Here is a 144,179-nt window from a genome sequence, read left to right as displayed (position 1 = left end):
AGGGAGAAAATATGATCTGAGTTTTTCAACATACCCTAACTGTCTTGAACAGTTATACACAGACAATACACAGAGTTCAGGGAGAGAAAGGCCAGACGTGCGTTTGAGATGAAAAAGTATTTAAATTGTATTTTTTTAATGAAAATAACCGATCGTTTCACTAGATAAAACCCTTCTTCCTTGGCTGGGATCGTTTGAAGCCGCATTTAAACTGCATTTTGGAAGTTCAAAATCGGGGCACCATATCAGTCTATTATATGAAGAAAAATGCAGAAATGTTTTCCTCAAAAAATACAATTTCTTTACGACTGAAGAAACTATTGCTGACTTCTCCTTTAACAGGATTTAAAAATACCGTACTGAAAATGTCCAGTTCTGAATGCAGTGAATTTGGCATGTAAATGAAATACATGTGCATGTAAATTAAAATATAAACCAGGTGGCGGAATTTTGGGGTTATGTAAACAGAACTTTCAGAATCTGAAATTGTTTTTGATTCATTGCATGTAAACACCTGTTGTATAAATCAATACTGTACAGACTGGGTGCATTGGAACGTATAGGTTCATTCAGGTGAGCTTCTGCCCTGCTTAAGTAACTAGTGTTGTTTTGTATGTGGAGTTAACCATGAGTAAGGGGTGGGGACGTCGAGCCCCCCGGTTTCATTGCAGACGGCACATTCCAGTCTCAGCTTTGATAAGACACAGGGCAGTAGAAGACAAGGAGTCAGTCAGCGGTGGGGTCCACAGCAGGCCAATGATTAATCCAGCCCCAATCATTAGCGGACTCCAAACTCTCACAGACGCAGAGGAGAGACGAGGACCAGCCCCAACTCACAGACACATGCGTTACAGAATCTAGGCGAATGTGAGAAAACGTTTTCACATGGTAAAAGCACCAAAATCATCATGCAAACACATGCAAATCTTCAGAACTGCCAGTCTGATGATACAAGTGGTTTTGGCCATATAAACTCAAGCCATCAGCAACTCAACTGAATTATGTATTTTTGCTCAGTGTGTGCCTCTGAATAAAACTGAGATTGAATATGAGCTCCATATTCTCCTATATCATACTATATGAGCCTGATGAATTAAATGTAATACTCAACACATGCAAAAACTTTTATTATTATTATTATTTTGTTAAAAAAAATTATTTAAAAAAAGCAAAACTCTTCCATTTCACAAAATTATATATTTTTTTGACTATTATTTCATATGTCAGGCTTTACAAAGTTAAATTGAACACTTTTGAACACTGAATTGACCGTTTTGTCAAGATAATGCATCTTACTGTCCTCGATTTGGACCCGTCTTAGCAATGGGCCTCTGGGTTTGGAGATAGAAGGCAGCTGCAAGATCACAATACGTCTCAAGCTGTGTTTCTCCAGTCCCTTTGGTCCCCTTGATCCTGCCGGCTCCCGCCTGCTCTGGTTCCTCCACCGCTGAGTTTTGATTAGTTGTTCATCAGTTTCATTAAAAGGAAACCTAACCTGCGCACTCGTTCTTACAGTGATGGATTCCCTAAAGCAAGTCTGTGAGACTCCACATGAGTTCCTGGTACCATTTAGCATTAGCAAACACAGGAAGGAGTGTTGCAGGGGTCACTGTGTGTGTGTTATTTTGTATGAACCTGCACTACAATCTGTTTTTATACATCTTTCTGTTTTTTTCCTTTGAGGTAGAGTTGTTTAGGGTCACTGGTTGGTTTGAACTTCTGAGGGGTTTTTATTTGGTTTGGGCTCTTTCTCACCTTGACCTCTTCACCCTGTTCAAACACTCTCGACCGCCAACACAACACCATCCAAGCCGTCAAGTGTTGAAAGAAAGGCAAGCAAGCGAGTAGGCAATCAAAGTCCAGTAGTCTGCTGTCTATGACCAGCCCAAAGCTTCCCAGCATGCTTGACTGTGTCAACACATTAGTAATGCACACGCTAACCCAAGCTTTGTGATGTTCCGGTTGTTGAAGCATTCCTATGGAAAGAAAAGTCTTGCAATTCAATCAAGTCTTGGCTTCTGCTATGGAGATTTGAGAATATTTAACTTGTTTAGTTGAAAGAACAACATTAATGGGCGTTTGGAGTTTTATTGGTGTGGTTGTACTAGAATATTAATCAATGTAGTTGTTTCAGGCAATGCAGATGTTGTGATACAATGATCAACATGACTTCATTAACACAGCAATCAGGGCTTGAACTGATCTGTAAGCACTTATGTAATGGCAATATGGTTATTGTAGAGAAACAACACCCAAAAATATTATTTGTTCTAATAATGTAATTAAATTGGAAAACCCTTGGGTAAAGTGTCAGCTACAGAAAGGACAGTTTTATTTTATTATTGTTTTATAGTATTTTTAGTATTTTTAATGAGTGTATTTTTCTTCTGTTTTTGTTTTACTTTTAGTCATTATGTAATGTGCTTTTGTCAGTTTTATTGTATTTGCTTTTTTAAAAAATATATTTTTAATATCTTTCATTTATTTTTTTTATTTATTTTTATTTCAGCTTTAGTTTTAATAATTTAAGTATTTAAACTAATGTCATTCTATTTTTTTTGAGGTTAAATATTTTTAAATGAATGTTTATAATTTATTTGAGCCTTTTTTCAACTGATGAAATCTTGTAATTTTTTTATATAATTTTAATTTTACTTAATAATAAAATCAGTGTTAATGCAATTTTCTGCTCATTGTTAAACGAATAACAAACTATATATATATATGGCTGTACAACACAAAAACAGCATTGATCAAAACCAGTGAAGTTGTTTTGTTCAATGTTCCCTTTAATGTTGATTTTATGACAAATCTAATACAATTTCTCTTTTTAACAATATGCTGAAATGTACATTGTACATTTAAAATGTAAGAATGTACATTGAAATGAAATGAAATTGCTAGTAAATTTCACAAATAATTACATTACAAAGAAACGGCAAGTAACACATTGAATTACATATGAAATTTTGAAGTAGAAAGACTGAAATAGCATTTTAAAAAGCATTCCAGTAATTAAAAATTAAATTAAATTATTACATTAAAAACATTTTATAGTGTATAAAGTTTTTGAACAGTAAGATTTTTAATGTCTCTTTTGCTCACCAAGCCTGCATTTATTTGATCCGAAGTACAGCAAAAACAGTAAAACTGTGAAATATTTTTACTATTTAAAATAACTGTTCTCTATTTGAATATATTTTAAAATGTAATTTATTCCTGTGATCAAAGATGAATTTTCAGCATCATTACTCCAGTCTTCAGTGGCACACGATCCTTCAGAAATAATTCAGTATTCATTATCAATATTTAAAACAGTTGAGTACATTTTTTTCAGGATTCTTTGATGAATAGAAAGATCCAAAGATGAACATTTATCTGAAATAAAAAGTTTTTGTAACATTACACACTACACTATACCATTCAAAAGCTTTGAGTCAGTCTACTTTTTTGGGAGGGGGAAAGAAATTATTAACACTTTTATTTAGAAAGGATGCTTTAAATTGATCAAAAGTGATGATAAAGACATTTATAATGTTACAAAAGGTTTCTATTTTAGATGAATGCTGTTCTTCTGAGCTTTCTATTCATTAAAGAAAGCTAAAAAAATCTACTCAGCTGTTTACAACATAATAATAAATGTTTTAAGCAGCAAAACAGCACATTAGAATGATTTCTGAAGGATCATGTGACAGGAGTAATGTTGCTAAAAATTCAGCTTTGATATCACAGGAATAAATTACATTTTAAAATATATTCAAATAGAAAACAGTTTGGATCAAATAAATGCAGGCTTGGTAAGCAGAAGAGACTTAAATATTAAAAAATCTGACTGGTAATGCATGTTAAGAGATTTAGTGGGACATGGAAATGTGCTGATTAGTAAATTACACAAACAGTTTAAAAGAAACTGCAAGTAACTTTGAATTAATGTGAAGTAGAAAAGTAGGAAAACTGAAAAATATAGTGTTTTGTTGTAAAACATACTCCAATAATCTTTATTTACAACTTTAAAAATATTTTTTACAGTGTAGTAGGAATGAGCTATTAGTAAAAAGATCTTGATGGTTGTATTAGTCAAGCACTGCACTGTTTACGTGCATTTTAAACATTTGTTTTTAGTCAGACTCAATAATGTGATTGTAGCTTGGCTTCTTCTAAAATTGACGGATGCACGACATATATTTGAACCTTCAAATAATCAATTTTGCAGCGTGTCATACTCAGACAGACAGCTGAAGAGCGTAGCCGCATTCTGGCTGTGTTCGGTGTGACGAGGGCCGTGTCACTGTGGGCCGCGGTGGGACTCCCTGCTGTTGGGTGCAGCATGTAGAACAGTGGGGGGCTGTGCTGTGTTTGTTTAAAACTCACAGGAGCCCCATTAAGCCCTGATTCCACTCATTTAGGGCTTCCACAGGAACAGGGAGCCGAGCCCCTGGGAAGCGGCACGTTGCAAGGGACACCAATTATGCGGCGGAGGACACAGGCCAGCCTGTTCCTGCTCAGGCCAGCTGTCACGTCGCAGGATGACCCTCTCTGTCAAACCCATTCAGCGAAGCGCATGGAAAGCCAGCCTAATTGGTGTTGGGCAAACAGATTTTGTCACAAAGTTGCAAAGGAAGCTAAGTAGCTGAACGTTCACATTGTCCAACCCCTGACCTGCAGATCGGGGCCGTTCCTTTATGTTCCTTTCCGTTGATTAATCATCTATGACCCCTGACTCGTCCTTGCAAGCTCGAGAAATCCAGGGCAGCAATTAAAATCAATATTCTAGCAATAAGCGGCGGCGTAAATAAGAAGTGAGCTCTTTTCTCCCTGTGGAGTGATATGATATGTACAGAGAGCCGGTAGAGGTCTTTGGGGGCTCGTTCGATTTGTCTCCTGGTTTGTTTGCCTTTTTCTCAGCTTGTACTTGCGCTTTCAGGGGGGTCTGTCATCCTCCATGTTAAAAAGAGGATTTTGGGAGAGATTCACTTGACATCATTAGCTCTGGAGAAGAGCCATAATTGCTGATTGCTTGTCTTGGCTTATGAAAACACATGTTGGATCAGCACTCAGGTGAAAAGTCCGGCTGGTTTTGCGCTTGTTAAACTTTAGGTTAGTTTAACTCCCTATTTCTCCCTTCGGGCTCTCTTCTTTACCATCTAATCATCCCAAACAATCCTTAATCATCATTCTACTATATTACTGTGCAGTACTGTACTGTAAAATTTGTAGACAATATTTTATTTTTATTTATAAATGAGCTGTACAAAAATTTCCACCAAATCAGGCCATCCACACAGGTTTGACTTCAACAAAAGGGCATTTTAATAGTTTAATAAAACAAACAACACACAAAAGCAGGATTAGGATGATGAATGACGAAAGAGTGCAGTGACTGGGAACCCTGTAATAAAAGCTCATTGTGAAAAGTGAAAAACCTCATGTTGAGGTGGTTTTGTCATTCAAGATGATATTGTTACCTGATACGAGCAGCTCGTTTTTCTGATTAATTACACGTTAGGCTGGAGGTGACGTCGATAATTCGCAGTGGGGTAGAATAATCTGGGCCCGGCCACCCGCAGAACTGAAGCAGAAATAACACCGGCTGCAAATGTGTAAATATCTGCTTTGTTTTACTCTTTTTTTACGTCATTGATTACAGATGAACACACTCAGTGTTAATTAAGTCTTAAAGAAAGAACAAGAGAAAGAGAGAAAGTGATAGAGAAATTCCTTTGGATAGACGTAAATGTTCTTTCTAGTCCTTTAAACTGATTGGCTGAGAGGTGTGTGATATTTCTAGTAATATCGAAATTCCACTGTTTCACTGTTTGTATCACTCCACTTGTGGTATTTCTCTCAGCGATTTTTATGGCCAAATCCTCTATAATTTTATAAATAATACTGTTTTTGTGTCAGGTAATGTAGTTTTAAGAGTTTTTAGGTGAGAATATACTTGTTTAGTCTCCAAATATGCAGTTTATTAACTAAGATAACATCTATTTGAAAATTTGTGGCAATGTTTTCAGAGATATGAGCTCCAGAGCATCAGCGGCTGTTCAGTGCTCATGAACCTGCCAAGAGCAGCCTTACCTCGGTCAGATCTTCTGGAATTTAGTTTTGGGTAAATCTAACGGGCAGTCTTTGGTCTCATTAATGGAGAAGTCCACTTCCAGAACAACAATTTACAGATAATGTACTCACCCCCTTGTCATCCAAGATGTTCGTGTCTTTCTTTCTTCAATCGTAAAGAAATTGTGTTTTTTGAGGAAAACATTTCAGGATTTTTTTCCATATAATGGACTGCTATGGTGCCCCAATTTTGAACTTCCAAAATGCAGTTTAAATGTGGCTTCAAATGATCCCAAATGCGGTTGTAAATGATCCCAGCCGAGGAAGAAGGGTCTTATCTAGCGAAACGATCGGTTATTTTCATTAAAAAAATACAATTTAAATACTTTTTAATCTCAAACGCTTGTCTTGTCCCGCTTTCCATGAACTCTGTGTATTCTGGTTCAAGACAGTTAGGGTATGTTGAAAAACTCTGATCGCATTTTCTTCTTCAACTTCAAAAATCATTTCAAAATCATCCTGCATCGCTGCAGAAGTTCCGACCCAGTCTTTGCAAAGTGAACATGCAAAAAAGACCCTTAACAAGAAAGGTAAAACAGCGATATAGGACGATTTTGAAGTTAAGGGAGAAAATACTATTTGAGTTTTTCGACATACCCTAACTGTCTTGAGCCAGAGTCTACAACCGCATTTGGGATCGTCTGAAGCCGCATTTAAACTGCATTTTGGAAGTTTAAACTCGGGGCACCATATCAGTCCATTATATGGAGAAAAATCCTGAAATGTTTTCCTCAAAAAACATAACGACTAAAGAAAGAAAGACAGACATGAACATCTTGGATGACAAGGGGCTGAGTACATTATTTGTAAATTTTTGTTCTGGAAGTTGACTTCTCCTTTAATCTGTTGTTTGTTCCAGAGCAAATAGTTTTGGCTGAGGGCAGAACCTCATCACGTTATAAATTATGTAAATGTAATGCTGTACATCACTTAACTGCCTTTGTACTTTTGACTGAATTGCCAATAGCGACTTTTATGATGGCTGTTGTTTATTAAATATTATTCAATAAATAATATTTCATATAAATAGTAGTATTGAATAATAGTATTTAGTATTGAGAAACAGTGTGTGTGTTCATGATGGTGATTTTAGTTACATTGTGCTGCCATTAGATTTTTAATGAGTGAGTCAGCAGTAAAGAGTTTTATATTGAAAGAGACTGAAGCACTTTTGTAAACAAGGAAGTTATTTTTACTTTCAGAAACACATTGTAAGACGCAGCCAACAAATGTGCTGAGCAGCGCTGTCATCGGAAATCACCCAGATAACAGATGAAAGGATAGTACGACAAAGATATCGCTTTCCTCAGCGGACATTCAAACTAATGTTTTATTGTGAATATGAGATTGAGCTGAAGAATGAATGCTGTATCAGATACAGGTAAAATCCATCTCTCTCTCATAAAACTCGAATACAGTGAGATTTTAATACATTAATATAATAAGTTTTCAATAAACCAACTCAATGTTCCTTCGTTAATAGTTCTAAAGTGACATTTTCGAATTAGTAACGGAGGCCTGGGCTCAGCTGTTAAACTGTAAAACTGAGATTTGAATTCATAGCGAAATAAAGTATTTAACTCAAAAGAGGGTTTTTAAAGACACTCCATTGTTGTTTCTTAAGTATTAACACACTTCTGCCATAGAACTGTTGTATAAACTCAAAGGGCGCAATACTTTGACAAACTAAAGTTAATAGGTGGTAAAAATACGTACAAGCAATATTATTTAAGACATTAGCCTAATATTTCACCTGCCTGACCGGAAATGATAAGAACAAACTCAAATGTTGTCAAGATTCTTGCCCAGGAAATCCTGGTTCAGTTTGGCCAACTACAAACACCTTTTGTTTTTCAGACAGTTTTTTGCACTCTTCTCCTTGATTTGTTAGAACTTTTGGCAGTCTATAGTACTCAATATATTTTTCCCAGTCCGACTGATTTGTACAGACCAAAACATGACAACTGATCATTTTCAGCAGCAATAATCTGCTAAATATGCAGGTTTTGTTCGGTTCGGTGGCATTGTTTACATTGTGCCGCCAATATGACTGATGGATGATGTGTTGTGAAAACACTCTATAGATAGATTGGATTTTTACATTATTACTAATAATAACTTAAAGACAAATAATATTTACATATACTAAAATATACGTAATAAAAATACCTAAGCAAAAATGATCTATTGTTTATTATTACCTATATTTAAAAAAAAAAAAAATCCAAGCATTAATGTATTTCAAGCAATGCACATGTAAATAGATAAATGTGTGAAATGTGATATCATATACCACGGTCCTCCACAATCAACCTGCAGGGTCCAGACTCGAGTTCTGCGATGACCCAGAGTATGTTTTTGACAAAACAAACAAAGGAATTCTCCCCCAAAGCATCTCTGCACTGGAGAGAGGGGCTGTTTGGAGGGGCGGCGGGGTGGAGGGGGGTCAAGAGGCTTTTGCCATCAGTGGGAAAGTACTGATTAATTTTGAAGAATTTCTGTGAGAAAAAACGCCCCGCGCACAGTTCACTAATTACAGCCCTGCACAACGCGCAACAAAGAGCCATCTCATATCGCAAGACAATGAGGAGCCCCGAGAGAGCGAGGGAGAGTGAGAAAGAGAGAAACTAATGAGATGAATCACCTGTCAGTAGAAGAGGATTTGGGCCCCTGGTGGCCCCCGGGAGGAAGGACATGCATGAGGGCCCAAACGCTGCTCCTCACCAGACGATCTCCATCCCCCTCTCATGACAGACAGAAAAAAAAGCCTGGCTCTGTCATGTTGTGGTCAAAAGATCCCGCTGACAACAGCCTCACTGGGATTTATTTCATGTGCTCATTGAGTACACAAGGTCAGCGAGTAGTTTGACTTGTCTGTGTTTGTGGAGAGAAACAAACTGTGTGAACACTGCAAGAAAAATACATCCACCGTTTTCTTTGATTGCGTGAGACATCAGATTCAATAGCCGCTAAGAAGTGCAGAAAAACTGTTTGTGGAACAGACCAGTGTGTTTATGACTGTGAAGTTTGTAATATCAAGTAGCATAAGCAACTGTTTTTCAGATAAAATAACTGGCAGGGAATGACAGCAAAAGACACAAATTGCTGCAATACCTTTATATTACAAATAAGGTGTATAACGTCAATATGACATCAAAACTGACCTTGTTTACTTTCATATTACATGTTCCTAGTCTTCTCAAAGACTTTAGATATACAAAGGCGGTGCACTCACATTGTTTATGAATTGGAGAAAGTGCAATGTGCAATATAGAAGAATAATCCCGCCTTTTGAATAAAAGAGCCAATCACAAATTGGTAAAAGTATCGCATCACTGCAACTGCCATTAGAAGTTCTGGATGATATAAAAACACTCAGTGACGTGAATTGGCTGGTTTAGGCTAAAAAATAAGCTTTTTAACACTATTTGAGCATAAGAAACAACATTTATGAGACAGTTATTGTCAGAAATGTGAAATTTAATCGTAAGCTTGGTAAACAGCTTTGGAGAATTTTATGCTTCCTCGTTCAAAGAGACAGGAGCTGTACTTGCATGGCTGAAATATCTGCCCAAGAGGAGTTTCAAAGATGGCCACCGAGTGCCCTTAAAAGACTTTGATCTTATTTTGCACAATCCATATACTCTAAAAAATGCTGGGTTACATACCAATCGCTGGGTTTGTCCATATTTTTGAACCAGCAGTTGGGTTCAATGATAACCTGGGTGGTTTTATTTAACTCAACTATTGTTTAAAAATGACTAAGCCTTCATTATCTTTTAAAATGTAGTGTTTTTTAGGCTGATGCCACCTATTAGGGTTGGTAAGATTCACCGTTTTGCATCAGTGACATAAAAGTTAATGATTTCAAAAGTATGCATCGGATACAAGTTGGCGTTTGTATTGCAATTCTAACATTTGCATCAGTAAAAATGTATTTATTTATTTATATATAATTGTTAGTAAATGGGCTAGACTTTTATTGTTTAGAAAGTGACCAATAATTGCATCTACCACCACATAATTACAATGAACCATCATATTGCATTGCATCGTTAGCTGCTTCATACAGTTGAGGTCAAAAGTTTACATACATCTTGCAGAATCTATCTACCAAAATAAGAGAGATCATACAAAATGCATGTTATTTTTTATGTAGTACTGACCTGGCTAAGATATTTCAGATAAAAGACATTTACATATAGTCCACAAGAGAAAATAATAGTTGTATTTATAAAAATGACTCCTTTTTAGTTTAAAAGTAAAAGTACGCTTAATACTGTTGTTACCTGAATAATCCACAGTTTTTTTTTTTTTTGTTTTTTTTGGTTTAGTGAACAACTCACAAATGAGTTGTTTGTGAGTCCCTTGTTTGTCCTGAACAGTTAAACTGTCTGCTGTTCTTCCGAAAAATCTTTCAGGTCCCACAAATTCTTTGGTTTTTCAGCATTTTTGTGTATTTGAATCCTTTCTGACAATGACTGTATGACGTTGAGATCCATCTTTTCACACTGGGAACAACTGAGGGACTCAACTATTACAGACGGTTAAAGGGTGTTTCAGAAGGAGCTGAATTTAAAGATAAGGGTAAATTTAACTGATTTTTGTCTTCTGGTAAACATGTAAGTATCTTCTGTCGCTTCTGAAGTGCAATACTAAATGAAGAAACATATTATATTTAGACAAAATAAGAAAAATGTACACATCTTCATTCTGTTCAAAAGTTTTCACCCCCCGGCTCTTAATGCATCGTGTTTCCTTCTGAAGCATCAGTGAGCATTTGAACCTTCTGTAATAGTTCCATATGAGTCCCTCAGTTGTCCTCAGTGTGAAAAGATGGATCGCAACATCATACAGTCATTGTTGGAAAGGGTTCAAATACCCAAAAATGCTGAAAAAACAAAAAATCTGTGGGACCTGAAAGATTTTTCTGAAGAACAGCAGCCAGTGTAATGGTTCAGGACAAACAAGGGACTAATGAGCAACTATCACTAATCAAAAAAAAAAAAAAATAATAAAAATAAAAATTCAGGTAACAATGTAGTATCAAGAATCAAGTGTATGTAAACTTAGTATGTAATAGTAAGTAAACTTAGTATGTATGTAAACTTAGAGTAATGATGCTGTGAATTCAGCTTTGACTCGCATTTATCAAATAAATGCAGCCTTGGTGGACAAGAGACACTTTCCGACCCCAAACTTTTGAATAGTAATTTCTATATGTAATTCTGGTCCTCTTTCTAGCTGTTTCTTTTTCCATTAATGGTTCTCCACAGATCTTGTATACTTAACTTACATAAAGCACATCTCAGATGTTTCTCAGAATAGTTGTCTACGTATGTAATCCTATAAAAACAGTTCTCCATTATGCATATGCGAAAGATCGTAAAGACAGTGAGGGAATCACAAAACACTCTCTGTGTGTTTGACAGTTTGAGCAGGGAGGCCAATTGTGGTCAGATTCACTGAGAAGGGAGACGAAAGTTTGCGCTGTCTGCGCGGTTTTGCGAAAAAAGTAAAATGACAGTCAAAGAGCTGTGACAGTTAGGATTATATTAGAGGTCAACCTTTATTTTGGTTTCGCGTGTTTGTTCCCCCGCAAAACCCTGAGGCGAAGTGAAATAATATTTAAGGAGACAAAGGTTGTTCTGTGTCGAGAATAGAGGGCCACCAAATTTCTGTTGACATGGCCCTTTATTAAGTGTGTGGTTGCTGAGGAGAGCAATCCGAGGAGCGTTTGGCCTCTCGCAAAATCGAGAACCGTTCTGCGCAACAGTGACCGCCGTGCTGTGGCACGCACCTTATTTTCTGCTTGTCACTCGTGAAAGAAAACAAGTGCTGACTGGCAGCCGCCAGGCGTGGAAAACATGACCCTTAGTTATGGCTCTTACCCAAGAGTGCAATATTTTTAAAAGGCAAGAGACTGGTCAACTTAAAGAGGGAAGAAGTGGTGTCCTAGACAGTCATGCACTGCTGGAGTGATGGAGTCAGCGTTTCTTTTGCCTAAGAATAGATGTCGGCCACTGCGGTGAGTTGAAAGAAGCGGCTACAGAGAGATTGTATGAGTCATTTCAACATGTTGGGTCAATTCCAGGGTCATCCTACACTGATCAAAGGTTACGGCAAAGGAGGAAAGCAGAGAGGAGTCTGGAGATAAACGCTTGTTGATCTTTAATGTTTAAATGTCAGATTATTATTTTTTTTTTTAAGTTTAAAAAATAAAAAAGATTTTATGCTCACCCAGGCTGCATTTATTTGACCAAAAGTACAGTAAAAACAGTAATATTATGGAATATCATTGCTATTTAAAATAGCTGTTTTCTCTTTAAATATATTTTAACATGTAATTTATTGCTGTGATGCAAAGTTGAATTTTCAGCATCATTACTCCAGTCTTCAGTGTCACATGATCCTTCAGAAATCATTATAATATTCTGATATGCTGCTCAAGAAACATTTCTGAGTAAAAATCAATAAAAATGATGATGGTTATTATTATTATTAATAATAATAATTATTATTATTATTGAATCCTCACAAATAGTACATTTTGAATAATAATAAAAAAATATTGTTATTAATAATTCCCTAAAAAGAATAACAAATTCTGAATCATAAAAAATTATGATGAGGATTATGATTATTATTATTATTAGTAGTAGTAGTAGTAGTAGTATGACTTCCTAAAATAATAATAAAAAAACTGAATAATCAGAAAAATGATCATGGTTGTTATTATTATTATTATTATTATTATTATTATTATTATTATTTCCTTAAAAATAATACCAAATTTTAAATAATAATAATAATAATAATAATGATGATGATGATGATGATGATTATTATTATTATTATTATTATTATTATTACTAAATCCTCAAAAATACCAAATTTTGAAAAATAATAAAAATGATGATGATGATAATAATATCCCCCAAAATATAACAAAATGTGAATAATAATAATAATTTATTATTATTATTATTATTGAATCTTCAAAAAGAACAAATTTTAAATAATAATAAAATGATGGTGATGATGATGATTTATTATTATTATTATTCATAAAAATTCTCTAAAAATAATAATTTTTTTTGAATAATAATAAAATTGATGATGACGATTATTATCATTAGGCCTATTATTATTATTATTATTATTATTATTATTATTATTATTAATATATAAATTTATGATGATGATGTTGATGATTACTATTATTATTATTAAATTCTCATAAATAACAAATTTTGAATACTAATAAAAATGAAATGATGATGATGATGATTAATTCCCTTAAAATAATAAGTAATAATAGAAATGATGATGATGAATAATAATTATATATATATATATATATATATATACAATTAAAAATGTATTAAATCTACAAATTCATAAATATATATCCTACTTTTTCCTGGGATTATTATTAGTAAGTAATTTCCAGAGCTGTTTTTTTTTTTTCATTTAGAAAGTGAGGAATAGAAAAACACATCGATTTATCTGACATCCAGAGCGTGTGGTGCCTTGAGGTCATTTGAATGTGTACATATTTTTCAGCAACTTTAAAACATTTTTAAGCCTTATCACCTCTTGCATCAGCCCTCCTTCTCACCCCCTCACCAAAAATGTGTGCAGGAAAAAAAAAAACGTGTTTTGAGTAAAACAGCAGCGCTGCGTTGAACAACGTCAGACTCGGACAGGCTCGTATGTGTGAACGCTCGAAGATCGCCTCAGATCTGTCTGGCCCGAGAAAATTCAAGCTTGGTGGGGACACCCATCTAAAAAAAAAAACGGCCCGCTATTATTCAGCCTAAAGGAAGAAATAATAAAAAGGGGAAAAGAAAGCCAATAAGTCAGCCATCTAAATCAGCTGACATCCCCAGATCTCCAGCGCTGTAGGTGGCTGCGCTGCAGCGCGGCGTCTGATAACATCAGTGAGAAGTTAAACAAAAGGCATTTTTCCCTCAAACCGACCATCTTTCAGCTTGACTACTGCTGTAAACATCATTCCAGAACACAACATTATGAGACATCTTACCCTACATTCCTGATCCTCCTTTTTAAAGGGAGAGCGAAGTCTCCGAGCTTTGCCAAAAAGAAGACTCCTAAGAGCTTCGAGACACACGGAGGGGGAGAGAGAGTTACAGCGTTTAAAAAAAAATCTACCACCATCCCGACGGCGAGTTTTGCCTCGAGAGCTCTCGGTTTCACCTTCGAGCCTGTTATTGACACATCGAGAAGGAGAATAAATTCTCTCTAGTGGCTCATGCAGACTGTCTAATGAGCTCGCTGTCATCCGCAGAAGTAATTTCTCCCAGAACAAGGTTTCATACCAGAAGTTTTGGAAATCCATTTGGAAAAGGAATAGTTCCATTGACCTTAATACCTTTCCGAACATTCTCTTTGAGCATTCCTTCACTCCCTTCGGTTCTAATTGATTTCATAAAAGCGGTAATATGTAAAAGCGAGGAGGGGCTCTGTTGATATAACCTTGAATCTAAATGATCCTTGAATCCCCATGTTGTCTGAGAAACTCTTCACTGTCTTTAAACGCCTCATAACTTCCCCATGACACATTTTCTGGACCGTGTCTTCAACTTCCACAGTGCAGTTCGCCTCTTTGTCTCGTGTCCTATGGCAAATTATCTCCCGTAACCTCTGCGTCAAAAGCCAACTCCCTCGCGATGCGTTCAGCGTGCTTCGGACGCCTAGTAGTTGAGGCCGTATAAGAACATATTCACACATGCGTGGGCCTGCTTAATGTGTTTCACGACCCATCTTCTTCTCTAAAAGCTCTTTTCTTTGCAAAGCAGTCAGTCAGTTCCTAAGCCTCGATTTTCATCAAGTGTAGATTGACTTGTGTGAATAAGGCTCCAAATTTGGGCCCTCAAATTTTAAACTATACACAAGTCTGGGTTTGCATTGTCAGAACTTAAGCCCAATACAATCTTTCACTTAAAGGGATAGTTCACCCAAAAATGAAAATTCTGTCATTAATTACTCACCCTCATGTCGTTCCAAACCCGTAAGACCTTCATTCGTCTTCAGAACACAAATGAAGATATTTTTGATGAAATCCAAGAGCTTTCTGACCCTGCATAAACAGCAACACAACTGACACGTTCAAGGTCCAGAATATAGTAAGAACATCGACAAAATAGTTCATGTGACATCAATGGTTCAACCGTAATTTTATAATGCTACAAGACTACTTTTTGTGCACAAAAAAATAAAATAACAACTTTATTCAACAATTCTTTTCCGACACGTCAGTCAGAGTACCGTGACGCCACGAAAGACGAACGCAGATTTTGGAACGACATGAGGGTGAATAATTAATGACAGAATTTTCATTTTTGGGTGAACTATCCCTTGAAGTCTTGTGTCTGCTTGGGATGCAAAAATGATTCATTTTATTGCATTGTCCTGCTGATTAATTGAGTCGTCTGGATAAGAAATGAAACAAAAGATTTAATATTATAAATGTTTTCTTGACAAAAATGACAACAGTTCTTAAATATTTGTAACAATATTTATCTGACATTTTCTTGGGAAAAATATGGGAATAAATCACGACTGCGAACGCTGTTTATCATGGCACTGAATGTGAGTGTTTAGCAGTTGCTACATTCTCTTTCTTTCTCTATCGCTGTCTGTCACAGTGTCTATAGATTTCAGAGTTACGTATCTGGAAATTACGCTACCGAAGAGTTTGTGCTTGTAAAAATGAAGAATATGCAAGAGTTATCTAGAAATATAAAAGAGCAAAGATCACAACAAGCAAAGTCCCACAATTTTTGTAATATTATTTAAAGTTCTATGGATTTATAGGATCATCAAAACTAAATTTTTAAATGTGAAAACAAATTAAATGTTTAAATTGCAGTGTTGTTTTTGAAGTATCTGTGAATTTGCTTCATAGTTTTCCATTGCTTTCAATACAAACCAAATGCAATAAATAAATCATTCTCCAACTCAGTGTTTTCTAGTACAAATATCTAAACATTCTTAAATCAGTATATATTTACTAATGAAGCACAATGACTCAAAGGATTAGTTCACCTCCAGAATAAAAAATTCCTGATAAGTCATCCAAGATGCTTATGTCTTTTTTTCTCCAGTCAGAAAGAAATTGAAGTTTTTGAGAAAGACATTTCAGGATTTTTCTCCGTAGTTTTCAGTTCAATTCAAATTTATTTGTATAGCACTCTTCACAATACATATCGTTGCAAAGCAGCTTTACACCGAATTAACGTTTTTACAATATATGTAGTAGTAGCTTAATAGTGGTGACTATGTCAAGTTGATGTACATATGGCAGAGATGTGTGGTAAAGATCAACTAATGACGTAATCAAACAGAACATAGTGCACTTCAGTGGTTTAAAAGTCCAAACTGCAGTTTCAGTGCAGCTTCAAAGGGCTCTACACAATCCCAGCCAAGGAATAAGGGTCTTATCTAGCAAAACGATCTGTCATTTTCTAAAAAAAATTCAAATTTACATACTTTTTAACCACAAACACTCATCTTGCACTAGCTTGACTTCAAGCATTACATAATCCCGTTGGAAAGGTCATGCACTGTTAGTTCTTTGTCTGTGTACTTCGGTTCAAAAAGGTAGGGTAGGGTGTAAAACTCCATCTCAACTTCAAAATCGTCTGACATCGTTGTTTTATCTTTTTTTGGAAAGGGCATTTGACTTTCTTTGCACGTTCACTTTGTAAACACTAGGGCGGTACTTCCGGCTTTCGTCATACGTGACGAGCTAGTGCAAGATGAGCATTTGTGGTTTAAAATTACATAAATTTTACATTTTCTTAGAAAATGACTTATCGTTTAACTAGATAAGACCCTTATGCCCTGGCTGGGATTGTGTAGAGTCCCGCGAAGCTGCATTGAAACTACAATTTGGACCTTCAACCCACTGATCCCCATTGAAGTCCACTATATGTAGAAAAATCCTGGAATGTTTTCCTCAAAAAACGTAATTTATTTTCAACTGAAGAAAGACATGAACATCTTGGATGACATGGTCACGCATCGTTAGATCTTCGTCTGTATACTTCAGTTCAAAAAGGTAGGGAAGGGTGTAAAACTCCATCTCATTTTCTCCTCCAACTTCAAAATCGTCAGACATCGTTGTTTTATCTTTTTTTGAAAAGGGCGTTTGACTTTCTTTGCACGTTCGCTTCGTATATGTATAAATGACTTATCGTTTAACTAAATAAGACCCTTATGCCCTGGCTGGGATTGTGTAGCGTCCTTAAAATCTGCATTGAAACTTCAACCCATTGATCCTCATTAAAGTCCACTATATGGAGAAAAACCCTGGAATGTTTTCCTCAAAAAGCTTCATTTCTTTTCAACTGAAGAAAGACATGAACATCTTGGATGACATGGAGGTGACTAAATGATCAGGAAATTTTAATTCTGGACGTAAACTAATCCTTTAAGACATCAAGTCCTGTTTTCTAAAAAAAAGCATCAAAATAAAGTGAGCAAAGTCATTTTTTGCAGCTTGACAGTTGCTTGTAGACTGTAAACACCTCAAAACCACAAAAACAGTCATAGCATATATTCATTTTCCATATATAGTCCTCTTTTTTATTATTATTAACAGAGGTCAAATAAATTCATCAGGTCATATTTACAGAGAAAGGCAATAAATATTTTATAATAGTAATAAAATTATTATTTTTTGCATACATTTATTTAATCGTACGAGTGGCATGATTGTTAGTAACGTCTGACAGACGATGAGTATATAGACGAGTGTATACTACAGCTATACCCATATGGAGAGTCGACCTCACCAACAGTGGCTGGAGTCCAGCGTCTGCAGAAGGGATTTCCTCTGTCTCCAGCCTTCTAGAACTGAGACAAAGCGTTCTAGAACACAAAGGACATGGCTGATTGTCAGGCGGACCCATTTCATTGGCTGAACAACCTGGAAGTAGTCAAAATCCGACGCTTGTCGAGTGTCCGGGACGTTAAGAGCGCTGCATCGTACCTGGTTTTGGTAGCTAACATTTAGGGCGACACGTACGCATGATCCAAACCTCATTCCAGTCCCTTCATATCCAGGTTTGCGTCTGTTGGTTCTCACACACACACACACACTATCACCACAGCTAATGCTGATATCTGGCTAGTCAAAGCATGTCGATCTAAGCTGAATCACAGAATACACAAAGAATATCGAAGCGTTCTGCGCATTCGGGCCCGAGTGGAGGCCTGGCGTCCGTTCAGACGAGAAAGGCATCCGACAGAGAGGCTCTTCAAAATATTGCACTCAAAGCTTCACGTTTACCTATGGAGGCCTGCAAAGGTCACATGGCTGTGTTATCGCTCTCTCGTTGCGTCTCCATGACAGCCCGTTCCAGTGGAAAATATTGGATCCTTGTTGTTGAGGGCAACACAAATACAAAATAAAAGGTTTCCCAGGTGGTGCGGTTTGCTCTCGTCGCTATTCCAGAGTTTTGAACGTGTCAAAGCAGGAGACGCTAGTTCCTTATAGGTCATCCTTAGTTAATCCAGTATAAATAAAATAACAGACACCAATATTACATTTAAAAAAAGACCCACATTCAACAGTTGGGAGAAACTTGACGCTTCTGAAATATAAAAATAAAACATCTTTGAACTTTTTTTTGCAAGTTTCTTGTCTCTTTTCTGTCACCATTGTTTATTTGTGTCCTCTTCCTTCTCCTGTTTCGGATTAGAGTAAGGTGTTTGTATGGAGAGAAGCACGAGTCTCAGTTCGTTTTGGGGTTGGGTTTTAAACGCCGCGCCCTTCGTGTCCGTTTCGTTACCGTTGTGAAACGGAACTCCTCCAGAGGGTCCACTTTGCCTTTGGGGTGGCGCTTCATGAAATGCACTTCCTGTTGCGTTTGCGTGGTCTTGGAGCCTTTTTTGGGTCGACCCTTTCGGTTGAAACCCAAATACCAGCCTTTGTACTTGGCTGACACCAGCGCTGTGTAGTTGTTCTCCAAATATTCCTCCACGAAGACGCACTCTTGGTTATCCCCATTGGGCTGAGGAGAAAAGACAAGATGAAATGTTAAAAAAACAGTCCACTTGTTCAATAATCCCTCAGCTGATGGTCTGATTGGTCATTAGAACTTTATGTACAAACTGTTGGTCAATATTGCAAAATATAAACTCTAACATAAAAAACGGTTTTCTCAAAGCTCATGACAGTATATTATATCGAATATATTGGTGAATCTGTTAACAACACAGCCAAGTCGTACTTCCCACAAAATAAAATAAAATAAAATAAAATAAAATAAAAATAGTGCTTTATGATCCTGTTGTGGTTTACCCAGCTACTCACAAAATAAAATAAAATAAAATAAAATAAAATAAAATAAAATAAAATAAAATAAAATAAAATAAAATAAAATAAAATAAAATGTTGTAAATAAAATAAAATCAAAAAGTAATAAAATAAAATAAAATAAAATAAAATAAAATAAAATAAAATAAAATAAAATAAAATAAATGAAAAAAAAAAAACAGTGCTTTATGATCATGTTGTAGTTTAGCCAGCTACTCAAAATAAAATAAAATAAAATAAAATAAAATAAAATAAAATAAAATAAAATAAAATAAAATAAAATAAAAAATAAAATAAAAACAGTGCTTTACGATCATGTTGTAGTTTAGCCAGCTACTCAAAATAAAATAAAATAAAATAAAATAAAATAAAATAAAATAAAATAAAATAAAATAAAATAAAATAAAATAAAATAAAATAAAAAATAGTATTTTATGATCCTGTTGTAGTTTAGCCAGCTAGTCACAAAATAAAATGAAATAATAAATAATAAGTAATATTAAATAAAAAACACCAACAGCATAGTGTTTTATGACCCTGTGTTTATTTTACAATAATGACAGGTTTCCATATTATTCCATTTATCCCACTTATTATCCAGCTACTCACAAAATAAATTGAAAATAAAATAAAAAATTTAATTAATTTAAACACTAACAGCATAGTGTTTTATGACCCTGCTGTGGTTTATTTTACAATAATGACAGGTTTCCACATATTATCCCCATTAGCCAGCTTCTCACGCAAAAATAAAATAAAATAAAATAAAATAAAATAAAATAAAATAAAATAAAATAAAATAAAATAAAATAAAATAAAATAAAATAAAATAAAATAAAATAAAAATTTAATATTTGACTGCAGAATGACTGACCAATCAGAATCAACTATTTTAGAGAGCAATTAATAACCATAAATAACTATGTCTCGATAATCCATTGGGTGAAGAAAATTATTATGATTTCACAATATGCATCTCAATTTTTTTTAAAGTTTGATTAAAAACTGATCTGCAGTTCACATATCTACTATACAACTATTGTATGACAGGACGCCTACTCGTCTTACAAAGCACAATGTTTGTAAAAGAATGACCGGCTTCTGCCAACAAGACACAATAATTGTGCCCTTCAACTTAGGGTCAGTTCAAAACAAGCCAGTGAAGCACGTAATATCCTATTCATGGCAAATGTAGGGGGGTGTTGGTCTTTCCACTTAGATTTGTTTGTGGTATGGCATTTACAAGGACTTGGAAAAAAGGACAATTTTAACTTCAAACAACTAGCCACAATAGTTCATTTTTGTTTGAATAGATGGTATGAAAATATGTGTTGACTGGCTCCATTATGTAACCATCATGAGCTGGTTACGGTAGCGGCGGTTTTGGTCCCAACTACAAACTCATACATCAAGCTGCCATACGCTGAACATGCAATACATGATTAATGATATTCATTCAACTGCAATTATACATCAGCTGTTAACATTCATATCACTGTTTAAAGTTAAAACTGTCTGCAAGAACAGCAAATCACATTGAATCTGATGTGTGATAATAAACATACCTTTCCAATAATTTTCCCATTCTTGTTCATGCAGATGTAGTATCCACTCTCTTTGCCTTTTATTCGAATGTGACTCCCGAATGTCTCCGTCTCCACAACAAGTAGAGCTGCAGGTAAAAATAAAACAGTTCACTTAGAGTTCACGAAGACAATATAATGCTGACAGAATTAAATACATTTTGTTAGAAATAAACTCCAGAAAATACTATATCTGTGTGAATTTGTTAAGAGCACACCTGGGTCATAGTTAAAATAAAATAAAATAAAATAAAATAAAATAAAATAAAATAATTAAAGCACAGATGTCAACCAGACACACTGACCTTCAGTAATGTGAAAAAAAAAACAGGACCCATTGTCTTATGCAAAATATATTTTTTATTTAATTTAATTTTAAGACCTTTTTTATTTTATTTTATTCAACATTATTTCAGGCAATTTCTCACAAATTCTCTTTTTAAAGCCACAAATATATTTAAAAAACATATATTATTATATTATTCATATTTATACATTGTTGTCATATAAAAAAATATTATAAAACATTATTGAGCAAACTTTATTTATTTATTCATTTATTTATTTACATGTAAATATTAATCACTTTAAAGACCATTTTTATTTTATTTTATTTGACATTATTTCAGACAATTTCTCACAATTTCTCTTAACTGTTTAATGCCAAAAATGTATAAAAAAAATATATATATATATATATATATATTATTTATTCATATTTATACACTTGTCATATAAAAAATATTTTTATTTATTTTATTTATTTACATGTAAATTTTAATCATTTTTAAAGACCATTTTTATTTTATTTTATTTTACATTATTTCTGACAAATTCCCACAAATTGTCTTTTCTTTTTTTTTTTTTTTTTAAAAAAAAAAACATCATTAAATTATTCATATTTATACACTGTTGTCATATAAAAAAATCTATTTTTAAAACATTATTTAAAAAAAAAAAACTTTATTTATTTCCATGTTAAAACTTTAATGTATACTTTTTTATTAATGTGTACTTTTTTAAGTTCATTTAGCATATGAGCTATTAAACTATTATGGGCTATTATGAACTATTAAAAAAAAAAAGCTGTGAGACACACAGTGATTCATCATACACTACAGCCCCCCACAACCCCTAAAAAAACACCCAGCTCTCTCTCTCTCTCTTTCTCTCTGTAACCACCTCTTTGTTAAGGGTCCCTCTCTTGGGGGGAAGCAATCTGCCAAACTCCTTGGAGCAGTTCAGATCCCCAGGGATTGGGTTTCCACTTGCCTTTAGTTCGTGCTCACTCAATCAAAAAGTTAGGATGATCCATTTGTTTAACACACTGGGGTATTCAAAGGTGCTCAAAGCAGAGAGGCTTAGAGAGCAACACCAAAACTGTCCCCTTCCAAAACAGCCCGGGGCAACATGAGAGGAACGACTAATCCAGGCAGGGCACTTAAGATCAAATGAGGGTGGGAAAGATCCCGCTCCTCAGCGCCACAGACCGCTTTAACAAGAGCGTGACGCTTGCTTGAAAAATACAGCAAATATTCCTGTATTTAAATCAACTCCGTACCAAAAACCCAACGCTTTAGCAGTCAGCCCACCATCTGTGCATCACCAGCTGATTTCTTACTGGTACAGCTTATTAATATTAAAGCACAGATGTCAACCGGACACACTGACCTTCAGTTAACGTGAATGTTTTATTATCCCAAACGGGTGAAACTGAAGACATTTTTGAGATGTTTCTGGGAAGGCGAGTGTTTGCTGATAAATGAGCCATACAAACGCAAGTTCTGATCCAGCAATGTGTTCAAATATAAGACACACGGTTGTTTTCATGTTGCTTTTGCCTTATTTAAGGAAACTAGCTCTCTTAAAGTCAATGTGAACGACTGCTCGCCACCCATTTTACTTATGTAACATGACATATTACCAAGTGAAAGATCAGATCATCAGTCATCAAAGCTCTGTAAATATTGCTCACAGACACTGAGATTTACTTTAAATTTGACCAAGCTGATTACTACAAAGGTTCCAAAAGGCTGTTTTTGGTTCTGCGAAGAACCTATCAATGAACAGTTCCTAAAAAAAACATTTTGAAGAACATTTTAAAAGTCTAAAGAACCTTCTCTGCATTTGAAAGGTTCCACAGATGTTCAAGGTTCTTCACAGAACCATTGATGCCAATAAAGAACCTTTATTTTTGAGTGTACTCACTAAAAACTCCCACAGATCATGTTTTCATACCATTTTAAGTCTTATTTTGACATAACAAAGTGGTTATATCTAAGTGTGTGGGTTGTTTACTTACTTTTCTAATTTAGCCTTCTCATTAACACCATTATATTGGTCATTCAGACTGATTCGCGAATGCGGGACGCGCACAAACGCAAGAGGCAGGATTTATCGTTATCGTAACCAATCACAGCCGATCATAGCCAGTCATATCCAATCATATCGCAATGGAGGCATTGCCTCCTCTCATGTGACCTAATGTGTTTTTGCTGAATTAAACTACACTGTAAAAAACAATTTGTTGAGTCAACTTAAAATAATTTGTAACCTGGCTGCCTTAAAATTTTAAGTTCAGTCAACTCAAAAAAAGTTTATTCAACTTGTTAAATTATACGTATATCGTATAAGTGACAACTTAGATATTTGAGTTGAAGCAACTTAAAATTTTAAGGCAGCTGGGTTACCCATCTGTTAAGTTTAGCAGACACAAATATCTAAGTTGTTACTTAGTACAACTTAACATTTCAAGTTGACTAAATTTATTTTAGTTGACTGAACTTAAAATTTCAAGGCAGCAGGGTGACAAATTATTTTAAGCTGACTCAACAAATCGTGTTTTTTATTTTTTACAGTGTACCTGATCTCATGATGAAAATGTACCTGTGGGAACTTTTTCGCAAGATGCGAAATATACGTACCAATAAGTATACATTACTGCAGTTTCCAACAGAAATAAACAGGTGGTAAAACAGTGAGCACTTATAATCGTTTTCATAAACATGATTACAGCTCCGTATGTTTCGCTTTCCAGATGTAACAAGCTTGCTAGGTAGCTCAGCCTGCACGGAACTGAACTTAGGATGCAGAATCCTTGGGTACGAATCCCTTTAAAAAATCATGACTCATGATGAAAGAGCTGAAAGATGAGAGATCGAAAATCAAGCTAAAGTGGCATGCTTGCGATTGCATTTTTACGTCACATTCGCTTTTGTTCATACTACCGGGTATGTTTGGGTGAAGTGCAAAGTACGTTATTTTAAAACATTAGAGAGCATTAGAGTTAAAGCGCCACTTAATGGACATTTCAAGTCAGAACTGCCTTGACACGTACAAAACCAATGCCACATAAAACGTACCATATGTACGAACACTTTTAGCGCCACCCAGTGGACTTTTCACATCAAATATGTCATAAAACATACAAGGTGGTACGTATTTCAAGTCTTGTGAAAAAATTCCCACAGGTACGTTTTCGTCATGAGATCAGGTTGGAACAAAAGTATTCATTTCTAAACAGAGGTGACCTCAAACTTTTTCAGTGGTAATGTAAATGTGCATAAGACATTTCAGACATTTGGGGCCTTAATGTACAAGACTGTTCCAGAACAGTACAACACAAATATTTGAGTGTGTGCAGCACATTTTACGGAGGATTGTTTCCTGAACCTGGGAGAGTAGCCTACAATGCTGGCTGTGGGGCAATCCCAACATTGCAATGACAGTCTGGTGCTTCTGACTCACAGCCTGTAAGTACATTTTCATATTTAAAGAATCTGCTACTGGCTGTTCAAACAGGAGTTTTGAGCAGTGTAGAGTAGTGCTGCTTGTTTGTCGTTTCTACGCTATGTTTATGTGACGCAAAGCAACACATAAAAAGACAGTATGAGTCATTATAATCAGTAATTATGTCCTCACGGGATGCAACAAATGCTTTATTTATAATGGGTTTTATTGTTTTTGTTCCGTCGCTCTGGGACACGGCATCACAACTAGGCAAGGGGCGTAACATTTCCGTCACACGCTTGAGGTATTTGGCCAATCACAACACTGAATAGCTGTGCTTTTCAGACCGATGAGCTTTGTAAAAAATAGATGGGTTTCATAAAGTCGGGGCAGAGAGGAGCAACAATAATGTACAGTATGTGGCAATTAAAGTGTTTTTTGAACCTCAATCTGTAAACACATTGCATTACACCAAATACACAAAATAATGTTCTTTTTAGCAATATCATATGACCTCTTTAAAAACGGAGAATTGAGTCATGATTAAAACATGCTCTGCTCTGCTCTCCTTTTGTTTTTTTGAATGCTCAAACTTATTAATGTTGACAGGACCGCTGAAACACAAGGGCAAAGCTGAGACAGAGGAGCACAGTGTGTGTGTGTGTGTGTGTGTGTGTGTGTGTGTGTGTGTGCGTGTCATGGAGTTCACAGGTGCCAGGTGTGGGGGTTTACCTGGATCTGCCTCCTCTCATGCTAACACAGGTACAGACCCAACGCTGCACTGCTTAACCAGACACTAACATATTCAAGCAGTAAACAGCAACAACACTGCTGTAAACACTTGCTGAATAATAACTAAAAGCTCACACTGCTATAAATGTCAACTGGATAAAGAACATTACCAGCTTTGCCAAAAAAACAAGATCCTATAATAACATCATAAAATAACACACTTTAACTAATCCTGATAAATAATTACCAGCATTAATATAAACAAATACTGCACAAGAATGCAGACAAGCAAGCTTGATTCCACAAGCTGTCATGTTTTATGTTCAAATGCAATTATTCACAGTGCAACAAAGGGATTCCCAAACTTTTTGTCAGCCGTAACACTTTGATCTAAAATATTTACCTGAAGTACCACAGCAATAGCAAATAGCAAACACAGCCATAAAATGTCTGCTGTTATGTTAATGATTCTCATTTAGGTCAGCTACTGACTTCATGCAGTTGAATGCCATAGAAATTACATAGATTGTAAGATGTATGATAATTCTGAATACAACCCTGACCATCAAAACACCATCTAACATACACAAAACATGAACAGAAGCACAAACTAGTGATCAGTAATAGTGAATAAAAGTGATAGTTCACCAAAAATGTATGATTCATTCACAAATCAGGCACAAATAATTTCCCATGAACTCTCATGAATGTTTAAGGTTAATATCAAGATTTTCACTGGATAATTGTGTTAAATAAAGTAAGTCATATAAATTGGGCCTACATGTAAGTTAGTAAATAATGACAGAATTAACATTTTTTGGTGAGCTATGCCTTTAAAATGTAATATTCTTAATCCTGCTTCCCAGTGACAAAAAATCATTTCTTCTCACTCGCATTACAGTTAAGCACAGACATAAGAATAAAACTCCATACAAGACGAAACAAACAGAAACGGCGCACTAGAAATCCCAAGGATTATACGACTATAAGAAACAGGATTATGCAGGTATAGGAATCCAGGACTAAAGGTTGTGTCTGTTGTGGAATCTTTATGCTGAGCAGCTCTGACTGACACAAACGAGCACAAGACTGAAATATAAACATGCTTGTATCAGTCTGCTAAGTTAAGTGCAGCATTCAGTGTGTTTATCTTCACTCCGAGTCTCTGTTCTCACACTCGTACCGCTGAGGCACGCTGCCCATCAGTTTTGTGGTTTTTGTTTTGTTTATACTTTGATATATTTGATTAATAACAGCTCAAGCTGGATGTTAAAGAGAAGAAGTTCATCTTAGATATGATATTAGCAGGCCTAGATGAAATTCTCTGCCCTGATCTGGGGAAATATGGCATTAAAACATGGTGTAATAAGTTAAATGGTGCTAATGGAGAGTGCTAAACACATAATATATATATATATATATATATATATATATATATATATATATATATATATTAGTGGAATGCATTATCTAAATAAGCCTAAGTATTAAGTAAATTAAAACGCAAGTGGCAGCTTTAATGATTCTAAATAAGCATAATTATCAGAAAACTGATTGAAGTACACTCACAGCCAGCGATCGCAAACAAATAAAGCCATCAAGGAAGACTTGAAAAGTTAAAAGGATAGTTAATCCAAAAATTACCACATTTTCATCATTTAAACACCCTCATGTCATTCAAAACTTGATAATGAAAGTGAATGAGTGCTGTCTGCTGTCTGAAAAAAGAACGATAAAATTATTAGAAATGTATTATAAAAGTGGTCCAGTTTACTTGACAGTGTTTTTATGTTTTTTACTGAAGATTTGTGTTCTTGAGCAGTGTCTGAATTCATTTTTTTTAATGATTTGATTCAGTTTAATAATATTCAGATTCCTCAGATTTGGATTCCCACTCATGTATATCGCATGTAAACGTAATAAACATAAACATTGTTCTCAAATTCAACTGTGTCTACTCTTACATGCACATATATTCTAATGTGAATCATGCAAAATTCTGATTATAATTGATTCAGCTGGATTGTCTGATTCAGTTTAATAATATTCTGATTCCTCAAATTCTGATTCCCACCCATATATATTGCATGTAAACGTAATAAACATAAATATTCTTCTTAAATTCAACTCACTGTCTACACTTCCATGCACATCCATATTCCGATATGAATCATGCAATATTCTGATTACAACTGAGTCATTCGGATTGCCCGATTCAGTTTAATAATATTCGGATTCCTCAAATTCCGATTCCCACCTATGCATATTGCATGTAAATGTAATAAACATAAATATTGTTTTCAAATTCAACTCACTGTCTACACTTACATCCACATATATTCTGACATGATTCATGCTATATTCTGATTATAATTGAGATGATCTGATTGCTGATTCTGTTTAATAATATTCTGATTCCTCATATTCTGGTTCCCACCCATGTACATTGGATGTAAACTTAAACATAATACTGTTCTCAAGTTCAATTCTTTGTCTACACGTACATGCACATATATTCCGATATGAGTCATGCAATATTCTGATTAGAACTGAGTCAATCGGATTGCCCGATTCAGTTTAGTAATATTTGGATTCCTCATATTCCGATTCCCACCCATGTATAATGCATGTAAATGTAATAAACATAAATATTGTTCTCAAATTCAACTCACTGTCTACACTTACATGCACATATATTCCTATATGAATCATGCAATATTCTGATTATATCCCGATTCAGTTTAATAATATTCTGATTCCCACCCATATTGCATGTAAACATCGTAAACAAATATTGTAAACATATGTATGCATATAAAAATTGCATTCAGAATATGGCTGTAACCTAAATATAAACAGAATTTGAAATGCATGAAAATAGTTAATGTTGCTTGTCACAGCGGTTAACTTTATTGTCAGTGACTAATGTCTTATTGTGCTTAGTTGGATACCCTACTATAAAAATACCACATTTATTAAACAAATGTGGTTTTCTGTGTCTTTTTTAAAAGCCTCGGTCACTGAAAGTACATGGTAAAAAAAATTAACCAGTGCAGTCCTCATAACTCCCCCGTTTGTGTTTAACAAAAGAACAAAACCATACAGGTTTGGAACGACATGAGGGTGAGTAAATAATAACAGAAATTCATTTTTGGTTAAACTATCCCTTTAAAGCACTCTGTCTTATGTGTTCAACAGCGGACTATAAACTGGGTCAAATGTTACAGGTTCTTCTTGGTGGTTTATTCAGAGCACAGGAACACTCCCGTACCGTACTTGCCCCCATCGTCTCCATTGGCGTTGATCTTCTTGCCCAGGATCTGCACGTGTTTCCCAGTGGTTCGGCTGTAGAGCTGATATATCCGCACCTGTTTCCGACTCACGTCGTCTCTGGTGTGGTTCTCGATGTAGAACCGGAAGTCGGCGGAACTCTGGTGAGATTCCTAGAAACAGCAAGAACAAAAAGTGTCTTGGTCTATTTCCTGATTCAGTTTAACAATGCATATTAAACACTGGTTGTAAATCTCTTATTATGCTATATTATCACCAAATATTGGATTAAATCTTTTTGTTAACTTGTATTCTTTCAGTTAGCACAGGTTTATTTTTCCACTACTGATTGACTTCATTGATCTGATCTTATGCGCCTTAGTTTTTTAATTTAAAGAAATACAAAACCTGTGTTTGAAACAAAAACAGGCTAATGAAAAGTTTAAATCCAATGGTATAATGATAAATTAATAATCAATTTTTTGTAGACCGCCTGTTACCAAATGTAACAAGTTTGGAAAAAAATACCCCAGAATACAAAAATTATCCATTTTTTTTATTAAGTTGTGAGCAAAGTCAGTAAGTTTTAGTCCAATGCAACAACATTAACCAGCATTTTCAAGGAAAAGAAAAACCTCTGTGCATCAACTGGCATTAAAAACCTATTTTACTTTCATCATTTGAAACAAGAGGATGGGATTTCATAAATTGGGAAATGACTGGAAAGTGGCCATTACATGCCAGAACAGCGGTAGTCGTTTTAGAGGAAAGGCAATTTTTCATTTTGATGAGAGATTATGATAACACTTTTTTTTTAGGAAAAAATATTCTGTGGTGAAACATTCACAGTAAGACCAGAAATGTGTAAAAAATACAAAGTAAATAGGTTCAAATTTTGATATCATGTTGAATAAACACTAAACTGACTTTACAGCAGGAATTGAATTTGTTTCATAATTTGAAAAGGTTTGCATACTTAATTCTGTTAGCTACAAAACAAACTGTATTGTACAAAGCCCTATATAAATGAAGTTGACTTGACTTCGTTTCAAACAATAAAAAAAAAAATCAATGAAAGTTAAGATCACTGTGATTCCTGTATGTTTTGATGCCTGTCTCTCTCTCTTTCTTTTACAAAATAAAACATCTGAATACGCTGAGCCTGGAGCTACACCGAGAAGTGAAGTTTTCAATTTCCACTAGCAAGTCTCCAGCAATTATCCACCTGAAAGATCCAACTCTGTCATCAAACAAATATCTGCCTAGGGTAAGAATCACACTCATAAATCACACATACACACCTGTAAGTATGGGAAGTACATGTACACAACTGAAGACTGCTGCACTGGTACACACACACACAGAAACACACAAAGCACTAAAAACATAATAAAATACAATACAGCTTGCCACGGCATCTCCTGTCGCTCACATTCGCACTCACCCGAGGCTTTATATGAAAATCACCAATCCGCTTCTCATCCAATATCCTCCTATCTTTCCTCCTCCTCCTCCTCTTCTGTCATCCTTCCATATGTGAGGAAAACATATACTTCTAAAAAAGCCTGGAATCTCCGTCCCAGCCAAGACTACTCTCACGGGCTGAAACGAGGGGTAATTATCCTGTAATGAGCTTTTATGTGGCTTCTCTCAGGTGGTTAATTACGCTCACATTACATGCTTCCACTCCATGTTATTTTAACCTCGGCTAATTAATGACATTTAGGGAGCATGAGGGGAAAAGCGCAGCTCACGGTACCAAAAAAAAAAATCTTTTCAACAGAGCTGAGAAAGAAACTTCCATAGAGATTAATGCTGAATGCAAGACTGCTAAGAAATACATCAACATGACACAACTGGCTAAATTAACTTATTAATCCAGGAACTATTAAATCACAAATGAAAATCACTTCAAAACAATGTAATTATTCCTATTTTTTCCTCAAGATAATGCTAAATAAAAGACATCCTTGAAAAATAAAAGGTGTCCTTCTTACAGAGTAATTATACAAGTATGTACTGAGTAATATTAACTAACTACATGTACTTACTATATGGTTAGGGTAAGGATTAGGGTTTGGCTTAGGGTTACTTGCATGTAATTATGCATAATTTATTGTTATTATAATAGTAAGATGTTTTTAAAGTTTTTAAAATAAGTTTCTTATGCTCACCAAGGCTGCATTTATTTGATTAAAAATACAGTAAAAACAGGAATATTGTGAAAAAATATTATAATTTAAAATAACTGTTTTCTAGTTTGATATATTTTAAAATGTAATTTACTCCTGTGATGCAAAGCCGATTTTCCAGGATCATTACGCCAGTCTTCAGTGTCACATGATTCTTATTGTTATCAATGTTGAAAACAGTTGTGCAGCTTATTTTATTTTATTTTTGGTGGAAAACATGATCATTTTTTCAGAATTTTTGATGAACAGAAAGTTCAAAAGAACAGAATTTATTTGAAATGCAAATATTTATAACATTATAAATGTCTTACTGCTACTTTTTATCAACTTAATGCATACTTGCTGAATAAACGTATTCATTTCTTTTAAATACATAAATAAACTTGCATGTAATTATGCATAATTTATTGTTATTATAATAGTAAGTGCATTGAGTCAGTAAGACTTTTTTATGGTTTTAAAAGAAGTTTCTTATGCTCTCCAAGGTTGCATTTATTTGATGAAAAAATACAGTAAAAACGGGAATATTGTGAAAAAATAATATAATTTAAAATAACTGTTTTCTATTTTAATATATTCTAAAATGTCATTTATTCCTGAGATGCAAAGCTGTTTTTTAGCATAATTAAGCCAGTCTTTAGTGTCACATGATTCTTATTGTTATCAGTGTTGAAAACAGTTGTGCAGCTTATTTATTTTATTTTATTATTTTATTTTATTTTATTTTTGTGGAAAACCTTAATATATATGTATATATATATATATATATATATATATATATATATATATTGATGAATAGAAAGTTTGAAAGAACAGAATTTATTTGAAATGCTTATAATATTTTATAAATAATGTTATAAATGTCTTTACTGCTACTTTTGATTAACTTAAAAGTATTGATTTCTTTTAAATACATAAATAAATCAAATTAAAAATTCTACTGACTCCAAACTTTAGATTGGTAGCGTATATTTATTGATAAATACACCGTAGAACTTTTGAATATGCTATAATAACAAAAAAAACAAAACAAAAAAAACACAATGACATATAAATAATTATGCGAAAAGGTCAAAGGACTGCAGTGGACATATTAAATTTATACACAATTATACACATGCCAGTTCAAGTTAGCCACCCTAACATTGTCTCAAATTCTTCTAGAAAACAAAATTGCATTAATTTTATTCACTGTTATACATCTTATTTTTCTGGACGAATACATGGATTACATTCAAACAGGAGTCATCATACGTCGGTCGGTCTCTCTTACGTCAAAAATAACTGTTCTGTGTTTAACACAGAACCAAGGTTCATTCTAAGCTCTTGGCCAATTTCAGCTCACAATATGCCCACACATACACAACTCCCGCGCACACACGGCCTCTCCTCGGAAGGATTTAGTCTGAAATCTGGCCATCTAGTCAGACGCAGAGGTGTGTTTTGTAGACAGTTGCGTACGGACGGGAGCGGGAAGGCAGAGGGCATGCCTATGCAGGGAGCAAGCCACGGCCAAACATTTTTATCACGCCGCCCGACTCCCTTCAAAGCCAACCTAGGCAAACGAATCTCACGGCGACTTCAAAAGCCCGGCCCCGTCCCGAGCACTCTTGCATGTCAGATAGGCCCTATCTGCAGACACCACTCTCTGCGCAGGATGCATCTCAGGAAACAACGCTTCAGTGCACCGCCACTTAAACTGTGCTTATCGCGCCGTCTTTCACTGCATCTCCTTAATAACAACTTTGTTTGTTTTCTCAAGGAGAACCTACAACAACAGCGAAGGCCACGGTTAGCAGGAGAAGCAGGTGATACGTACACTCTGACCTAAAGAAGTACTACTGTCATCGCTGCCCCACTGAAGCCTTGTTTGTGCCAACTGCTTTGGAACGAAACCGAACGCACAGAATTATATAACCAACGCGGGTCTCGTTTTCTTCAAAGCCGCGGCTTTTGTTTCTGGTTTGAGCGGTGATCCCCCCTTCTATTACAACATTCTGATGCAAGTTTTATAATCACAATGCCTTGACCCATTTGCCAGGAGAAAAAAGGCTCTCATTAAGCCGTTCCCGCCTTGTGAGGAATGTACATCTGTCAGTAAAGACGGATTTAAGGAACTGCAGATATCTAATTACTTATGTGTTAGGTATATTTTGTCGGTTGAATTCAAAGGATTAGTCACCTTCCTCAAAGTCTTGGGAGAGTCTGAGATTGCAGCTAGTCTTACCTTAATAGCTTTTAAAAGGGGGGGAAACATTTTTGCCTATGTACACTACTTGTGTCTATATACTTTTAAAATATTATTTAATTTAATCATATGTGTGTGTCTTAAGTAGCATTGGAATATTTGTAGCAATAGCCAAAAATACATTGCATGGTTCAAAATGATCGATTTTTCTTTTATGCCAAAAATCATTAGGATATTAAAGATCATGTTTCATGGAGATATTTTGTAAATTTCCTACCGCATATTAATTTTTGATAACATGCATTGCTAAAAACTTCATTTGGACAACTTAAAAGGTGATTTTATCTGTATTTTGATTTTTTTACACCCTCAGATTCCAGATTTTCAAATAGTTGTATCTCGGCCAAATGTTGTCCTAACAAACCATACATCAATGGAAAGCTTATTTATTCAGCTTTCAGATGATGTATAAATCTCAATTTCGAAAAATTGACCCTTATGACTGGTGTTGTGGTCCAGGGTATATGTATGTGTTCATATATATATAAAGACTGGGATGTAGAAAATATTATATATTATTAAACGTAATATATTATATGTATAATTACATTAATTATAACATATTGTTTAACATATATAACATATGTGCTGTTTTTTTTGTGAGTTTTTAGTCAGTCTAATCCTAATTTAATATGGAATCAATTTATTTTCAATTTGAACTTAATGGTCAATCCGACATGCTCATCCTTCTAGAAATAAATATTACACACGCACAAAAAAAATAACTATTTCATCTCCACTAAAAGGTCACTGAGTTCATAGAATTTAAATGCGCAAATTGCTTGTTTTAGTATTTAGCGTTAAACCAGTCCAAACATGAGTTTACTAACTATTCTGAACGTGAATAATTAAGACTCGTTAAGAACTACTAGATTCGTGGTCAAACGCAAAAAGGTACAAAAGGAAGCACCGGACTTTTAGAGAAAAAGAAATCCAATTCCTCTGGCAAGACCACCAACAAATCCAAAGACTCTTTTTTTTTTTTTTTTAGTTTTACAGCCTCTGGGGTGTAGATTTCCCATGCCTCTGTTTTCAAAAACCTTAAGACAACAAATTAAACAAGCTTTGTGTTTGCGCACCGGCGGCACATCCTTATAATCCCTGCCTTAATCCAGATTCATGACGACAGTGAAACAGCCAGACTTACCTGCAACTGGAAGTAGAGGACCAGAAAATGTAAACACCTGGAAAGAGAAGGAGAGAGAGAGAGAGGGAGAGAGAATGAGAGGGAGAGACAGAAGGGAAGTAAGGAGGGGTGAATCACAAGCAATTACACCAGATAAAAATGTAGCAGTTCATCTTAAACCTGGCTTTGAGCGACTTCTATTGGCAAGAATGTACGAACTCAACGTGAATCAAATAGATTATTAAGAATATTCCTTACACGTAGATGAACCTTGACGGCAGAACAGACATCTTGGTCAAATACACCTGTTTCCAGCGTTTGCCGCTCCAGTAAGTGCCGCGCGGAGCCCCGCCACTGTCTCAAACACAAAATCCCGGAGGAGAGGTGCAATCCCACGGAAAAGAGAGATGAAGGAAGTGTAAATGTGCCGCTGGAAGCAGCATGAGGCTGTTTCTAGTATGAAAAAGAGCTGAACAAACGCAAATCAGTGTCTTCCCCGTGGTGTCCCCGCTTCTACGCGGTCCGGACGCGCCGCGCTCTCTCTCGCCAAAGCGCGCAAAGATTGAATTGGTAAGAAAGGCTGAAGCGGGGTGTCTCCTCCTCGGTGAACAATCCGCGATCTTCAGTGCTTACTCTTCATCCAGTATGCGAGACCAAAAAAGATAAATCCCGTTCGTACCTGCCGAAGCCACCTGAAAGCGCACACCTTACGCGGATCATTCCAAGCTTCCCGTGTCCATTGTTTGGAGAGGGAAAACTTTCCCAACAAGTCCGAGCTGTCAGGATAAATGAGTTACGGTTACAAGTCTCTTCCTTAGTTGTTGCTTCACTGTTATCCAAGACGCTTGTACATAAAAGGCGCACAGACCCGCTGCAAATCCTGGAAGAGCGCTGGGTGATGGTACGGGACTGTCTGTATGTGTGCCGAGGAGGGCTGGAGCGCACTGAGGGGTTTTGGGTTGGTGGTGGGTGGAAACCTGTCAGTGGTTTTGCACCTGATAGGGTGATCTGAGAGAGTCCATCGGTGCGCGGAATGCGCCTTTCCTCTGTCTGAGCAGTTTCCTTTGCACTTCTCGTAGCTTCTTAAACTCTTTCGTCGATTCGATGTGAATCCGGGAGAATTCCTTGCGGATTTCACATACGAACTCGTAAACAGGTGCATTTCAGTTGAGCAAAACCAGACACGCGGTGTTGAGATAACCAAATTCTCATCTGATGGGGTAAAGAGAAAGAGGCGTTACGCTCACTTTAAAAAAAAATAAAAAAACGTTACTAATATAGGCCTAATACGAGCCAAGGTTAAGTTTTAATAAAGCATTAAATAAATAATAGTTTTATAATCACTTTTATCGTGTGGATTAAAATCATTAAAATCGTTATAGTATTTAATAATAAATTAACACTTGGATCAAACACAAATAAAGATGTCAGAGATGATAAAAATGTAGAAATGTTTCAAAAATCAGGTAATATGATGGTTTCAATCTACAATTATGTTAATGTAGTGAATCTAAATGATATATTTTAAATGATATATTTTAAATAATATAATAAAATAAAATATTTTTTACATACGTATAATTTATGCATTTTTAATATATAAAAATATATTATAATAAAATATGTAATATTAATCCTATGTATTTATTATAATGAATAATAAGGAACATCTATACATTTTTCTGAACAAAACATTCCAAATAAGTCAAAATGTGTGAAATGCCCTTCACTCACTGTCTTTGATTAATGATTTTCATATCACATGACAACCAAATGTGACCCTGGACCATAAAAGGGGTCAATTTTTTGAAATTGAGATTTATACATCATCTGAAAGCTTTCCATTGATGTATGGTTTGTTAGAATAGGACAACACTTGTTCAAGATTTGGTTGAAAATTTGGAATCTGAGTGTTGAAAAAAATATATATATATTGAGAAAATAAGCTTTAAAGCTAATGGAGTTCTTAGGAATGCATATTACTAATCACAAAATTAAGTATTGATATATTTGCGATAGAAAATTTACAAAATATCTTCATAGAACATGATCTTTACTTAATATCCTAATGATTTTTGGCATAAAAGAAAAATCGATAATTTCGACCCATACAGTGTATTTTTGGCTATTGCTACAAATATACCCGTGCTACTTAAGCCTGGTTTTGTGGTCCACAAATGGCTTTCTCATTCAAAAAAAAGTAATAAATAACTATGCATTTATTTGTTTGAGGTGGAGGTGTAAATGAAATCCCTAAGATGTAGTAGCTAATGACGCAACCAGATTTAAGTATTTAAAAAAAAAAAGTCCATCCACTGATTACCGTCATTTTAACTCGTTTGTCAACTTCCCAAAGCTGAAAGCGTTTTATTGGTGGAGTTTGTTGATTCCTCTCAGACAGTATTGAAATGCAAGTGCTTGTCGAACTCGAATTTTCAATATTGTGCTATAAGTCATCAGGCATTGAAATGCATCAGAGGTGTGAATGTGTTTACAAGGTCTTCTGAACATGCCCCCTGCCAGCTGCAGGTTTATTCCCTCAACAGCCCTTTTCTCAGCTGTGATCAGAGAAAAGAGAAACATTTACTCATTTACATTACCGCTTGTACCAGCGTAGTCTATCATTTGCAAAGAATGAACTTAAAAAGCACAGCTCAGGTTTATTTTAAAGTTTAAAAACAAAGCACGTTAAGCAGGTTGACATTTTTGCTTGTTCTTAGTATTACAAACAACCTCAGAATGAGTGAATTACTTAAAGTCAAACCTAGAACAGGTATAGTTGAAAAAATAACACTTCATTAAGACCAAATATTAAATCCTAGTGGCATTATTGTTCTTTTTAATTCCGTTGCACTCTTTTTGTGTTTGCATGCATTTTTTATTTTTGCATGCAAGCTCGTTCTATATACAAATAGAAAATGATAAAATAATAACACTAGGGAGGTTGATGTCGAGTGAAGTGAATTTCCTTTGAAGTGGATCACCTGGACCATGCAGTAAGCTCACAATTATCCATTTGGGAACAACCAAAACAAAAGCGGTTTCAATGAAGAAGCGAACACAAAGATTAGTCCGTCATCATCCAAAAAAGATCAAGGGAGGCTTTGGCAATATGACAACCTACAGAACATTTCCTGCAACAAGGCCGAGATTGGGACGCGCAGATCTAACGAGTAGGAAGTTACACTCTGGCGTTCTCCTGAATTCGGAAGTGGCTGGATCTTTCTGAATATTCGAAGCTTTGCATAGCCCATCTGTCTTGCAGGGTATTAATTATTCACGTGGCGGATTCCAAGTGCAACTTATGCTGCGGCGAGGGCCAAATTCATTTGTCTGGTGTGAAGCATAGACACAGTTGTGTTTAAATTGTCTTTGTTATTTATTAGAATTGCACTGCTTGGAAGAATCAAGACAAAACGAATGAGCGATAGATTCCAGCGGTTATTCCTGGGAGAGCTGGAGAGGGTCTACATCACACTTGACTTGTGAAAAACTGCTAAACCTTAAAGTGGGTCACACTTTGTGTGTGTAGCGGTTAAGTGGACTGAGGAGTGATTTAACTAAACAACAAAGGATCATTAGTCAAAGCGGCTTAATGACAGGATAGAATGCATTAAAAAAAGATAAATATGTCAGATCAAGGCATTCTGTGCAAAACCGAGGCCTAAAAAAATAATAAAAACAGTGTGTCCTCTGTGCATCGGCATAATGAAAGTTAGCAACACTGTGCAACTTCTGCGTCCCTGAAGCTTAATAAAGCAGGCAAAAAAGGTCACGCACAGTTGTTCAAAGGCTTTACAAGGCCTTTTAAAGCTTGACAGAGTAACTTCACAGTTCTGGAAGTAAAGCCCAGTGTACCACATTAGTGTCAGAACACCTCCGACACACCCAGCTTCCTCCCTGCTTCCGCTTTCATCTCTGACACAAACGTATAGATGGAGGGAGTCACAGCATCTGTGTCCTATTGAATTTGAAGGTGATGGAGAGACCTAATTGGCTGATTGATATCTGATGGGCTTTTTGAGTCCAGTGTGTGAAGAGAAAGAACTCTATCAGTGTCTCTCTCAGTCGATTAAAAGGTTTATCTGTCACCAATTTTGCAAAAATTTTTTCTTCCTTACTCCATTCAAATAATCATTTTCAGTGTAAACCATTTTTGAAACACTTTTATTTGATATTTGAAAAATATTTGTAATACAACTTTGTATGTTTTTGATAAAAATGTAACAACGTAAGCTTTTAATTCAGAGTTTTTAAAATGTATCTTTAATACTTTAATCACATATTAAATCTGATAATATCAGAATATAAAGTAATATTCACCACATTCATTTTCACATCTACAGCTGCAGTTTATTGTTTCTTGTATAGTCTCTCTATTTCTATTGTTCTGTCTGTTTTTTTTTTTTTGTATAGAATTCTTTCTATTTTTATCTTTTACTGTTTTTTCAGCAATTTGTATTTATCGTAAATTTGTCTGTTTGTACATTCTAGTTTATACCTTTCTTCAAAGTGGTTGTTTAAAAGAATTAAATAAACAACTAACTAAAAAAATAAAAAGCATTTCACTTTATGTCATAATTTGTATTGTTATGTATGGGACAAATAAAATCTGAATTTGAGTTATAGGATTTTTCGTAGTACAGCTATGTCATAATTATTCAATCCCTATTCAACATTGCTGTTTTAAATTTTTAATTTGAAAAAAAAAAAAGGTGAATAAAATTTGAATTTAATTTTGAGTTATAGGATTTTTCATAAAAGAGCTATGCCATAATTATTCAATCCTTATTTAACATAATTGTTTTAAAATTAGAATTTGAAAATTTGAAAGAAAGTGAATAAAATTTGAATTTGATTTTGAGTTATAGGATTTTTCATAGTACAGCGATGTCATAATTATTCAATCCCTATTCAACACCGCTGTTTTAAATTTTTAATTTGAAAATTTGAAAAAAAAAGAATAAAATTTGATTTTGAGTTATAGGATTTTCCATAGTAGAGCTATGTCATAACTATTCAATCCCTATTCAACATCGTTTTAAAATTTGAATTCAATTTTTTAAAAAAAAGTAAATAAAATTTTAATTTGATTTTGAGTTATAGGATTTTTTTATAGTACAGTTATGTCATAATTATTCAATGTCTATTCAACATCACTGTTCTAGAATTTGAAAAAAAAAAAAAGTAAATAAAAAATTTAAATTGATTTTGAGTTATAGGATTTTTCATAGTACATCTATGTCATAATTATTCAATCCATATTCAACATCGCTGTTTTTAAATCACTTATTAGTAAGGTAGAATACAAAATTGTGTTAAAACACAATTAATCGTTACAAATACATAAAATTACCCACTTTTTTCAATACAGTAGAAGAAACAAATTGGGCTTCAGTGAAACATTTTTTGCTTAGTGCGATGAATGTTTTAATAATGTAAAGAACTTTTTTCCACTGTATAGAACCTTTTGTGCAATGGAAAGATCCCATGGGTGTTAAAGGTTCTGCATTAAACCATTGATTGATGCTAATAGTGAATCTTTATTTTTAAGAGTGTTCATTAGAAAGTCTATGGCAACAAGAACATTTCCAAAATACAAAAAGTTACTAGAGACTCAGCTGGCATCATCACTCATGAGTTTAAAATGTATTTTACCACAGAAAGCCGAGTCCGACTGTGCACCAAAAGCATAATTTCATCAAGGTCAATAAGACGTTTGATCAGCTGAGAAGAATTGAATTGAGTTGCCAGAGACCATAAGAACACTAAACAAGTATGGCCTTCATGCCTGAACAGCACTCTTGACCAAAAACATCAAAAAGGCCAACCTAAATAAGCTAAAATGAATTTGGATATACCTGTGGAGCTTATGAAGTATGTTTTAATAAGCAGTGAGACCAAACAGAAACTCAAGAAAAAAAAAAAGAGCAAGGTTTATGACCAGAACCACATAGATGTGGGCCATGCAGTCTTGTTATAGGATGCTTTGCTTTTAGGTGAAAATCTTGACTGTTTGAATTCTTTAAAGTATCAGGCCATTTTGGAAAAGAATGTGATGTTTTCAGTGCACAGACTGAAGACTCTTACAGCAGGTCAATGATCCCAAGTATGCATCCCAATCTACCAAAACCTAGTTTAAGGATTGGTCCTTGAATGATCTCAAGTGGCCTGCACAGTGTCCAGATTTAAATCTCATTGAAAATCTTGGAAACCAAAGATTATCAGCGATCTAGAAGCTTTTGCATGTGAGGAAAGCGCTCAGATTCCGGTAAAGAAGTAACAGAGACGTCCAAGAACTTAAAGGCAAGTTTGGAGGTCATAAAAAGTAAATGATTCTCAACAAACAAGACTTTTGGGGGTTAAATAATTGTGTACACTCTCAGAAAATAAAAAAGGTTTTCAAAAGGTACTAATATGAACCATTTAGGTACTTTTAAGGTACTAAAATGCACCCTATACAGGTAAATAAGGTGCAACGGTGTACTAAGGTGTCTATCTATCTATCTATCTGGTCAATCCCACATTTCGAATCCGTGGTAGGTCGCTGTAGGGTCATGTCGTGTCGGACTCTGAAGGTGACAGAGAGGGTGTGTGGGGGAATCAAAGCCTTGATGTTGCTTTGAGGGTGTGCACGCATTCCTAATTTGTCCCCCGTCACACGTCGACTGCATGGAACCGTTTAGAAGCCCACTGAAGTGCAGGACGCGGCGTGTGTGATGTTGGATAGGTGTGTGGGTGGGAATGGGAGTGTGTGTGGGGGGGTGAGGAGCGTTTGAAGGTCGGGGGGGGGGTGCACGCCGTGGTCGGTGGGTCTGAGAAGGTGACGCTGCCTTGGCAACCGAATTTGATAATTGCTCTGTCAGTGCGGTGCAAATCCTGGCCCGCGCGTAGAAGGCATTAGCGCGGCCCGCGACCAGGCTGCGCAGCGTGGCGCTAATGATGATATTTCCCCTCTTGCTCTACGTTCCCCGTCCAACGTCATAAACACTCGGTACGGCTCCCTTGCCACTAGCTGCTAACATATGTTTTTATTTTCATGACTGCATCAATTTCCATGGCTCGGTGAACTCGGCGCTCCTTAATTATTCCACAGTCGTTTTTGCGAAGTGGAGTTTAATAGATTTTAAAAAGCCGAGCTGTCAGAGCTTGTCACAATAGAGTAGATGTTTCAAACCGGAGAGAGTAATTGGTTTGGGAACAGCAGGCTTCTTTGGCACTTCGGTCGGAGGCCGGACGGTGGTGGCGAATCACATCCTTAAACAAGGTGGGTTAAATGCGAAATGTACCAAATTGGACGCTGGAAGTGATTTGATTGCTGTAATTACACCATGACGCCTTCAATCTTCACAATGAGGCAATAAAGAGTCGAAACGTCTGAAGTGTTGACGGACAAAATTTGCGATGTCAGTCAGAGAATTGCTCAGCTCTGGATGCGAGCCAGATAACCTTGTTTACATCATCTATTTAATAAAACACAATGAAGTAGTGTCACCCACCGGTCCCGAACAGAAGCCTTGTCCTCACAATGCTCAATTATATAAAAACAGTATCTCCGATTACAGTAAACACTACCTTTGCTTCCAGCTTGGGTCATCTAAGGGCACTTTACTGTTTTAAAACAGAGAAGCTTTGTTCGGGAAAGCAGACAACACTGGAACGAGCCATATTCAAGTTTGAATTGACGCAGTCTCAGGTGTATTCTCTTACACCATCTCACCCCTGTGTATAAACACATACACACACACACACACACACACACACACACACACACACACATATACACACTCAGATTAGCAGAGTTTTCTGAGAAGTGTGCTGGAGGTGTACTGTGTGTGTCCTTCCAAGCTAGCTGAAACCAGCTTGAACTCAATGGACTAGTCTAGTCCCCCCTCCCGGGCACTTTATGGGCTGGTCTGATCCATTCCCCTGTCTAACACCTCCTTAGAGCCTGCGTTTCCTTTGTTCTGTCAATACACAAACAACCATTCACATATGGCCACTCTGTAATCAGTGAAATACTAGCCTCTGGGCTTTCAGCAACACAGAGAGAGAGAGAGAGAGAGAGAGAGAGAGAGTTGGAAAGAGAGAGAAAACCATCCATGACCAATCAACTCTTAAAATACCTGTCTGGCTTTCGGTTGCAGATGTTTTTTGAGGAGGACACAGATGAAACGATCACTTTTTCGAGAGATTCACATTTTAAGGGAATAGTTCATGTTGTCATTTACTCGATCAAATGCTGCATGACCTTCTCTCATGTGTGAAACAGAAAAGGAGCATAAGTAGTCCATATAAATAATGTTTCAGTTATAATTTCTGTACACTGTACAATTTATTGTAATTTTAATGGTAAAAAAACTGTATAAAATCCAATGGTAAAAAAACTGTTAATTGGTTAATGGTAAGATCTAACAGAACATTTCACACAGTACAAAACCTAATGGTACATTTCATTTTACAGTAAAGTACTGCTGAATTTACAGTTTTTAGAAGTGAAAAACAACAAATCATCTTAAAGTATATGATGAAAAACCATAAATTGACATTCCCACAATTCTCTGTATGACACTTCATCTTGCTGCTGTACTTTTTATGGCAAAGTTCTTACAACCACGGGGGTTTTTATTCCCGGTATATTTCACTGATTATTTTTTTTAGAATTTATATATTCACAAAATGGTATGTAAATCCAAAACCAGTCGTTGGTTGCATTTCATTTCTAAGTGGGCAGTTTTTGACCAGAATAGAGTGCATTTTGCCCAGTTTTTAAGTGACTTTGGTTATGGAAGTATTTATCCCTTTATTTATTTATTTATTTATTTATAGGAATTTTTAAAGATATTTATAAAAGTGAATATCCAGCACTCTCTCCACCCTCAATACCACGACTAAGGTGAGACCCTTGAGCAAGGCACCGAACCCCCCAACTGCTCCCTTGATGCCGCAGCATTGGCTGCACACTGCTCTGGGTGTACATTCATGGTGTCTGTGTGTGTGCGTACTTGTTCGTGCTACATGTCCCCACTAGGATAGTAAAACCTGAAATTTACCGGCCTGCGGTCCCCACAATGTAAAAAAAAAAATTAAAAATAGTAAATGATGTTTATCTGAAAGTGTAACGATGCAAACATGTTTTCTGTAAGGGCTAGGTTTAGGGTTAGGGTTGAGTTAGGGGATAGACAATATCGTTTTGTCAGTATAAAAACTATAGAAGTCTATGGAAAGTCCCCACAATTCACAAAAACAAACATGTGTGTGTGTGTGCGTGATTTGTGCACTTGGATGGGTTAAATGCAGAGCACAAATTCCGAGTATGGGTCACCATACTTGGCCACATGTCACATCCTTTCCCTTTTAATTCCTAAAGGAACTGGAGCTATAAAAGTTTATATTTCACAATTCTCACTTAATAACTCAAAATTGTGTTATAAAGTCAGAATTGCGTGTTTATGTATTGCAATTCTGTGTTTATTTCTCAGGAATGATTTTATTTCTGAGATTGAGTTTTTTCTCACAATTCTGACTTAATTCAAAATTTTGTGTTATAAAGTCAGAATTGTGCATTTATATCTTGCAATTCTCTGTTTATTTCTCAGAATTGTGACTTTATTTCTATGAGTTTTTGAGTTTTTTCTCACAACCTTGACAACCTTTCTCACAACCCTCAAAATTTTGTGTTATTAAGTCAAAATTGTAAGTTTGCATATTGCAGGTCTGTTTATTTCTCAGAATTGTGACTATTTCTGTGGGGGTTTTTTTCCTCACAATTTTGAGTTTATATCTTAAAATTTTGACTTAACTCAAAAAATGGTGCCATAAAGTCAGAACTGCATGTTTATATATTGCAATTCTGTGTTTAACGCTCAGCATTGTGACTATTTCTGAGGGTTTTTTTTTAGTTTTTGAGTTTTTTCTCACAATTTCAAGTTTATATCTCACAATTCTGTGAATTGTGACTTTATTTCTGAGTTTTTTTGTTTTTCTCACAATTTGGACTTAATAACTTGAATTTTTGCGCTATAAAGTCAAACTTGCAAGTTTATATATTGCAGTTCTGTGTTTATTTCTCAGAATTATGACTCTGTTTCTGAGTTTTTTTTCCTCACAATTTATAAAGTCAGAATTGTGCGTTTATACATTGCAATTCTGTTTATTTCTCAGAATTGTGACTTTATTTCTGTGAGTTTTTTTTTTTCACAATTTCAAGTTTATATCTTACAATTCTGACTTAATAACTCGAATTTTGTTATAAAGGCAGAATTGCAAGTTCATATATTGCAATTCTGTTTATTTCTCAGAATTGTTACTTTATTTCAGTGAGGGTTTTTTTTTTCTTTTTTTTTCACAATTTTGAGTTAATATTTCACAATTCTGACTTCACCCAGAACTGCGAGTTTATATCTTTAAATTCTGAGAGAAAAAGTCTTGAGAATTGTGAGAGGAAGAAGTCGCAATTACCTTTTTACATTTTTTATTTAGTGGTGGAAACAGGCTTCGAAATATTTGTATTTATTTAGAAGTTATATGCCATAAAAATCAGACAAAAAGACAAAGATGCAAGATTGTGTGCTTGTTTGCTTGTCACAAGTCACATTTCTTTGACTGGTGGATATTTCTTTGCAGAATCAGGGGTAAAGATGCGGTCACAATAGCGAAATTTCAGTGAAATATTGCCCAATGGTCCATTATCTACTGGCAGTAACATAGAGATGCATGAAGTCACTTTCAAACCAAGCAGCTTTGTGTTGGTCAGCGTGGTGAATTTGCATGAGCAACTCGAACATGAAGGGAATCTGGGTGGGGAACTTTTTCGCGTTCACGCCAAACTCCCAATTGCACAAATTTGTACTGAAATGATGGATTTTGTGTGCAAAATTTCACAGACCAAAGGTAAACATTACAAAACTTCAATGTAGTTTTTTCCACCAGAAATTATGCTGTTAAACAATTACTTAAAAATATGTTTAAATAATGTGGGCTGATGGCAATAGCTCAGAGTAGGTCTGTTTACAATAGATTCCCCTATGGAGAAAATTCTGGAACCCGAATGTTTGGGCTCTATAACCTGTGAACTGGACCAGACTTTATGCTGAGCTAAAAGTCAGGCTGCGTGAGACTAGATGAAGACTGAAGATGAAGCTTCTACTTCAACTGAAGTTAATTTTACAGTCTATATAATGGTTTATCGGTTGAAATGTGTGCCTTGACGGAAGGGGGAGGCCTTGACGGTAAGTACACTATTACACCACCCTTCTTTCTCCACAGCAGTGAGGCCAATTAGGGATCACAGTCTGCCTCCTTTGGATTCATTTCACAGCAACATTTTTTCAGTAATACATTCACAGATTTGACTTTACCACACACTTTGCTTTCTAGAGTACTGCATCTGTTTATTAGCTTTTTTTATTAAAAGGTACCGTGGAAATTCAATAAAGAAAACAGGGTTGAACGGGGTCGTGAAATGACATGTCAGAACGTGTGCTAATCGCTAAGCTCCTACAAGAGTTTTGCATTTAGTAAATACTGTAGTAAATTAAGCTCAAATTCTCTTCCTCAACAAAAGGTGATCCTTACCAGGTGTTTATATATGACCTCATTCCGCTTCGAGCCTACAATGATTATTTTGTCTGATTCGTATTTCTGAGCTCTTCGCATTTCACTGCTCGTATGGTAAGTCTCAGGTTGTCGGGATCAACATGGCCAAGTCGTAACGATAGATAGAGGCCGTCGCATCGTAACAAAAAGCCTGCAAATCACACGGCCTGTCACGCACCATTTAGCAGCAAATGGGTTCAATTCATCTCGATAAGAGTCTCCAGAACTCAGTCAAGAAGGAAAACCCCAAACCATGATGATCATCCCATCATTCTCAGAGCGCTACAGGTGCCCCATACGACCCGGGGCTAAGCGCGTTTGAAGTGCAGAACCGCAAAAACCACTGGGACCGCAATCTGCACAAATATCGCTCACTTTACTTCACTCAGGAGATGCTTAGGAGTGACAAATGGCCCTTTTTAGCTTCACCATTTCAAAAGCTGGCTAATGTATCTGGAAAATGCTAAAACAAAATTGTTCGTAGTAATGCAGGGTGAATTTCAAAAGCTAAAGAGGTCTTTGTAGATAAATATATGGCTTTTTTATCCCGCTCATTTCAGAAGTGAATGAATCAAGCTAACTTACTAAAACACAGATAGGCAATTAGCATAACAATATTTTAGTACACTCTAAAAATGCTGGGTTAAAAACAAACCAGCGCTGGGTGAAATATGGACAAACCCAGTGATTGGGTTGTTTTGATCCAGCGGTTGGGTTACATGTTTAACCCAGCTTTCTGTGTAGTTTTATTTAACTTAACCATTGTTTAAAAAATAACTATATGGCTGACTTAAAATGAACCCAAAATAGGTTGTATCACATAATTACTAGAGGCATCAGCAATAATCAAAAAAGGTCCATATTTTTTCCAGCGTTGAGTTAACTTTCTTTCTGTTTTTTTTCCCCCAATTGGGCCAGTTCTGCCAAAATTGGAAGGTTTACTTTAACTATATCTTTTGTGTGTCAGAAAAAAAATAAATAAATGAAAATAAAAATAAATAAATAAACTGAAATCTTTTTATGCATATATATATATATATATATATATATATTATAAATACTAAGCAAACAAATATATAGATACATCTATGTTTCCAATAATAGTCAATAGCTAATTTTTAATTAGAACTGTAACATCCTATATTGTAACTTATGAATCTATAATTTTTTTTCTGGAAAATAAATAAATAAATAAATAAAAAAATAAACTGCAAAACATTAGTGATTTGTTTGATGCTTCCACACTGAAAAAATGCAGGATTTACAACAGCAAAACTTTGAATTAAGCATGAAATCTTTAAGTGAAAAGACTGATACAGTACTTTCTTAAAAACTTCTCAAATAATCCTAACCTTAAAAACGAATCAAATAATAGTTTTTTTACAACTCAAAGCATAAAAAGGAAACTTAAGATGTAGTTTAGAATCGGTACAGACAGTGTTGCCAGATCTGAGGTTTTTCTGCGGAATTGGGCTACTTTCATACTGTTGCCGCGGGTTGTTTTTTACATTCACGGGTTGAAGCAACCCCAATAATGTAATTTAGCCACTGGAATGCTAATTTTACCAGAGGAACCCCACCACAAAACCTATATTTTATCCCCTTTTATCCCCCTTTTACCGGGGGACCCCCCTCGAAACGCGATTGGACTACTTTTGGGCTAGTTTTGAGTAGCAATTGAGTGGGTTTTGTTGTCAAAACCTGGCAACTCTGAGTACAGAACAAATGTTCTTTTTGGTTCCATAAAACCAGGGAATCTTTTCATTCAACAAATGAAAAGGGAAAAGGGTTCTTCAGATCATTTAAATGTTTTTAACACTAGGAAAAATTGTTCTTTTAAGGACTATTCACTGAAAGCTTCTTTAGGGAACCTAACATGTTTTTTTTTTTGTGGCATCACTGCAAAAACCCCTTTGTTATTAAGAGTGTAGGGTGATGCTGTTCCTGTCAAAAAGGTCTGAAACAATTTCACACCCACCCTGGGCCATGTAGCCACCATTATTGTTGAGCCCTGCACTTGGATTGGCTGTTAGTAGATCGAGATTGAGGAACAGTCCTTTGGCTGTTAACAAAAACTCATGATTCATAAAGTTTTACAGGAGTAACCACCGAGAAACCACAAACTAACCACACAGCAGCTTCTAAGAAACCACTGACACGCTATTAAAACCCGAAATGAAATCCCTTCCAAACTGGCCCTCGTCTCTAATGCCTCTCAGTGCTCAGAGCCGAGGGTTTTTGTGGGTAGAGGAATGCAATTCACATCTCTGCCATAGCCAGCCGAGAAGGTAATGCACTCACATGTTGGCACATGTTAAGGGAAGCGCACCTTGTCTCTTATTAATAAAGCTTGGCCTCCTCTCTGAAAACTGGCAGCTCAGTCTTTACCACTCCATGAATCATGCGGCGCACATCGCAACCGTCCTATGCACACCCTTAAGACGTGATGATGTAAAAGAGGAGCTTTAAAAAAACACCTAAAAAAGCAAGTTGATATTACGCAAATGTTCAAAATGATCACACCATCGAGTGAATGCATTGCTGAGACAGAGAGAAGCAACGGTTTAGATGTCATTCTAACAGATTAGAACAAGATAGAATGTCAAAGCTCAGCACAGTATAAAAACCAGAAATCTGACAATGACAATGATGGCTTCCTCTCTGTCTAATCTAAACATACCAGCATGATCACTTATTTTCCCCTCGGGCTATCGTATTGTTCCACTTCCATTCTGAAAGCTCTCCACAAATAGTTGAAATGCTTCTTTGCTTTTTTTGGGCTGCATCTAGACAGTGTGTTAACATGTCGTTTTTGATGTACCTGACCTCTTACAGCATGCACACAGAGCAGATCTGAAAGAGAAGAGAAACAACATGTAAATGAATGCTTAGACATGTTAGCAATGATATTCACACAAATAAACATGCAAATACACTCAAATGAGAGAAAACATAATGTTTCTTCTTTCAGAAACATTAAAAAAAAAAACTAATTAAAGAGCAGGTCATATGGGTTTTTAAAAAATGCAAAAGTTGTTAATCAAAAAAGTGCATGATAAATAAAGATATTGTCTCTCAAAAGAAAGAGTTGACTCTAATCTTCTAGTCTTCTTTACTTGGACTAACAAGGATCTCCAAACCACAACTTGTAAGTACAAATGATACGTTTGTGTAATTTTTGTGCTCAAAATAGCAAGTTGTTTGTGCTAATATGTGATGTATACCTAGTGCAGCTTTATGTTTACGGGTAAACCACAATATTACTGTTTTACTAAAATACCTCTGATAATTTCCTAAGAACATGTCGATTAATGTAGACTGTCATTGTTCTAACTACTTCGTGTAATAATAACGAATGTAGACATATTGTGGTTTAACAACTGTGTTGTTTTATCAGTTAACGTTAGACACGTTAACACTCGGCTAACATATCCACCGTTGTTGTTTTGTTAAGTGTTTACAGTTTAGCAGCAAAACTTTAGCTGTGACCATGATTCGCTTGCATAAGTGTTCAAATGTTTTTATGTCATTGTTTTAATTGAATGGATTGGAGCACTATATTATTGTTTTGGTGCATGCTCTGTCAATGGTAGCCAGGGTTGCCAGGTTTTCACAATAAAACTCGCCCAACTGCTACTCAAAACTAGCCCAATCGCATTTTGAACGGGGGTCTCCCATTAAAAAACATATTGAGTTTGTGTCAACCTACAACATCAAAAACAGCCGTGGACTTGGCAACACTGATGGCAGCTCTCGCTAACTTGCTCGAGTACTCCTCTCTGTACCTGTCACAACAGGCTTCAGGGTTGCCAGGTTTTCACAACAAAACCCACCCAATTGCTACTCAAAACTAGCCCAATCGTGTTCGGCGGGGGTCCCCCGTTAAAAATTGTATTGAGTTTGCGTCAACCCCCAGACATTAAAAACAACCATGGACTTGGCAACACTGATGGCAATGCTTGCTAACTTGCTTGAGTACTTCTCTCTGTACCAGTCACAACAGGCTTCAGCGTTGCCAGGTTTTCACAACAAAACCCACCCAATAGCTACTCAAAACTAGCCTAATCACGTTTTGAGGGGGGTCTCCATTAAAAATCATACTGCGTTTGTGTCAACCTACCGACATCAAAAACAACTGTGGACTTGGCAACGCTGATGGTATCGCTCGCTAACTTGCTCGAGTACTCCTCTTTGTACCAATCACAACAGACTTTGAGGGTTGCCAGGTTTTTACAACAAAATCCGCTCAATTGTTACTCAAAAATAGCCCAATCGTGTTTCGAGGGGGTTCCCCGTTAAAAATCATATTGAGTTTGCGTCAACCTACGGACATCAAAAACAACCATGGACTTGGCAACACTGATGGTAGCGCTCGCTAATTTGCTCGAGTACTCCTCTCTGTACCAGTCACAATAGGCTTCAGGGTTGCCAGGTTTTCACAACAAAACCCGCCCAATTGCTACTCAAAACTAGCCCAATAGCATTTCAACGGGGGTCCCCTGTTAAAAGGGGATAAAATACACGTTTTCTTGTTGGGGGTTCCCCTGGTAAATTCGTGTTTCAGGGGCTAAATATGACGTTATTGGGGTTACTTCAACACGCGGACATCAAAAACCGCAGACTTCGCAACATTGCCTTGGCAGACTTGGCCAGCTGACCAATCAGAGCAGAGTAAGCTTATGGAAGGGAGGGGTTTACGGACCTTAGGCTCAGAACTGATCGAACAAACCGTTTCGAAATCATTGACAAATGACTTTATGTATAAATTTATATTCTGAGAAAATTACAGTGTTTTCTGACTTTAGATGTATTTAAACTTGTTGTAGGTGAGTCCAACACAATATTAAGACACTGAGACTTAAATTACTGTTTTTATAGGATACTTGCAAAGATGAACTTTTTTACACATACAAATAAAGCAGCAAAAATAACTTAGTTCAATACTTCCATGCTCTATGGGCACCATTTTTATGTGCGCACGCCAGAAACGATCTCTCAGGCAAAGCATGCATATAGTCAAATAAGTTCTTGAGTTCTCTAGCCATGTGAACATGTAACCGCAATAGTAGCGATAGTCCAAAATCTCTACCGGCTGACAAATTTCTACTGGTTAATCGAGTCTACCGATATATAGAGCACACCCCTAACTCAATACAAATATTCCTAGAGTGAGAGCTTACCCCATTTGAGCGACGCACTGAATCTGACCTTGTTCAGTTGCTGGGAAATCGAGGCCACGTTTGCGCCGACCCTGCTTCAGTGCAGATTCCAGTGTGATATTGCAGAATAATTAGTCCCTCCATCTCATACTTCAGGCATTCTTTTTTTCCATCGATGGGGAAAGGATTATGCAATGTGTTCCTCCAGAGGCCCATGCTACCTGAGAGAAAGTTCACGCCAGCACAGGCGTAGCCGGAGACTGTGGGAAAGTGAACAGATCCACAGGCTCGCAATGCTAATGAAACAGTTAAGAGCTTAGTTTGCTTCTAATGAACCAATGGAACAGATGGAACATATGTTGCGGAGATGATAAATTAGGTTAGACTTTTCTGGTCAGCAAAAAAGAATGAAGTGTAAAATGTACGGTATTGTTATACTGCCTTTGTCCCCAAAAACCTTGTAAGAATGAAAAGCTGCCAGTAATCAAGATGTCTAAAGAGTCTCAAAAGAGAGTGAGAGAGAGAAAAACCAGTTTAAAAAGTCCAAAAAGTTCACCTCGCTTCTTCTCACATGAGGTGATGTGGTTTTCTACCGGTGGATTGCAAAACCAAAACTTGCAGGTCTATTCTGGTTTGGCTGTGTGAAAACGAAGCTTAAATCCTTATTAATATGCAAAAGAAACTTCCAATTCAATAGAATTATATGGTTTTTATTGCAAATTCATCTGTTTCTTAGTTGAATCTTGTCAACTGACAGATGCCAGTATGGATATGTTATATGACATTCCCTCATCTTCAAAAATCACAACAAAACTACCCAAGATAAAAGGAAATATTAACCTAGAATACATTAAATATGGTTTCATGAGTAAATCACTGTGTTTATATGCACTTATTCACTTAAAATCTTGCCTTCTGCTGTATCTTTACATGTATGCATTTGACAGATTATTTTATCCAAAGCAACAGGGTATACATTTTATTAGTTCATTTATTCCCCAAGAATTGAACCAATGATTTCAGGTTCGATTTGAGTTGCAGGAATGGTGCAGGGATATCTTATTTGCACTGCCACATATTTAAACTTGCACCAACACAATAAGTCATATGACACATGGGTAACAATGGTGTTCGGCATCACTGATCTCACACTTGGCATGACCTGTAAGCAGAAGACTATCACTGAATAGCTACTTCATTTTTGGTTTGTTTCTCACACAAAGTGAGTACAGATGAATTGATGTATAGACTAACGCTTGACCCATGTTCTGATGAATACTGGTGTCCAGGTCCAACTCAGTCACTCATTATCACAGCTCTGAGGACCCAAATGAGTCTGCCAAGCTCATGACAGCTGAAATTGAAGCTACGTCAAACATTTAATCAGCCTTGATCCAACCAGTTTTTGCCCCGAGGGTTCCCGATAAACATGCCAAGTTGCCATTCCTTCACTCTCCCACAGTCAATGTTTACAAATCTGTCTCCTCTGCACTTCAGCAGTCTGTTCTATCACTGTGAGCATGAATTCTTTGTTTTACCTGGCCCAGGTATAGCATGACAGGTTCAGCACTGCATCTTTCCCTATAGCGCACTAACTGGAACAACTTCAGCATTTACTGATAGATTTGGGCTCTGTTACAAAACCTAGTAAGCTGTCTATTGTCTAGGCAGCTACCTTTTAAGGGAGCATCCTAAACTGAATTGGAGGCTTCAACCTGCATATAACAATAGCCCTACTGAAACAAAACTGTGTTATCTGTATAGAGGTTTGTTTCAAATTTTGCTAAGCTAAAAACAGTGTTTTAATAAGTATAAAATAACATTCTATTTGTATGTTTATGTTATGTATAAAATAATATAGTACATTTCTAACTAGATGAATCTTGAATCTTCAAAATGGACAAATCTATTCAAACTTAAAGTTAATAAAACATGTGTGTGTGGCTGTATGGGACTGAAACAAATTTGATTTGTTGATGATATATTAACCTGGTTATTGTGTTTTAAACACATTTTTAGTTTATTAGTACTATTGCAAAAATCTATGGAAGCCTGTTTCTGGCACTGAATAAAAAAAAAAGAAAATTGTGACTTTTCTCAGAATCAAGAAATATAAACTTGCTATTCTGACTTGTTTTCTTAGAACTACAGGATTCGTTTTTTTTCGCAGAATTGTGAGATGTAAACTCACAATTTTTACTTTTTTTCTCAGGATTGCATGATGCAAACTCACAATTTTGACCATTTTTCTCAGAATTATGAGATGTAAACTCGCAATTCTGACTTTTTCTCACAACTGCGTGATATAACTCTCAATTTTTACTTTTTTTCTTAGAATTGTGTGATACAAACTTGCAACTTTTTTCTTAGAATTGTGACACTCGCAGTTCTGACTTGTTTTCTTAGAATTATGCAAAAAAAACTTACAATTTTACCTCTTTCCCTCAGAATTGATATAAACTCACAATTCTGACTTTTTCTGTATTGTGTGATACAGACTCTCAATTTTGACTTTTTTCTTCTATTTCTTCTAAACACAATTCTTGACTTTTCTCAGAATTGCATGATACACACTTGCAATTTTACTTTTTTCTCAGAAATGTGAGATGTTAACTTGTTTTGTCTTTTTCTCAGGATTGCATGATACAAACTCACAATTGCGAGTGTGAGTTTTTCACTTTTTTTCTCAAAATTGTGATATAAACTTGCAATTTTGACTTCTTTCCCTCAGAATTCTGACTTTTCACAAAATTGCGTGATACAAAAACTCAATTTTACTTTTTTCTCAGAACTGTGAGATATAAACTCGCAATTCTCAGAATTGTGTGATACAAACTCACAATTATCACTTTTTTCTCAGAACTGAGATATAAACTCGCAATTCTGACTTGTTTTCTCAGAATTGGGAGATATAAACTTGCAATTTTGACTTTTTTCCTCAGTATCGAGATATAAACTCACAGTTTATCTCTCACTATTCTGAGAAAACAAGTCAGAATTGCAAGATGTAAACTTGAAATTGTGAGAAAAAAGTCAGAATTGTGAGATAAAGTCACAATTACTTTTTTTTTTATTCTTTATTCAGTGACAGAAACAGGTTTCCACAGAAATCATACCTGTTCTTCAGTCATACACAAATCTTAATGACTAAATATGCTTCACATTAGGTTTATTAGTTCTTTAGTTTATGCTAAAACTGTGTAATCCAAATGAAAGAAAAATTTATATGCAAATACATGTATCTAAAATTTTTGAATTTTTTTGAAGTGTTTGTGTGATGTGTATGATGCCTGCAAAAGCAGCTTGCTAGGTTTTGGAAGAGATGGGAGCCCATTGAGGAAGGGACTAAACTGCACCTGTAGCCATAAAAGAAAATAGCATGCAAAAAACAGTATGCTGTATGCAACCATAAACATTTCAGACAGCAGCACACTACATTGGTTTCACATGACTCATTATGCTGCATGCTTAACTCAGTTATCATCTCAGAATATTGATGTTTTGCAATTTTTAATCCAATTTTGTGCAAATATATCCTCATTTTTGGCAGTCTGATCAAATAATGAGTCAAGAAGGAGATGTTAAAGATGATGAATGACATCGCTTACAATCATTCGTCACAATGGATGGAAGGTCAAGTTGAGCTCATTTCATTGTGACAGTTTTCCCACACAGCTCTGGTTGTATATTGCACATCAGAGTATTACATGCATACAAAAAGTCTGCATGATGTTCAGTGTTCTCATAATGCTTTCTTTAAAATACCTTACCTGTATGCATTATGTACAAATTTCATTACAAGGCAGCAACAGTGGCAGTGAATGCCTAAATAAGAAAAGACAAAACCAAAGAACAAAAACACTTCAGAATTATTTTCATAAGACTTAAATGCATTGAACTGAATATATAATTTAGTGTGCAAAGGAACAAGAGTTTAAATCCCAACCTAATGCACAATTATTTGTGTAAACAAAGAGAAACTGCAGTGAAACTGAACCAGTGAAAATGCATTTGACGTTATCATGCTTTCCCCACTCATAAAGATGCACCTGAAAGGTCAAAGATACAAATATTTTAAAGGGAATTTGCATTTTAAGTCCACTGAGCATATGAAATCTTTGATAGGCCTACGCTGAAAAAATGAAGTAGTATTTACTTGGAAAAAAAAGCTTGGAAACAATTTATACTCTAAACTTCTTGTAAAATTACATAGTAATTACAAGGAAACACAATTTCTTATATGTATTAATATTCACAAAACCAGAATAGTCTAAGATCATGCAAGAAAAAAGGGTTTGATAAATTATTCGATGCATGTTCTACTGAACACAGAGATGTTAAAGAGCTGACGTTTGCACAGTTAAACACTAACGTGCAACTTGCAGGACAGCTGCATCTGTCCCATTATTAAATGGGATCAAAACAGTTTCTGTTTCCAGCACGATCTTGCTGACACTGTTGTTTGTGCAGTCATGACTGGACACTTCAGTCAGACAGCTGAATCAGAGAAATATTTCATAATCCCCATCAACCGCTGATTAGAATAGCTTCAGGTGAAATTTCTGTGCATTCTCCTTCATCCCTGTTTCTGCCTGAAGTGTGCACTGATCTGGAATTCCTCACACTTGGGAAAGAGGGGGAATTCCACACAGTAATACTTCAAGTTTTGCCCACCCTGTCTGCTGAGCTCACTTCCTGCTATAGACTCAGACAACAGGAAGTAGATAAATGTCAGCAGGCATAATGAAGGGGCGTAATGCAGGTAAGACACTGATTAATTGTCCCTTACAGTATAGAGGGAAGGAAAGTTCCATAAATCAAAATACACTGTCATCATAAGCCATTATCGCCACCATGTGGTGAATGCATGAAGAATAATTTCCAAACTGAACTAGCAAAGCAACTTAAGGACAGAGTTTACAAAGAAAATGGTCTACAAAGACACTAAGAATCATAAAAGAACAAAAATCCAGTACCTTGCTGTTGGAGAGTTCATGATGGATCTTTTCATTTGAGACAATCTGCTGATGAATTAGAAGAGGAATAACTTTTTCCTCTTCTAAACTTGAAAAAAAGTGAGAGCTGTAATACGTACATTTCACAAAGTTTTATTTTATGGCAACAAATAGCAAATGTTTAGCCTGTTGCAGAGACATCATCACATTGGCCATAGACTAAACCAGGTTCTTGAGTTTAGGAAACATGTCGGCCACGTTCACACAGAAGCAAAATACGATTGTCGGTCCTCTGTTTAAGTCCTTACGGTAACGTTCACACACGTTTTTTTTACGCGCGAGAAAACCGCATTCTGTAATCGAACTCTCATTCCTAAATTTTCAGGACTCACAACCGCATTCTCGGGAAAACACGCGCTGTGTAAATGGAAAAGGACTTGTTGACAACTAGGGCTGACAACTTTAGTGTGTCTGGTCCTGTTCGGGCAGTTTAGCGTCTGGAATACTACTAGGGACTTCAAACAGAAGTCACTTATGGAACGGCAAAGGCATTCCGACGTACTATTGCGCGTTCGCGAATTTAATTGCAATTTCTTGACGTTCTACTGTAACCGTCTACTAGGGGAGAACAGCTTTCTCCGTAGTCTTTACAACGTGACAGATTAGGTAGATAAATGTTATGTTTTATAGTGTATACCACTGTAAGTCCATCAGTATACAATTCTACCATCAGTCTTTCATTTAATCTTATATGTTTTAAACTTAAGCTAATTTTAACGATTTTTCATTTGTCCAAAGATATCCCTGGTGAAAAAAACAGCATATGCTGGTAGGTGGGTTTTGATGCTGGTTTAAACTGGTCCTTAGCTGGTTTAAGCTGGTCCTTTGCTGGTTTATGCTGGTCCTTAGCTGGTTTAAGATGGTCCTTAGCTGGTTTAAGCTGGTCCTTTGCTGGTTTAAGCTGGTCCTTTGCTGGTTTAAGCTGGTCCTTTGCTGGTTTAAGCTGGTCCTTTGCTGGTTTATGCTGGTCCTTTGCTGGTTTATGCTGGTCCTTAGCTGGTTTATGCTGGTCCTTTGCTGGTTCATGCTGGTCCTTGACCAGCAACATGACCAGCAAAAACCAGACCCAGCTTATGGAATGGCAACGGCATTCCGACGTGTGTTCGCGTTTTTAACTTCTACTTCTTGACATTCTTCTATTTTTTTACTCCTGTCTACTACGAGAGAACGAGAGTTGGTTTGCCGTAATCGTTACGTGACAGATTACGTAGGTAAATGTTACGTTTTATGGCATAAACCACTGTAATTCCATCAGTATACGATTCTACCATTAGTCTTTAATTTAATCTGTGTTGATGTTCTACTTTTCATTTGAATAAATTTGTTTGCTGTTAGAAACAGCATCTAAGGTAGCACTGAGACTAAAGATGATGTGAATCAAGCAATGTAAGTATTGCCTAAATATCCTCCTCATAATCCATCATTTGTACTTAAATGACTAAATGCCACTTTGCACCATCTTGTTCATGGTTGCACTTTTTTACGTTCTACACTACGGCGGTGTAACAGCTTACTTCCGGTCATCGTTGCTGTTCAGTTGGAAGCTGTTGCTTAAAGTCCCTTGTCTGTATCAACATGCAACAGGAGTCAAGCCAGTATTCCTTACCAGTAACTATAGTGACAGTGACCAAAGTAATATCAAAGCTGGCGAGGTCCATAAAACTAAAGTCTTATCACTTTCTGACATGACAAGTCCAATCGAGTTGTGAGTCCGTCTGTCAAATCTTCATTAAACGACAGCAGCTTTTATATTTGGGTGGGAAGCGGAGCATTTGAGTCGTGGCGCAGAGCAGCTCCAATAGTGAAAAACTGACTGGACCTAAAACTTTCAGGTGACATTTCTTTCAGGTGACTCATCTCTCCGTCACTGTAAGTTACTGAAACCACATGAAAACGCAACACATGGTAAACACGTGTTTGTGGAGCAAAACGGCTCTTTCTCGCACTATATGATGTGATGGACAACTAGTTGTCAAGTCCTGTTGCGTTCACACAACGCGTTTTCCGAGAAAGTGGCTGTGAGTCTTGAAAATGTACGGGTGTCAGTTCGGTTACGAAATGCGGTTGTCACACCCGTAAATAACCATACTGCGTGTGAACGCAGGAACTGTATTAAGGACTCATATTGACAACCGAATTCTGCTGTTGTGTGAACGTTGCAAGTGTGAACGTATCCGTTGATCAACACGGTGCACTTTCCCACAAATCACTTCAGACATTTAGGAAAAAGGAAGCAAGCGTAAAATGAGAATGCAACAATCTGTTTCAGTCGTCACTTTTATTCGTTCTGTTTCAGACAGTGATAGAATGGAAAACTCTGTTTCTTGAAACAAGCCAATAAGGCGAATACCTCAGGAGGAGAAATGGGACCAAGACTTTCTGGAGCAGGAGAAAGGACTACTGAGGTCCAGCAGAAGACAACTAAACTGGTGCTCTGTATGGTCTTTGTTGGCAAGTTTTACAACAATTTAAAGCATCATCTAACATTTGTTTCATCAGAGCTGCTTTTCCCTGCTGAAAAAACAATAGAAACCATCACACAATTTATAATGGGAATTGTACTGGATGTAATGGAGACTGTAATAAACCCTGTTGGTCTCTACTAGTAATTGGTCGCCTTCTATTGGTGGCTTGTTAAAACCACTAAATCCTAATGGAATATGTTCCAAAACACACTACAGGAAATCATTTTAAAAGTTAAAAGTTGATGTTTATAGTGGTATTTGTAATGGAAACCATTAGAATTTCTTTTATAGTGTTTTTTTTTCAGCAGGGTTGATTCAACATTGGTTATGTAGGTGTAATAATTAAATCAAGCAATGCACACCTATGTTATTTGTCTCGTCAATTATTTGCATTGACGAGACAGCAAAAATAAAGATGCTGCGCGGTGCCACTGTACATTGCACACATGAATGGGCATTGCACCAAACATTTTCAGACTATAAAGGTGCACAACATAGTTTGTTTTTGTTAGTCTAGCCAGATGTCCTGTTCTAAATACTTTATGTGGTAAGGACATGATCTTGCCTCTGGCCTTTGATGTTAGCAGTTATAACACCACTTATTGGTGCACTTGATTACCTTCATCCAAAGACTGGTTAAAACTAGAGTATAGTCAAATTTACATTGTTAAAATTCACAGACAAAAAGTTGTTATACAGTATTTATTTCACAGATTAACTAAATCTGGATTACCTCCATTTACATCCAAGAAAGGAACCCAATCTAATACTGCAAGCGAGCAGAATGATGCAACAAAATTAAATTGCTCCCAACGTAATCGACATCAACAAACAAGCAGCACTGTGCGATTGCATTATTAACCATCATAATGGAACAAGTTAGTTTTGTTGCAATGCACTGCTTGTTTGCAGCATATACTTTGTGGAAAGAAAATAAAAATCACACTTGTACCAATTTCACAACACAACATGTCAAAGTAATTAAAACAGATTCAAGGACAGATTCTTCCGCTTTCAAAAAACATACGTTTAAAGGTTTTTAACTATTAACGCTAACAAATTAAAATGGCTTAGTGAAAAAAAAAAACAACTGATATGACAAAAACAACATAAAAAGCGCAAGCTGCATTTTAAAGCATCAAATCAACTAAACATATTTTTTATCATATTTAATGACCATAGATTAGCAATCATTTTAACAAGGTATCATATTCTGGCCGTGCTTCTCAAGAGGATTTTTATAGGAGAGTCTATAGCACTTAAGATAATTGTAAAGTCTAAATGTTGAATTGGAACTGCTGCAAGGCAGAATGCCGAGAGCTGCACGGAATACTGAAAACTAGACGGAATCTTCAATCAGACGGAACACTCAGAATGTGACTGAATCTTTAGCATTGTTACACTTCAGCTGCCATCTTCACATGAAGGGGATGATTTACAGTGACTATGGTTTCAAATATACACAAGAAACAAAAACAAAAAAAGAAAATTATATTTTGAAAAAAGAAAACACTATTTTAATGACCATTAACATCCCCCCCAAAAAATTCTCATTACCGTTATGTGCCAGAATTAATGGCACATAAATTTTAATAAAATAGTAAAATTTAACTTATTATTTAACTTGTACTGTATTTTTGAAATTAAATCACCATAAATTATAATTTCTACCACAAATCATTCTATGATGCATAAATACTTAACAATATTACTTATTTTTTTACATTATGATAATGAGAATTAGGGGATATGTGCTTAATTCTGAGAAAAAAAACTCATCGCAAAACATTTGTTTAGTACAGGCTTCATTTTCTTCACGCAAAATATTATTTCTTTCAAATTTGGGGTGAAATATGACCTGCACAAGTTCTTGATAAGATGTGATTCACCCTTAGTTCACTTTTTAAAATTATAACTGCTTTAACAAAACCCATTAAATGTTCTTCTAAGAAACCACTGTGGACTTGACAAAAAATCCATAATTAAAAAAAAAACACATAAAACATAAAGCATGATATCTGTCATTGCTGAGGCTCCTTCTGCTCAATCCATCTTTAAAGTGAGAGAAGAGCAGGCGGATTGTGTTAAGACGGGAAGAGGCCAGATTGCACAGCTGAAGAGCCGTTACTGGCTCACCCCAGTCTTCTGCTGCACCGGGACGGGAAGGGGAGCGCAGAGCAGCCATTACTTTTTTAGTGATTGTACAAAGTTCCAAAGGTCTTTGATCACCTGCAAGAAAACAAATGGGGGGAGAGAGAGAAAGAGAGAGAAAGAGAGAGAGAGAGAGAGAGGGAAGGGGGGAAAAGGATGAGTTGGTGAAGCTGGAACAGAGTTTCTCTGATGTAGCGACTCATTTGGATGCTTAATAATTAGAGCCGTGTGAGTCAGTTTGGACGAAAAGCTCCACATTAGCGGTGTGTCTGGGGTATAACTACAGCGCCGAGCCCAGAGGAAGGGGGTGCAGTCGTTGTACATACCAGAGGGTATGACTAGTGCCTCTCTTTGACAAAGACATGTCTCACACCTCTTTGCCTGCTGCGCTCCCAAAGCAGTTTTTGCTCGAAAACACACTCGCACACACACACACGCTCCACCCGTTGTACATCTGAGAGGACACCTGCGCTGCAAAGTCTGACACGCTCCAACCTTGTTTTTAGAACAGACGCACAGGGCGCAATGCATCAAATAGCTCATAACTCATTACCGACCAAAACACGAAAACATCTAAACTCTATTCCAAATCCTTGCTGCATACTTTCAAAGTCAGCATCCTAACTGAAATGGGACCTCATAAGTGATCTGAAACCATCTTCAGAGGTAGCAACGCATACGAATAGCACTCCTGGAGAGAAGTGCACTGGAGAGTCAATATGACAAAATACAAAACCCACAAAAATAGTCCTTTTCAATAGATGCTTCTTTCGTCCTCCCACGTCTATGAATAGGAGTCGACTGATATATCGACCAGGGTTGCTAACACAGTTAACAAATGAAGACAGAAAATGGGAGTTTCTGTACTCTGACACTCATCAGCCAAACAGTAGACAATGACGATAATTCCAAATAAGTGCAAGCATCGGCTGATGAGTTTTTCTGTTTGGACAATAATAAGTGTTGGAAGAGGGACTTCTATTCTGACAGTGTTGAAAGCCCAGGGCCTGAGTGCAGTTCTGTCTAAAAATTGAAAGACATATGCTCTGTTTCCATATACTGCATTCAGAAAATATGCATTTTAAAATTGGATATCTTTGATCTCTCTTATAAACATTTAATGCTGCAAACCCCACAACTGAATCCAGATGACATTCCGAATCTTCTTTATTCATGTTTTTCATCAACTTCTTTATTTGTGATAAATACTATAGTATAATAGGATTGCAGAATCAAGAAGTTACAACATGTCTATTTTACAGATTTACAAAATGTAAAAAAATTCTTTAATTTCTAATTATTATTATTTTTTATTAAAATGAATATAGAAACTGTTATGCATTTATAATGTATTTACTATCTTTAAATAAAATGTGTGATTTCCTATAGACCTATATCAACCATTGGCTACACTAAAAATGCTGGGTTAAAAACAGCAGTTGTTTTGACCCTGCGGTTAGGTTAAATGTTTAACCCAACCTTCTGAGTAGTTCTATTTAACTCAACTATTGCTTAAAAATTACAATATTTCTTGCTTAAAATGAACCTAGAATAGGTTGGAAATTGTTGACATTTATTAATATGTTCAATAAATGAACATTTAACAATTACTGTATGCCACAAAATATAAATGCCACTGTCATTTGATGGTGGATGTGGTGAATAAGCAACCAGTGATCAAACTATTGATTTTGAAGTCATTGAAAATGATAGTTTTGCGAATATGGTTGAGATCACAAATATGATACAATCATCTGCTCAAACTGAACCCTTCTCTAAGTTTCAAAGGTAACAAAATATGCTTTGTTTTATTCTTCTGTAATTGTTCTTAAAATATCAAGAGAGTTTTTTGGTATTGCAGCAGTTAGAGATCCATCCATGCTGGATATACAAGTCCGGGTCGCTAATAGACTCAAATATAAAATAATGATTCATTCATGCATTTAAGGGTTAATAAATGTTCACATATTGATTATTGCTGATGCCTCTAGTAATTATGTGTCTGATTTTTAATTTACAACTTATTTGGGGTTCATTTCAAGCCAGCCATATAGGATTTTTTAAACAACATTGAGGTAAATAAAACTACCCAGAAGATTGGGTTAAACATTTAAACTTCCTACTGAAAAAAAAAAAAAAAAAAAAAAAAAAAAACGTACAGAAAAAAGCAGCCTAAACTTGTTTTAGATGGTTTAAGCTGGAAGTAGCTGGTTTTAGCTGGTCTCCCAGCTTTTCTAGTCTGGTCAAGCTGGTTTTAGCTAGTTGTTCAAGCTGGTCTGACCAGTCTGAAAAGCTAAGGAGGTGGCCAAAACTCCTCTAAAACCAGCCTGCTGACCAGCTTGACCAGGCTGGATGACCAGCTAAAACCAGCTAACCAGCTTAGGCCGGTTTTAACTGATTTTTTCAGCAGGGCTAACTGCTGGGTCAAAACAACCAAATCGCTGGGTTTGCCCATAGTTGACCCAGTGTTTGGAAGTGTTTAACCCAGAAATGTTTTTCCTTTTTTTTTTTTTTTTTTTTTTTTTTTTTTTTTTTTTTTAACAGTGTACCCTATAGTACTGCTCAGTTTGAGCAAAAATCTGTACTAGGATTCTGGCGGTTTCACGGTTTATCATCGTTTTTCCTTTCCTTTATATGAATCAGATTTAATCATGATCCAAGCAGTTTTTAATGTAAATTAGATTATATAATTTCAAACATTGTGAAATTCTGCTACATAAAACATATCTGCAGGAAACAAAAACAACAGATGGGCTGAACGAGAACGCAAATTCACTCTCTGACAGCAGGGGGCGCTTATGGAACAGCAGCCATACAGCGTTTTCTCGGTTACCGCTGTAAACAAAGCAGTGCAGCACTTTTAAATACTACATTAATATGCATTAAATGGAGGTAGGTTGAAAAGAAAACACCATCTAAACGTCTGAAGACAGTTCCCCTCAGAGACACATTCATATAAACCCTTCACCCCTAGTTCAGTATTTAGGATTTTCTAACAATATTTCTCTTCTTTGCGTTCATCTTCAGCGTCTCTGGCTTCTGTTAATGACCGTTTACAGTTGGTTTATTTGCCCGGTTAAGAATTTGTTGTGTGTTATTAATAGTTCTGTAACCATTTGGCGGAAGTGTATGCAGTAACAAGGATCTCCACTCAATTCACGACACTGTCTACACTGCTTAGCCACTTGTACCAGTATACCATTTTTTTTTTAAAAATTCATATCGTGTGTGTATTTCAAATGGGTTTCCCATTTGAACCGTTATTACGCCCTGCACTACTACCTTACTCTTTAAGATATTGGAAAGACTATCAAAAGAAATGTGTATCGGTCAACAACTATCTACAGTGCCTTAAAATGCTGTCTAAATATGCAGCTCACTAGGTTTTGGAACAGCAACAAATAATGGAATGATGTACTACTTGTACTACCTACAAACTGATTTTTTGGGATAATAAAAAAAAAGGGTAATGTGTTTTAATGTGTGTTCCCGTAGCTCAAAATGCAGACACCAAAGTCACGGGATTGATTTCCAGGAAACTGAGAAATATGTAAACCATTAATGCAAGTCGTTTTGGATATAAATGTATGCCAAAAGAATGAATTTAAATTTAAAATGTGCTTAAATGAATAAAAATAAGATCACAAAGAAAAAATATTAGGGTACAGTGAGACCTGGATGTGTTTTTGTAAGATCCACCCCATTGGTACCGCTAACACACACACAGACACTCACACTGACATTTGCACTCTCTCGTGTGTAATTCATCCTGAGAAAAGAGGAGCTACAGCAGACATGATAGTGCGCTTTAGTTAAAAAGAGAGATTTTTCTCTTTTGACCCAAACGTGGCCATTTGTGAGGGCTGCTTTAGACTACTGCAATATTTTAGGTCAACACCCAGCCTGACACATACGACTGCAAAAAAAGCTCTAGACTAAAAGAGACAGCGAGAGAGGAATGAGTGAAGGAGGGATTTAAATCACAGCTAAAGATGTCAGGCGTGACAGCTCCCTCCTGTTCTTTTGAATGCCAAGAGGTCAATCAGTACATATTTCAACTGCTGATAAAAAAAAAAAAAGAGCGGCAGTAAGATCTCAATGCCACCCCCGACTGGCCCACTAAGACAGAAATAAAATATACTCAAATGCAAGTATTTGAACGTAGATGTGATTATTTTACTTGTTTTTTAACTAGTGACCTAGTGAACATCCATGTTGGCACAAACATTTCAAGGTAACTCTATCGTCCCCTTGAGGCTGGGTTATTATAGGTAACAAATGGTACATTTACACAACAATGATGTAGTAAAAACTGAAGTTTTATACAATGCTGTCAAAACAATCCTGTTCGCATGGATCTAAAAAAGCGACTAAAAACACTGTATTATACATGCCAGGCCAGTAGATGGCGATGTCACTTTCCAAATTTGGTTGTCAAGTGGTCACAAATTTGCGTTTTTGTAGTTTACACGGTATCATTATTAAAAACACACATTCTGAAAACAGTTTTCAAGAGTTTGCAATTTAAGGCGCCCAAAACTCTGTTGTTGTGTAAATAAGCAGTTTAGGTGGTAAAATATATAGCTGTGACTTTTTGACGAGATTGACCCGAGTTCGAATCCACCTTTTGCCAAACTTGTTCGTTCTTCCTTTTCACATCAAATATCAGATTGGAAAGGCATTCATTTTCAATAAAATGAAGGAAATAATTGAAAACTGTAAAATAAAGTGCCTCACGAGTGTTTATCTGTTAGGGTTAGGGGTAGATGTAGGGAGAGCTTTACAGTCCCAAGGTGGCATCTATTTAATAATTTTAATAAAAAAGATAATTTACACTCAATGCATTATTATTGCATACTGATTGATGATGTATTATAATACTGAGGTGCACTAAGTAGTATAAATAGCATCTAATTAATATTATTGCAAAGAAAATACTGCTATTTTTACATTGTGTAAATAGAATCTATTGCTATTTGCACATAGTGTAAATAGCCACTGTCAATTAAAAATAAATAAATAAAACGTACATATTATTTTTAATTTAGTTTAGCTTGATGTACTAAAATAACTAAAATAAAAAACAGTAAAAAATACTGATAAATTAAAATAATAAAAACTAAATTACTAAAACTTTGACTAAAATTCAAATGAAAACAAAGCATAAAAATATAAAACACTAAAATGTATTTTAGCTACTTGCCTAGTTAACATTTCCTATGTACATTAAGTTTAACTTTATGTACTCGAATAACTAAAACTTAAAAAAAATAAATAAAAATGAAACCAACATATTAAAGAAAACTAAAATAAGTTATATAAACACAACAGACAATACCACAACTTCTCTAAAACTTACTAAAAACATAAAAACAAAAACTAATTCAAAATATTAATAAAAACTAAACATCTCAATAACACTAAAATAACACTACCTTGAGGTTTGTTACTTCCCAGTAAGAACGCACATAACTATGTTAAACTGGATGTAGTTAAGTTTGCCTTTACATAACAGAGTACATTTCTAGCCTGATGCTTTTGTATCTCTCCGCCGGCTGAGGAATGTCTCATCTTCTGAGCTGAAGAGTGTCTTAATCTTTTAAGTGGACATTTCTTACATAAAAGACATCTTAGAAGTGTTGATAAATTTTGTCAGGGCCGAACACGCTTTCTATGCAATGTATGAACGCTAGAAATACTCCAGCCAGAGGGTGACAGTGCTTAATGAAAGCAGCGATACTCACTTGTTTATCAGAGATCTTGAAACAGCTTCTAGCGTAGTTCTCAAACTTCTGTTCCGTCTTTGGAAGTGGCCTCCCCTGTTTCAGAGAAACATATTTTTGTAGAAATGAAATGGCCCTTTTTCATCACTCGTGTCTTTCTGCTAAGTGTTGAGATCATCCTGACAAGGAGCCAGCGCGCTGCTGCCGTGATGAACAGGGTGAGTCGTTGGGTGTTGGACGCACTTCAGTGAACTCGCATTTTTTGTGGCCTTTACAGTAATTCCAGTTCCCCTTATCTACAGCAGACCGAATGAAATCACACCAACACAAATCATCATATCGGCTCAACACAATCCATCCGCCGTATCTTTCCAGTTTTAAAGTAGATATTACAGCACAATATGCTATTCATCTCACTCTCCTGTTTCTGCCATTTTTAAGAAGCGTACAGTTAGCGTAGAGATGTCTTTTCAAGTTTTATTCAACCTGTTGTCGATTTCTACAGACAATAATTTACTAGTCTGTCAATATGTACACTACCATTTAAAAGTTTGGGGTCAGTAAGATCTTTTTTAAAGAAATAAATACTTAAATTTATCAAAAGTGAGAGCAAATACATTTAAAATGTTACAAAAGATTTCTATTTCAAATAAATCGTCGCCGTAAAATTATAAGGTTCTATCTGCATTCTGAGCACTTTTGAGATATTGAGCTTAACAGTTTTTGTGTTCCATAGACTTCTGTAGATAGAACTATTTTTGTTTTCTAAAAAAGGCCCAAAATGTAAACAGCTTATGTTATAAGGAAAAATCACATAATGTAAATAAGTTGTCACTGAATAAGAATGTGAATAACTCAATTTTGACAAAAATGTCAGATAGAACCTTATAATTCTAAGACTACGAAATATCCATATTCAACAAAAAACTAAGCCTCGAAACTCTTTTCAACATTGATAATAATAAAAACTTTTTTGAGCAGCAAATGATCATATTAGAATGATTTCTGAAGAATCATGTGACATTGAGGACTGGAGTAATGATGCTAAAAATTTAGCTTTGCATCACAGGAATAAATTACATTTTAAAATATACTTAAATAGAGAGCAGTAACTTTAAAATTGTAATATTTCACAATAGTACTATTTTTACTGTATTTTTGATCAAATAAACACAGTCTTGGTGAGCTTCGTTCAACATAAGATTTCATTCCACATAAGATTTCTTTCAAAAACATTACAAATTTGTACCAACCCCAAACTTTTGAGCAATAATGTAGGTGCTGACGAGACAACAGAATTTTGTATAATGTTGAGGTCAAAAGTTTACATACACCTTGTAGAATCTGCGAAATGTTAATTATTTTACCAAAATAAGAGGGAACATACAAAATACATGTTATTTTTAATTTAGTACTGACCTCAATAATATATTTCACATAAAAGATGTTTACATATAGTCCACAAGAGAAAATAATAGTTGAATTTATAAAAATGACCCAGTTCAAAAGTTTACATACATATTCTTATTCTTAATACTGTGTTCTTACCTGAATGATCCACAGGTGTGTTTAGTGATAGTTGTTCGTGAGTCGCTTGCTTGTCCTGAACAGTTAAACTGTCCACTGTTCTTCAGAAAAATCCTTCAGGTCCCACTAATTCCTTGGTTTTTAACCTTTTTAGTGCATTTGAACCTTTCCAACAATGACTGTATGATTTTGAGATCCATCATTTCACACTGAGGACAACTGAGGGACTCACAATGCATTAAGAGCCAGGGGTGTAAACTTTTGAACAGACTGAAGATGTGCACATTTTTCTTATTTATTTATTTATTTATTTATTTTTTTTTTTTTTCATTTAGTACTGCCCTTCAGAAGCTACAAAAGATACTTGTTTTCCAGAAGACAAAAGAAGTTACATTTACCCTGATCTTAACATTCAAGTTTTCACCCCCCAGCAATGCATCGTCAGTGAGCATTTGAACCTTCTGTAATAGTTGCATATGAGTCCCTCAGTTGTCCTCAGTGTGAAAAGATGGATCTCAAAATCATATAGTCATTATTGGAAAGGGTTCAAATTCACAAAAATGCTGAAAAACCAAAGAATTTGTGGGATCTGAAGGATTTTTTGAACAACAGCGGGCAGTTTAACTGTTGAGGACAAACAAGAGACTCATGAACAACTATCACTAAACAAAAACAAAAAACAAAAAAAAACATCTGTGGATCATTCAGGTAACAACACAGTATTAAGAATCAAGTGTATGTAAACTTTTGAACAAGGTCATTTATATACATTCAACTTATTTTTTCTTGTGATCTGTATGTAAACGTCTTTTATGTGAAATATCTTATTCAGGTCAGTACTAAATAAAAAATAACATGCATTTTGTATGATCCCTTTTATTTTGGTAAAATAATTAACATTTTGCAGATTCTGCGAGGTGCATGTAACTGCAATAATGTAGGTGGTGCTGATGAGACGAGAGTTTTGCATATTTTAAAGTCAAATATTGCATATATTAAACATGTTCTTATGATGTTGTACTACTTCCTACTTAAACTCATAGTTTATATCTTCGTATTGTTCGCAGCTGGTCTTCAACAGCATGTCACACACACATTAAGAAAAAAAAAATCCTATTACAGCATCAATGCATGGTGTGTTTGCATGCAGTCATTTAACATTTAAAGGATCAGCATCGCTTTCAAAAACATTGCCGTGTAATGAGACACTCAAAAAGCTCAGAAGGCTCTTATGGATCTGAGGATGTGAGGATGAAGAGGGTTAGTGGTCAGGGGTGCTGAGCATTTGCGTGCATTTGGTAACTGATTGAGGAAGTGAGCAGGTAGACTCAGAGAGACTAGATAATCCTAATATGATGAAGTCATATAGCTGGTCATTCCCCCTCCGGCCTTTAACGCAAACACCTCATTAACATTTGACCATCTCATCATCTGCTAAGTCGTCTTACTTATAGCTGTTAACACACAGCATGTGTGTGTGTTTGTTTGTATGTATGTATGTCAGGGCTAAAGCATGTGTGTGATTAAGAAATGCATTCACATGTTGCAGAAAGACAAATATCAATGTGAAAGGGAATATGTTGAGTATATGTACCTCTTTAGCTGCTGATGAAAGTTTGCTTTTGACATCACTCAAGCTGAGAGTGTTAGGAGACTTCCCAGAAGGCCCCGCTGCAGACTTGTCTTTTACTTTCTGTGGTGTCTGTAAATAAGAAAAATGCAAATTTTGTTAATCAAGGAAAAGTTCAAGTAAAGTCACCTTTATTTATATAGCTCTTTATACAATACAAATAGTTTGAAAGCGGTTTCACATTAATAAAGAGGAAAAATAACAGAATCAGTAATGCAAATTTGATCAAATATGAGAAACATCCAAGTTCTGCTGTTTAATGTTGATTCAGCTGAGTTCAATAACAGTGATCTTGCAAAATTTATCAAATATGAAACAAATTAAATGCAGCAGACAATAATGTCTTTAGTTCAGTTAAAGTTCTGTTTTCATCCGATAGCGTCAGGTATCAAAAATCAAGTTGAAAATTGACAACAAAAGGCCATGTACAATCAAAAAAAGTTTATTCTGATTCGTAACACACACCAGCAGGCTCCTTGACCCATTTAGCCTTAATAACTCTAGTCTGGTCTGGCCAATAGACTTCTCCACTAATGATAGCACTCTCTGACAAATTTGGAGGGGTACAAATGATCCTTTTATTGCTTCCATCCAGGAGAAGACAAGCCCGAAGCTCTTAGATGTGGCGGGGGGACGGGTTGCTCTGCCAAGGAGGAATAAATGACTTGATGTTCAGTGACAAGACTATATCATTTCCAAACACCCTTATGTTATACAGAAATCAATAACTTGATGTATCAACACCATTACAACGATTACACACTGCACTGTGGCCACAAAAACACTTTTAACTATATTAATGTCCATATAGGATGATAACCAAGGACTCAGCAGGTTTTCTCAGATGTAGCTACACTTTTCAGAGTCATTTTGTACGAAAATTATATGTAACTTGTACGAGTTACATATAATTTTCCTCCATTTGGATGCTCACTGATGCTTCAGAAGGGAAAACGGCGCATTAAGAGCAGGGGGTAAAAACTTTTGAACAGAATGAAGATGTGTACATTTTTCTTATTTTGACTAAATATCTTTTTTTCACTTAGTACTGCCCTTTATTTATAAAGCTCTTTATACAATACAAATAGTTTGAAAGCAGCTTCACATTAATAAAGAGGAATCCAAGTTCTGCTGTTCAATGTTGGTTCAGCTGATTCAATAACAGTGATGTTACAAAATTTGTTAAATATGAAACAAATTAAATTCAGCAGACAATAATGTCTTCAGTTCAGTTAAATTTCAGGGGGGTTGAAAACTTTTGAACACAATGAAGATGTGTTCATTTTTTTTTTTTTGTCTAAATATCTTTTTTTTTTTTTCTTTTCACTTAGTACTGCCCTTCAGAAGCTACAGAAGATACTTACATGTTTCCCAGAAGACAAAATAAGTTAAATTTACCCTGATATTCAAATTCCAAAAGTTTCTCTTAATGCATTGTCTTTCCTTCTGGAGCATCAGGGAGCGTTTGAACCTTCTGTAATAGTTGCATATGAGTCCCTCAGTTGTCCTTAGTGTGAAAAGATTGAAAGAAGGATCTCAAAATCATACAGTCATTGTTGGAAAGAGTTCAAATACACAAAAATGCTGAAAAACCAAATAATTTGTGGCATCTGAAGGATTTTTCTTTAGAACAGCGGGTACTTTAACTGTCAGGACAAACAAGGGACTCATGAACAACTATCAGCTGTGGATCACTCAGGTAACAACACAGTATTAAGAATCAAGAATATGTAAACTTTTGAACAGGGTCGTTTTTATAAATTCAACTATTATTTTCTCTTGTGGACTATATGTAAACAACTTTTATGTGAAATATCTTATTAGGCCAGCACAAAATAAAAAATAACATGTATTTTGTATGATCCCTCTTATTTTGGTGAAATAATTACCATTTTGCAGACTCTGCAAGGTGCACGTAAACTTTTGATCTCGACTGTAATTTTATATGATATTTAAATACATAAATCTTAAATTAAAGCTTAATTGTGGTTTTGAGTGTCCCTGTGAAGGTTTTTTCCGGTTTCGGACACAGTTTTTGTTTGAAGTCAGTTTACCTCAAGTACACACAGGTGCTGTAGCAGATGCTAGAAACGTCTCCTGTGACCGCTTGTGATCGCGTTTTGCAGGGCGGGACTCTGATTTTCGTGACTACATCGGATGGTAATTTTCTTTCAAAGCTAGCAAAGTTTACCAGGTGTAAACGGGGTCTGTGTTGGTGCTTTGAAAGTAAAATGTTTTACGTGCTGGCTGATGCTCTGCCACAGTACAGAAGGTCTGGGAGATTGTGAGGGCAAATGTCTGTATTATTACAGCTTCACTAAAGAATCTGGTGTCCACCCTCTAAAAGAGCAGGTCTGTGTTTGTGTGTGCTCATTGGGCACAGGTGTGTGTCCAGCTTTCATCAGAGAGATACTATCCCTCTGCAGACTGATATAAGCTCTTGCTCTCTCACACACTGATGCAGACACACACTGGCCTGTCCATGCATGCAGCCCAGCCAGGAATCCACACTGATTGTAGGGTTACACTGATGGACAAAGACCTGTTTTACACAGTAAGTAAAAAAAATGGAAATAGAAGGAAGAAATGGAGATGTAAAATATGAAGATGTCTGGCATATGTGAACATATGAATGCTTCAAATGACCTCAGAGCCCTTTAAAGTGAACACAACTGAGACCATCTTGAGAGGTGTGACTACTGCATGTCGAATTCATTGTTATTTCTAACTAAAACAAACAATAATTAATCTTCATTAATTAAAAATAACTTAAATAAAGATGGAATAAAATACAACATAAATATTAAAATTAGATGAACAACTTACACTTCAGAATGAAAATTAACTAACTGAAATAAAATAAGGTGAAGCACTAAAATGAATAAAACTGAAACAAACTAAAGATATATATATATATATATATATATATATATATATATATAAATTACTACATTATACAACTACTAAAACTTTAAATAAAATTGAAATGAAAACTAAAAATATAAAATTAAAGCTAATTCAAAATATGAACAAATACATCAATGAATACTACTAGAGTATATAAATAATGGTAAAATCAATTTGGATGCACTTGACGTGAAAATCAAAAATGTTTTTAAATAAAAAATTATTATTATGCATGCAGTCTTTGCAAGACTTTTTCATTCAGCTCAATTTTTTATGATGTATTTAAAAAATACAAGCCAATAAAATAACCACACTTTTATTTAAAGTAAAACAATATTATTTATTAAATAGCAATAAATTATTTTTTATTCAGTTCCATGCAACAGAACCAGATTTAAAAGATTTTTTTTTGTGCAATTATCCAAATAGTGTATTATTAGACTTTTGGCGGGTGAAAATAATACTTTATATACTTTACAAAGATTTTGAACAGTAAGATTTTTAATGTTTTTTAAAGAAGTCTCTTCTGCTCACCAAGCCTGCATTTATTTGATCCAAAGTGCAGCAAAAACAGTACAATTCAGAAATGTTTGCACTATTTAAAATAACTGTATTCTATTTGAATATATTTTAAAATGTAATTTATTCCTGTGATTTCAAAGTTAAATTTTCAGATTCATTACTCCAGTCACATGATCCTTCAGAAATCAGTCTAATATTTTGATTTGATGCTCAAAAACATTTATTATTATTATTATTATTATTATTATTACTATTATTCTAATAATATAATAATTATACTAATTAATAAATATAATAATTAAACTAATAATTTCTTACCTAAAAAAACTAAAAATTATACTGCCTCCAAGCTTTTGAATGGTATAGTGTATAATGTCTATTCATCAAAGAATCCTGAAAAAAATGTACTCAACTGTTTTAAATATTAACCGTTGAAATAGTTTAAATATTAACAGCTGAAGTAAAAATATTTTTTTTTTTTAAATTTTTTTTGCTGTACTTTAGATCAAATAATTGTAAGCTTGGTAAGCAGAATAGACTTCTTGAAAAACATCAAAAATCTTGTGTATACACACACGAACACATTTTAAACAGTTTGCATTAAAGAAATGAATGCAAATTAAATTTTCCCAGTCTTACTAATAACAATAATAATATAAAAAACAATACACTGAACCTGAGTCGACATTTAAGGCCAAGTACAATGTGAAAACAAAAACAACTGAGTTTCTTCTTTTTTGGTCTAAGTTTGGTTCTTTTCAAAAAAGTGCATCATGACATGCATCGTGTACCAGTTCAGCTTTAAGGCGAACAGGTAAACATCCCTCAAGAATCCTCCAGAATTTTTGGTCCTGCTAGATGAAAGAAAAAAGTGAAGGAGCAACATAAAGTAACGGACAATGTCTTCCAGTCTTTCTTTGTAAGAACAAAATAAATAATCCCCTTTTCCTCTGTAGCGATTGACGAGCATGCAATAGATCAAAAGGTATCAGATTAAAGGACAAATGCACTCACAACACACACACAGACACACACACAGGACTGGCAGAAGGCCAGAGAGGCCCGGTGTGGTGCAGTCATTATATAGCAGGGCGTTTTTGTGTGTTGGGAAAGGACAGCTGTAGAGTTAAGACAGCTGACAGACAGAGAGTGCAGCGAGCTTTTTAATCTACGCCAGACACTGATTACAGATGCCAGGGGACGGCACTTAATCATTAGCACGCTAGCATTTGATGTAATCAGCTGTCCTCAATACATACAAACGCGACTCCACTGAGCCATAATCGAGCGGGTAACTACAAAACTTTACTGACCTTTACGAATGATCTTGTGCATTGTTCGCAGCTCTATTACACTAATGCAGTTTTTATGTATTTTAGGACAGGTAATGGTCTCAGCTGCCTAACAGGAATTGACTTTACGAGTATTTATACAGGCTCTCCTCGGCATCCACTGTCAAGGCTACTAGCGTGCTCTGGAAGAGCTTTGACTAAAGGCATAACTACTCATTTAAGTACACAGCTACTCAGCCACTTCATTTTTTCATTCTCAGTCTTCAGTGTCACATGATCCTTCAGAAATTATTCTAATTAGGGCTGTCACTGATGATTATTTAAATAATTGAATAATCAGTCAAATTATTCTGACGATTAATCAAGTAACTTGACAATTACTCGGACAAGTAATTGAGTAATTGTCAATTAATTGAGTAATTGGAGTAATTACATTTTTTTTATGTAATATATACCTAAGTGAACAATAGCCTTTAAAATTACTTAAAGGAAAAGTCCACTTCCAGAACAACAATTCACAAATAATTTACTCACCCCCTTGTCATCCAAGATGTTAATGTCTTTCTGTCTTCAGTCGTTAAGAAATTATGGTTTTTGAGGAAAGCATTTCAGGATTTTTCTCCATATAATGGACTTCATTGGTGCCCTGATTTTGAACTTCCAAAATGTAGTTTAAATGCGGCTTCAAAGGGCTCAAAACAATCCCAGTTGAGGAAGAAGGGTCTTATCTAGCGAAACGATCTGTCATTTTTTTTTTTTTGGAAAATAAAAATTTGTATACTTTTTAAGCACAAAAGCTCGTGTAGCACAGGCTCTGGGATGTGCGTTCACGACGCTACGTACTATTGAATCATGTCGAAAGGTCACACGGAACTACAGACTAAGAAAGTGCAAGTAAGTTTGTAAACGCTGTTTATAAACAAAAAGGTACATAGATGTCCTCCTCTCAAGTTGTAGGAGAACATAAGATGGAGTTTTTTTGCCATGCTCAGTACACAGACGATGAACTTGGAAAGTTCGGATAATTTTACTGACTCTGACCTTTGAGTCTCGTTCAGCAAAATGAATGAATCTTTTTGAGTCATTTCGTTCATCTCAGCAAAATAAAATGAAAATGTTACGCATTGCTTCCCTAACACATCTACTGCTTACACAAACGTTGATCACACTACAAACAAGACAAAACTATAATGCTATAAGAAACACAAAAGATTAATTCATTGTTTACCTGGGTTTTTAGTCTACGATTAGCTCACCTCACCTCTTATCTGACAAGTTTTCGGGTTTGAGTCATTTATTCATCACTGACAGCCCCATACGATGAACGAACGACTCGAAAAACCCAAAGACTCGAAACAGGTGAACTAATTCCAGTACAGAATCTAATAGGATGTTGCGCATGCGCGACCGAACGAATCACTCCCCGAGATTGAAGATTCGTTCAAAATGAAAGAATCGTTCAAGAACGACCCATCACTAATTCATAGTATCGTGGAAGTGCATCCCTGAGCCTGTGCTACACATGCTTTTGTGCTTAAAAAGTATACAAATTTTTATTTTTCAAAAAAATTTACAGATCGTTTCGCTAGATAAGACCCTTCTTCCTCAGCTGGGATCGTTCTGAGCCCTTTGAAGCTGCATTTAAACTACATTTTGGAAGTTCAAAATCGGGGCACCAATGAAGTCCATTATAATGGACTGAAATGGAAAAAAATTCTGAAATGCTTTCCTGAAAACCATAATTTCTTTACGACTGAAGACAGAAAGACATGAACATCTTGGATGACAAGGGGGTGAGTAAATTATTTGTAAATTGTTGTTCTGAAAGTGGAGATTTCCTTTAAAATAGATATACAAAAGCAAAGTCCCGATCTGAAACAAATTATTCATGATATGCCATCCAATTGAAGCACTTGGAAATAGTGAATCAATTTGTGACACAATGGTTTAACTGATTCAGAGTTTCGAAAAGCTTTGTTTCATCACTACATGCTTTTTAAAATCATTACAAGTGATGTCGAAATTCAAAATTGAATGGTTCTTTTAACTTGATCTGGTTTTTCAACCTCAACCAATCGGAGCGGTTCCAGCATAAATGACTGGTTTATGTAGTTCACCTGTTCCTCTTTTCGCGTCTTCATCCATGTTTACACAACACCGTTAGTACTACTGATTAGCTTGATTGTTTTCTGACATTAACCGAAATAAGTGAGTACTCTAATTGAATCGAGGAATCGTGACATCCCTAAATCTAAATGATTATTTCCTGCTCAAGAAACATTTTGATAATAGTTTAATATCTTTTACGGAAACCATCACGTTTGTCTGCTGAGGCTGACTAACATATAACAACTGGACTTTATGCATTCTATTCTTTTATACTTTATGACAGCACACATGCCATTCACAGATGTAGGCAGATGTCCCATACTATTGTACTAAACTTGTTTCTACACGTAAATACAGTCTTGCAGAGCATTCCACAACTGCTCGTGCGTGTCAGTGTGAAATGCGAGCGATTTCTCTTCATGCATTCATACAGATATACAGTCCTCTGTTCGGAGAACGCAAAGTGTTAAGCAGTGCAACGTCTGGCCTGGTTTAATCACAGAGCACTCGGTTTCCGCTCACCTCATGGCCCTCAGGGACTCCCAACACCAAGCCCTAATGATTTCTAATGGCAGAGGAGTGGCCGCCGGAAACAAGGGTGCGGAGAAGAAGAGTAGGAGGGGCCGACCGGAAGCAGAAGTGTAAAAAGTGCCAGAGTTTGAGAAAGATGGGAGGATGTCTGCTTGACTGTCTAATCTCGTCTTGCACCAGAACGTGGCCATTATGGAATTAGGTAAATGTGGGTGCACACACACACACACACAAACACACACACATATACACACACACAGCCCCCCCGGGTGTTTCTATAACAGTAGGTAATTAGCGCTCCTCACGTCAGGCATCTAAGATGCTAATAACATGCTTACTGAGTCTTACATTGTTAGGTCAAGTGAACTGCCAGCGGGAATGATGGGAAACTCATTTTGACATTGTTAAGGGATGTTTCACACATTGTGTGGGGGCTTACATGTTAAAGGTGGTCTGGGATTGAATGCCAAGACCAAAGGTCACCCAGTAAGGTTTAAACCTGTCCTGAAGGGGTGTGTTCTAGGGTCAGAGGTCGGACAAATTTAAATAAGTGGTGAAAGTTCAGTCTCGCCTTTGTTTGTCACCTGCAAAAAAACTTAGGTAATCGTTCATCTGGTTTTGTGAAATTGCTTTCGGATGTTTGAAAGGCTAAGCCTGATGGACATTTATGAGCATATTTAAATCTGGTAATTCCTCAAGCACTCAATAGAGCGCCATAGTGACCGTCCACTTTATAACTGTCATTGGTTGAGTATTGATTTTTTCCTTTATAGATGAAGACAAAAACTGTCTTTAGAGCAAAAAAATTGATGCAAAAACAAAACAAAATAAAGCAAAATTGAATTTGTTTAAAAAAAAACATAATAAAATACAAGGCTGTGTCTGCGAATAATGTAGTGAAATTAGAAACGGAAGTACAATATAACAAGTCACTTAAGGTCGCTTTCACACCTGTAGATCGATTGCTTTGTTCTGAAACAGGGATTAAAATTATTACAATGTTGCTTCTTATTCTCTGCGCGGTCTGCTTTCACACAGCAAAGTTTCTAAATGGACCATGTGTTAATGTGTTAATACAAGTCACGTGCGAGTAAACCGTCCTCTCATTGCTCAAAGTTCCACGGCTTATTTTCTGGGATTCCGCTCAGCTGTCATCTGTCAGGATGGAACAACAACAGCTTTGTGGGCTTATTGTTGCATTTTTTGTAGCTGTTGTTATATTAATTTATAATTTTTAACAGGAGTCCAGGATTCGTTGGGAAAACATTTTTAAAATACACCTACTACAAAGAGAGCAATAAGTCAGCATTATAAAATGAAAAGGCATGCTTTGATTGCATTCTCACTACAACCAAACTGCTCCAGAGTTCGTTTTCAATCGAGCTGAGACCAGCTCGTTCAGGCGATCTCAGGCTGATCGTTTTGGCACTGAACCGAGCGCGATTGCCATGTGATATTTAGCACGCTAAATAGCACATTGCATAAGTATTCAGACCTTTAACTCAGTACTTACAGTTATTTTAGTATTACTGATGTACTATGTTTTTTGTTAGTAATTTAAACTAAAATTTTTATATTTTGTATGCTCACTTTAATATAAAGTTTTAGACATTGTAATTTTTAAAAAATATATATGTCTATATACTACATATGCATTATTTTTTAGTACTAAAATAACTAAAACTAATAAATAAAGTAATTAAAACTGTATTAAACTATTAGTTATTTTAGTACTAAAAACTATGCCTTGAAACCTAGCTGAAGAAAGTATCCTTTTTTTTTTTTTTTACCTTTATTTCAGTTAATTTTAACAGTATTTTGTTTCAAATAACAAATATGTTTTTATGGTTTTAGTTTTAGTTAATGATGATAACGCTGCTTTGATAACAGTGACAGCCTCAAGTCTTTGTGGTTATGATGGGACAAGCTTTGCACTCCTGAATTTCAGGGTTTTCTTCCATTTTCTTTCGCAGTTTGGATGAGCTGCCAGCAAAAGAAAGAGTCCTGGTTGTTCCAAACTTCTTAAATGTAAGAATTATGGAGGCCTAATGAAGGCAACCTTCAATGCAACAGCCTTACCCAAATCTGTGCCTCAGCACAATCTTGTCTCTAAGCTCTGCAGACAGTTCTTCTGATATGCATTTTCAGCTGTTAGAACTTATATAGACAGCTGTGTGTTTTTCCAAATCAGGTCCAAACAATTAAATTTGCCACAGATTTACTCCAACCAGTGTGTGTAGAAACATCTCAAAGAGGATCCAGAGAAATGGGATTCACCCAAACAAAAACTGAGTTAGCGATTTTAACAATAATTTTAATGAACTTAAAACAATCTTCACATAAACCCATTATTTACCTGTGCCCTTCAGCCAGTAGGAAATATACAGAAATTGCATAAAGCTATCTAACACTAAATACTAAATTAAATACAGATGAATCCTTAAAGTTACTGATCTCCTGTTTTTTTCCTTTGTTATTTGATTAATAGACATCACAGTAGCTCGTTATTAGGTTATTTGGCTGCTATTACTTTAAGAGCAGTGCTGGGGAAAATTACTTTTAAAAGTAATGCATTACAATATTGCGTTACTCCATGAAAAATTAACTAATTAAACAAAAAATAAATAAATAAATAAATAAATAAAACGCTTGCTTGTTGTTTTTTTAATAACACAAAAAAACTCAAAAGTTATATTTTTGGTTATTTTGGTATGTTTTTAAGCCTTAGACTAAAGGAAGTGTCTTTGGAAGACTTAAGGGCCTTGGACACAGAGTCCAAAATTAACATTTGCATTTTTCATATTTGTCAAAATTCAAAAAGTAGCTCAAAAAGTAATTTAATTTTTACTAGTTACTTGTCTGATTACGTAACTCATGTTACTTGTAATGCGTTACCCCCAATAATGTTTAAGAGCTGCCGCTGCTAAACGTGACACAGATCTGACAAGCATGCATCTGAATGATGCAGGCTACAGTGCGCGTCGCCGCATGTGTCCGTGCAATTGAAGAGCACATGCTACGAGCATAGTATAACAGCTGACAGGACAAGAAAATTACTTTTTACTGACATATGACCTGACAACATCTCAACTGACCGCAGTTCACTATTGTTCTACTAACGCTCCTTGTCACCTGTACAATTCCAGTGCTCATTTGACTAGCGCCTGGTGCTGAGGCGAAGTAGAGCGTGTGTCTCAAAAGTCTCCTGTTTGATGTGGATGTAAAGATGTTTTGCATCTAAATAAATGCAGCTATTGTTGAGAAAAAAAAGAGACAGAAGCAGCTGTTGTGAGTGGGGTGGCCAACCCTATCTCCGCCCTGCATTAAGTGTGTTCGCTTTTCAATATGCACGTGCAAATTTGTCTGATCCTTGACGCGATCGTGGGCAGCAGCGCATAGTTGATTCTGTGATAATTTGATCTAATATTTGATGTTTTTAAAATGTTGTAGATTTAAGTAGCAAATGAGAATCGCTAAAATTATTCAATATATTTTGGCACAAATGTCTTCTTAAACAAGGAAAGAATATGTAAAAGTATGGTATTTGGAATAAAAAGAACCCCTGCTGTTGGGGCTAAAAAGCACAATAATTAACATGATAAATAACACATATCAGACTTTTCAATTTTCTGACATGACATGGTTAGATTCAGATGGTAAATATCATTTATTATATTGGGTGTCCATCTTAGAGATAATCACCATATCTAGAACGAAACCATCATATTTAAAAACATTATTACTGTAAATCTATATTAAATTATTATGGGATCTCCTTTAACACTTTCAGAATCTTTACTTTTTATAATAATTTTTTGTTTCTACATTTTTAAAATATATTTTTATAAACATTTTAATGACAGTATATTTACTGAACAAAAATAAATTATTTTATTTATCAAAATAAGCAGAAAATAATACAAACTCTATTAAAGTGCTTTTTTGAACAAGTATTAACTTAGACATCATTAAAAAAAAAAAAAAAAAACATTATTTTAGCTAAAGTATTTGTATCAGTACTGTGTGCCTTTTGCCCCATCCTGGTGAGCCTTTTACCCCGTGTGTGGTGTAAAAGGCCCCCCTTGCTACCTCATACATTAATAAAATTATTAAACAAAATAAACAACTTGTATGATTTATTTTCACACAAAATCTGCTGCTCCATAAAATATTCAATACAAACGTATATTTTTTTCTAAAATCATATGTTTTGGGCGCAGTGAAAGCACATTTTTTTCTTAAGGTGTGCATTTAGCCCCGTTGTGCCCTACTACATAGATTTTTAGTTCTGCAACCCAACTTCTGTCTCAAGTTCATAATGTTCTTGCGTTCTATCTGGATGACTGTTACTTCACTGGATGTCTTTGAAGAACTCTTACTGTGCGTAGCGTTCCTACTCCTGTATCTTTCTGATTCAGCACCACAATTACAGCGAAAGAAAAAAACTACATCAAAGAAAATTCAACCCCACACAACTGCATGTGCACCGGTCAAAGGAGGAAAAAATGTGATTAGAAGAAAGTCTGGCGAATGCATTTCAGATTCCCAACATCGGTCACCCTGCCAGAAGTCCGTGGCTTTTAGAGTAGTTTGTTGTTTTAAAGCAGACCACAAATGACCCTTCAAATTGGGCGCTTTGGGATTGTTGCCACCAGCAGCTAGTTAAGAGCGCTTCACCGTTTCCTTGCATGGGAAAACACGATGGCCCTAAAAGAAAAGCTTTGAATGTCAAGATGTTTTTCTCTAAAACGCTCGATTATTAAAAGTGTATTAAGTGCATTCACTCTAAAAAAAGACACAGAAATAATGGCTTCGGGATCGTCGTGTCCTCCCAAGGCTGGGCGGTTTTCAGCTAATCACAGCTGGAGTTTTGAATGCTGTTGCACACATTTATCTTTAGGGGTACTGCTGGTCTAATTCACATTTTGCTTTTGGCGGTGTTGGCTGATCGTAAACAAAGACAGGCCGTCTCATTATCCCGTGGTTTTCTCTGTGAGGCTGCCATGTCGTCGGCGTCCTAAACTGCACCTGGACGTTTGGTAAGAATTACCTCTGGCATCCACTGGTAGACTTTGGCTTTTGGTTGGCACGGCTCGAAATGGGACTGAATACCAAAACCTGAAACCCAGACGGCTCCCACAACTTGCGGTGACCCAAATAACCTTATCCTGAAGTATGACAGTATATACTGTACTGTATGACCATAGAAAGCCTTTAAATGTACATCCAAACTTGTTCATTTTCTTTATAGGTTGTTTTAAGCCAAAGTGTTACATAATGTGAAGCTGTTTTTGCACTAATGCCAAACTTAATTTGCATCCATCAAATACCAATTTGAAAAAGAAACTTAGTTTGCTTAATTATCCAACTATCGGCATGGATATTTATTATTTAAACCATTTTTGGCAGATTACCGGGCGCATCTATTCTGAAGTGTTGCGAACTTTGTTCAAAATAAATCTGAGTAAATCATAACTTACTTGTGTTTGGGGCTTCCCTGATGTCCCCGCTTTCTTGTCTGGAGAGCCGTTCTGCTTATCTGCACTTTTCTTTTTCTCTGGGGTCTGGAAAAATGGACAGAAAGAAAGAAAAGAGAGAGAGAGAGAGACATTGCAATCCCAGGTTAAAATGAGCAGAGAAAATATTTAACACGTGTCAAAGTCAGAGCAGCTCCAGTCAGCTGTCATGCTCAGTGTTGGAATCATAACAGCGGATAATGTTTGTGAATTGAGTGATTGTGACGGCTTTGCTCTTCAGTGATGTAACACAATACGCTTCTCGGATGTTTTTTTCAGTCGGCTGTCAGAGAGCCGTGATGAAAGAGAGCAGTAATTTGTAGAAAGCGCAGCCTGTCTAGTCATGGCCTACAGGGACCGCAGGACACTGCTCTACAACTCTATATCCCAGAGAGAAAAACAGACAGTGGAAGAAAAGAAAGACGAGTAAAATAAGGTTGAAATAAAGAAATATGGACGAGGGAGTAAGACAAATGTTACACTTTCTATGAATCTAAACACACACAACATTAGGCTTTATAGACAATACTGATAATGTAAATCACCATCTTATAATTAGTTAGATGGCTGCAATTTTTCTCAGGAACAAAGTTATAGTATAAGACCTATTACTATATGTAACCCTGGACCACAAAACCAGTCTTAAATACCACGGTATATTTGTAGCAATAGCCAAAAATACATTGTATAGATTTTTTCTTTTATGCCAAAAATCATTAGGATATTAAGTAAAGATCATGTTCCATGAAGAAAATTTGTAAATTTTCAATCGTAAATATTAAAAACCTACGCATTGCTAACAATTTCATTCGGACAACTTTAAAGGTGATTTTCTCAATATTTCAATTTTCATATTCCAGATATTTAAATAGTTGTATCTCTGCCAAATATTGTCCTATCCTAACAAACCAAACATACAAGCTTATTTATGATGTATAAATCTCAATTTCATAAAAATGGACCCTTATGACTGGTTTTGTGGTCCAGGGTCACATATAGCATATACCTCTTCATTATAATGCATTACACCACTAAACATGCATTATAATGCATCTTACTTATTTAAAAAAAAAGATATATTAACCGACAACAGAGCTGGGTAGATTACTTACAAATTGTAATCTGTTACTGATTCCAAATTACACTACAAAAATTGTAGTTAGTAACATAATCCATTACGTTACACATTTTAGGTAATATAATCAGATTACTTTTTGTTTACTTTTAGATTACTTTTGACCTAACTTATCACATTGATTTAAACAGGATAATCTTGTACCATAATGATGTACAATTACAAAGAGTGAGAAGAAATATTCCTTTCATTGTAATTAACAACATGAAGTGCATTAAACATTATATTACATCAAGGTTTCTAAAACTGGGGCTCGTAAAGTAACTGCAGGGAGTTTGTAAATTCAAGGTTAACAAGTAATTAAATCATAAAAATGTAAAATTAAAATCAAAATAATTCAGTTACATTTAAAAAAACAACTATTTTGTGTTTACCTACACGCCAAGTATTGTATGACCATTAACCAATGCCTGTTACAAAGTTCAAAGGCAGTCTTTTACAGAATTGCTGATTGACAACCACTTTACAGTAAATATATTAGGTGAAAGAGGTTCAAATGACAAAATATTTGAGAATGTTTGCAAATAAGAAATAATGAACATTTATGCAATTTAATGAGTTTGAAAGACAAAAGCCTTTCAATAATACACAATAATACAAATATAGCAGTTGATGCAATATTGTAACACTTCTTAAACCTGAAATGATTTTAGTAAATCCACTGATCAAATGATCAAAATGACAATTTGAACAATGAAAACAAATTACTAATCATAAACAGAAACTTAATAGAAAAGGTTTCCAGCAAAATGAACAGTGAATGTAGGGGTGGGCGATACACCGGTAGACACAATTAACCAGTTGAAATTTGTCAACCGGTAGAGATTTTGGACTATAGTTTCTATTGCAGTTACATGCTGGCGTGATGTTGCTGTGCTACGTGGTCACATAAACGTATTGCTTGCAAAGGTTTTAAAGCATTACAGTTTAAAAACGAGTGATTATAAGCCATTGAAATGCAATCAGCAGCGAAAGAGAACTCATTTCGCTATATACATGAAAACGGCGCTCATAGAGCGCGGGAGTATTGAAGCGAGTTATTTTTGCTGCTTTATAGGCCTTGAATGGTTAAATACACACACTTTTATGTGTCAAAATGCCTGTCTTTGCAAGTATCCTTGTAAACACAGTAATTTAAGTCTTGTGTGAAAGCAAACAGCTGAGAAAGAAAACACATGTGTAACAGTATATTGGATCCAGGCAGCTCTTAAAGTGACAGCAGTCTAATATTCCTGCTGTCTGTCATTCATGTTAATCAAAAAATACAAAAAACCTCTCACTGCTCTGCTTTTGACTAAATCACTTTTGTAATTTAATAATACAAAATATATATTCAATTTACACTGAAGAATTTACAGTGTTTTATACATTTGATTAACTTTATACAATGTATGCAGCATTTTTTGTCTTGTTGCTTGTAATTCGTTTCTTATTTAATCGCTGACTGTTTACTTGTCTTCAGTAAGCTTGAGTTTTGTTTTTTTAAATTTAGGCACGTATTAGTTTTTTGTGATATTGACACATATGACAAGAATTATGACATTTCTATGTTATCAAAAATGTTGATATCATAAAGACCTTATTTAAAGTAAAAAATAACTATTTTGTGATATACATTGTTACCGTGAAATAAACATACTCATATTGTGATATAAGATTTTGGTCATATCGCCCACTCCTAAATGAAAGAATAAACAAGTTGAAGACCCGATAAGCCAAAGACAGATCTAAAGATGGCTAAAGAAAGAAAGAGTGAGAGACTGCAACGCTATGAGAACAGAAGAAAGGATTCAGGATGGGGGGATGAGAGAGGATATGGAGTGTGTGACAGAAGTGCTCATCTGTCGTCTCTCCTCAGGGCAGGAATCAGTCCTCACAGAGCAAGTATGTACCTGCTTTGATCTCTAAACACACACACAAACAGTCATACGCTCTCAAATATTTAAATACACACACACACAGCGGGGTTATTAATTTTTATTACGGTTGTCGATTTCTGTTTATTTCCACTGATCTTTAATAGCGCATAGTTTACCCATCAAAAGTCTGGAATCTGTAAGAGTTTTTTAATGCTTTTGAAAGATGTCTTTTAGGCTCACAAAGCTCCATTTATTCAATAGAAAAACACTGTAAAAAAGTAATATTGTAAAATATTATTGCAATTTAAAATAACTGTTTTGTAGTTAAATATATTTTACAAATGTAATTTATTCCTGAATTTCCAGCATCACTACTCCAGTTTTCAATGTCACATGCTGATTTACTGATTGTTTAATATTTTTATGGACACTATGATAAATTTACAAGATTTTTTAATGTAGAGTAAGTTTAACAATATATATTTAATCATTTATTTGAAAAAGAAAGCTTTTGTAACATTATAAATGTCTTTACTGTCACTTTTGATCAATTTAATACATCCTGGCTGAATAAAAGTATTAATTTCTTATTCGTTTTCATTTTATGACCCCGAATAAGCATGTGACGTGTAGAAAGGTGAAGTCAGACTGTCTGTGAATCTCAACAGCGGACATGTGATCATTATGGTCCAGACGGAGGGAAAGTGTCTATGAAAACAGACGGATGACAAAACGATGCAAACAAGACATGATAAAGATGTTAAGCCACTGAGGTGACATGAGGGAAGAAGAATATGTGTTATATGAAGAGACAGACAGAATGTAATGTGCTCTTAACGTTGATGGGGTAATAACAGGTGCTGATGAATATGTGATGGGCCAAATTCTCTGTCTCAGGCAGAGACTGGCACCTGCTGGTCACTCTGGTGTTCACTTGGCTTCACTCAGGACAGCAGTGAAAACATGCAGCAATGTAACATAGTGCTGTTCAAATTGGGGTCAGTAGGATTTTTCCTGAATAAATTAATATTTTTATTAATTAAGAATGCATTGTAAGATCAAAAGCAACATTTATAATGTTAGAAAAGATTTCAATAAATTTCAAATTCATCAAGAATTCTGAGAACAAAATGTATCTCTCTTTATTATGTTTCCTGATCAGCAAATTAGCATATTAAAATGATTTCTGAAGGATCATGTGACACTGAAGACTGGAGTAATGCTGCTGAAAATTCAGCTTTGCACCACATGAATAAATTACATTTTACAATATATTAAAGGAGAAGTCCACTTCCAAAACAACAATTTACAGATAATGTACTCACCCCCTTGTCAGAAATTATGTTTTTTGAGGAAAACATTTCAGGATTTTTCTCCATATAATGGACTGATATGGTGCCCTGAGTTTGAACTTCCAAAATGCTGTTTAAATGTGGCTTCAAACAATCCCAAATGCAGTTGAAAATGATCCCAGCCAAGGAAAAAGGGTTTTATCTAATGAAACGATTGGTTATTTTAATTTTAAAAATACAATTTAAATACTTTTTAATCTCAAACACTCGTCTTATCTTGCTCTGCCTGAACTCTGTGTATTCTGGCTCAAGACACTTAGGGTATGTCGAAAAACTCAGATCATATTTTCTCTCTCAACTTCAAAAATAATTTCAAAATCATCCTACATCGCTGCAGTAGTTCCGACCCAGTGTTTGCAAACTGAACATGCAAAGAAGATCAAACACCCTTAACAAAAAAGGTAAAACAGCGATATAGGACGATTTTGAAGTTGAGGGAGAACATGAGATGGGAGTTTTTCAACATACCCTAACTGTCATAAACCAGAAAAAAAAACAGGGAGCTCAGGGAAAGTAAAACATGACGAGCGTTTGACATTAAAAAGTATATAAATTGTATTATTTTTATGAAAATAACCCATCGTTTCGCTAGATAAGACCCTTCTTCCTCGGCTGGGATCGTTACAACCGCATTTGGGATCATTTGAAGCCGCATTTAAACTGCATTTTGGAAGTTCAAACTCGGGGCACCATATCAGTCCATTATATGGAGAAAAATAGTGAAACGTTTTCCTCAAAAAAAAAAAAAAATTCTTTACGACTGAAGAAAGAAAGACATGAACATCTTGGATAACAAGGGGATGAGTACATTACCTGACTTCTCCTTTAAAGTGCTCCTATTATGTCATTTTAAAGGTTGCTAATATTGTTTTATGAGACTCCTAAAACAGGTTTACATGTATGCAAGGTCAAAAAACACTTTAGTTTTCGACAAAAATAGATTGAATTTGACCTCATTTCTAAATGAATCAGAAACAACTCGTGCGAAGCAGTTTGAAGAATCAGTCTCTCTAAACCCCTCCTTTCCGTGAGCCTTCACTGCTGTGATTAGTCAGATGGCGCAGTCCTTTATGATTGGTCTACCGTGTACAGCGTGTGTCAGAAAACGAAACGCCCACTGCCATAACTGAATGACAGCCCTGGAGTCTTGTCAATACATAGAAAAGATGGCATCGATTTTACCATAACAATTCGAGCTGGAGTCTGATGATGAAACGGCTGAAGTGGCTGATCGACAAGTTAACACATACTACCGTGGAAAGTGCTCGTAATTTGCTTATGTAAGCGAACCGGGCACACCTCTATGTTGTAAACTTTAACATTATGTAATGCATTAAGGTGATAAAGGATGATAATTACTCAACTATCATTAATCCAACTAATGAGACAGACAGACAGTCAAGCTGCATAAATCACAAATTTTTAGACTACAGTGAGCCCACAGCTGAACAACACAACTACAGAAGTGTGATTTAGCCGGTTAGCAAGACATGTGCAGGGTTGTTACACAACATAACATACACAACTACGTATTTTGAACGATCGCTAGAAAATACAATCTTTGTAGATTCATCTTTTGGAAGTGAATATAAAACTAATTTACTCTCACAGCGTAGGATACAGCGTCTTCTCGACATGACGTAAACCATATGGAAATTTTACTGTTTGTGGGCGTGCAAGTTGTTCACGATGTAGAACGTGGGCGGACATTACGCAAATATGTTGCTTTGTGACGTATAGCTGTAACAGAATAAGATTCGAATTCCTGACGTCTCGTTCAGGCGATTGTGAACCGACTCTTTTTTTTGATAGACAATAACTTTATTTATCGTGCTCTGTCGCTTCACAACTTCGCAGATAGTTTATGTTCACATACAGCTACATGAAACACTACATGAAAGGTCATATTTGAAAAAGCATAATAGGAGCACTTTAAAACAGAAAACAGTATTTTAAATTGCAATAATAAATTAATAAAAACAATATTACTGCTTTACTGTATTTTTAATTAAATAAATACAGCATATGAACTTCTTTCCAAAACACCACAAATCTTACCGACCCCGAACTTTTGAACGGTAGTGTAATACACAGCATTTCCTATTTCCTAATTGTATAAGAAACAGTAAGACTCACTTTTTGAGGGGTTTTGATGGGGGTCTTTGCAACAGCCTTTACCTCTTTGTCATCATCCCTAAAAAAAAAAAAAAAAGACAGAAAAATGCAGACATTTATCAAACAAATAAAAATATAAATGATCCTCTCAAAGTGAATTCTTGTTTACTCAGAGTGTAAAAACCATTCAACAGAGCACAAGTTTACACTGAACAAACATAAGTTCTCACTCTTCATCATCATCGTCGTCGTCGTCATCGTCATCATCATCACTATCCTCATCCGAGTCTTCATCCGAGTCCATTTTCAGCTTTTTCTGAAATGACAAAACACAATCATTGGAAACAGATCAAAGTCATTTTTTTATTTACTTTTTTCTGCCAGGCGCTGCATTTGTACATATTATGGTGTCCAGCTATTTTTAGTTGTACAAAACTAATTTTGCAGCTTGATATTGCATATTGGTGCATCTTACTATTTATTTTAACATATTATCTTAATTACGAGCACACTGCAATTATGAGCACACTGCAAAGAGTTTTATTGTTTATCGCACGCTGTTATTCTTCTCGTTATTTCCCTACAGCGGCTAATGAAACGGAAGGCTTACTCATTGGCTCGCTTCTGCGTTGAAGAGTAAAGTGCATAAAACTAAGGGTTCTGGCAGTACAATCTGAATGGAAGTGACTGGTGAGATGCTAGAGGCAAGTTTAATCATGCTATATTGTTTAAAAATATTTATTAATGCATTCATTTGTGTCTTATCTTTTCGTTGCTACCATTCTATAAAAGCAATAAGCCACTATAAAGCAAATATTACAGTGATTTTACACCCTTTAACCCTAGTAAAAACACTGTTAGTGACAGCCTCTCACAGCTTACTTCTTCAATAAGAATTCTGGGATCATTTCAACACTCTGACAAAAGATTTCAAACAGACTCCCTGTATATCACATCAATGACAAGCTGTTGCTTGTCTCAGACACTTATCTAGAGGATTAAGTGTGTATTGAACAATGTGTCTCTTTATTGAGATTCCATGCAACCTCAGTTTCTCTTTAAATGTTTCTGAACACCTAGACCCTTTTTATTGCTTGTGAACAAAAGAAAGCAAGCACCAGATTGTCTATGATAAATATGCTGCAAAAATGTTTTTTATGTTTTTGCCGTTTTTCCCCAGTACATTCTTAAAGCAAGATACATTTACTTTAGAAGCAAAATGATGCAAGATATTCGGTTTTGTTTTCTGAAAAATTCATCAAAATGAAGTGAGTTTATGCTTAAAATTAGAAAAATATCTGGTTTCATAAAAATAATACAATATATACACACTTTTTAATGTCAAATGCTCGTCTTGTCTTACTCTTCCCGAACTCTTTTTTTTTTCTAGTTCATGACAGTTAGGCTATGTCAAAAAACTCCCATCTCATGTTCTCCCTCAACTTCAAAATCGCCATGTATCGCTGTTTTATTAAGGGTGTTAAGGGTGTTTGATCTTCTTTGAATGTTCACTTTGCAAAGACTGGGTCAAAACTTCTGCAGTGATGTAGGATGATTTTGAAATGATTTTTGAAGTTGAGGGAGAAAATACGATTAGAGTTTTTCGACATACCCTAACTGTCTTGAGCCAGAATACACAGAGTTCAGGGAGAGCAAGACAAGACGAACTTTGACATTAAAAAGTATATATATTGTATTATTTTTCTGAAAATAACCGATCGTTTCACTAGATAAGACCCTTCTTCCTTGGCTAGAATCGTTTACAACCACATTTGGGATTGTTTGAAGCCACATTTAAACTGCATTTTGGAAGTTCAAACTCAGGGCACCATAGCAGTCCATTATATGGAGAAAAATCCTGAAATGTGCTCCTCAAAAAACAGAATTCTTTACGACTGAACAAAGAAAGACATGAACATCTTGGATGACAAGTGGGTGAGTACATTATCTGTAAATTGTTGTTTTGGAAGTGGACTTCTCCTTTAAAACTTTTTTTTTACCCCATCGTTTTTTTTTTCTCTTGACTTTTTAGCATCATTACTCCAGCCATATGATCCTTTAGAAATCAATAAAACATTTATTATTATTATTATAATGTTGAAAATTATGTTGAGAATTCGTTTTAGGTTTCTTTGATGAATAGAAGGTTCAGAAGAACAGCATTTATCTGAAATTGAAATCTTTTGTAACATTATAAATGTCTTTATCAGCATTTTTAATCATTTTTAAGCATCATTGCTAAATAAAAGTATTAACTTCTATAATTTATTTCCCCCAAAAAATAAAAAAAAAAAATCTACCAAATTCAAGCTTTTGAATAGTACGGTGTATAGTGTTACAAAAGCGTTTTACTTCAGATAAAAGCTGACCTTTGGATCTTTCTATTCATCAAAGAATCCTAAAAAAAAGAAAACATAAATAAATAAGTAAAAAATATTAATAATAATAAAATTAAAATTAAATGTTTTTGAACAGCAAATTAGTATTTTAGAATAATTCATGAAAGATTATGTGACACTGAAGACTGGAGTAATGATGCTGAAAATTCAGATTTGATCACAGACATTTTAGAACATATTGAAATAGAAAGCAGTTATCCTAAATAGTAAAAATATTTCACAATATTAATGTTTTTTCTGTATTTTGGATCAAATGAATGCAGCCTTGGTGAGCTAAAGAGAATTCTTTAAAAAAAACATACTGTTCAAAAACTTTTGACTGGTAGTGTATTTAATTTTATAAATGAAGTATACTGCACCAAAAAAAAAAAAACACCCATCGTAATTTATTGGTTTTTAATTAAACGCTATTATTTGCTGTGTGTTGTCAAAGATAGATCACCTGAGGCACTTTTGCAAGGGTCATGTTGGACGGTCTCTTCACTGGTGATGTATTATTCTCCTCCTCCTCTTCCTCATCTTCATCATCTGATTCCTTCACACCTGAGCAAACCACAGAGATCTCTAGACATCAATAACAGTGGTTTAAATAAAAACAAAACATCTTCACTTGTCCAAGTTTGTATGACAAAACTAATCTAACACATGTAAGTGGAAGCCTAAATGCTGCACTCGTTTAATATCCAGAGAACAGAACTGACATGCTGAAAATGTCTGAACAGCATGTGCAAACATATGGAAGTGATTATATGAGATAAAATGCTGTGACTTGGTGCTGGTTAATTCATTTTGAGTTCGTACGGAGGCCCTTTCGGACAGGCGGATTACTCCCATGGACGTCAAAACAGGTTGAAAGAATCATTTTATCAAAGAGGAGAGAAGAGTAAATAGGAGAGGCAAAAGACACACCTGGGAAATGGTCTTCATGAACTCACGGTTTTGAGCGTCGTGTTCAGTCCTAACAAATGCGAAAAGACAAAAAGTACTCACTGACGAAATGCTGACCGCTGATGTAGACCGGCCCCCCTCCGGACTGCAGGCGAAAGGACACAGGAGGTGTGACCTCAAAACCTCCCAGACTTAGCTAAAGGAAACATGCAGACACACATACTGTTGTAATCCAAACTGAGTAAGAATGATCAAACATAATCATAGCAAGACATCTTATTCATGGTTTACTTTTAGAAAACAGTTTAGATCAGAGACAACAGCTTATTAAACAAAAATCAAACATCTTGAACTTTCCACACAGTGGCTCTGTTCTAAAACGTACCTACACTATCGTGCAGTATTTTTCTTCTTTATTTTTTCGAAAGAAATTAATAATCAAATAATTTTATTTAGCAAGGACACATTAAATAGATCAAACAAATTTTGCTTCTGTTCATAAAAGAATCCTTAAAAAAAAAGGATTCACTTTTTCTAGGGCCCTATGAAAACCGTTTTATTTTTTCCCAAATTCCATTCTATGCATTATTTAAATTCCATTCTTTTTTTTTTAAATTAAAAATGTAAAAAAAAAAATTAATTAAAACAACATGTCTAATGAATTTAAATCATGAAACCTGCACAATGTAACAGCAATTTCTTAAAACTGTAACAAAAATGAATATTTTAAGGCCCATGAAATCTGTTTTATTTTTTAACCAAATTCCGTTTTATTTAATTTTTTGTCTGGATTCTGTTTTTTTTTTTCTCTAGACTCCATTTTAATAGTTAAATGTAAAAAATATTAAACAAAAAGCATGTCTAATTAATTAAAATCATCAAATGTACACAATTTAACAGCAATTTATTAAAAGTTTAACAAATATTTTTAAGGCCCTATGATACATGATACATTTTATTATATTCCCCCCTCAAATTCAGTTATTTTTACCAAATTCTGCCTTTTTTTTTTTTTTTTTTTGTTAATTTTCTGGATTCCATTTTAGTGGTTTCATTAAATTTTAATAACCAAAAGCATCTCTAACTAATTTGTTCTTATTTAAAAAACGAATTTATTATTATTTTATTTATTTTCAGAAATACTGCATATTTACATTTTTCTGGTGAATATTAAATAATGTTTTAATAATAATTTTATTAGTAATAGTACACTGACCAAACTTATAGATGCAACACTTTTGTTTTTGCCCCAATTTTTCATGAGCTGAACTCAAAGATCTAAGACTTTTTCTATGTACACAAAAGGCCTATTTCCCTCAGATATTATTCACAAATCTGTCTAAATCTGTGTTAGTGAGCACTTTTTCTATAATGCTGTAACATGAGGTGATGGTTGTGGATGAATGGCACAACAATGGGCCTCAGAATCTCGTCACGGTATCTCTGTGCATTCAAAATGCCATCAATAAAATGCACCTGCGTTCGTTGTCCATAACATACGCCTGCCCATACCATAACCCCACAGCCACCATGGGCCACTCGATCCACAACGTTGACATCAGCAAACCGCTCACCCACACGACACCATACACGCTGTCTGCCATCTGCCCTGTACAGTGAAAAGCGGGATTCATCCGTGAAGAGAACACCTCTCCAAAGTGCCAGACACCATTGAATGTGAGCATTTGCCCACTCAAGTCAGTTACAATGACAAACTGCAGTCAGGTCGAGACACCGATGAGGACGACAAGCATGCAGATGAGCTTCCCTAAGATGGTTTCTGACAGTTTGTGCAGAAATTCTTTGGTTATGCAAACCAATTGTTGCAGCAGCTGTCTGGGTGGCTGGTTTCAGACAATCTTGGAGGAGAAGATGCTGGATGTGGAGGTCCTGGGCTGGTGTGGTTACACGGGTCTGCAGTGGTGAGGCCGGTTGGATGCACTGCCAAATTCTCTGAAACGCCTTTGCAGACAGCTTATGGTAGAGAAATAAACATTCAATTCAAGGGCAACAGCTCTGGTGGACATTCCTGCAGTCAGCATGCCAACTGCACGCTCCCTCAAAACTTGCGACATCTGTGGCATTGTGCTGTGTGATAAAACTGCACATTTTAGAGTGGCCTTTTATTGTGGCCAACCTAAGGCACACCTGTGCAATAATCATCCTGTCTAATCAGCATCTTGATATGCCACAGCTGAGAGGTGGATGAATTATCTCGGCAAAGGAGAAGTGCTCACTAACACAGATTTAGACAGATTTGCGAACAATATTTGAGGGAAATAGGCCTTTTGTGTACATAGAAAAAGTCTTACATCTTTGAGTTCAGCTCATGAAAAATGAGGGCAAAAACAAAAGTGTTGCGTTTATAATGTTGGTCAGTGTAGTTAGTATCATTACATTAAGTCATCTATTTCTGTCACAGTTTCTTGAAGATACACCAAACTTTTATTTTGAGGGGTTGCTGTGAAGACCTTTAAGTTACTGTTTGTATATAATATGACAATAGGTTTTCTCAAAAAGAAAATGCTCATGAAGTGACTAACAGCAGTAGTAGAGATTCTGTTCATGTACTCATACATTCATTCATTCATTCACATGGAGAAACGCAGAACGTGCAGGTTTGTATTTAAATAGTATTTTTGTGGGTTAATATTCACAAACACTAGTCCATATCGCATTTTGACTTAAGGGTACTGACCTACTTTTGATTTACACATCCCAAATTCGGAAATTCAGTGACATTCCACATTATACAGTAAATCCCATCCGCGTTGCGGAAATCATAGGACCGTATTTTCCACAACCATTTTCAACACAATAATAATAATAAGTAATGTTTCTTAAGCAGCAAACCTGCATATCAGAATGATTTCTGAGGGATCATGTGACACTCAAGACTGGAGTAATGATGCTGAAAATTCAGCTTTGCATCACAGGAATAAATTACATTTTCAAATGTATTAAAATATAAAACAGTTATTTCAAATTGTAATAATATTTCACTATATTACTGTTGTTATTGGACTTTTGATCAAATAAATGTAGGCTTGGTGAGCATAAGAGACTTGCTTAAAAAAAAAAAAAAAAAAATCTTAAAAACCCCAAACATTCAAACAACAGTGTAAATGACTGAATATTAATACATTTACTAGTATGTGTTCTTTATCAGACAATTTTGTGTTAAAGTCAAATGATAAATGATTCCCACCACTTACAACCACACAAGATTAGTTTCCCAGAAAGAATTCATGACTGGGATCCGTCCTGATCATTTCATGCCAGTACATTTGAGACAGGCCTTCAGCTAAACATCAGTACAAAATTGCGCAATTGTGCGAAATACAAGCCACGGCCAAAAATTCTGAATGAACATTCCACTGCGCCAGGCAACGGCACTTGCAACGATGGCAACCAGATGTAAACAGCTGAGGGCGCGATGGTCTGCTTAATGCTTTAAATGACAGCTATGTAACTGTTGTAATTACGTTGAATGGTGAACAATCCCTCACGTCCAAAATCATCTCAGATGATCTGTTTCAACACAAACGCTGACTGATGAGTTGATTGTCTCTTGAGCTATCGAGACAAAGCCTTGTAATTAAGGTACAATTATTGCTCCAGTCAGATATCCTGGGGCGTTTTCTAATTTTGGGCTTGAATAAAATCCAGGATCTTACAGACATGGTCAAAATATCACAAAAGGGCTTATAAATATAGACAAAAACCATCTATGGCATAAAAAAAAGTGTTAGGAAGGTCAAAATTAATATGCCACTATTAAAAACTCCACCCACCGTACTAATCATACCAACAGTTCATATCTATCAGAACACAAAAAGAGTTGCAAACCCTGAATTCTGTTCGCTCTGCACCATAAAACATAGATTCCTCCCAGAGCTCTTTGGAAATGCTCACATTTTCCATAGCTGATATAAAACAGAGGCAAACATGTGCTGATGTCATGGAGAGCTTGTGCCTTCTGTCCTGATGATGCAACGATGGCCCAGCCCCTTCCAAAAACAGTCTGTCAATCACAACTTGACCAGCCTCGGCACAGCTGGAATTTTTATTAGACACATTCTTCCAATACCATAAAACACCCATAACAGGCATCCGTCCACAGTATAAATCCATATTCAAGATGTTATTGAGGGCATAATAGCACCTGGCTTCTAGTCATCTCTTTTTGAATTAGAGTAAACGTAGTATCATCTGCAATATTCATTTCTCTACCACATTATTTTAACATCTGTCTACCACAAAAAGTAATTTAAAGAGAAAGTCTCTACATTTTGGGAACTTAATGATTAAACTTTGAGGTGTCCATGTACTTTTAAAATATTTACAATTAAGGCAAGACACTACAGGCAAAAACATTGCTCATTTTTTCATGCATTGTGGTCTGTTTTGAGATTTTGGTCTATTTGGCTTCTCATAACATGTTTTTTTTTAGGCTTTAAATTTTTTTTTTTGCACTTTTAATTTTATTGCAATTACAATACATATCTTTCAAGGCTGTTTTAGCAAGTTTTTGAGCCAGAAATCTCCACTTTCAATAACACTTACACTACCGTTCAAAAGATAAGGATAAGTAAGATTTTTGATGTTTTTAAAGAAGTCTCTTATGCTTATCAAAGTTCCATTTATTTAATCGAAAATACAGGAAAAAAAGTAATATTATTGCCACTTAAAATAGTGATTTTCTATTTTAATATACTTTAAAATATAATTTACTTCTGTGATGCAAAGCTGATTTTTCATCAGCCATTACTCCAGTCTTTGCTGTCAAATGATCCTTTAGAAATCATTCTAATATACTGATTAATTATCAATGCTGGAAACAGTTGTGCTGCTTAATTTCTTTTTTTTTTTTTTCTTTGATGAGTAATTAAAGTTAAAAATAACAGCATCTATTTAAAACATCTTAAAATCTTTTTTAGCAGTATAAGTCTTTATTATCACTTTTTATTAATACATCCTGCTGAAAAGTAATCATTTCTTTCAAAGAAAGAAAGAAAAAAAAGACTGACCCAAACTTTGAACGGTAGTGCATATTGTTACAAAAGATTTATTTTAAATAAATGCTGTTCTTTTTAACGTTTTTGAAAGAAATTATTACTTTTATTCAGCAAGGATGTGTTAAATTGATAAAAAAGTGATAGTAAAGACTTATACTGCTAGAAAAGATTTCTATTAAGAATAAATGCTGTTATTTTTAACTTTAATTACTCAAAGAATCCTGAAAAATGATCACAGGTTCCAAAAAATAAATAAATAAATTAAGCAGCACAACTGTTTCCAACAGTGATAATAAATCCACATATTAGAATGATTTCTGAAGAATCATGTGACATTTTGCAATATTATTGTAATATTTCTGTATTTTTAATATTTTTAATAAACACAGCTTTGATTAGCAAAAAAAGTCTTCTTTTAAAAACAATTACTGATCCAAACTTTTGAATGGCAAACTTTTTATTCCAATTCACATTCAAAAGGATTTGTTTATATACTGTACCATTTGCCAAAATCTTTTGACTCTTATATAGCTCTATTTGAATGGTAATTGTTTCTCACATGGACGTCTGCATAAATAAATTTACATGGCTCCTCAGTAATAAAACTCATGGATTCAGATGGTGATATATTCACAGTGGAGAAGCGAGTTTTGTTATCCTACAAACCCAGGAACGCTCTGCTCACATGGCCAGTCGCATGATTGTCTGCTGTAAACAAAATGGCATATCCTTGGAATAAGAATGAATTAATATTTAATATAGGGCTGGCAAAACGTTTAATCGTGATTAATCGCATACAAAATAAAAGTTTGAGTTTGCCTAATATATGTGTGTACTGTGTGTAATTATTATGTATATATATAAATACAAGTACATTCAAGTATATATTTAAGAAATATTTAAATGTATATGTATTTATTGGCATTTTATAGAATTTATATTATACATAAATAAAAATATTTTTTACATAAATAACATATTTCTCTTAAATATATACATCAATTTGTGTGTATTTATATATACATAATAATTACACCCAGTACATACACATACATTAGGCAAACTTTAAAATTTATTAATATCCTATTTATTATTTGATTAATCAAATCTCCTATTAAACTGATGCGCTACAGTTGTATATAACTATATGCAATACAGTTATGTATATCGTATATAATAAATATTTTCAAATTATATTGCATAACTGTTGCTGCCATAATAACGACCCATTTCAAATGTTTACATGCTTTTCTTATCTTTCTTCTATTTTTGTTCTTAACAGCTCCCACTCACTGTGGTGAAGCAGTTATGAAATATTCTTCTTGTAAACACTTCCCTGCATTTCAGTAATAAATATGCATTCAAATTACTGCGAAATGCAGCATGCGGTGTTCGGCAATGGTCGAAAGGATTTAAATGGTGAATTTTGAATCGATTTCTTCTTGTAAAATCAGAGATGTGCAATTAAATTACCACACGACCTTGCTGTTTGTCAAAAAAATCAGTAGGTAATTCGGCCAGAGATGTTTACGCGGGTGGTGAGAGAATAACTTGTTATTTTCTCCATGAGAAATAGGGTCAGATTTGGAATGCAAAAATTTTTTTATAGAATACTGTTGTCAAAAACACCATTTGAAGCTTAACGCAGACGTTTAAACGGACTGACTATGGATGAAACCTGCTATGATTACTCTACTTTTAAAGCATAAATTTGATTTAAACAATTTGTCTACATAATATTCACATATGCAGTTCGTAGGGGACATGTTGTATTACAGTTACAGCATGAAATACTATTTAAACCTACAACATTTTGCATAACATTTACCTATTTTATCTCACAATTCTAACGTTTTTTCCTCCGCAAACTCAAGTTTATATCTCCTAGTTTGCGCTTTATAACTTGTTTTAATTCAACAATTGCAAGTTTGTCAATTCTAAAGAAAAAACCCAGAAGTGTGGGATATAAACTCATGATTCTGAGCTGAGGGAAAAAGAGAATGACAAGTTGATTTTTCTTATCAGAATTGTCAGACTAGAGTTAGAATTTAGTCTCAAATTTGTGTGTGTGTGTGTGTGTGTGTTTTGCAACAGGATCCACTTATTGTTTTTGACAGATTAATATTAATTATCAACATGTTCTAACAATAAAGTTAAAGTTTAGGTTAAGGTTTAGGGTTAGCTGTGTGTAATAATGCATTATTCATTTATCATTTATTCATTTATCATGGTAACACCATATTTAATTTTTTAACAGGAAGGAATAAAAACGAGACTGTGAGAGACTGAAGCACAATGAGATCAATGGACTGTGCTCTTGTTTAACAGCATACCAGTACCAACTGTTTACATAAAACGTCTTTTCGAAAACTTTCAGTAGACAAAAACTCTAAGACAGATTTGGTGAAGAGTTGTGAAGATCACATGATCTAGGATCTTTATACAGTGTGTGCTATTGTAAAAACTGTAAGTCTATACTTCACAGCCTCATTTTCATCCGCGTTAAATTCAATATGATGTCTAACCTGAGTAAGGTCTACTACTATAGTAAGTACAAGTAAAATGTATAACAAGGATGCTGTAAAATAAAGTGTTACTCAACCGAATCAAATCAACAAAGAGTAACTGCACTATTAATAACCAAAGTGTAGTGAATAACTTATGAATGACACATTTATAATTTATAATTAGGTATATGGATACACAGTTGAACATTGCACATTTCTGTTCATGACACATAAAAGATGGAGACTAGAACACTTACAGAAGGCAGAACGGACGGCTTGAGTACAGCAAGAGTGATTTTGGTTGTTTTGCCATCGTAAGTCAATCCCTCCATCTCCACGGTGTGAAATTTATCCTCCGCCTCAGCACCCAAACACACCTGAGAACACAGGTGAAGAGAAGAAACTGCTTTGTTAAAGTGAGTTTATGGGCAATCAAAATTATTCATCTGTAATACAAATCATTGGCACAATGATGATGAACACTGACAACAATATTCACAATACAAAACTGAATGGAATGATATAAAACAGAATGTTATTATATCAGAATAGAATGTTATATTTAATACAACAGAATATGCTGTTCCTGTCCATTTCTATTAATAAGGAAAATGTATCTCTAAGGTAAAACTGATTAAACTATTCCATGCAGGACTGAATATCTGTGATATTGAATAACTGTGTAATGAGATTTTATTAATTCATCTTCCTCACCGCCTTGAGTGACAGCTGATGTTCAGCCTCATCATCATCCAACTCAACTTTGTGCTCTTTCTTATCAGCTTTCAATGAGCAACCTAAAGGAAGAAGGCAAAACGTACGTTTTATTCATTAACTGTATAGTATACATAATGTAAACTCATCATTTGCAATAAACATCCACATGCTATACAACATCCATAACAAAAGCTGTAGATACGAGATCATAGTAAACAAAAGGGAAAAAAAGAAAGACTTCTATTGTTCTTGTGCATAATATGTTTTAAATCAAGAAGAAAATAACATTTTAACTAATATTAACATTGGCTGTAAACAAAGGCAGACTCAATGCATGAGGCTAGCTGCATTAGCCACAACTCTTTTATTACACTGCAGTACTGCAGCAGACGCATGTAATATGAATGCATAATACTGATTATCGCATTTATATGATTCTGCAACATGAGTTTTTATTTCAGCTCACCAAATAAATACATCTGAGGTCGGCTGAGATCTTTAATGTTATCCTCCATTTTTGCGCCACAGAGGGTCCTGTTAATCGTAATTCCGGCGTGTGGATTGACACTTGAATGGACCAATGAGAGTGCTGGAGTGGGCGGGCTTTTGCGCGAGTCGTCCAATAGTATTCAACCTTGGTGGTAAAGCAAACTGCCCTTTGTTTGCGTTTTCTTGCGCTCAGTACCCAATTTATCCGCCAGATGACGCCATATAATAACTATTCAGTACAGTCTTTTTCCCAAAATAAATCTGTAGGTTTGTTATAATATGAACGGAACGCTTTATTATGACGATGCAATACAACTTAATATCTATCCCAATTAAAATATATATTATTGTTATTATTATTATTATTATTATTATTATTATTGTTGTTGTTATTATTATTTTTTTAAAAATCACTGTTATTATTTAAATATTAATAAAATGACTAAAATGACTAAAATAAAATGTCTTCCCAATCCTTCATTAAAATTTGTACCATTGCATTGCCTTTAAGATTACAAAAAGTTTCAACTACCTCAGAGATAGACTATCACTGAAACAGAAACATAAATTACACCTGTCTCTGTGACAAAAACAAGGCTCTGTAAGGAAAAAGGCCTCTTATTTTAGCCAGTCAGAAACACCTGTCAATCATTTTGCCGGCCGGGTTTGATTGGCTGGCAGGTCTCCAGAGGGCGGGGTTTAGAAAGGGAGCTTAGTTTAGATTTACAAAGATGTGAGTGTTAGTAAAATGAATAAATTCGTTAACAATATTTTTTAGCTGACTGAATTTATTAATTTCAAAAAATCTAAGTGACTGACGGAATGTCTCCTTTAAGTACTGCGTTGATTTAGTGATGGGAGAGCCGAGTTTTTTTCGAAAACTTCGGATCAATTAAACCAATATTTTAAAAAATGATTCAATGTAATGCTCGAAACTCCTCATGCTAAAGACATCTGCTGGTTAAAACTGTAAATGCAACGAAAATAGCAAAAATGTGTTCATTGGCAAAGAAATAAAGATAAATTGTCTTTGTAATGTGTGGTCATGTAGCACATCTGGAAAAACACAAAATTTGAAGACTTTTACAGAAATTTTACTAAATTTTTATGAACATAAATTCTAAAATTTATTCGAGGTTAGTTACTCCATTAAAAATACTTTATTACTAGTAATTTATACATTTTTAGAAGGTGTTTGTTTACCAAACAGCTTGTAAACACTATAACAAACTGAATTTTAAGACCATAATACAATATTCTACTATAAACATGAATTATAAAGCTGGTTTGAGATCAGTTACAACTAGTCTTTTTATTATTATTATTATTATTGTTATTCATAAACTTCAATAAACACAGTCAAAGTAGTTAGGACTACAATAACATCATTATTTCTTGGTTTTGCAACAGAATGATAAAGCTGAAATGGCGTCACTCAGTAAGTTAAACGCGCTCTGAAGATTCTAAACATCAAACGTTGAGTTTTCGAAGCTTCGTTTCGAACGCCCCTGTCACGCTCTGAGCGCCTCGTACTTCACTAGGCCATGTCGCTTCTCGACTATTTATTAAACTCTTCAGAGGATTTACTTGATTTCCCATTCACAAGAACAAAGCTTTTTGCTTTGTTAGAGGTGACAGCCATAAAAAAGGACGAAGATAAGGACGCTTCCACCCTTCATGCAGGCTCTTGGTGAAAACAGCCATCTTGAAAGAAAACAGTTCAAAACAGGCAGCACTTTAACGTGAGTGACCCGTATACACACAACGACATGCCGGTCTGATTACACACCCCAAAACACACACATGCCTGTCGGATCTCAGGGTTTAACATAGTCTATAGTCCCTGTCAACACTTTGCTTAACATTCACATAAACAATACTTTCTAACAAATCCTCAAAAGGAAACTTTATAGGCATGTTTAGTATCAGGTGTTTATCAACAGAAAAATTTTTGTACCTGTACTCTGACAAGCCTTTTAATTCAATGCCACTGAACCGAATGAAACTCGCATATTTTGCTGATTATTGCTGCTGAAAACGGTCAGTTATTGTCATGTTTTGGGCTGTACTAATCGGTAGGACCGGGAAAAACATTTGTGGTACTACATAGACTGTATTAATTAAGATATTAGTCTCATATTTATATTAAAATTATAAGAAATCAAGGAGAAGAGTGCAAAAAACTGAGGAACAAAAGGAGCAAAAGTGATTGGCAAAGCTGAACCAGGATTTCTTCAAGGCAAGAATCTTGACAACATTTGTGTTTGTTCTTATAATTACCAGTCAGGCAGATTAAACATTAGGCTAATATGTTTTTAAATATTAGTATTTAATTAATACTGCTCGTACGTATTTTTACCACCTATTAACTTTATAGTTTGACAAACCATTGCGCCCTTTCCTACTTGCTAAGTTCTTCTATATGTGTTTTAGCAGCTTCCACACGTTTTTTCTGTGGATTAGACACCATAAATTAGCAGAACAACATATTTAGTAGTGCAATCAGTGCTGTTGTTTACATCCGAGTATCTCCAATATGGCCGGGCAACTGACCAAACCGTGACGTATAGTGCAAACCCTCTATATGGATGTGCCATAACTCAAGGATTTGTCATAATAACCAAAGGATTTAGTATAGTTAGTATGTTTTTTTTTTTTTCATTGCTGATGTAGTATGTATGAATCTTTCTTTTATACATTTTTTACTGGCCAGATAATTTCAAATGAGCAAAAACACGCCAATTATCCATATAACACCTGCTGAAAAACCTGTTGCACACAATCTGCTATATTCCTTTTGTCGTCATATTGACAGCTTATATATTTAGTGTTTTTTGCTTTGTTTTGTTTTTTTTTCTGTGAAATCTTTACTAAAGTTTATATTGTTATTAATATTTAATGAAAAACATTTCCTGGACTGAAACAGCTTGAGGTTATTTGATCATTCATACTTTTTTTTAAAAATAAAAAATAGTGTTAAAATGTGAGTAGCATTTAAATATCATCTTACTAAGAAGTTATCGGGAGAAATGGAGCGACAAGTATTTTTTATATGCATGTCATACAGGTAGTCTGTTATACTGCTAAAAAAAATAAATAAATCAAATTAATTTGCATGCCAATTAGAATTTCATCTTATTTTTTGGCCAATTGCACATTTTTGCTCAGTTTGGCCTTGGAATGAAATTGAAAGTTGAAAAGTTTTTTCCCCCTCAGTTATGAACTTCTTATTCTCACTTAAAGGAGAACTCCACTTCCAGAATAACAATTTACAAATAATTTACTCACCCCTTTGTCATCCAAGATGTTCATGTTTTTCTTTCTTCAGTCGTAAAGAAATAATGTTTTTTTGAGGAAAACATTTCAGGATTTTTCTTCATATAATGGACTGATATGGTGCCACGATTTTGAACTTCCAAAATGAAATGAATGCAGAGAAAGAAGGGTCTTATGTAGCATAACAATCGGTTATTTTAATACAAATAATACAATTTATATACTTTTTAATGCCAAACACTCGTCTTGTCTTACTCTGCTTGGACTGTTTTTGTTCCGGGTCATGACAGTTAGGGTATGTCGAAAACATCTCATGTTCTCCCTCAACTTCAAAATCGTCCTGTTTTGCTTTTTTTTTTGTTAAGGGTGTTCGATCTTCTTTGCATGTTCACATTGCAAAGACTGTACTTCTGCAGCGATGCAGGATGATTTTGAAATGATTTTTGAAGTTGAGGGAGAAAATACAATCAGATTTTTTCGACATACACAGACTGTCTTGAGTCAGAATACACAGAGTTCATGGAGAGAAAGACAAAACGAGCATTTGAGATTTAAAAGTATTAAAATTGTAATTTTTTAATGAAAATAACAGATTGTTTCGCTAGATAAGACCCTTCTTCCTCTGCGGGATCATTTACAACCGCATTTGGGATCGTTTGAAGTCGCATTTAAACTGCATTTTGGAAGTTCAAAATCGTGGCACCATATCAGTCCATTATATGGAGAAAAATGCTGAAATGTTTTCCTCAAAAAACAATTTCTTTACGACTGAAAAAAGAAAGACATGAACATCCTGGATGACAAGGGGGTGAGTACATTACATGTGAATCTTTGTTTTGGAAGTGGACTTCTCCTTTAAATGTTCAATTGCTAAAAAACTAGACTATTCTGATTATTATTTCATGTAAGGCTTTATATTAATATTTTGTATTTTGTATTATGATTTCAGTCCTCAAATATTTTCCCATCTTCTCGCTTTCACAGAAATGTTTTCGCAGACCTGTATCTCTTTCTGGAAGAGAACCAGCTATCTGAGTTTCACAAATGCAGATGAGCAGATCAGCCATTTAGATGTGTCAGTAAACCTACAGGTATATCAGATGTTTTTTTGTGCATTGCTTTACTGTGGTGATGCTCTTGACGGCCAACATTTGGTAGAGATTGTTCCACGGATGCTATAAAAAAAAGCCTTATTATGTTACATTAAATAGTATAGTGAGTGTCCCATAGTACTCTATTCTTTTCTTGATAACAAGACATGCTGGGCTTCATAGAATTCTTGAAGGATTAGACACATAGATAGCCATCACTGCATCTAAAGATAAAAATACACATGTCAATGCAGTCTATTTTCAGCCAAGATCAAGACATTTCATTCAAGATTTTGAGAAAAAAGATTGGCAAATGGTTTCTACAACTTGGATCAGATGGCAAATGGAGCTGTCAAAGATTACGTGACTATTGTATGCTCAGCCTAAACCCCATTGTTGTTTTTGTTTATGTTTGTGAAAATGAAGTGTGGTGGCTCTTTGAACCGTTGGACATCTGTTGTAATCTGAAATCGCAGACTTATTATGAAAGCGTGGAGGCCATATAGGTCATATTGGTTTGTAGCGTCTGTGAGATAAACAGGAGCCTGTCTAGGAACAATGAGCGAGATAGGAAGTGTGATACTTTAACCTCTCGCTTCTCGCTCATCTTGTGTGGCAACATTTTATTGGACAAGGTGAGGGCCCTGAGGTAGATAGGGCAAAAAAACATAAAGGCGCAAAAGGAGAAAGAGAGGCTTGGAGCACCTGTGGCCAAACACAATAGAGAGTTTCGAAAACAGAGGCCGAAAGGAATTTCAGCAAAATGAGCCAAGTCACGTCGCAATGGTAGCATAGACAGGAAGATGAAAGGGACTGGAAGACTGACAGAGGAAATGAGGGTAGGAGAGGCGTCACCGCAGCAACCGACTCACACTGACAGGATCTTAACCAGGCGAGATGGCATCAAACTTGGCTAAACACACAGGGAGTGTCATTGTCAAATTGTTGTTTTGCTTATGGTATAAATCTGAAAGCTTTATAAGAGAAGAGAACATATAAACAAAGAGGTTTGATCAACACTATGTAAATTAAACAAAATAACGGTGCATTTTCCAAAAAAATTATAAACATTTCCTCTCAACACAAAACACAATGCGTAATTCAAAATACAGGTAAAACGCCTGTAAAAAGACTTTTCTACATTACATTACTTAATATATCATACTTTATTTGAAGATTTTATTTTCAAAAACAGATAACTCAGTTTTTTAATTTTTAAAAAAAAATATTTTTTTTTTATTATTATTTTATTATTTTATTATTATTATGTTGCCATGTTTTTATTGTGTTAGTTAGCTGTATTTTTTAGTTATTTTTACTTTATATCAAAATAACCCAACTTTTGAACATTTAAAAAATATTTTTGCAAATAAACTCTTCATTTAAATTCCATTGAAATCTAGTATTTTAAGTTTAGAAATCTAACATTCAAAGCTTTAGTATTGGTAAGATTTTTAAAAATGTTTTTGAAAGTGTACATCATAATTATACTTTATACTTTATTAGTATAGCAGTAAAATTGTGAAACATTATGGCAATTTAAAATTACACTTTTTTTATTATTATAAAAAAGATTTTTATAAAAAAAAAGATAAGACATTTTTTAATATATTTTAAAGTGTAATTTATTTTACTTTTTTGTTGTTGTTGTATATTACTCCAGTCTTAATTGTCACAAGATCATTCTATGCTGATTTACTGTTTTAACTATTATCAGTTATCAATTATTAATAATGATTCTTAGGTAACACTTTACAGTAAGGTTCCATTAGTTAATGTATTAACTAATATGAATAAACAATGAATAATAATTTTATTACAGTATTTATTAATCTTTGTTCATGTTAGTTAATGAAAATACAGTCTTCCATTGTTAGTTCATGTTAATTCACAGTGCATTAACTAATGTTAACAAGCACAACTTTTGATTTTAATAATGCATTGGTAAATGCTGAAATTAACTACGATTGATAAATCCTGTAGAAGTATTGTTCATTCTTAGTTAACTAAAGTAGTTAACTGATAAACCTTATCCCTTTAACTGTCACTCCTATGTTTGAACACAGACATAAAAATGCACTATCCCGACTTTTTATAGAATTTTTAGAATTCATGAATGAAAATATTTTGTAATATGATTTTGATGTACATTTTCCGTCGTAATGCAATGTCTGATTTTAAAATGCCTTTCAAAGGATGAATTTTGAGATTTTAAGCTTTCAGTTGATATATAATTTCTTATGATTTCTAAAGCGTGAGTAAAAAAGCAACGAAGAAAGTCTTCTGTGACAAAGGTCAGAACTCATGTTATGATGTAGATTTTTTTAAGTTGCACTCTTGACATATATTCATCTTTTACTTTTCCTACATAATTTGTAACACAAAAATATGGTAAAATATCTATTTAGGAGTCTTAGACCTTTCCAACGATGTAGTTTGTTATGATTAAATTAGGATGTATTTGTAATATGATGAAGTAAACTAAGGCAAGGGGAACAGTTAAAGGGTTATTGTAAAGTGTTACTGATTCTTGTTATCATCAATGTGGAAAACAGTTTTACTGCTTAATATTTTTGTTGAAACTGTGAATTTTTTGGGATTTTTTATTTTATTTTACTTTATGAATAGGAAGTTCAATCAGTATTTATTTAAAAACAGAAATATTTTGTAACATTCTAAATGTCTTTACAGTTACTTTCTATCATTTTAATGTGTATTTACTGATTTTTTATTTTTTTTTTTTTTTTAAATCCACCCAAAAAGTATATATTACTAGAAGGTTAAATAAAGATGCTACTTCTACTTCATCTGACTTTGATTTGGTCAGATTCATTCAATCATATTAAATTTTATTTTTAGCTTCAACAAAACTAGTTTACTCATTTAGACGTCACAACACAAAATGCATTTTTAGGTTACCTGAAACAACATTTTATCAAAAAATCTATAAAAATGTTTCACTTGAATGTCTTCATGAATTTCAGAAACGCTTTGCAAGATTTTAATACGTTTAATTCGCTTGCCCGAGAGCAAACTTGAAAATGATTACGCATAATGAATTTCAAAACAGGCCAATCACACGAATCCAGCAGAATTATTGTTTGCGCTGAAAGATGCTTGTTTTCCAGCTGCGTTCCCAGTCTGTGGTTTGTGCAACTGCTGGTTCTTTTCTGTAAGCCACAGGCTGTAGAGCGCCATAATCAGTTTAGTGCTTTAGCATTTCCTGGGAGATGCAGTCGTGTGTAGAACAGAATGTAAAGGCTCATTTACTTCGAATAAAACTGCTATGATTCCACGTCCCCTCCCACCGTTACGTGAATATCACTCTACTGTGGTAACCAATGAGGAAACTGCTGTTTTGACTGCTGTCTTGGCTCACAGAGATCCCATCAGTTGTTTACGCCCCTACGGTGTCTGGGTGGACATGGGTGATGAATGCTTTCAAAATACATGTCAAGGACTTGTTTTTGTATACAAACTGTACTCGCAGGTTCTCACCAGCAGGTTTTTACAAGCTGACAATGAATGATGATTTGGGATAAATATAGGTAATACAACTCATATAGGTAGTTTTTTTTTTTTTATCATTGTTAAAATAAGCCATTTGTTGTTTAAGTATTTTCCACCGAAAAAGGGAGTGGAACTATCAAAACGTTCCGTTTTAGAATCCCAATCAGACCAGTATGGCAACATTGGCTCAAATTGCATGAGTTTACACTCTTCTAAAATTTCCAGCAGGGTGTTTTCACAGCAGTACCAAAGAAGAACCATTTTTGGTTCCCCAAAGAACCTTTCAGTGAATAAAAGAACCGTTTTCCACTATAAAGAACCCTGCTGTGCAATAGAAGGATTCCATGGGTGTTAAAGGTTCTTTATGGAACCATCAATGCCCATTTTTAAGAGTGTAGTACAAATTAATTTTGCAGAGGATCAAACAGAAGTCTTAGAAGTCACAATTCTTTTTAATATAAAACACCTTTAAACGTCACGTCATGAAGAATCCAGAGAGAGCCTCCATAATTGCTTCCAAAGTGCGTTTTAGGAAAGACTCCAGCTTTACAGAACTAAGTTTTTAGTCCATCTCTTCATACAGGAAATGTAGAGAACATGCATCACAAACACATCTTACAAAGTCCAAAGGAAAAAAACAAACAAAACACAAATAAAAAGAACAAGAATGAACGAGTCTGGGGTTGAGTCAGTCTCCTTGATGCCAAATGGCACGTAGACAAACAGCCGTCTTGATGGGTGAAATTCATCAGACAGCTTTGCGGTTTGGGGTTGGAAAGGACAAAGCCCCTCCCTCTCTTAGATGGGTAGCTGAAGAAAGAGGAACGAGAATGTAGCGTAAGGGACGAGCAAATGACCAGTCAGATTCAGGTGGGAATGAAAATGTGAACTTGGTGTGCTTGTGTTTGTTGTGATTCCACTTTAACTGGAAATACATTAGGTTTTGTTCCATGCCGAGACTTAAATATGCATGTTTGTGAAAAACGATAAACAAATACACAAAAATACAGTTCGGTTTAATCTGTCTTTCTACTGGCTTTTATCGCAATCTTTCCACATATGAGTGGAAAAGATGTTTTAGCACAGCTAGATCTCTTCTACCATCTCACAAAAAAACCATACGGCTTCGTACAGATGCTCGTCCACGTGAGAATGTCAGAGATCCGGCTAAATTCTAATTGGCGTCTTATAAAATCCTGTCTCAATTAACTAGCTCACATGAGAGTTGTGGGTCAGACCACAGATGCGACTGAGGTGACGGACGTCACCTTGTTGTCTTCCGCCCAAGGCTGTAAGTTCTGCAGGGCGTAAAGCGAGGAGTTGTGTAGGCAGAGAGGGTCTTGTTGGAGCGGCTGACTCAGGGTCTTCTGAAAGGCCTCCTGTTGGAGCTGCAGCATCAGACGGTTGGCTTGCTGTCGCTCAGCCTCTCTCTCCTCGGCGGTCTGCCTCCTGTCATCAGAGACGTATGATTGAAGTCAACATGATGTGCAGTGACAGAGACCCTTTTCAAATACAAAAGCGGATTATGTCAACTAACGTGTTTATCTGGTGCAGGTCCTAGGCTGGTTTTAATTACCTTGGGAGATCTGAGCTCTCCGCATACACAAAAGAGACGCCGTGCCTTTGTAAAAAATAACAATGTGTGCGTTATGAGTAAAGTCAGTTTGAATGAAACACGTGAATGTTAATGGTTCTGTACGTTTAATAATGCCTTGGATGTACACATGAGAAGCCTATTGGAGCTGTCGGCGTAAAGGTGTGAATATTATTATCTAACAGTACATGACAAAACAATGAATAGTTTTGAATAGCTAGTTTATTGGTACGGGGAACTCATATGCACTTTGATAGATCAAATATGATTAATCCTTCTACCAGCTGCATTAGCAAAAATGAAAATTTTACCATCATTTACTCAACCTCATGTCATTTGTCTTTGTGTTTTCCATTGCATGGAGAAAAAAAAACTGCATAAAGACAGATTTTTGGGGTGAACTGTCATTTTAACATCACATTCACCAAAAGTTTATTACATTTGAATAAAGAAAAGTCTAACTTTACCCCTTTTCCATGGTTGGAAGGCACAACTAGGAAGAAAATGAATCATTTCGATTAATTAGTTGATTTTATTTTATTTTATTGATTTTGTTTACTTATTTTTTGCAGTATTTTAGAGAAAAAAAAGCATTTTTATGAGATGCTTATTAGGGTAATTTGTCATTTAAATGCAAATATGTCTTCTTTTTTATTTTTTAATAAATTAAATTACATTTGAACTGCAAATTACTTGTAATGCCCTGTTTTGTTATTTTATCACATTTAAAATTATGATAACACTTTACAATAAGGTGTCATTGGTTAACATTAGTTAATGTATTTACTAACATAAACATTGAACGACATTTATTACCGTATTTATTGATCTTTGTTAATATTAGTTCATAAAAATACAGTTGTTCATTATTAGTTCATGTTAGTTCAGTGCATTAACTAATGTTAACACATGACACCTTATTGTAAAGTTTTACCATTATTTTAAATGTGGTAATTGGTAATTATTTAATTTATTTCGAGAAAAACCTGACATATTTGCATTTAAATTACAAATTAACCTAATAAGCATCTCAAAAAATATACTAAAAATATAAATAATATAAATAAAATCACCTAATTAATCAAAATGATTCATTTTCTTCCTAGCTGTGCCTTCCAACCATGGAAAAGGGGAAAAAATAGACTTTTCTTTATACAGATTAAATACATTAAAATGCTATTTTTCTTTAAAAAAAAAAAAAAAACTTTTATTGTTGCAAAAAATACTTGTGATTTTAATCATGCATTAGTAAATGCTGAAATTAATACTAACTACATTAATAAATTAATACTAACTACATATATTACTAAATGCTGTGGAAGTATTGTTCATTCTTGGTTCAGAATGAACATTCTTAGTATCTTATTGTAGTGTTACCAAAATGATAAATGGTTCAGTGATCACTGTGCAAACAGAAACGGCTAGAAACAAATGAGTGCTGCATTTCACTCCAGGTTTTGTGATGTATAATATTCGACTGTAGTCTGGAGACGTTTTGAGAATGAAGGATGTATTTGTGTGTCGATCGTACGGGTAACAAGCCTGTGATCAAATGAGCCAAGTGCAATCACATTACTGTGATGCATTTAGCTGTGACGTGTGGCTAATGGAGGTCGGGCGGCAGGTATGGAGCAACGATTTGGACCCTCATGGTGGACGGATTTTGTCATGGAGGATGAAGTCATTAGACTGCATGATTTCATGCATTCATGACATTTGAATTCATTTTGAAGTAAATTGATTCGTGTTGCTACCGATAGTTTGGTTGGTGTCCAGCCGTGAGGTAAGATTTACCAGAATTTCATTCCTAAGAGGCCATCTGAAAGCAAGTGACCGCGCTAATGAATGTTTCCCAGCAGCTTTCAGCAGATACAGATAATTGCTGAATTAAGTTGAGCTCCATAAATATTGATGAGTAGGCATACTGAAACAACCATAATAAATTTTTATTTGTTAAAGGCCATGACTCAGCTTCATTATAAATAAATCACCTTCGGCCAGCTCTCCTCTGCCTATTGCAGCCTGTTGGTAAAACCAAAGGTAAGTAAGCCTGCTCTTAATTAGATTGGGCACTTATTTGCTCCAAAAGAGCCAACAGCAAAAGGTTGAGTAGATTATGGAGAAAGGATGGACATGCTCTCAATTATTCAGAAGTATAGGTTCAGTACTGCATGGCCAGCAAGTTTCCACAGAGCCTTTTAAGAGCTTGAACGTTTATGCTTGGTCAAGGCAATTGGTGTCCAATGTAAAATAAATAAACAATAAAACGCAAACCTCTGCAATTTACACTAGTGTTTTTCCACTAGGCCCTAAATGCCCTCTTCACTTACGCTCATTTCTGACTAAATAAGCTGCTATTGGGAAATATATCTAATCAGGTATTGGCAACAAAAAATCATTTGAAAGCACTGGATTCAAATGTAATTTAGATAGTCTAATTAATATAGCTTATATATAGGCCTATATAGCTATTGTTGTCGATTCTTGACCGCGAGGTCGGGTTTAAAAATCATACATTTTAAATCGTATGTATTTTTACTCACCTCCATTTTGTTCTTCTGTTTTGAAACCAGGTTTTGACCTGAGCGTCTGTCATCTTCAAGGCCTTGGCGAGCGTGGCGCGCTCCGCGGACGCCAGATACTTCTGCCGGTGGAAGCGTTTCTCCAGCTCACAGATCTGTACGCGGCTGAACGACGTGCGGGGCTTTTTCCGTTTCGGTGGAGTTCGGTTCTGGTACGGATGACCGATCCGCCGTGTCACGGAGAATGGTGAAAGAGCAGCTGAAAAAAAAACAGGATTTAGGCGTGAGTGTGGGTGAAAAATATTTGCATTCAGTAACACTGAAAATAATAGGCATAACATTCACGAAGAGCCATTAAATAATGCTTTAAATAGAATGACATAATTCGGAAATTTATATCAAAATCATTTTATATAGGCTACACATGACGATTTCTGAAAAAATGAACGTTATTGCAAAGATTTCATTTCCAATGTCTTGTACTTTTGGCATCAGGTAGACTGTAGTAACAGTTAAAGTAAATTCTTGGTCATTAGGGCAGAAACAAACAACTCCATGAGGGTTATTTCTGATGCGAGGGTATGCATGTGTATATTTTGGAATATGTGACCATGGACCACAAAACCAGTCTTATGTTGCACGGGTATATTTGTAGCAATAGCCAAAAATACATCGGATGGGTTAAATATATCGATTTTTCTTTTATGCCAAAAATCATTAGGATATTAAGTAAAGATCATGTTCCATAAAGATATTTTGTAAATTTCCTACCGTAAATATACCAAAACGTAGTTTTTGATTACTAATATACATTGCTATGAACTTCATTTGGACAAGTTTAAAGGCGATTGTCTTTTGATTTTTTTTTTTTTTTTTTTTTTTTTTTTTTTTTTTTTTTTTTGGCACCCTCAGATTCCAGATTTTCAAATAGTTGCATCTCGAACAAATATTGTCCTTTCCTAACAAACCATACATCAACGGAAAGCTTATCTATTCAGCTTTCGTATGATGTATAAATCTCAATTTCGAAAAATGTACACTTATGACTGGTTTTGTGGTCCAGGGTCACATATGTATTTGATTTGATAAATAAAATCATCAAAATGAATAGTATTGATGCGGGATATTTCGACGCACATTTAGAACTTGAAATATGTTTTAAACAATACACTAAAGGGTCTCTTTTTATATTAGGTGGCCTTAACTACTATGTAATTACTTTTAAAATAATTATTTAATACAATGCACTTATTGTGTACATGCATGTTTTTACATGTACATTTGTACTTATATTTGCAAAAAATACCTGCATGTAACTACATCTTTAATTAATTTTTATAATTACATATTATAGTTATACTGTTGACCTATCCTTTACACCTTAACCCACCATTTACCTACCCATGCCACCAAACCTGTCCTTAACCTTACCCGTATTCCACCTCAATAGCGGCAAAAGTGTTTTGCAATACAATATGAACACAATAAGTGCATTGTACTTATTTATTTAGGCTATGCAAGTACACAGTAGTTAAGGCAATAGTATAAAGTGGGATGTTTTTTGTGATTTGTATTTGTGATTCGTATTCCTGAACAGAACAAAGTGTTCGTTTGCTATTACCTCAGTCAAACACGAATTTTGTTATTGAGGGTATATTTTAAGCCTAAAAAAGGGTGATGTCCATCACCCTTAACCTCAGCACATACATGGACAAATTGCATTTCAGGTTTATATCACACAAAGTGCTAGCAGCAGTTGAACTCATACTCATTTCTCATTCAGCCCTTCTGTATTGTTTATCCATTATTCATGGTTTTACAACAGAGGTCTTGATTGTTGCATTCAGAATTCTTTGTATCTTTTTGAATTTCTTTCACCTTTCCCCTCCTTCCTGTTTTTTCGTCCCCCTTTCTTTCTTTGTAGAAGCAGCTGTGAATAACTGATGTGAACGCTTTGGCACCTCTAGATGCATGTGAGCCTGCCTTGACACTATGTGACTTTAAAAGTACATAAGGATTAAAGCAAATAGCTTTGCTAAGAGTATATGAGGACTGTATCAACTTGTGTTTTGTAAAACTATATTTCCGAAACAATGTTTTGGAGTCCTTATCCAGCCCACAAACGATTCATAGACATGGCGAAACCTTTCAACTAAAGGGTAACATACTGGAATCCAGTCAAGGCCTCTTAATGGTGGTTAGGAGTCTAACCATCATGATATTTTGGTGACAGTGTTTGCTGTCCTAATGTGTTAGGCAGGACAGTGTTTGTGCACCTGAATGAAACAGAAGACTTCATAAATTAAGCACATGTCACCCTTTGCTATTTATTGTGCACAGTGGTGTTAATTCACAGTTAATTAGCAGTTTGTGGCAAACTGTCATCACTATTTGGTGAATACAAATAAGTATGTACACATGCAAAATTAAGAGGACCAAATGTAATATAAGAATCAATCACTGGAAAAACTCATGTGTCAGCCACTAATATGAACTGTGCCCCTCACATATGGTAGTTACATCCTGAATATAAATGTCTGTTAATTTATCGCTATGTTATTATATACTAATAACATATGATTTGTGCCTAATATGTTCTGCAAAACTATAAATTAAAAAAATAATGTTTTTCCTGTGTATTAAACAGATGTAATTTTGTTGAAAATAAAATGTAAAACAGAGAAATTAGCAAAATATTATATTGCATAATTTATACAATATCTTCAGTAGTTTGACCATTTTAAAATGAGAAAATGAAATTAAGGAAATGGACCAGAACAAGAAAATAACTGGAAAACGCTGGACACTTAACTGTGTAAAAACCTGTTTTAAATTGAGTATACCAATAGAGTGACCTTCGCTCAGTGTGTTTTTGTCGATGAACTTGGGTTTTGCAATGGTTGGCTAGTCATGTGTGAAGACAGAGAGCCAGTTTTCTGTTTGGCAGGTTGGAGTTCATGATAATACCATGTTGGAGATCTGTAAATGTCTGTTCTTGGCTACTCAACTACATTCATTCACGTCTTTGTGTAATTCAAGATTCGTCGGTGGCCCTCAGAAGAACTTCTCAACAGTTCACACTAGTCACGCTGGGATTCCTCCAGGTCTGACATGAGGTCAGCCTGACATTGAATCTGTTTTGGACAACCTCAGAGATGCAACTTTATTTTATCGTTGTAACTGAAAGTTTGAAAAAAAAAAGTGTCATGATTTTATTTATTTAGATATTTTATTTTGATCTAATGCAGAGATCATTAGTTTATTTGTCAGATTTTATTAGACAAGCAAGTAAAAAGGCTTCTGATTGGATTAAGCGCATAGACTCTTCATTCCTTTGCGTAATTAGATTTGATTGCTTTTAATTAAAGCCCTGATCTTGAGTGACAGGCGGCACGCGTCATCATCACTTAAGCACAAGGGTAATGATTCTAAAACGTTTGACATCGAAATTCTAAAGAGTAATTAATTCATTTGTCTATTTAAAATATATATTAAATGATACACTTAGTTTACGCCTCCGTAGTTACGGTGAATTTTTTTTTTCGACGTGATCACACCTTTCTTTCTTTGTTACTATAAGTCAGGTGTGCAGATTGCAGAACGAACTAATAACACATTTCCCAGAAACACACCTCCGCAGATACATATGTGGGTCAAATGGAAACAAAAACAATCCCCGTATTCAGTCTCGACAGCGGAGGGAATTCTAAATGATAAGTCTGTGTAATAAAATTTATGGTGAGCACATCAAAAAATCAAAGCTTGCCTTAGAGAATATGCGGCCAGTAATAAAATCAGTTATACGTGATATCACCTTCATGCGACAGCGCCTGCCTTTCCCATTGCGCATATTACCTTTGTAGAAATCTAATAAATATACATGTAATGGATTCAAAGCGCGATATTGAAATATAACATGGGCATTTGTCGCTATTTACGCGCACTGAGGCAAAACAGAATGTGCCTTTAAATTTCCCCTCATGCTGGGAATTGAAATATCGAATAAAATAAAATAATTGTCAGGAAAAGCCATAAACCGTCCGCTCGAGAGGCTCGTCCTCCCTTCAGACACTGTCACCATGGCTACACCGCCTCGTCTCAGTTTCATAATCATTTGTATTTATGGGTGGGAAAGATCATTATTGTCATTTCAGATAGAGGGGCATCCACATGCAATTTCATTTTCCAATTTCTCCAAGGCCAGTGATATCAGATTACGACCATCACCTGCCCCTTGTTGTGATGCAGCTGGACCCAACAGCCCCCACCAGCAGCCGTAATACAAATAAATTTACCTATTGATGAATATACTGTTATACGAATCAGTGCAAGCGACTGAGTCTTCTAGAGCAAGCGCCGAAACAAATACAGACTGTTTGAATTGCGTTTTTCTAGTGTCAGTGCCAATTCTGGTATTTGAAAATGGTCATTTATAATATTAATTTTAATTCCAGAATTATATATATATATATATATATATATATATATATATATATATATATATACATAGCAGTGCTGTTGAACAGAACAGAAAAGCCGTGCATAAAGGCCGTTATCATCACCGGGGCACCTGTGTTTATTGACTGGAGGGCGGCTGATCTGTTTATGCATTTCTGGATTTTTATAAACTTGCAAACTGCCAAGGAGTCAATTAACAAAAAAACATGTGGTATAGCCTTTCATCGCCTCCCAATCTGGCATGATATGTCCGGACTGCAGTGCATATCGAGTCTCAGGCCTGTCCGTGCACCTATACGCGCCGTGACACTTGTGGTGAAATGCAGACATGCAATTCAAGCTGACAGAGAAAATAGTTGGAAAAAGAGAAACCTATTTCAGACAGGCATCGTGACTTGTGCATTATGCCTAATAAGTGGCTCTGGTTCCTTTCGATTACTGGGAGAGAGGCAGAGAGGCAGGAAAATTAATTATAATGCTTACAGTACTTTTATAGATTGTAATGCTATAATAATTTAATATAAATATCAGGAAATTGAAAAGACAGTCTTAGAGGTGTTTGATGCAAATTCAGATTATTTTTACGTCGGTTTAATTAATGTTCTTTATATTTGTGGATATATTTATTTTTTATAATGTTTATACTTAAATGTACAGTATTAAACATACATATAATTTCGTTTAAAAATCTGAAATATGTTTTGCCTTACCTTGGATCCAGCGCCATTCAGAGGCACGGAAGAGATAAAATATAATAAACGAGTGGCCCAAAGTGACTATGAGTAAAATTGATAAGCATATTTACAAAAGAGCTTTTGCAGTTGACATATCATTCTCTCATTTGAATAATTAATGAGAATAGAGCGGAATTCTGAATATTTAATGCGCAGAAATCCATAATTCTTCTTCATTTTCATCTCACTATGAGTGACGTCATTTGAAGACGCGAACTGCCCGAATGGAAAACGGAGGAGGATGTTACGGCTACAGGCGAGACGCAAATAATGTGATGCATGCATATATTTTCTTATTCATTATTTGGAATTTATTTAATAAAATATACACTAAAACGTATATATTAAAAGAGCATTCATATAATAACATATTATAGTTGTTTCATTTTCTGTAGTCATGGACAGGCCAGGCTATTATTTTAGAAACGCATGCTTTTTTTTTTTTTTTTTTTTTTTGATCCCACTTGGAATTGGTATCCAAAATCGTCCTCTGTTGGATCTCTATTGGTATTACGTTTTGCGTAGATTAAAACGATTTGTCAACATGCCATTACGCATCACTACTGGCTGTGACAACATTTAGCTCCCTGCAACCACTGTATCATAATTCATTTGTCCTAAAGGCCCAGAGAGACAGTAGCTCAAGAATACAGACGTGACTTGGTGTCATAAAACCATTCCACAAGAAACTGTGATTTTGAAAGCCACTGTGTTTTTATGAGCAATACACGCCGTATAATATCCACAGGCCGAGATGATGTTAGCTCTACTGTGCGCCTGAGTTCAATGCAACATCATGGCCTCTCTCAGAAATGAATTATTGTTCTGGTTTAAAAGACTGTCTAGTGTTACTCCTCAATTTTCAGATGTTTCGAGGGGTAAAGCTTGTCGAGTGTTTTAAGGATTTCCGATGTTAATTCAAGCACAATGTAGACATGTTAGACATCAGGTTTTTTTAAGCAGAGAAAAGGAAAGGAAAAACGTCAACTTAAATATAAACACCTAATAATGGCAATAAAATATAACCCTCTAGACTAAAACAAAAACATTTATTTTAGAATAAAACTCATTTGGCTTTAAAAAACAACAACAACAACAACAAAAAATTATAATCGTAAAAATTATATAGGCCTATTAAATATTTTTTCATATACAAAATTATTATATTACTGCATTTAAACGTGAATGATACATTTCAGTTGTAAAATGAATCGCTTATTGTATTCCTTATTTGTAAGTTGCTTTGGTTAAAAACTTCTCCTAAATAAATGTAAATGTAAAAGACCGTAGTACCAAAAAAAATACTATTTCTTTAAGAAACGGCACAGAGTCAAAAATATTTCAGTAGAAATAAAATAACTTTTTAAAAAAAGAATAAAATTTATTCTTGCAATCTTGAGACTTACTTTTCTATTTCAAAAAGTAAGAGTGCAAGTAATTTCGATACAAAAATGCCGTAGCAGTTTATTTATTTATTTATTTATTTTTATGTATTTATTTTTGTAAGTTTGTTTAGCAAAATTCATTATGAAATGTATTCTGCTATGATGTATGTAGAATGTTGTTTTTAATTTATAGATTTTAATTTATAGAAAATCAATTTACGTTTAATCAGCTTTTTATTAAAATCTCTTTGTGTAAAAAAAAAAAAAAAAAAAAAAAAAAAAATCCCGTTCCGAGCTAATGAACCAATTTTCTCATTGTTAGCAGATAACGTTGACCTGAATCGTCCGTCTTTGTTGATGTTGGTCATAATTATACCCGTTTTTCAAACATAAGCAAGCCTGTAAAGCTGCCCACTTTTGGCAGTGCTGTCAATATTTTCAAGTCTTACCGGTCAGCCGATCTTTTGCAAATCTTCTGCTGCTCTCCATCCAGGGGAACGTAAAGCTTGCTGGGCTGCCCATGCTGGGTACCGTGGGCACGGTGGGTATCCCTGCACCGATGCCCGGTGGATGGGCAGAAGTCGGCGGGTGAGGTGCGGGTGGCATGGGTCTGTGGGCCGGGACGCGGATAACACCACCTGCGTTCCCTGAGTTCACGTTAACGTTCATATTCATGCTCACATTCATGTTCATGTTTACGTTGTAGGAACCTGCCAGTCCCGCAGCCATCGAACAGGCCGGATTGTACACGCTGTTATAGCCGTTGGCATAGACGTTCGGTGCGAGCGCGTAGTCCGGGTCGCCGGTTCGGCTCGGCAGCATGCAGCTACTCGGCTGGTCCGAGCCATTGAGAATCTGGTCTATTCCAAAGCTGATGGGTTCGTGCTGCTGGTGGGTCTGGTTCACCTCTTCGATCCCCGTGTGCTCCATCGTCGCGGTTCTTTCTGTTACGCACAGCTTGGAAGGTTGCGATGTTTAATTCCTAAAACTTCAACGCAACACGATTTATTCCCAAAGGTACAGAATTTATTTTTAACAAACAAATATTCTTCCTTGAAGTGCTCAGAGCCCATGCAATCTTAAATCGCTGCCATACAGAAAAACAGAAATCACATTGACTCCTTCACGCATAATTCAGCATTATCCAACACTTTCTTGCATTGCGTCTGGCTCTTTTTCAGTTCCATGATGATGGCTAAAAAGCAGCTCGACAGTAGAAAGGGCTCCGCGCTTGCTGTTAAAATCCCGAAGTGATGAGTTGCCAAGTTGTAGCAAACAAACCTGACGCGTTTCTGGAGTGGTGCTGTACCTCAGAAAGGCGCACGGCCCAGACTTCAGCTCATCACTGTTATCTAAAGTGAAGTGTTAACTGTCCGATACGTGCATATTAATTGTCGTGAGCTGAAAATGTCCTGTTCACGCTCCTCTTGAAGTGATTTCGAGCAGGTGAGACAAACCCCTTCTGCCCAAACTCTGTCACTCGCTTCTCCATTGGCTCTTGCGCACTTCTGTGGAGACAATGCCTCGCGCCCGCACCCCTCTCTTAAAGAACCCGCTTCTGTTTTTCACCAGGGCTGTTGTGTTGTAGCTCCCGTTGAAAAATAAAATGTTTCATGTTTCTAGAATACAGAGCGATGTAGTGGAATTATTAAAAAAAAAAAAAATGTTGACATAAGTAGTTTTAAATAATCGTTAATTATTCTGGATTTTCTTTTATGTATAAGAATAAGCAGTGAAGCTTTGTGTGTGTGTGTGTGTGCGTTTTAAAAACATTAATATTTTGGAGAAAATAAAAACATTTGTATGCCAAATTAAAATCAGTGTGGTGTAACCCGCAGGAAGCCATTTTGTTGTCATGTGACAGGAAAAAAACAACTGTCACGACTGAGTCAAGGTCAATTTTATCACATAAAAATCACATTTTGACCTTTTTATATAAAGTCATATTGATAAACATAATATTTATTTAATATCTGTTTTGTCTTCATTTTTTAAACGTTTTTTTGTATTATACAGCTTAGCACAAAGTTTTTTTCAAGGTGCAAGTTATTTTATTATGTTTTATTTGATGCTTACGCCTATTACTATTATTTTTTTTTTACTCAATTTATTTTACAGCTTTTTTTAGTCATTACAATCAAACACTTATAGAATGTAGTATGGAGGCAAATCACCTGGGAATTCACCTTCACTGACTCTTCTAAGAAAGCGAATTGTCAAGTTAAAACACGCGAAATTTGAGCAGGAATACTATTGACATTAGGTTGTAATAATACTAATAATTAAAAGCAGGTTTCGTCCATTTAATGTTGTGAAAGATAACGCATCAAAATGACTTGTAACCCACAGGGCTGATGCTGTTAATTATCGCATGGAATAAAGGCCAAAATGTTTAGATCAATTGAGAAAAAAGCTCTTCAGGTTTTGTCAAGGGTACAGAAACATGCAGCTCTACACATGGCAATGCGTTTGCTTAATCAAATGAAACTGAATTTCATTGAAGTGCACTAGCCTTTGGGTGCGTAAAATAAAGGGTGAAGCCAGAGAAGCATCAGTTGCCTTTAGTGATGCAGAAGCCAGTGTGATTGGCGCAAATAATTTAACCTTTTTTCGCCCGAAGCTACAGTGGAAGATTCTCCGCTTTCAATTCAATAAAAATGAAAAATGGCGCATAATAAAACCTGAAAGCAAGGAAAACGAATTTAATATATCATCGTTTTATTACGTACTTATTTCAGCTTTCGCACGAATAAAAATATTTCTCCGCAGCACAAAGTGGCTAGAGGGAAGCATAAAAATCAATTTTCTGAATACAAAGCTGTATCAATAATAAGCGCTCTTGTGTGTGTCTCAATAGCAGAAAAACATGTTGTTGGTTCTCAATGATATCGAATAAAGCAACCAGGAGTCGTGGCTTTTTAACTGCAAGAGGTCGTGTTGTGCAACAACACCATCTCATACTTAGGCTAAAGGCCTATCAAAACCTTTTTTTTTTCCTCAGACATGAGAAAGATGATCATATACACATATCGTTGTGTTTCTAATCATTCACTGAAAACGTCTTTCTTTGGCGGAGTGATGATGGTGCTCAGACAGAGCTTTAGAGCACCACGGTTTTAAAGGCCCATCTGAGGTCATAACGATCAGACACGACTGAGTCTGTCTTCATCACGAGGCAGTTAAGAAATTAAGAACGAACTCAATCATAATTAACAGTCAAGATTAACTATTATTCCCTGGTTTTCATTTCCATGATTTCGCCCTAATGCCATTTTGTGTTCTATATACACATATGCAATTGTAGATCTAATTTCTTGCGCATTCATATTCCTCCAGCAGTTATTTTCCCTAAGATTGCTTTATTTTAACCACAGTTATTATCGGACTAAATGAACTGTGCTGAAAATATTTTAATTGCGTTTCTCTCTTGCTGTTATTGAGTTGAATTAAATTCCAGAAGCAAACGGTACCCCGCGTTCTCCAGTTGTTTTCGTCAGCACTGAATGTTAAATACAATTACATTTTCACGCGGAGGCAAAATATTATCTAATGGTTACTAATTGGTTTAAGTTGTAATTATTTTTAACACTAAGAAGCGCTCAAATTATTGAACCTGACAAACCGCGCCTACCCAACTCTTGTTTCATTTCATTAGGTGCAATGGAGTGTTTATTCTAAAATCCATCCAATTAATGTCCCGTTAAAACATTGCAATGTAGAATCAAGACAGAAATCGCTATTTTCAGATGAGAAATCTCAAATGCATGCAGGGATATTCTGAAAAAGAACAAAGTTCTAAGAATCACTGTCAGCGATTTTCTTTTGCTAACAATTTTTTTTGTAGCCGAGTGTGAGCGGCCATTTGTAAAATTTATGGGTCTGGCTTCCGATCTCATGACATCCATATTTTTAGCTGTACAAAACAGCTTGTTTTGCTTCTTGATATTGTAAATTGATGTGTCTTACCATGTTATTTTAATGTAGGCCTACTAACACTGGTTTGTAATGCAAACAGGTTTACCATAATGCACGTTAATTGTTATTCTTCTCCTTATCTCCCTATAGCGCATAATGAACCGGAAGTCTCACCCATAGGCTTACTTACACGTTAAAGAAAAAGATGGATGTTGTGATGTTGCCTTTTGTTGTGGTTGCCATGCTTACCTCCCCAAGCAAAGGCGGTTTGCTAGCTAAGCTAGTTAGCACACTCCGGCTAACATGGCATCTAACTTTTGTAAATACTGAAATGGCGTTTTATAACGCCTGTGTCTAAAACGAACCATTTGTTTATTTAGTTATTAATTGTTTACTTACATTAGTGCCTAAAGCTTTCTAAAATGGCCTTCCTACCGTGGTCTCCGGGTAGAAGCCTAATATAAAAGCCCTTATAGCTGGTTGCCCGCAGGCGATGTCTTGGCAAGGCTGTTGAGTGTATATAGGGTCATTGATAAATCGGAATCTCCAGGCGGTGCTGATAACAAAGTATAAAGACAAAGCGAAGACAAAAAGAATTTGTCACAGTTCGCCTTTCAACAGATTCGGTGACCCGCCGCCCTCCCGGGTGTAACCTGTTTCAGAGCGCTTTTGGAGATTTGCAAACAACTGCGATAGTGTTTGCTCAATATGGTGCCACAGGGATTGGAAGGCGATACCAAGCAGCACAGCTCATGACAAATGGCGATTACAACGCTACATAAAGAATGAGATGAGTCAGTAGCAAAGTAGCTACTCACAGCCCCTTTTTTGCCAGTTATTTACAAGAGCTGTCAATCTATGCAAATTGATGTGGAGATGTTTTTTTTTTTAAGGGAAATAATCAACCACAAACAACGTGACAAACAGCTATTTAAATATATTGCCTGAACACCTGCTGGCCGTGTTCAATATGAACCCGGCACGTGGGTTTGAAAGGAAAATCCCACCCATCACAGCTGCATCCATCTATAGATTATGAGGACTGACTGTGTAATGCATCTGTTTTTTTACTTTAAATGCAAGACGATCTTTTACACTTTACTGCTACCGGTTTTGCCATTTTTTTTTAAATAAAACTTGACAATCTATTGTAACAAAACGCATATAAACAATGTTTTATATGTAGATATTATTAAAAAAAAAGTTATTATTATTGTTATTATTATTTGTTATTATAAATATAATGCTATTGTTGTAACAATTATTGCTATTATTACAACCACTACTATTAATAAATAATATATTTTTGTATTATTATTGTATACATTTATATTATTAAATAAACGTATTATATTACATGTTAAAATATTTATTATATTAGTTATAAAAATAATGCTACTTGCATTATTATTAGTCCCATCCACCTTTTTCTTCCCATAAAAGTGGACGCGGCCAGGTGTACATTTTATGGGTCTGGCTTCCGGTCTCATCTGCCTCCAGCTATTTTTAGCTGTACAAAACAGCTCCTTTTGCTGCTTGATTTAGCAAATTGGCGTCTTACCATATTATTTTAATGTATTATCTTAATTATGAACACATTGGTGTGTAGTGCAAACAGTTTTACCTTTACAGCACATTATTCTTCTCCTTATTTCCTATAGCGAATAATTAAGCGGAAGTCTCACCCATAGGCTTACGTCCTCGTTGTAAAAGCAATAATAATAATAATAATAATTATTATTATTATTATTATTATTATTAATAAATAGTACAATTTATATGTCAATTTTATAATTTATTATACTTTAGACATTGTAAATGTAATATTTTTTATCATTATTATTCGATTTCTTTTTTATTAAGAGTAATGTTTTTAATCCAATTATGTTACAAGCTGAAAATGGTTGAGACTTCAGACTGTGTCTTTCACCAGAGAAATGGCGGAACAGCTCTGGCTGATCCCAGCGCCTCTTAGTGTCAGTACATCCTTTTACCTTCAGCATTTCCTAGTGTGCATCTTGGCCTTGTGCCCCTCAAATGCATGTGTGTGTGCGGGCGTGTGTGTGTGTGTTTGCTTATGTGTATGCGCTCGCCGATGAGCCTGTCAAAGTGGGGATTCGCATCCATTGCACCATTCTCCATCCCTCCCATGACTGTTGTGCTTTCTGCTGTAATTAGGTTGAATTCAGAGCAGATTGAATTACGTTATTCTGCATCTCGAGCTGCAGTCCTTGACTTTCTCTCTCCCCCGGGAGAACCTGGCGCCTCCTTGCCCGATCAGACGGCTTCAACTGGACGGACCGCCAAAAGGGAAAAGCGCTCAGGAGCGCACCGGGATCTCCGATACGTCATCTGGTAATGTGGACTAAATGAGAGGTGTGAGGGCAGGGGAGACAGGATAACATCGCAAGGTCTTGTGTGACCCGAAACAGATAAAGTGTTGGAATAATGAATTGTTTTATTCGCTTTGTCGATATGAATTTTGCGCGCAGAGGGCGTTGGGGGGAAAAAGAGATGGTAAAGGAAGAAGAATAATTTTGTTTCGTTTTTGGATGTAGCCAGTTTATTTCGAGCTGTTGTTGTCACATTGTTTTGTTATGATGATGATGATGTTTATTATTATTATTACTATCATTATTATTATTGTTGTTGTTGTTAATTATTATTATTATTATTATTATTATTATTATTATTATTATTATTGCCGAATTAATGAATTTGAAAATAGAAAATATACTTAACATTAAAACGAAATTGTATAACTGTTGCCTTTTTATTTATTTCTATTTCTTGCTGTATTTTGGATAACATCACATATCATGACATTTTTTTTTATTTTTATCCACTTAAATTATGCTTTTCGATTTGTTCGATAAATTAACTATTTAGAGAGAGAATGTATATTTGCTCGTGTTTTAAATAAAAGTAATAATAATAATAAAGTAAAACGAATGAACGTATTTATTCTTTCTTTTTTGTAATTATTCTGTTTTTTCATACAGCAATTCAGGACATTTCTGGCAGTAAATCTACTGATCTTGTACAGGTCGTATAAACAAATGAAAACATGACTAACTAAATATATATGTATTTGTGTAATTATTTGTGTGTTTGTATTTTGGTTCATTAATTAAATTAATTCTCAACTGGAGTGATTTCATGGAATGATCTATTTGCAAAGACATGAATTCTGTTTTTAGCATACTTAAACGTACCTTGCATTTTGTTATTATTTAAGTTTTATATATTCGTGATTGCATATTTAATGAATACACAGATAAACTCATGTAGCGTTTTCAGTATGAAAATGTTTAAATTTTAGGAAATGCAAGACAGTTTCGTTTTAAAAGTAATTGTTGCCTTATTTTTTTTTAGGTTTAGTTTTGCTTGTGTTGTGGAGATGTGAATTTAACACGAAACCAAAGTTTAATACGGGGTTTAATTCCTTTATTTATTGATAACGAAATTAATTAAACATCTGTTGATATGGTTCTCTGAAAGCAGGAGGGATAGATAGATAGATAGATAGATAGATAGATAGATAGATAGATAGTTTGTCGCTCTTTTTCCTGAAGAGATGACACAATGAAACATATTAAATTTAAACGCATCTGCTTCAACCATTATTGTGTTTCTTGTAATCCATCTTTTGTGTCTTTCGTTCCGATAGCGTTTTTACACGCGTCTCGTTGAAGTGTCAAAAGCGTAATTAAGCGTATCATTGGCTTTGTGTTGTTTACAAACCGCGAGCAGTAATTTAATTTCGTCCACCAGCCGCCACCGGCACGGACTGAGCGCTGATGCCCGAGGGCTTCGGGCGGAGAGGGACCTTCTGCCAGCCACCTGCGGGGGTGGTAACCCGGGGGAGGGGTGGCATGGACCAGCTTAATAAAAACAGACGGGAAATGTTCAAATGTATGTAACAATAACAGTTTGTTCACTCTCTTTTGTTCCTACTGCAAGAATCGCGTCCTAAGCATTTTGCGTCTGACACGAGCAGGCCTGTCTCTATTACTATTCAAATGGCTGACGATATCAAATTTAAACACCAAGAGGGCAAATGAAATGCTAAGCGTTTTAAAAAATACTTACACAGTACCTAAACTACAAAGATGGCTGAGCCATTGTGTTGACTTTTTCGATCGTAAAACGTAGAACACACATATATAGGCTATATATGCTCAGCCATTAAAAAATGTATAAATTGGTATAAAATACAATTAAAATAATAATAATAGTAATAATGTATTATCAATAATAATAATTAATAAATTTGATTTATTATTATATTTATATTTATTAATCTTAATAAATCAAAAGTAATTAGTTTAGCGGTGCTTTTTATTGTGTAAAAACACAGACACGCACACATTCAAAATGCATTTACTGACTCAGTTTCAGACATTAAAAATATACAGAACTGGGTATAACTTTAAATAACTTAAAATAACATTTATTATTTTTTATAATTAATAATAATAATAATTGTATTAATATTGTTAATAATTGTAATAATTTTGTTTTTATATATTAATGATCTAATTTTCGTAATAATAAATCAAACTTATTGCACTTTTAATTTTCAAAATAGTTGAACATTTTATATGTATAGAATATTTTTCTTTATATATATATATATATATATATATATATATATATATATATATATTGTTTTTTTGTTGTTTTTTTAAATTTATTTATTTATTTTTTTTTCCAAGAGAGAGAGAAAATACAGATAAATACGTGGTGGAGAAGGAGTGAAGAGAGAGAAAGAGAGGGGTTTTCGTAATAATGATGTACCCTCAGGCTTAGTGCTGTCTATCATACAGCCCCCCTTTTCTTGCTCTCTCGCTCTCTCTTTCTCTCTCTCTCTCTTTCTCCATCCCTGCACAGTCTCAGCACAGACAGGCCTGTTGTATTAGATGGGGGGGACCCAGCGTCTGGGCCAAAACACAGGGAGCACCAGCCTCCTAATTGATGACTCCCTTTGAGTGAGGAAAAACACTAGCTGAGATTGATGGCCTTGCAATTTACGGCTTTTGGAATGAGTCCTAGCAGCATTAACTCAATAAGGTGTCTATCAAACTGGCCTTATAGCCCATCCTATGACAGCACTGAATGAGTTTAATTACAAGGCATTTGCATGAAATATTGGGAAGACAGTGCATATATCTTAGGGTAAAATAGGGGCGGAGAACAATACATCATCATTTGCACCTTGTCTTGATCAGAATAAGGTTTTCTTAAGCTAATGGATGTGATTTGTTGTATTTGCTATAATCTAGGTGAAGATTCTTCACAAGAATCTGATATTTGCATAAGACTTTACAGTGTTCATGTCACTATAATCAATCAAAATAGTAGTACTGTGACATTATGTGTAATCACAAGCATTTACTTTAGTTTTGCAAAGTAAATATGTGACCCTGGACCACAAAACCAGTTTCAGTTTTTTTTTTTTTTTTTTTTTTTTTTTTTTACATTTTTAGATGGTTAGAAGCTGAATGAATAATTTCCATTGATGTATGGTTGGTTTTAATAGGACAATATTTGGCCACAATACATCTATTTGAAAATCTGGAATCTGAGCGTGCAAAAAAAAATGAGAAAATCGCCTTTAAAGTTGTCTTAGCAATGCATATTACATAACAAAAAATAAGTTTTGATATATTTATGGTAGGAAATTTACAAAATATCTTCATGGAAGATGATCTTTACTTAATATAATGGTTTTTGACATAAAACAAAAATCAACAGTTTTGACCCATACAATGTATTTCTTACTGTCGCTACAAATATACCCATGCTACTTAACTTAACTCCAGGGTCACATTTGTAAATAAAAAGTAAAAATAACACCTTAAAGGAATAGTTAACACACAAATGAAAATTTGCTGAAGGTGCATTTACCCTCAGGACATCCCAGATGTAGATGCTGATGTTACATCATCACTTGTTCACCAATGGATTCTCTGCAATGAATGGATGCCGTCAGAATGAGAGTCCAAACAGCTGATAAAAACATTACAATAATCCACAAGTAATCCACACACCTCCAATCCATCAGTTAAAAAGCAATATATCTGTAATAAGCAAATCCAAGATTAAGAGATTTTAGTTTTAAACGATAAAGTACCAGTCCATAATCCATAAAAATGCTTCCTCCAGTGAAAAAGTTAATCTCCTGTTTTCGTCGCACATCAAAATCGAACTCACGTATTTGCTTAAAACCGTTTTGGCTTGTAAACAGTGTTTAATCTGTGCATATTTCTCTCTTGATTCAGACAAGATGACTTTTTGACTTGAAAAAGCAATATTATGTACTGAAGAGAGGCCTCATATTTTAGCCTGAAGCGAAGGTTTGTACTTAAAAATGCCTTGATGATGGATTTGTTTCTTACAAATGGACAGCTTTTCATTTCAAAGACAAATACTGATGGACTGGAGTCATTTGGATTACTTGTGGATTATTTTGATGCTTTTATCAGCTCATTCCGACGGCGCCCATTCACTGCAGAAGATCCACTGGAGAGCAACTAATGCTGAAATTCTCCAAATCTGTTCTGATGGAGAAACAAACTCATCTACATCTTGAATTAAATATTTGATTCCACAGGCCCATGCTTTCATAACCTCACTTTTAATTGTATTTTTATAGTTCAGTTTAGTAGAATCCTGTATCATCCTCATGTACATAATTAGGTCTAGCCAATTGCATTTTGGGTTGCTTGTATTGCACATTGTTATTTTTATTACTATAATCATTAATTAATGCAACAAGCAATATACAGTGTTCAGCATGGACACTGTAATGTACAGTGTTACCTAACATTATTGTAGACTCCCACTGTAATGGTTATTTGTAAAGTCTAGACTGGACTTTAATAATCTGGCCCTGTCGTCTGAGGGTCCTACACTGTTTAATTTCGTGCCATTTTATCTCGCTGTTTCCAATAGCTACAGTCAGTCTTCCGCGAGTCCTGTTTTCCCAGCCATCTCAAACGAGTAATTGCATTTTCCATTTTCTCTCACGACAATGGAGCATCCACAGCACACGCGTTATTAATCATAATGAGCTCGCGCAAATAAGCCCTCATGCATCACGAGAGAGAGAGAGAGGCACTGGAAGAGTTTACAACTTGCAAGCACAAGCATTTTCCCCCCATTTTAATGGATTTAAAGTAAATGAATGCGCTTTAGTTTCATGTTCACTTCATTTTCAGTCATGTGAAAGAATGTTTGTTCCACATGCCTACGACCTGCATTTTAAGCATGTAATGGGTATTAGTTATACTGTTTTTAAAGTGTAATGGTTTGGGGTAATTCACACAATAATTGGTCAGAAAAGCAACTACAGTGTAAAAACGATTTTTCAAAGTTGTGAGTGTGTTTTACAACAAAATATTATTTCAGTCTTTCTACTTAAAAATTCACATTTCATTCAGTGTGATACTTGCCATTTCTTTATAATTATTATTTAAATTTACTAGCAATTTCTTGAAAACTCTTTCTACACCTATATACACTACCAGTCAGAAGTTTTTGAACTGTGTGATTTTTAATTTTTTATTATTATTATATTTTAAAAAGCCTCTTCTGCTCAACAAGCCTGCATTTATTTGATCCCAAGTACAGCAAAAACAGAAAAAAAAAATATTTATTAAAATAACTGGTTTGTATTTGAATATAATTTAATATGTAGTTTATTTCTGTGATCAAAGCTGTATTTTCAGCATCATTACTCCAGTCTTCAGTGTCACATGATCCTTCAGAAATCATTGTAATATGCTGATTTGCTATTCAAAAAACATTTTGTATTATTTTACTATCAATATTTAAAAGAGTTGAGTACTTTTTTTTTTAATACTTTTTTTTTTCAGGATTCTTTGATGAATAGAAAGATCCAAAGATCACCATTTATTTAAAATAAAAAGCTTTTGTAACATTATGCAAAAAATAAATAAAAAAAATTATATATATATATCCCCACAATTCACAAAAACAAACATGTGTGTGTGTGTGTGTGTGTTAATACAAAAAATTCATATTTCAGATAAATGCTGTTCTTTTGAAATTTCTATTCATCAAAGAAACCTGAAAAACATATACTCAGCTGTTTACAACATAGTAATAATAAATGTTTTTTTGAACAGCAAATCAGAATTTTAGAATGACTTTTGGATCATGTGACTGGAGTAATGATGCTAAAAAATCAGCTTTGAAATCACAGGAATAAATTACATGTTAAAATATATTCAGATAGAAAACATTCACTTTAAATAGTAAAAATATTTCAAAATTTTACTGTTTGTGCTGTACCTTGGTGAGCAGAAGAGACTTCTTTAAAAAAAACATTACTGTAAAAAAACTTACTGTTCAAAAACTTTTGACTAGCAGTATGTGTATGTACAGTATACATATTACAAAGTTAAAATTATTCTTTATTAGTTAATGAATAAGTTTGAACGTCCATCAAACTTAGCATCCATCATACTCCTTCAATACAGTTTGTTTGTTTATTTATTTATTTTTTCTCCCTATTTAATTAATTTATTTTACAAACTCTACATCTACGTTTAGGTACTAATATGTACATTTTACAGGCTAATATGAGCAGTGTTGGGGGTAACATATTACAAGTAATGCAAGTTACGTAATATTATTACTTTTTCCAAGTACTAGTAAAGTAATGCATTAGTTTTTAATTGACAAGAAAGTATCTGAGTTACTTTTTTCAAATAAGTAACTCCAGTTACTTTTCCCTCCATTTATTGATTAAAAGCTCTCCTTCCCCTATGTTGAGAGAAATCAGGATGTTAGTATTCCTCAAAATGAATAAAAACAGTGAAATTCAACTCAGAATATGACACAAACCTGCAATAATTAAATATGTTAAATAATACAAATATCCTTTATGCATTTAATCCCATTTTATTAACTGATATCTTTGCCGCCGACCTTCGATGAGATCAAGATAATCTAACATTTGTTTTCCTTTTTTTTATTGCTGAAGAGTTGGCTTTTTTTTCCATCTGTGGTCTACTCTACAGACGTAAATTTACTTTTGTCAAAGCCTGAGGCTTTTGGTATGAAAAGGCTTTTACATTTGCCAAAAATAGAACTTTTATATTAAAAACAAACAAGAAAGCCCTGCCCAGATTTAAAAAGTAACGCAAAAGTAAAGTAACACATTACTTTCCATAAAAAGTAACTAAGTAATGTAATTAGATACTTTTTTAGGGAGTAACTCAATATTGTAATGCATTACTTTTAAAAGTACCTTTCCCCAACACTGAATATGAGGTACTAATATGCACCCTTAAAAAAATAGGGTAAATAGGGTACAGAAGTGTACCTTTTAAAAAGCTACTGCACCAGTGACAGCTTTTGTACCTTTTTTCTGAGAGTGACATTAATATAATATAGTGACATTTTTCTGAGTTTTGGTGACATTAATATAAAAAATAATAATGAAAAGATGAGCAGTTTTTTTCCAAATATTTGAGTGGTAGTATATATATAAAAGAAGGGTGATTTGAGAAGAAGTTTTTCATGCAGGCTATCATTGCTGTTCATTTGCAATCCATTTTAGAACAGGCCTAAAGGTGTGTTAGCAAAGTTCTTGATCAGTCCATTTCATGTATGTTTGATTAAAAAGGTGCACAGATCAATAATATATATTATCCAGGAGATCCTGAGGTGAGATTTTAGCTGATAATGTAGTTATCTAGAAATACGGCCGCTTTGATATCATTTATTACGGTTCGCGGTAGGACCTCCAGGCTGAGTCTAATAAATCTGAGAGTAACAGCTAGTCTGCTAGTGGCCTCTGCCCTGCTTAACTCTATAAGAACACACCGTCTGAGGACTTCATTATGTCTTCACAAACACCGCCAAATCGATCCGGTCACCCTTTCAGTGGCAGAATCGGTCATGGTGGAAGCAAAAGGACAAATCTAATGAACAGTATTTGTGTTTAGGGTTGCTTCGCTGCCCTGTAGGAGAGTCTGGCACAGAATATTTTGTCCCTTCTCTAATTAAGAGCGGTAAAATAAACTCAGCTTGAGCCCTGCAGTGGGACGGGGGAAAAGAATGCATTAGCGCTTAACGAGGAAATGATTGCAGCTCGGCAGAGAGAAAAGACTGAACTGGTGTAGTCAGAGACAACTTCTTTTTGGCGTGTACGAGTGTGTGCTTGTTTCTCTGTAACTGAAGTTTTTGATGTTTGTGTTTTAGGTGCGTGAGGTTATATGTTTGCACGTTTGTGAATGTGTGTACAAGCCTCTGTGTGTTTGCACATGTGTGAGTGTGTGTGTCGAGCCATCAGTCAGGTAACTCATGTCAATAGTTTCTCACTGCAGGTGAACCCTGTAGAACTGTACTGCTGCTGATGAGCGATGAGTGATGACACAGCAGCAGACTGACAGCAGTTAAAGGGTGAGTCTGAGCTCTTTTGCTCCATGCTTCACCTCACCACACAAATACTCATTAAACGTATCTGAAGCTGCCAGAATATCTGGGCACATCAACAGGTCTGATCGGCCTTGGAAAGAACCGATTCAAAGGTATCTGACGAATGCCAAACACGCTCCAGAAGGGGAATCACAACCGTTTTACTTTTACCATATGTCTGTCAGTGCCATTTTTCTTTTCGCTTTTTGAGACGTGTTGTTCATTGATGCAAAACCACAGAGTAATGTTGCTGATGAAGTCGATGAAAAGAATTAACGCGATTTGGACTGCGTATGACCTCGGTTATGAGTGATGAGGGATCGTGAGGTCAAAGTTCATTTTGCTTATTCAAAAACACAACATATGAACATATCATATGAACAAGTCATATTGGGAGATTTGTGTGTTTGTGTATTTATACATGTTCTCATGATAGATTGTAGTGTTCATTTCTGATTGTTTGGACTGTTAACCCAATAATTAACTTTTTACTGACATGTTTTTCTTTCTTTTAGGTTCCTACGAGAGTTTTGATGGTGTAAAAAAATGTAAAAAGTAGTGTGACTATTTCAGTTACTTTAATAAAGTAATGTAACTGATTACGTTTGATTACTTTTCTAAATTTCTAACATTTTCTAAACTGTTTGAAACATTTAAAGCAGGCAGGTTTAACCTTACAGTAGTACTCAACACTGATTACTGTCAGACTTTTAAAATCCAAATACTTTTCAAAATTAAAATAAGTCTTTATTAAAAAATCTAAATAACACACTACTAAAAAAAATCAAATATTTTATTTTATGTTACCACGTCATACGACCATTAACCAACATCAAAAAAACTGTGAACGTGCAAATGTGATACTTAATTATTAAAATATTTATTTTAAAATCTCAGGGGTACTTATATATCTGATATAAGTTATATATTATATAAGGACAAGTAAATAGGTGAAAGAGGATCAGATGAGAAAAAAAGTTTGTAATTTGTGCATTTTAATTTGTTTAAAAGACAAAAGCTTTTTAAAGACATAGAAATACATGCTTAATGCTTAAACTTACTATGTGATAATTCAAATAACAATTAATGTGTTCATTAGTAGTTGATACAATTATTGAAACACTGCTAAAACCTGAAATGATTTTTGTAAATCCAGTTTTCAAATGCCAGTGACTGTCTTTGTGTGAATGTCCACAAAACTGGACTTTCTGAATGTATATAAGCGGTAGGCTATTTCAAAAACGAAAATTTAAAAGATGAAAAAGAGGAATTGAGTTGAATCGATAAATTCAGAATAATTTATGGCTATTGTGTGGACGACATGTCTGATTCTGAGTATTTTAAAATGTAATTTACTCTAATCACAAGTGCTTAACTTTTGAACGTAATCAGTTACTACACAACTCCCAACTCTAGTTGTGGACTTTAAAAGTGTGGACTTTATATATGTATCTTCTAAATGTATCACACTTTTCACAAAAATATTTAGGAGCACAACCATTTTTAACATTAATATAATATATATATATAATAAATGTATAAATAAAATGTATAAATAAAGTAACTGTCGTTACTCATTTGAAAAAGTAATATTTTCCTGTCATGTGTTACTTTACTAGTTACTTGAATAAGTAATCTGATTACATAACTCTACATAACATTATTTTTAATGCATTACCCTCAATACTGTGCGTGTATCTATCTATCCATACATATATGGGCCATTCCACTGAATTGGTGCCATTTGCTTCCAAAACTCTTCCAAACTCTTCCATTACTAGACTGAATCTAGTAATACTCATATTTAACTATTCAAAATGTGTATTTATTTTTTTTTAAATGTAAGATGGATGGATTTTCTTAGTCCTGTTACCAAAACTCTTATGTCTTTTAAAAAGCATGTTTAAAAATATGTCAACAAATTCCTTCATATTCCCCTCAGGCAGGTGTTTATTTTAAAGAAACTGTTGGTTTCATAGTAAAAAAAAAAAAAAATATATATATATATATATATATATATATATATATGTGTGTGTGTGTGTGTGTGTATTTTATATATATATATAATAATAATTAGTTATATTTATTTATTTATTTATTTATTTTATCTATCATAAAAAGTCATATTTTATCTACACAAGGTGTTTTTTTTTTGTAAACACTGAGTAGTGAGCTGACCTCACTGCAAAAAATAAATAAATAAATAAATAAATAAAATAATAAAAAAAAAAAAAAAAAAAAAAAAAAAAAAAAAATCATGTTTCTATTAAATCTAGTGGTCTGCAGTTTTTGGTAGGGTTATGTTTAGGGGTAGAGGAGGTTATGAAATAAAATATAAATAACGAAAAATAATAAACATAAGATATTAAATTAAAATTGATATTAAAAATAATAAACTTAACAAATAATGCCTTTTCAGTTTTTCTGTGGATATTGTTTTCTTACAGCACAGGTCACACTTAACACCATTCCATGTTTGGGTCTAATACATAATTGCCACAGGACAGAAATTACAAGTACATTTTCTGTCATAATATAAAACAACAATGCAGTAACAACAAGTTCTGGGCAAAAACATTGTCTCAGTGTGGATAAAAGGCCAAAAAATTGAGCAAAAAATGCATTTTCAAATGTATCTAGATTAATATGGATGTAGCCTAATATTTACATTAAAACACTTATTCCTGTTACTATTACTCAGTCACTATAGATAAGTATAGGATATATGAGTATATGAGTAACAGGACTGAAAGTAACAGGATTGAGATTTTAGGATAAAATTAGCAAATACATAAAATATAGCCACATGGCGTACATACTAATATGAGGATAGTCAGCTAATTATAGTGATTCACCAAAGATTTGTATATTAAATAAACAAGTAACATCTAAGAAATAATTTATCTATCCATTCTGTTCTGTTCAAGCTGTCATTCTATCACCATAGTTGTAAACATTTTTTTTTTTTACATTTTCAGGCAAAATTGGACGTTTGTCTATGTTCTCATTTTTGAGTGCGTAGAGATTTGTTAGAGTGCGTGAGTCAGAGCGCAGGTCTCTGCCCATCCACTCAGCAGATACGTGACGGCTGACGCACCCTTTGAGGCGACCGCGGTGAAAGGCTTTGACTAGCGAGATGAAAGTTTGTGGATTCCAGAGTGCCGCTCTTTCTCATGTTACAGAAACGAGGTCAATCCACTTGTCCTGACTGCACTGGAGCGCTGAGGCCCGGGCCGCCATGATCTCACGCTGGCCGAAGGGCATTTTCATCTGTGTCTGAGCTTACATTTGGCAGCCATGTTTGTGTTCACAGTCTGAAGATTAATCCGCTGAATCCTCTGTTGCTCTACAACTGGCTTAGCTATCAGCGCTACTACTGTTACAGGCCGACGGATCCGATTTGTGGAAACTTTAAGCTTTTCTCACCTCTCGTGTTTGTGAAGACACGCAGTTTCTTCGCAGGCGCTTCCAGCCTCACCTGAAATCCGATCTCGCACATCTGCGCTCGCTCTCCGAGCCCAGATTCTTGGCTACTGTAGCTAAAGGCTTGTTTTGTTCCAGTGTAATGCAACTTCAATACTCTTCTGCTTGGACCTTCCATAAAAATGTCAAGGAAGAAATATCTGGATTAAGCCCAAGTGAAGTAGTGTTCATTTTCAACACATTGATGTGAAGTTGTCCAGTCGTGCAGGCCTCGCTCCGTCCAGGAGGAAAATGCATTAGTTGCAAAGGCAGAGAGAAAGCGGCAGAACACGCCTCGGTAACCAGATACGGAATAAAGGAAGTACCTTCGATATAAAGCCAGCAGATTTATGAGAGGGTTTAAATATGGCAAGTTGATTAGCTTGATTCGTCTGTCTCATGTTGTTAAAAGAGAGGTCGGTGATCCGTGCAGGTGTTGCAAGACACTACCAGCATTCTTCGACTAAGCCCAGTTCTCACACAGCTGCATTGAGAGATCTGTGCTGTGTTTGCTTAGCAGGAACATTTTTTGCTGTTTAGTGGCCTCGAGTTGATTCATTGCATATTGGAGAAGTTCTTCATGTGAAATTGCAGCTTCCTTAGATCAGTTTGTTTTAGAAAAGGTGCCTGAATATAGCTGGATTATTAATGGTGATGTTTACTAATGATTATATATGCATGTGTGTGTTTGTGTGCAACATTTTTATTAATAAATAAATTATTTAATTTTTTTAAATAAATGAATAGTTTTACTAGGATCCATTAAATTAATCAAAACTGAAAGTAAGGACATTTTAAATGTTACATTAGAATTCTATTTCGAACAAAAGCTGCACTTTTAAATATGTATCACCCGCAAATCAGTATATTATAATGATTTCTGTTTGCACTACAAACCAGTATACTCATATTTAGGATAACACATTAAAATAATAAGGTAAGACACACCATTTTATAATACCAAGCAGCAAAACAAACTGTTTTGTAGCGCTAAAAATGTGTGGATATGGATGAGACCAGAAGCCAACCCCATAAAATTTACAAACACTTACATGAACAAAAAGGTGGATGTATATTTACTTTCCTGTATCCAAATCCAGAGTGCATTAGCTTATATGATTTCAGAGTTAAAATATGCAGACTAATAAACAAAATATCTAAACTAAACCACTACCAAATCCTGTTTTAATTTCATAATGGTCTTTAAAAAATCTTTATGTATCCACCTGTTTCTTGAGTAACCTTTGAGCGCCTCCATTATGGGGGTCAATATCACCATAGAGTGCCTTTCAACCCTCACAATACTCAAAAATGTTCATCTTAATTTTCCATTCATGTCATAAATAGTAGACACTCAAGTACTATAGAAACATATTAGCTGAGCTCCCACATTTCTTTCAGATAATTATGGGCCATTATTCGAAGCATAAGCCATAAGATATGTCCACCCTGTCATGGACATATATATTACTATTAAATATGTTTTCATTGGAATATTAAGATGCAAATGATATTTTCTGAAAGGTATAATGTCCCTTTCCTAAACAGGGTTATTTGTTTGCTTTCAAATTATAAATACATAAAAGACTTTATGTAAACCATGTGTTTTTAAAGAAACTCACATGTATTTTTTCTTATTTGGAGAAAACTGTGATATTTGAATGCAGTTTTTTGTTTGCATGTTATTGCCCCCACACCTAGCTATTGAACACACTGGATTATATAGATATGAATTATTATTTAAAGTATTATTTTAAAATATCAAGATGACAGGGTGGACCAGCACCTGAAGGGGTGGACACATAAAGCAGAAGACACAAAGCATGACAAAATATGACAAACATTTATTCAACTTCAAAAAAGGTTTTATAATAATAATAAATATTATAATTACATTATAATATAATTATACCCTCCCCCCCTTCACTTTAGTTTTTAGCAATATTAACTACAAATAAATGCTATGTCCACCCTGTCATGTGTATGTCCACCCTATCAAGTCAAAGTGGTTGACAGGGTGAACATTTTGAACTTCAATCAGCATATTAGCTTACAACAAACAGTGACTAAATAGTTAGTCTGGTTGTTGAAAAGAATTTGGTATATTTAAACTTAAATATTTAGAAAATACTGTATTCTAATGAGTTTTAGCATATTTTATGGCAACAGAGTGGACATGTTAAGCTTAGGAAAAGCAAGTAAGCAAACTCATACGAAGAAAATTTGTCAGTCACCAACTTATTGACCTCAGCCGTTGAAATTCCCGCTACTGAAGAGACAAAAAATCTGTTGTCCAGATGTCACTAAAGGGGATGGCCTTTTCTTAAAGAGGCGGATTTCCCAATACGACAGGGTGGACAACCATTCAAGGGACATGGACAAACTCTTCTTTTTTATTAAATAAAATATTGCTTTTATTGCTAAATGGTCAATACAGTCAAATAGAGTAATCACTTGTTTAACAAAATATTAATAAGAGAATAAAATTTTACAATTTTATGATTTGACTATATTCTACTCTCATTCAAATTTAATGAGCAGTGCATGGGACATAGCAAAATAACATGCATCCTCCTACACACAACTTAAAAAAAAATCTAGAATATGTATCTAAAGAGCGAAGCAATGCTTTTGTTATGAATATAAAAACTTAGCCCAATATTACATCCATTTAATAGTAATTTTTTATGTTATCATGGCAAATGAGTTATGCACAGGACACCAAAAGGCACTCTACAGTGATACTGACCCATGGATTCTGGCTTCCGTTTGGTTGCTCTGGTGTTCAAGTCTCCATAAATATATGGCTATAGCCCCTCTAAACTGACTACTCAGACCCCTAAAATTTTGTGATTAGCTCCTCTTGATATTTGCTCTTCTCCAACATATAAATAAGTCTAAAAAAATTGTGCAAACTCAACTTTTATTAGATTTTTTGATTTTCTAAATGATTTTTCATGTCCACTACAATGGACGCCAGGACTGAAGAAAAAAAAAACAGTATATTTTAACCATACATAATAAGTAGAGTTTGTGCACTATAGTTGAACTAGTTTTTAAGATTTTGAACAGAACACATAAGAATGAACAATGCCGTAAGAATGTGGAAAAAAGGTAAGATGATATGAAGTCTCAAAGTATATGAGTATATGTATAAATGTCTTTGCGTGTATATGTATGGGTTTATGTGTACTTGCCGATTGTTTTGATAAATATATGGTTGTGTGCATTATAGCATCAAGGCATCAGTGTGTGTGGAAGTGTATGAGTGTGTGTGTTGCTGTGTATTCACTGATCTCACATCCACTATAGTTGTTTCTCAATAAAACCAATGAAAAATGAAAAATTGATCTACAGGTTAGTCACTTTGAAGACATAAATGAAATTATATTCATATTAATTTCATTAATTAACATCAATGTTCATAAAATATTAACATTTGAATTTGTACCTCTGTATTTAGCTTTGATATGCTTGCGCAAATTTCTCAACCTGTTATACAACTAATTCATGAGGTTCCTGCTAAAACCTGATGTTCATTGTGATGGACAGTAAATAATAAAAAAAAAAATCCTGTGTTCTGCAACTCTGACAGATCTTCAAAAAAAAACTTTGAATATTATCATTTTATAGTCTTAATTTTACAACTGGTGCAAGTTGATGAGTCTACCATTAACATAACTCTGCATATAAAAGGTAAAATATGGGGTTCCTCCTCTTCCTGTCTAGTTGGTTATCATGTCTCTCTTTTGTGATGTGATGTAGCTCAGTCAGATTAAGTTAGAAGTCAGATCTTCATTGTAATTGGTTGATCAGGGACCAATCAGTGACCAGGCATTGCTCATATTTTAAAAACATAACATTTTATTGGCTTAAACAAAAAAATCATGTGATGTCCAGGGTCTGATTGGGTTAAATTTCATATGAAAATTGCGGCAGACTTCGATCGGCTCCTCCCGTCTTTCTTTCAGTGCGTTCTTCAATGGACTACTTGCAATGACCCTCGTGACGCACTTCCGTTTTGAAATCATACGGCTCAGTTATTTCCGGTTATGTACATTTTCAATGCGCTGTAATCATCTAGTTGACTTAAACGCCTAATAAAATGAGATTTCGCGGGATGATTTCAAATTCGGAACTTTTCAGAGACAGGAGAAGACATATTCTGATGATTACTGCACAGAATTTTCCGCAGACCGCGGTGGAGCAAAAACAAAAGATAAGAAAAACAAAGGATAAGATCTGTGTTCATCGATAGATTGTTAGAATATCTGCATCTGTGCAGTTTAAATACAGTATATACAATATCATGGGGGGAGCAATCAATTCCCCATCTACTGTAGCCTATGTTTTCACTGTGTTCACCCCTCATCACCAGTGTTGGGGAAAGTTACTTTTAAAAGTAATGAATTACAATATTGAGTTACTCCCTAAAAAAGTAACTAATTATGTTACTTAGTTACTTTTTATGGAAAGTAATGTGTTAATTTTGCGTTACTTTTTAAATCTGGGCAAGGCTTGCTTGTTTGTTTTTTAATATAAAAATTTCTATTTTTGGCAAATGTAAAAGCCTTTTCACACCAAAAGCCTCAGGCTTTGAGAAAAGTAAATTCACATCTGTACAGTAGAACACAGAAGAAAAAATATTAACTATTCAGCAAGAAAAAAAAGAAAAACGAATGTTAGATTATCTTGAGTGATTTTTGCTTATTAGTATGGTTGAATTGGTTCATTGAAGGTCGGCAGCAAAGACATCAGTTAATAAAATGGTATTAAATGCATAAAGGATATTTGTATTATTTAACATATTTAATTATTGCAGGTTTGTAGCATACTCTGAGTTGAATTTCACTGTGTTTATTCATTTTGAGGAATACTGAATCTGTTTTTTGTGAGTGAGATGAATTAATACATATTCACATTTATTCTAGAACTAACATCTCACTCCCGATTTCTCTCAACATGGGGAAAGGGAAGGTTCCAATCAATAAATGGGGGGAAAAGTAACTGGCGTTAATTATTTGAAAAAAGTAACTCAGATATTTTCTTTTCAATTAAAAAGTAAGGCATTACTTTACTAGTTACTTGGAAAAGTAATAATATTACGTAACTTGCGTTACTTGTAATGTGTTACCCCCAACACTGCTCATCACACCACAGCTGTTTCCTCCAGCGAAAATGAATCACATAAACGCATACTTTATAAAATGATCATATGGCCATTTTCATTTGAAAATGTAACTTTAAATAGTTTCTAGTGCATGTGGCAAAGAGGTTTGCATACTTCAGCTAAGCAAAGAGGCTTGTACTACAAATGCAAACAGTAAAATTTTGTATTTGTACAGTGAACAGGTGTGTGTGTGTGAGATCAGACTTGTATTTGGCTTATTCAGTAATCAAATGTTATACCTATCTATACAATACAGTGGAATATTGCAATAAATATAGTATACCACCCCTATTAGTCAAACATTTTTTATTTTATGTAACAACTTTATATATATATATATATATATATATATATATATATATATATATACACTACCGTTCAAAATTTTGGGATCAGTACTTGTAATAGTCTTTAAAGAAGTCTCTTATGCTCATCAAGGCTGCATTTATTTGATTAAAAATATAGAAAAAAAAACAGTAATATTGCAAAATGTTTTTACAATATAAAATAATGTTTTTTATTTTAACATACTTTAAAATAGAATTTATTCCTGTGATGAAAAGCTGAATTTTTATCAGCTGTTACTCCAGTCTTAAGTGTCACATGATCCTTCAGAAATCATTCTAATATGCGGATTTATTATTAGAATGATCAATGTTGGATAATATCAACAGTTGTGCTGCCAAATATTTTTTGGAACCTGTGATTTTTTTTTTTTTTCAGGATTCTTTCATGAATAACAAGTTTAAAAAGTACAGTGTTTATTTAAATATTTTATAACAATGTAAATTATTTATTATTAACTTTTAATAAACTTTTAATTATTAACTTAATACATCCTTGGTGAATAAAAGTATTAATTTCTTAAAAAAAAAAAAAAAAAAAAAAAAAGAAACAATAAAAATGTACTGACCCCAAACTTTTGAACGGTAGTGTGTATATATATATATATATAATTTTTGTTATTATACCCTCTTTGGGGGCTAAAATGAAAATCCTAGAAACGCTCCTGGTTGGCAGTCACAGTAAAGTACTACTTCTAACTACCAGCAAATCTGTCCGTGTCCGGCCGCGGTGCTGCATGCCTTACATAAACGATGACAAAAGAAAATAAGCATGGCTTGCAGCGCTTAAGTTAAAATACTGTGTGTGAAATAATACAATAATGTGTGCTTTTATCATTTGTGGATAAAATCCCACAAACTTTGCCTCGATCGGGAGCTGTATGTGTGCCCTCATTTGTTTACAATGCAGCTAACCCCGCGTCGCTTCATGTTGTCTTCCGACTCATTAAACTATGACAGGTGAGTTATTGCAAAAAGACAGTTATTGCGACACTGTAAAGTGATGAAACGATGGCGCCATGTGCTTTATAAATCTATATATTATAATATATATTATAATCTTTTGTAGATAAAACCACCTCTTCCTGCAAAAACAGAAAGAGACATGGCTTAAGCCATAAGTAGATGGCTTGAGCTATGTCTCATTGTTTTTGCAGGCAGAGGTGGTTTTATCTGCAAAAGATTATAATAAAACAACAGTGGAATTAACTTGCATAATATGTGTATAATAGCAGGTTTATGACCTGTCATCACGTAGCAGCTTAAAGTCTGTATCTCAGCCTTTTGTGCTCTTAAC

General features: G+C 34.9%; 3 protein-coding genes across 6 annotated transcripts; all 3 read right to left on the bottom strand.

Annotated features, from left to right (window-relative positions):
* Positions 1 to 17,626: 17,626 nt before the first annotated feature.
* fgf24 (fibroblast growth factor 24) lies at positions 17,627 to 35,454 on the bottom strand. Of its 2 annotated transcripts, none has more exons than XM_051127063.1 (5): positions 34,604 to 35,454; positions 34,367 to 34,403; positions 28,790 to 28,952; positions 21,031 to 21,137; positions 17,627 to 19,160 (listed from the first exon to the last, which is right to left on the bottom strand). In XM_051127063.1, exons 1-5 carry the CDS (start codon positions 34,633 to 34,635, stop codon positions 18,882 to 18,884), a joined length of 618 nt encoding a protein of 205 aa, XP_050983020.1. In that variant the 5' UTR covers positions 34,636 to 35,454; the 3' UTR covers positions 17,627 to 18,881. The 2 variants fall into 2 exon arrangements, with proteins under 2 accessions (XP_050983020.1, XP_050983019.1); XM_051127062.1 differs by having other exon boundaries at positions 17,629 to 19,160; positions 28,781 to 28,952; positions 34,604 to 35,450.
* Positions 35,455 to 58,376: 22,922 nt separating this feature from the next.
* npm1b (nucleophosmin 1b) lies at positions 58,377 to 101,077 on the bottom strand. The gene is made up of 11 exons (XM_051127844.1): positions 100,947 to 101,077; positions 100,478 to 100,560; positions 100,021 to 100,140; positions 92,341 to 92,434; positions 91,793 to 91,893; positions 89,182 to 89,267; positions 88,973 to 89,030; positions 82,455 to 82,538; positions 69,578 to 69,685; positions 66,478 to 66,552; positions 58,377 to 60,811 (listed from the first exon to the last, which is right to left on the bottom strand). The coding sequence occupies exons 1-11, from the start codon at positions 100,993 to 100,995 to the stop codon at positions 60,767 to 60,769; spliced, it is 903 nt and encodes a 300-aa protein (XP_050983801.1). The 5' UTR covers positions 100,996 to 101,077; the 3' UTR covers positions 58,377 to 60,766.
* A 7,965-nt stretch (positions 101,078 to 109,042) lies between these two features.
* On the bottom strand, positions 109,043 to 120,990 carry tlx2 (T cell leukemia homeobox 2). 3 transcript variants are annotated; one of them, XM_051127851.1, is made up of 5 exons: positions 119,989 to 120,990; positions 112,984 to 113,221; positions 110,423 to 110,467; positions 110,115 to 110,295; positions 109,043 to 109,656 (listed from the first exon to the last, which is right to left on the bottom strand). In XM_051127851.1, the coding sequence occupies exons 1-5, from the start codon at positions 120,467 to 120,469 to the stop codon at positions 109,645 to 109,647; spliced, it is 957 nt and encodes a 318-aa protein (XP_050983808.1). In that variant the 5' UTR covers positions 120,470 to 120,990; the 3' UTR covers positions 109,043 to 109,644. The 3 variants fall into 3 exon arrangements, with proteins under 3 accessions (XP_050983808.1, XP_050983807.1, XP_050983809.1); XM_051127850.1 differs by having other exon boundaries at positions 109,043 to 110,295; XM_051127852.1 differs by lacking the exon at positions 110,423 to 110,467 and having other exon boundaries at positions 109,043 to 110,295.
* Positions 120,991 to 144,179: the final 23,189 nt, after the last annotated feature.

The sequence above is a fragment of the Labeo rohita genome, chromosome 14, assembly GCF_022985175.1.
Source record: "Labeo rohita strain BAU-BD-2019 chromosome 14, IGBB_LRoh.1.0, whole genome shotgun sequence".
Classification (NCBI taxonomy): domain Eukaryota; kingdom Metazoa; phylum Chordata; class Actinopteri; order Cypriniformes; family Cyprinidae; genus Labeo; species Labeo rohita.
The sequence above is the reverse complement of the archived record's forward strand: the minus strand, read 5'-3'. Positions and strand labels throughout refer to the sequence as shown.

What these genes read in the sequence shown, in the direction of transcription:
- fgf24 (XM_051127062.1), bottom strand. Translation starts at nt 34,635, where the DNA reads ATGTCTGTTCTGCCGTCAAGGTTCATCTACGT. An exon ending in TCCTCTACTTCCAGTTGCAG is followed by an intron (nt 28,953 to 34,366) that starts GTAAGTCTGGCT and finishes TGCTGTTTCTAG; the next exon opens with GAATCTCACCAGAGTTCCGC. An exon ending in ATGGGAAAATTATTGGAAAG is followed by an intron (nt 19,161 to 21,030) that starts GTATGTTTATTA and finishes TTTTCTCCTCAG; the next exon opens with CCCAATGGGGATAACCAAGA.
- tlx2 (XM_051127850.1), bottom strand. Translation starts at nt 120,469, where the DNA reads ATGGAGCACACGGGGATCGAAGAGGTGAACCAGACCCACCAGCAGCAC. An exon ending in AACAGAAGAACAAAATGGAG is followed by an intron (nt 110,468 to 112,983) that starts GTGAGTAAAAAT and finishes TTTTTTACAAAG; the next exon opens with GCACGGCGTCTCTTTTGTGT. An exon ending in GAGAGCTCAGATCTCCCAAG is followed by an intron (nt 110,296 to 110,422) that starts GTAATTAAAACC and finishes CTCTGATGACAG; the next exon opens with GAGGCAGACCGCCGAGGAGA.
- npm1b (XM_051127844.1), bottom strand. Translation starts at nt 100,995, where the DNA reads ATGGAGGATAACATTAAAGATCTCAGCCGACCTCAGATGTATTTATTT. An exon ending in ATCAGCTGTCACTCAAGGCG is followed by an intron (nt 100,141 to 100,477) that starts GTGAGGAAGATG and finishes CTGTGTTCTCAG; the next exon opens with GTGTGTTTGGGTGCTGAGGC. An exon ending in CCCTTGCAAAAGTGCCTCAG is followed by an intron (nt 89,268 to 91,792) that starts GTGATCTATCTT and finishes TTGTCATTTCAG; the next exon opens with AAAAAGCTGAAAATGGACTC.